Source organism: Zalophus californianus, chromosome 4, assembly GCF_009762305.2.
Source record: "Zalophus californianus isolate mZalCal1 chromosome 4, mZalCal1.pri.v2, whole genome shotgun sequence".
Classification (NCBI taxonomy): domain Eukaryota; kingdom Metazoa; phylum Chordata; class Mammalia; order Carnivora; family Otariidae; genus Zalophus; species Zalophus californianus.
Genome location: NC_045598.1, coordinates 28,894,506 through 29,009,854, shown reverse-complemented (window position 1 = coordinate 29,009,854; position 115,349 = coordinate 28,894,506). Strand labels below are relative to the sequence as shown.

The following is a 115,349-nucleotide window of genomic DNA, read 5'->3' as shown; positions in this document are numbered from 1 at the left end:
AAGTCATTCACATGCATGTTTAGCGTTTGAGAAGCATTGCCTTAAGCTTTCCTGTAAAGCAACATCAAAGCAAAAATCAGGATCTTAGAACTTGGAATGATCCGAATCCTCCTGAGTCCCCTGGCACCTTGGTGATACTCTAAGGCATTCAGCTTCTCTGCATCACCTCCTCAAGCCTCCTAAATCTGCTCCTGAAGCTCTAGGCCACTAAGGAAGGGAACATAACGTGGGCTTCTGTGGGTCCTGAGCTTCCATGCCTGCAGAATTACTGGTGGGAGGCAAGTCTCCCGACACCAATGAGCTGGGTGCTTCCCAGTGGGACTCTAGTCCCTCCTTGAAAAGTTAGCCCACCTGGACCTGTCTCGCCCCTGTCTGTCTCACTCTTAATCCTTTCAAGACTAAGAATGGTTTTTTGAGCTGGTGGCAGGGTGTGGGTTTCACGATGGGGTTCAGTTACCTGCGCACAGCCCCAGAAGCAACACACCTGAGGCTGGAGACGGTAAGGATTGACCAGAAGTCACGCCAGGTGAGTTTCAGAGTGAGCAGGTGCTGGAGAGAGGTAGTCCTGGTGAGATTCCTAACCCTACTCCTGGGTTTAGGCAAACACAGCACCTGATTCGTATGTGGCTGTTATGTGCCCACGTTGTCATTTGGGAAGTGTTAGCTTTGCCTCTCGACGGGGTCGCAGATCTGCCCCAACTAAGACATTTCTGGCCACCTTAGCCAGTGCCAGCTCTGGTATGTTTCAGACCAAGTCTCTAGAGAATGGATTTGTTTTCCACTTCAGTATTTTGAGTGATGGAGTTGTTTCCTGGATTTGTTTTTTTAAGTGGTTTTTCCCCTCTCTGGTTTGTTTGGTTTGGTTTGGTTTAGAAGGAATGAGAGAGAATTTAGGAAAAAGGGTCAGCTTCCTGGGCCCCATTCAAGCCTTTGACCCAGGGCCAGTCACTGAAGTGCTGCCTTTGTGCCCCAACTTCTCCAGCTGTGGTCCGGACCAGACTTAAGTGGACAGCAGGTGAAAACCCCGGTGAAAGTGGTAAGGAAGGGGAAAAGCAACCAGAGAGCAACAAGTTCCATTTTGGAGGATTAAAGAGATTCACTGCAAAGGGGTTGGAGCACTGTCTGGCTAGTAAAAGTGAGCAGGAACAAAAGCCTTGTTCTAGGGGAGTAGAGGAGATCTAAAGATTAGATGCCCCCAGGGTTGCTGAGGCCGAGCATACCAGAGCTGGGTGCACCTGCTTTGGTGTGGTGTACCTCCTGGCTCTCCCAAGGGAAAGAACCGACACGGGGTGAAGAATAAACAGGTTTTGGCTGGAGGCTTGGTGGAGGCTCCTTCAGCATCACAGAGACCCTGGACGAGCAGCTGCGGATGGTGGGAGAGCTACGAAACTGGGACCCCCTTTCTCTGGCCCCTCCAGCCTGCCAGGTCGGTGGTGAGAAGGATTAGAGACCCAGGCCAGTGGCTACAGAAGGTGGCTTGGGTCCTACCCTAGAGCCTTCCAGAACTTAAGTAGGAAATTGCGAAACGAGCTACATTTTGAAAGAGAAAGTATGTGAAATATGGCTCCTCCCTCGCCTGTTCGCTCTCCCGGAGCTTGGTGCAGGGAGGTGGGTGAGATGGATTCCTGGCTAGACTCAGGCGGGTGTGGGAAAGAGGGCAGAGCCAAGCCCCCAAGGGCCCCTCGGGCCAGGCCACACCAGCTGCCAGCCTTTGATTATTGATTATTGTAATGGGGATGTACTTTTACCATCTGTTGAGCATCAGCCTGGCCCATGGAGAAGGCTAGTTCCTTCCTCTGGCCAAAAAGGCTGGCTTCTGAGGGCTCCCTCTGCAACCCAATATGTACCATGGGCTGCTGATTAAATACTTGGAATGTCTTCAGGTCGAGCCAGGCCTATCCATAAAATGGGAGGCATTTTGGCAGTTCCAAGGCCCCTGGCACCCAGTCTTGGCACTAGCCCGGCTGTCTTCTTCAAGGAGCTGGGGTGGGCTTCCCGCCAGCATGCTTCCCTGGGAAACATCGAAGTGAGTTAAAGTCAACAATGAGTTCATCTCCAAAAGGAATAAGCCGGCAGCCTTCAGGGCAGGGGAATGGAGGGGGGGAGCAGGGATTGAGGGGCAGCGGAGGGGGTTAAGTGATGCTGGAACAGCCAGACCAGATCCAAGCCTGTCAAACAAGCTGGCAGCTCCAGGAACAAAGAAAAGTGCTTTCCCAGGCCAGCCCTGGAAAGCTCACTTGGCAAAGGTGGTCACAATAAGGATGTCACAATCCCAGGGACCATGGGAAGTGTCCTCTCAAGGACTGGGAGCTGCAGCAAGACATCGACATGGAAAGAGGCTCGGGCGGTGGGGCTGGTGCATCCGTGAGCTCTGACTCTGCTGTTGCCCCGCCTGTCTTGTGGGCAGACGAGGATGGACACTGGGGCCGGTGAGCTCCACTGTCTCCTGCTGGAGGATGGAGTCAGGAGGACCTAGGCGCCAAGGCCACGTGAAGAGCTGGCTCATGATTGTTGGAACCTGGCATTTTAATCTGAGCATCTTTGTTACTACATTTATTTATCTCCGAGGGCTTTGCATTTGGATAATGGTTCCTGAACTGAGCCCGGGGCTCGATTCTGTGCTCTCGACCGCCAGGGGCATGAGGAAACCACACCCTTAATGGCATCAGGCTGCTCTGGGCTCACTGGATCCAAGGCGCTGTGGGCCTGGGGAGCCAATGGCAGAGCAAAGCCCAAAGTGAGCCGCACTCTGGGATTGGCCTGAAGCTGGGGCCACCTCCCTTTGGGCACTGAGTGGCATTAGGGCCTGCCGGGGCCACCTCAAGGGCTGGGCTCCCAATGGAGGGTGGGGAGCAGCGCCTCCTCGCTTGGAACACAAAAGCCTGATGCTGGCCCAGCAGCTATGATACAGAGAACCCATCCCATTCAGCCCTCCTCGGATCCGCCCCCCCGGGGCTGGGAGCCTGGCAACAACGGCCTCAAATCTATACCTGGTTTTTCTCCCAGGGGCAGGACTGCTGCCGATAGACTGTGTTGGATTTCTCCCCTGCCCTCTCACTGGCTCTCACAAGGTACTTTGTTGTATGAGGTATTTGCCTACCACGCATATTTATAATTCTTTCCCTGCCACCAAACCAACAAAATGTCCACATCAATGTCCACATCTCAGTTTCTCCCAAGCACATTCTCATCACATTCCCATGGCTTGCCCTTCTCCTAGTTCCCTCTTAAAAAAAAAAAAAAAAAAAGAAAAGAAAAGAAAACACCAACCAAGCAACCTGCTCATCCTTCTGGTCCTACTGATTGCTCTTCATGTTGGCCGAGTGGGCGTTTCCACTCTCCCAAGAGCTTCTTTGGGGTCCTTCCCAACTCTCCTTTTGATGTGCAGACACAGGTTCTTCCCAGCCCATATTTCCCCGGCATTTTTGACCAATTGCTTTTGGCCTTTGTGACGACAGCCTAGATGTTTGTTGAATGAATGAGAAGAAGTGAATGAATGGAGAGGTCCCCCTTGAGTGGGTTTGTTGTCCTACTAACCCCGGAGAGCGTAATTATTGATTGTGACTACTCTTTTTTTCCTTCTGGGAGGAAAAGCAAGGCCAGAATCAAAGTTCATTAGGGCCTGGAACCAAAAGCAACCTGACCTTGATCTTTCTGTCATTTGGCCGCCACCAGTGGGGACAACCCAGCTTGCCAGTCATCTCCAGCCACTCCCATCCCCCTTCCCATCTATTCATCTTCTCAGAACTACTCAGTGGTGCCTGATACAAATGAAATTTCAGAGTTCAGTGACTTTGTCTGCACTGTTCCCTCCCCCTAAAATGTGCTTCCCCCGCGCTCTTATCTGTGGATCTTCTACTTTTATCTCCTACCCAGACCGAATAATTGTGTGAAGAAGCTCCCCATACTGCTATCTCCTCCCCTCTCTGTATTTCTAGGCCTGTGCACCTTTATCACACCCCCCATGCCGATGTCCCCAGCCATATGCCAGCTCCTGAGAGCAGGGACTGTGGGATTCATTGTTGCATTCCCTGCTCTTACACGTCCCACCAAGGGGTGGGGAACCGTTGGAAGCATACAAGTAATAACCATGGCAAACGTTTATACAGCCCTGACACTAGTCTCAGCCCTTTACTTGTGCCGCCTCACTTAATCCTCAACCCAGCCCTGCGAGGTGAATCCTGCGATCATGTCCATTTTGCCGATGAGGACACCGAGACACGACCTGGTGAAGGTATGTGACCAAGGGCACGCAGCTAATGAATGGTGGAGCCAGGACTGGAACTCAGGAAGTTTGGCTGCACTACTGCCCAGCGGTTGAAAACTCACATTTTTGCACATGCTTTTCCTCACCTGCGGGCTGTGATTCCCAGCCTGTTCAGGTCTCACTTGTTTATTGGGAAGAGGAACGGGACCCAGGGGGTGGATCCCATGAGCTAACGGCCCTGCTGCCAGGCCCTGCCTCTCCCCTCCGCCCCTCCCCAGGGTCCATTGCTCGTGAAGCTGCTCAAGACTGCCTTCGCACCGCATGGCTGCCACCGTGGGGGCCAGTGTCGGGCCACGGGGACCGCCTCGGGACGCTCTGCTCCTACAGCCGCCCACGCTGACAGCAGCTCCCGAACATTCCCATGCACCGGAACCACTTTGGGCCAAGCTGAGAGTCTCTTCTCTACCTGTGTTGTGCTTGGCCTCAAGGTCACCAAAGGTGGTCCCATAAAGACCCTGGACAAAGGGGCTCTTTGGATTTCCGGCTGAAGCTTCATTCTCTTTGGGGCCCAGAAAAAAATCCCAGGGCTCTGCCCAGGGACCGATAGACCCGTGCTGATCCGCCCAAATCCCCCTTTCTCCTACACAGGCTCCCTCTGCCCCCTCCCCAGGAAATTTAAACCTCTGTGGAGAGCCCCTGCTAGTCCACTAATGTATCAGCTGCACTCAGGGGTACAGCCAACCCCCTTGTTTGAATCCCCCAGGCAGGAAAAAAAAAAAAAACTAAACTAAATGTCCCTCTGTATTGGGACAGACAGGGTCCACTCTCAGAGGGCAGTGACAACTGACAGCCAGCTAGAGTCAGGTACATGCCTGCTCAATGCACAGAATATACTCCAGAGCCCTAGCATGGGGTGTGGGCAATCTTTTTCTGCAAAGAGCCACAGAGCTACTCATCTCTGTCATTGCCGTGCAAAAAAGCAGGTGTAGATCATGTGTAAACAAATGGTGGGGCTGTGTTCCAATAAAACTTTATGAGCACTGAAACTTGCATTTCATGTCATCTTCACGTGTCACAAAACATTATTATTATTTTTTAAGTAGGCTCCACACCCAGCGTGGAGCCCAACATGGGGCTTGAACTCATGACCCTGAGAAGGAGACCTGAGCAGAGATCAAGGGTCAGATGCTTAACTCACTGAGCCACCTAGTTGCCCCAACAAAACAGTATTCTTACTTTGATTCTTTCAACCATTTAAAAATGCAAAGATCATTCCTAGCTTGTGGGCCATAGAAAAAGGCAGCTGGTAGGATTTGGTGGGCAGCCTATAGTTTGCCTACCCCTGCCCTTGGAGATGAACTACTTGGTTTATGCCTGGTGTACCAGTGAGGTGGGACGGGATGGCGGGGGCGGGGGGGTACACAGCAGCAACCTGAGTCCCCAGGTCCTTGGTGCACCACATCCAGGCATCCTGGGGATTTGCCCAGCTCTGGTTGGAAGCAAAACAATCAACTCTAAAGTCCCTCAAAGAAACCTTTAAAGCATTTGGAAGATTCCTCTAACCTGGTTGCACACTGAGTCAGAAGGAGTGCTTTGTACCCCGCCCCCCAGATGAGGGAGTGGCAGACTTGTCATTTTCTAATCAAGACTCTAAAAAGTCACATAAATCAAGATTTTGATCTGTTCTTCCTCTGCTGCTTGAAAAGGTATTCATCCGAACTTTCTTCCACACCTCAGCCTTCGTCTCTATTTTGGGAGTCAGATCTTGTTTCCAGTCTAGACTAGACCAAACAAGGGGGCAAGAAGGTTGCCGGAGGCCAAGGAAAACCTTAGCGTCTTGCTGGGCAGAAGCCGCCTCTAGGGCAAGAATGACCTTCTGACAGACAGAGGCCCTCTGACACACTGGTTTCAGGAGTTGACTTTTCAGATTCTTTAATGTGACATTATTCTTCTGGAAACAATCCAAGCGACCTGGTTAACATTTTTAAAAGTGTTTTCGTAAGGAAAAGGGGGGAGGTAGGCAGGAGAAGAGGGGGTAAAGAATTACACACAGATTTAGTCTAACGGCTTAAAAATCAAAAGGATCATTGAACAGATAGATATCAAGTGTAATAGGAAACACACTGATCCTGGGGAGATGACTTAATATGGGCCCTTCAGTCTCTTTGGAGCTTAAACAATTACCTATGACTTGGAATTATACTTTAAATTCCCACATTGGTGTGTGTTCTGGATCCATTTTTCGGGACGCAGCCAGCAATCTCGAGTTATCTAAACTAGGCTGAAAATTAGAAGCCATTAATAGCCTCTCATAAAATTGCTTCTCAGATTTTCATAAGCGGAATCTGCTGAGGGCCACAGGGATTCAGTGATAGGAAGGAGCAAAATGCTGCTAGTTATTTTTCTGAAGCTTAATCTAGGGATCTTTTTGAAGAGCTCCTTGCGCAGCAAGAAGATGAATGCCAAGACCAATACAGACCATGTTTTTCCCACTTAGAAGTGGTGACCAGATACATCACTCACGTGGAGAAGCTTCCTGAGGTTCCCAGAGGTGAGCCTCTCAGCCACTTTTCATAGCCACTCAGCCCACCAGCTAGCTATACCCTTGTCCCCAAACTTCCCAGGCATCCTAGAATGAAAACAGTGCATCCCAGGCAATCTAGCCCACAAAACTCCAAGTTAACACACCTTATTTTTCTTGCATTCCCTTATGAACTGTTAAGGTTGTATGACTGAGGACTCTCTCTTTTTGTTTTGTACAAATGACCCAAAACAACAAAACCCTGAAAAATCTCTTTGGAGTGCTTCTCTGTTCTTCCAGGGTCCCAGAGCCTCTGCTTGGGGGCCAGTAAGTGTTTCACATTGAGCAGCACTCAGCCAGGGGCCCGACTCTTGGCCCCAGCTGGCAGGGGTCAATTCATCATGGACTTGCCAGAGGAGAGACACAAGAGACTGAATAGAGAAGCCTCCTCTCTCAGTTCAACGGGGAAGGATAAACCAACAAGCTGGCACTAATTAAGAGCTAATGGCCTTACAATGGAGCATTGCCAAAGGATAACGACCCTCGGGCTACAGCATAAATATCAAGACATTTGGGGCAGAGCCAAGACATATATTTTCCGAGTACATTAGACACTGCTGCAGCCTTCCTCACTCTGGCTCTGCAAGAAAAAAGAGGATTTAAGGTAGATGGGGAAGGAGCAGGGTTGCGCTAGGGCTGCCTTCCGGTCAGTTGGTCAGAAAGCCTCAGGGTGACTTTGGGGAAAGAAACTGCTTTTCAGATCTGTAACTTTTGCGTGTACCAGAATTACCTGAGGAGCTCATTAAAATGCATATCCTCCCCCCCTTCCCCCTCTAGAGGGTTTGATTTCAGTAGCTCTGGGGCAAAGCCCAGGAGTCTGCATTTGTAATCAGTTTCCCCACGTGGTTCTGATGCTGGTGGTCTTCAGATCACACTTTGAAAAATACTACTGAGGAAGCTGCTGTTACTTGCCCATTAGATCCCAAAGAAAACGTTTTTGCAGAACGAAGAACGTGAGGTCAAGCAAGATTCTCCGCTTCCTGTGAAAAGGGCAGCCCCATCTTTCCTATCAGAACTTGGCACGAGGCTGTCTGAGGCTGTCTCAGAAAGGTGGCATCTCCAGCCAGTTCCTGTTGCGGTCTTCTCATTCCGACCAACCTGTGGTTACTGGGAGCAAGATTCTAGGAAAGGAGGATCTAACCATAGGTCTGGAGGAAAGGAGCAAACAGCCCATCTGCATGGTGTGTAGCATGTCTGCGATGCTTTCATATACCGTAATTCATATGACCATACTGTAACCTTTCGGGGTAGTTAACTAAATACATCTGTTTAAAAGCGGAGGAATCACAGGCCTGGAGGTGTGTCTTGCCTCCTCTGGTCACCATGACATGAGGAAGGAGGGTGAACAATAGTCAATGTATTACAATTGCAGTGAGCAGGGCAGGCAAACCAAACCAATAACTTTGGCCTGACCTTCATGGATCAAACGTATTATTGGCTGGTTGAACTGAGGTTGGTTGTTGGGATCGGCAGATACTTGTAAAAGGATTGATGGATCAGATTATAAAAATAGATGGAAAGTTCGTACGATAAACGCAGCTGAGTATGAGAACAGGAGAGAAACAACCCACCATATCATCTGGGAAAATGAAACTCCTTGGCAAGACTTCACAACAGCCTGATTCAAAATTTCATAATGAAATTATGTCTCTGATCAAAGCCTGAATGAGCTCATGGGCTGATTTTTGCCATTCGTGTTTATTCTGGTTCGAACCAAACTGAGGCATCAGAAACACATTATCCTAGGCTTTTCTCCAGGAGTGGGCTATTGCAGCCACTTTGGGGGGCTGAAGGGACAGTATGAGGAAGAGGGCGACATCTCTGGATCCTCACTGGGCGTGAAGTTGTTTCTGACTGGCTCTCAGAGGCTCCCTTGGGACACCACGTCTGGGTCAGGGGCTTTGTAGCAAAGTTGTGTTTAATCTCAGGACGCTTGTCCTTGGGGCAATAAAAGGGAATCTTAAGGAAGAGAAGGTCTTTCCCGCTGTTGTCCAGGATGTGACCTGCTTTTGCTCTTGAAAGAATGTTTTTTGGTTGGTTTGTTTCAGACTCAGAAGATAAAGACTCAATCATCCTCCCCTCCCCGGCAGCCCACAGAGTATTCACTTTACACCAAGTTGTTTGTTTTTAGGGACTGAGCTACACCACAGGTGGGAATCCACCTCCCTCCTGCCTAACCACCTCTTCTCTGGCCTATCCTCAAGGCACAGTAACGGGCACTTCCTGGTAACTTGAAGTGTGAAAAACAGAGGGAGGCCTTCTTGGTTGAAGCGCAGGCATCTAGAGATTTTCCGTATTTTGGCTGTAGAAATAGCAATGGCTGGGTTTTTACCTTCTTCACCCTCAGGGCAAGAAGCATTCCCATCTGCTATTGAATAAATGTTTGTGTTCCCCTAAAATTCACCCAGTGAAGCTCTAATTTTCAATGTGATGCTGTGTGGCCTGTGGGAGATAATTAGATTTAGATGAGGTCGTGAGGGTGGAGCCCCTGTGATGGGATTAGTGCCCTTATAAGAAGAGGAAGAAACCAGAGTCCTCCTTCTCTTTCCACCCTGTAAGGGAGGACATAGTGAGAAGACAGCTGTCTGCAAGCTGGGGAGAGAGTTCCAGGAATGCAACTATGCGGGGGGGGGGGGGGGGGGGGGCGCCTGGGTGGCTCAGTTGGTTAAGCGGCTGACTTCAGCTCAGGTCATGATTCCAGAGTCCTGGGATCGAGCCCCGCATCGGGCTCCTTGCTCTGCGGGGGAGCCTGCTTCTCCCTCTCCCTCTGCCTGCTGCTCCCCCTGCTTGTGATCACTCTCTCTTTCACTCTCTCTCTGTGTCAAATAAATAAATAAAATCTTAAAAAAAAAAAAGGAATGCAACTATGCAGGCACTCTGACTTTGGACTTCCCAACCTCCAGAACTGTGACAAACAAATGTTTGTTAAGGCACTCAGTCCATGGTATTTTGTTACAACAGGCTGAGCTAAAAACACCACGTATTCATTCTTTCATTCTGTGAATATTTATTGAGTCCCTACTGTGTGTCAAGTGCTATTCTAAGTCTTGGAGTTACAGCAGTGAGCAAACTTACAAGGTCCCTGTTCTCAAAAAACTTACATTCTGGTTTTGGGGAAGCTCGGATAAACCTGTAAATAACATAATTTCAGCTGGTGATAAATGTCATGAAATAAATAAAACAGAATAAATGCAGAAGGGCAGGAGATGGCTGATTTGGAAAGATCAGCCAGGAAAGTCTTCTCCCAGTAGAAGGGATTGCCAGATAAAATCCCGGATGCCCAGTTAAATTTGAATTTCAGATAAACTATTACCTTTTTTTTTTTAGTAAAGTTATGTCCCAAATATTGCATGGGACATACTTACACTAAAAATTATTGTTTATCTGAAATTCAAATTTAACTGGGTATCCTGTATTTTTATTTGGGAAATCTTGCAACCCTACCAGTAGGTGACATCCCAGCCAAGAACAGAATGACCAGAGGGAACTAGCTATGCAAAGGTTCAAGGAAGAATGACTCAGGCGGACGGATCCAGTGTAAATGTCAGAATAATCAGAGGGAGGGAGGTACAGGTGAGGTCAGATAAATAGGCAGGGGCCAAATCCTGCAGAATTCTGTAGGGATGGCTAGGAGTTTTGAGTTTCTTTTTCTCTCTAAGTGTAATGATGCGCGAACGGAGTTTTAAGAAGCGTGGCAAGGTCTGACTGATATTTGGTCAGGCACTCTTGGAAGGGTTAGAGGACGACCTCAGGAGATAATTGAGCTTAAGCTTGTGCCATTGACCTGGGACGTGCGGGTGGACCCACTAGGGGCTCCGGGCCGTGCGTGCCGAGCACCTAGGCAGCCGCTGGGGCGGGGCAGCTTGGCGGTTGCTAGGCAACGAAAGGGGCGGGGCTCCAACGCCGCGCGACAGCTAAGCGGCCGGGACGGGGGCGGAGTCAGGAGAGCGGCGGCGCGCGCCGCGCGTTCGCAGGAAGTCGCCCAGGGGAAGCAAGGGGCGCGAGCGGAAGTGACGTCGCCGGCGCACACGTGGTTGAGTGCGGTTGCCGAGGGTCCCTTCGGCAGGGCTTGGGAAGTTACGAGCTCGTGTACCCGCCCGAGGCCGGATCTAGCGCTCCGGTTCCCGTCCCGTCGGCAAGATGGTGAAGCCCAAGTACAAAGGACGGAGCACCATCAACCCCTCCAAGGCCAGCACAAACCCTGGTACAGGCGGCGGGGCTCGCGGAGGGTGGAGCTTCAAGGAAGCTTGGTGGGGAGGGCTCCGAGGTGGTCGGGGGGAGGAGGGACACCGGGCGGCGTTGCTTGGAGTGGCCTCTCGCCGAGTGGCCATTGGGGACGAGAAGGGAGAAGGTGGTTTTTTCATTCGGAGGCACTGAGGAGGGCTGACATCTTGCACGCCTCAGGGCCAGGTGCCAGGCCCCCGGTCTAACGTCGAGGAAAGTGAACACTCAGGTCTGGCAGCCTTGGGGCATCTCCAGTTGTGAGATGCGGAGACTGGGAAGCTCTGCGTTGGAAAGGGCAGTGATCTTGACCTCCTCTCGCGTTCCTGTGTATGTCAGCCCCTCCCCCAACGTATTTCAGTCTTGTATGATTCCAGCTTTCCAGCTCAGGGAATTGTTAGAAGTAAATTAGATAAAGTCAGATTACAGGTGGTGTTAGGGCCGACCCAGCTGACGTTTCACACTTGACCACACTTGCCTGCCACTCTTGCTTTGATCGTTTAAATGAGAAAGGGTTTGTATACTTGGCTCTCGAGTCATCCCACCTGGTAAAGGGCACAGAAAACCCTACAGTTAGATAACTAATGATCATTTCAGTAAGGATGTTTTTAGAGATGTTTATGAGTTTTGCTGAGTTTCTACCTGCAGGATGAACAAGATCATCTTTGGGGGAGTCCCTTCTATTGGGTTTAGTTAATAACACTTTGTTTTTAAATATGGTTTAAAGTTTTTGAGGACTTGAACTGATCACATCGAATGTTCTCCCTGGATTGCTGATAAATTATTCAATTTGCGTAGACTGGAATCTTAGACTGTTAGACCCAAAAAGGCCCTTAGAGGTTATGATGTGATAGGTGAAGAGGTGGAGCCAAAATGGGGAAGTGGCTAATCAAAGCTGGTACAGTTGATGAGCGGTAGAGCCACCAGGGCTGGGATTTCAGCCTGTTTTCTACTGCATCACTTCAGGAGTAGACAGGTGACCGGAAGATATCCCCAAAAGGCAAAGCTAGGCTAGTCTTAGCATGCTTATTTGTCCTTCTCTTTCCCTCTGAGATGTAAGGCAAGAATCGCTACCTACTTTGCTGTTGATTCAACAAAAACATTAGGAAATTAAGAAACTGGTACAGAAGGAACACTTAAGTATCAAAATCGTAGTCTCCGTGGTGCCTTGCATGTAGCAGGCACTCGGTATTTGCTCAATTGAGACCCACGGGTAAGAGCACAGGTGGTGATCTAATGCTTTTGTTCAAATTCTGGCTCTGCCATTTAGTAGCTGTGTGATCTTGGGCAAGATGTCTGGCCACCTGTGCCTCAGTTTCTTAGCCTAAGGAATGAGGCTGATGTATCTCTCTTTGTAGGATTATTCTATGGATTACATGAGGTGACGCCTGTAATGTGGATTGCACAGGGCCACAATTAATGCCCAAAATTATTAACTCTTATCAAACACAGTCATATTGAGAATCAGAGATTAGGTCAGCTTTGTCATACCAGGTACACTTGGTAGCTTCCATGATGATAATTTTGTTGGGGTGGTAGAGGGAGAGAGTAGATGTTTTGTAGCAAGGCGACAGCTTGCCTACTCTGAACTAGTTGGTGTGTTTGAGGCAATGGCCATACTTAAACTTGGTTATCAAATAGTTCGCAGTCTACTTCTGTCTTTCCTAGATCGAGTGCAGGGAGCAGGAGGCCAAAACATGAGGGACCGGGCCACAATCCGGCGCCTGAATATGTACCGGCAAAAGGAGCGCAGGTGAGCATTCCACGTTGTCATCCTTTCCTTTCCTTCGTGCCCTGGACTCCTAGCTGAGACCTAATCACCTCTAATGTTCCCACCCCCACATCCCCTAAATAGGAGTACCATATTTTCAAATATCATCTGATACGGGTGCTGTTAAGATAAATGGCAAATTTTCGGTTCAAGACATGGGTAGCAGGTGGTGAAATAGTGTTTGTGTCACAAATCTGTACAGCCAGTGGAGGTTTTATTACAGCCTCGGCGTTCGCGGATAGCACATTAAATCTCAAGTTAAATATCCCTCAAGAGAACTCTGGTTTTCTTTAACAAAACATATAGGCCTGTAGTTATGAAAGCAGCCGGGAAACTTGTTTTTTAATTCGAGACTTTAGATCACAACATTGTGGCACTTGGAAACTCATCACAACTGTGAGTTCTGCTGAGGCAGCCTCTACCACGGGGACTTGCTGAGCGTGGCATTTTGCTAGCTGGTCTTAATTTGTTTGGTAATTAGATTCTTCATCCGTTCTGAAAGATGTGTCTAAAACACAAACGTCAATGAACTTAATCTGCCTTAGTCACCTACTCTGCTGTTTGTTTTAGAATTTTGAATTCCAGCATAAATCACCCTCTACTTAAAATTCATTTAAACCAGTCTTCAAATAATTACCAAAAAAACTCATGTATGTGGGTTTTTTTTTAAAGCAAACAGTAAACAGATTTTTTAACATCAGCATTATTTGTTATTCATCCAGCAGAAATCATTACGTGCTGTGTTGCAAGAGGTTAAATGACTTTTGGACAATCTGTTTCAAATGTAGAAGTACTTTTTGTTTACTGAAATCTGTATTTCATGATCATTTAAAACCAAAAAAAGAAAAAAGCTCCTTTTGATGGAAAGGGTGTTCTGGAAACCAGGCTTTGCTCTTGCCTTTCTTCTGTCATCAACCAGAATCTGTTACTTCCTCAATTTAGGAACAGTCGTGGTAAAGTGATTAAGCCTCTGCAGTATCAGTCCACAGTGGCTTCTGGCACGGTGGCAAGAGTGGAACCAAATATTAAGTGGTTTGGTGAGTATCGGCCTCTGTCACTTTTGCTCTACCCGACGGGTGCTGTATGGAAAAGGGTAGGCTTAAAAGGTGTCTAAAGGGCAGAAGTTTGGGGGTGAGCTGAACTGTCAAAGATTATATGAGAAATGGCTGAGAAGTACCCATAGTGGGAAAAGTGCTGAGAAAAGCAGTAGTGGTGGTGGATTCCATAAATAAATTCTTTTTATAGGGGCACCTGGGTGGCTCAGTCGTTAAACGTCTGCCTTCGGCTCAGGTCATGATCACGGGGTCCTGGGATCGAGCCCCGCATCGGGCTCCCTGCTCCGCGGGAAGCCTGCTTCTCCCTCTCCCTCTCCCCCTGCTTGTGTTCCCTCTCTTGCTGTGTCTCTGTCAAATAAAATCTTTAAAAATAATAATAATAAAAAATAAATACTTTTTGTAAAGAGCTCATCGTCGTTAATTGTAAGTGAACCCTCCTAAACAGATAAAGCCGTCCTGACTGACCTTCACAGACCTGAGAACTCTCATCTCTTCAGTTCTGGTGGCCTGGAGAGATGGCTGTTTGAGAGAGGCCTTGCAGATATGTTGGTACCTTTAACACGAAGTATAAGTGCAATCGTTGGCCGTTCCTTTGAAATGTTTCTTAATGGCAATTTGCACTGAGTGCCAGTGGAAGGATCTCTTGTTGGTCTTTCCCAAGAATGAATAGAAGGGGATCGGGGCTTCCTTCTTGGAAACTGCATCTTCCTTTCAGTGTGGGCTTTCCCTTAGTCCCTGCTAGGTGTGTGGGCCAGTCAGATGGTCAGACCCCATTGTTTGCCCGGTGCTTGACCTCTGTGTTGGTGGAAGGTGGCAGCTACCTTTCAGCCTGTCTTTTGACAGCATACCCTCTAGGAAGCTGCACCTTGGGGAAAGTGTCAAAGAAAAACCTTTTAGAGAGGTGTTTAGCGTCGTGGCTCTATACTGGTCCAGACCACCTGTGTGTGCATTCTGGTTCTGCCATTTCTGTGACCGTGGGCAAGTTATTTCGTCTCTCTGTTCACTGGTTTCCGGTCTCTAAAATGAGGCTAAAAGCAGTCCGTATCTCGTAGGACTGCTGTGGGAGATCCGTGGGTGAGCAGGTGTGCGGCGCTGAGAGTCGTACACAGCCTGCAGTGAGCCCAGTGTCATCGGCACCAGATTCGTAGCCCTCGCCATCTTGGGTTCTGCATTTGTGCTCCAGTGAGCTGTTCTGTTGAATATGTGTTTCAGGCCCCCTCGCTTCCCAGGTGTTCTCCAGGTAGTGTTATATAGCTTTATTTGGTTCCCTTGCATGGATTTATTGGCTAATTTAATAGTCCTTTCAAACGCTCATAACCATAAAAAGTGGTAACTCTGACCCGGGTTCTGTCCTTCAGGATTCTCTGTGTAGACTGATAGATCAGCTCTGATTGGCTCCAAATTTCTTTGCCAGATATAGCAGGAAGTGTCGGATGTTTGTCAAATCTCAGTTCCATTCAGTGATGTTGATTTTTCAGTTTCATCCAGTCAGGAAATTGGGCTTGGAAAACTCTTGAAACCCTTTGTGTGTCGGGGTTGGTGGATTAGTTCATAGTCTATGAGTGCAGGAGAGGCAGTTTTTTTGTTCTTGTCCCTCCCCCCCCCCCCTTTTAAGTTTGAAAATGGATCCATGGGATGGATGTATCAGGTGTTTGGGTAAAGCCAGGGTAATTCAAAGTCTTGCTTTTCCCTGTGTCATCGGGAAGAAGGATGCAGAAGCAAAAAGGAGTTCTTTATTAAATGGCAACATTCTTCTTCAAAACAGGAAACACACGTGTGATTAAACAGTCATCGTTACAGAAATTTCAAGAGGAAATGGGCACAGTTATGAAGGATCCATACAAAGTTGTCATGAAGCAAAGCAAGTTACCCATGTCTCTTCTCCATGATCGGATCCAGCCTCATGTAAGTTGGAGGATATCCCTGGCAATGGAATTTCTTAGGCACAGTTCATGCTGAGCCCTCTCGACCAGCTTTGTCTTTTGTTCTTCCGTAGAGAAGAGTGGATCTTCTCATCGTGCAGTACTGATGAGCTTTCTCCTTTGTTAGGGGTCTCACCTTGGTATGAAGCACACCGTGTCAGGAAGGTGCAGTCCCTAGTGGATCAGAGCACAGGCTTGGGAGTCAGGCCTGACTTAGTCTTTGCTCTCCCCTTACGTGTAGAGCCTTAGGTTTCTCCATGAGCTTTCCCTGGCTGTAAAGTCAAGGAAACCTACCTCCTTCAGTGATCAGATGAAGATGAGGCATTTGGCATATAGTGAACACATAGCACACCGCCTAATAGCTAGATAGAGCATGGCTATTACTAGCAGTAGTTGTACGTTTTTTTGTTAGGCAAACTAGTTTAAGTGGTGACTCCATCAATTGGGTTGATAGGGGGGAGCCCTTTGGTGCTGTGTACTTTCAGCTTCTGTGAGACCCTTGGAATTCTTTCCAGCAAAGGAAAGGGTGCTGGTCAGATTGGTTCTTAATCGCTGGAGTTGGAGGACAGTAAGGATGGAATCGAGCTTGAAGTGGAATGAGTTTCACACATAACCAAAAAAATGGCCTAATGTTTGCACGTTTTTACTTGCATTGAATAATAATTCCCAGAAATGTAGCCAGTACATAAGCCTTGGTTCCAATGTAAGGAGGGGAAGGAAACATTGACATGCATACATGGATTAAACAGTTCAAAGAAAATTGTTTACTCGCAGAACAAAATAAAAACCAAGGCCTGCTTATTGCCTCAGGTTTTGTCAATTATGCTTTGTTTTATGACGGACTAGAAGAATGGCGCCTATTAGTGGAATGACTGTTTTCTTTCAGGAAAACACATGAGTGTAATTCATGAACCACAGACAAGTTGCTCATTTCCCTTGTTCTCTTTTGTCTGTTCTCCCTAAAGCCATCTTTTAACAAACTATTGAATCTTGTTTATGAGAAGAACAGAGAGGTTTTTATTATGGATTTATTGCTTTGTTGCCCATTCCAGTTGTTCAGTGCTTCTAAAATTCAGACTTCAATCGCTGATCTGTAGGCCGAAGGGTCCACAGCTGCAGCAAATCAGCTGGGATTTTGATGCAGATAGGTACTCAGAGTAAGGGAGGAGTTTTGTGCTTTGGCCTTGAAACCTTACCTATTTATTTTAGTGCGGTATCTACTACTGGTTATGAAACTTAAATCTGAGATGGCTGCACAGTGGAGTCAAATCAGATATGCTTTAACTTGTAGCTCTGTGCACATTATAATGACTAATTCTGTAGCAATAGAGCAAAAATACTGTAACATTTGATTTGTGTCCTTTATTGCCTACTGCCTATAACTGTGTGGTACTTGTTAATGTTTAGCTTTCCATGCACACCTCCTTGTGTACTGTGCTTTATAGGTGATTTATGAGATTTCCAAGGATAACTTTAAACACAGTTTTCCCAGTGACATGAGTACTTAGTTCCCATGTAAAACCTGACCCTTCTGTTTGGGGATGTTCCCTTGTGGGAGGGTAAAGAGTGGGTAAAACTGAACTAAGAGGAGATGGGTTAGAGAATCTGAAAAGGTGACCATAGCTTAAGGATCTTTGGGAATTGGGGGGGGGAATCAAGGTCAGAAGCCACAGGCGTGGCTCCATCATCCGCATTTAGTAGCTGGTGCTTATAGAGGAGCTTTGTACTACAGGGCAGAGGGCAAATTTTTTTTTTTTTTTTTTTTTTGAGGGCATTCTCTGCCGGCTGTTAACATCTGTTACATGATAGATTCTAACTCAAACTTTGACTTTTATCCTGCTTCAAAAATTCCTATGCCCGTAACTCCTTTACAGGCACAGCAAGTTCTAGTTAGTATCAGGTTCCTTTTTATCACATCTAAACTATTATTTTGGACTTTTGCTAGCTGTTTTTCATCTGAAGACTTTCCATGTGCATTTAATAAAAATGTTACCTAAATTAGGGAAAATGTTATCTGAAACTAAAATGCATCTTACAAAACAAGCAATTCCTTTTAGCCATGAAAGAAATTAACTTCCAAGAAAAAGTTGGCATTTACAGTTGGTTTAAAAAAACCCACAAATTTGAGTATGATTGTCCTTGACAAAATCTGTGAATTTGGCGAATTTTATGCACTTGTCTGAAAGCTCAAAAAAAAAAAGAAAAGTTAAGTTAATGTTCATCATTGTAGCCTTAATTACATTTGACTGAGATTTATGATAAATGAAATAAAGCAGAGTTTTTGGCAAGTCTTACACAACTATTCGTACTTGCTTTGACTATTTGCATTACTTTGTATTTCTCCAAGGAGGCTTACAGAATTTCAGAATTGGGGAACAAGTGCTTTTGTGATTTCAGGCTGATTTGAAACCAAGCTGCATCCATGTTGTAGTTTTGGGTACGGGTTGAGCTTTGGAAAAATAAAGGAAGAAAACCTTTCCCAGGTCGGTTTTTAACTTTCACTTTTGCTCCGCGCCTTCCTTAGCTTTATGAATAATTCTCTTTTCTCTTTAGAACTCAAAGGTACACATTCTTGATACTGAAAGCTTTGAAACTACATTTGGCCCGAAGTCACAGAGGAAGCGACCAAACTTATTTGTTAGTGATATGCAGTCTCTTCTAGAAAATGCAGAAATGTCCAGTGAGAGCTACGACCAGGGCAAGGATCGTGACCTGGTCACTGAAGACACTGGTGTCAGGTACAATTTGAACGTTCATACCACTCTCATTTGCTCTTCTGCAACAAAACATTGTCTTTACCTTTATTTTACCCACATGAAGCTCAGTGCTTTAACTCCTTTTTTTTTTTTAAAGATATTTATTTGACAGCATATAAGCAGGGGGAGCGGCAGGGGGAGAGGGAGAAGCAGGCCCCCCAGCTCAACAGGGAGCCTGACATGGGGCTCGATCCCAGGACCCTGGGATCACGACCTGAGCCGAAGGCAGACGCTTGACTGAGCCACCCAGGCGTCCCCAGTGCTTTAACTCCCAGATTGATAGTGCTCTTCTTCCCTTTGACTAGAAAAATTTGTGAAGCTAGGGCCAGAATGAAAATAATTTGAGGTGGCTTGTTTCCTCTTGGTTTCTTTTTTCACTCCCCAAATAAAAATAAATAACTTTTTTTACTTCGTTATAATAGCAGTAAAGTCTAGGAAAGACAGTTTTGAATATATAGTTAAATTAGAAATGCAACACAAAGAAACTAAGAACTACTCATAATCCCACCGACCATGTTACTTGTTAAAATTGTGAAGGTCAGGGCTTCCTTAAACAGAGACTCTGGACCACTGGAGATTCACGGATGGCCTTTGAGTTTCTTGTGACCCTCGGAAGATAACGTGGAAGATGTACGTACAAGCATAAAGGTGGTGGTGTTTTGTTGGTCTTGTACTTGTTTTGGGGAGGGGAGGAGAAGGATCGATAGCTTTGTGTTCTCATAGGAGTTCATACCCTAAGGAAGGTCAAGAATCTAGATTATTCTAGATCTTTTTTACACTCCATGTTCACTTATAAATATAATACCTTAAGACTGTATTTTAATTTGCCCTTTATTTTATTTTTTAAAAATATATTTTTAAAGATTTTATTTATTTGAGAGAGAAAGTGGAAGTGTGAGAGAGAGAGAGATCATGAGCAGGGGGGACAGGCAGAGGGAGAAGCAGGCTCCCTGCCAAGCAGGGAGCCTGATGCAGGACTTGATCCCAGGACCCTGGGATCATGACCTGAGCCAAAGGCAGACACTTAACCAACTGAGCCACCCAGACACCCTAGCTTGCCTTTTATTTTAGATAAATATTTAGAAAAAATATTTTTCTAAATTATTAACAGTATATTTCTATGTCAGTACTTAATCGACAGTCCCACTGTGGAACATTTATGCTGTTTGTAGTTTGACCCTGTGGTAAGTAAGGCTAGGGTAAAACATCAGTGTGATGGAATCTTCTTAATTCTTTCCCTAAGATACATTCTTATTGGGGAAATGACTATGTCTGAGAACGTGCGTGTTTTTGGCAGGCAGCTGCCTGGCACCCTCCAAAAGGGTTGACCAGTGTTCCCTATTCACCCTTCTGAGTGTGCCAGGTGCGTCAGCACTGAGGTGCTGTCGCTCAACTGCAGCAGGGCCACCCCGGTGCTGTGGACAGCCCACGTCTAGCTGTGCGTCTCCTGCCGATGATGCCAGGCCATTTTAGGCCAGGCAAGAGAGGCAGCTCTTTTCTTCATAGAAACATTTGGACTTTGTGTGCTTCTGCTGATAGGAATTTTTCCTCCTCCAAAAGGTACAGTAGATAATGGGGGAGAAGACAACCATTTTTGTTTCCGAGACACTGGGTAAATGTCTGTGAGGCTAGTGGAGAAACAGATTCTCAGCCTTATTAGAAAAATTTCTCTTCCTATGGAAGTATAGATTGACTCAGGTCCTGCCGATTCCTTTTCATAATCTTCCGTGACATGTCACATAGCTACAGTCACTTTTGTTTTTAGGATTTAATTTGAGAGAGAGCGAGTGTGTGGTGGGTAGGGGGAGGGACAGGGGAGAGAGAAACTCAAGCAGACTCCCATCCTGGACATGGGGACTCGATCTCACAACCCTGAGATCATGACCTGAGCCAAAACCAAGAGTCGGATGCTTAACCGACTGTGCCATCCAGGGGCCCCTACCTGCAGTCACTTTTTAAAATATTTTTATTTTGGGGGGCACCTGGCTGGCTCAGTCGTTAGAGCATGTGACCCTTGATTTTGAGGGTTGGAAGTTTGAGCCCCACATTGGGTATAGAGATTAATTAAAAATAAAATCTTAAAAGAAAATATGCCTTTAAAAAAATAATAAAATATTTTTATTTTTGAAATTTCTAAATGTTTTCATATTTTTTATGTATGATCTATGGTTTAAAATTTTTTTAAATTTTTTATCATTTATTCATCATGATAAGTGCACTCTTTAACTCCTATCACGTCTTTCACCCATCCCCTCACCTGCCTCCCCTCTGCTGACCATCAATTTGTTCTCTAGAGTTAAGAATCTGTTTCTTGGTTTATTTTTCTCTCCCCCCCCCTTTGCTCATTTGTTTTGTTTCTTAAATTCCACATATGAGTGAAGTCCTGTGGTATTTGTCTTTCTCTGACTGACTTATTTTGCGTAGCATTATACTCTCTAGCTCCATCCATGTTGTTGCAAATGGCGAGATTTCGCTCTTTTTGATGGCTGAGTAATGTTCCATTGTGTGTGTGTACCGCAACTTCTTTATCCATTCACCAGTTGTTGGCCCCTTGGGCTGCCTGCATGATTTGGCTGCTGTAAATCATGCTGCTATAAACGTAGGGTTGCATATATCTTTTAAAAATTAGTGTTTTTGTATTCTTTGGGTGATACCCAGGAGTGCAATTACTGGATCACATGGTAGTTCTATTTTTAACTTTTTGAGGACCCTCCATTCTGTTTTGCAGAGTGGCTACACCAGTTTGCATTCCCACCAGCAGTGCACGAGGGTTCTCCTTTCTCCACATCCTTGCCAATACCTGGTGTTTCTTGAATCACTTTTTAAATTAGTTTTTAAAGATTTTATTTATTTCACAGAGAGAGACACAATGAGAGAGGGAACACAAGCAGGGGGAGTGGGAGAGAGAGAAGCAGGCTTCCCGTGGAGCAGGGAGCCCGACGCGGGGCTCGATCCCAGGACCCTGGGATCCTGACCTGAGCCGAAGGTAGATGCTTAACGACTGAGCCACCCAGGCACCCCCTTGAGTCACTTTTTTTTTACATTAAATTTTTTACTGTGGTATACTGTACATAAAATGTATCATTTCAGTCATTTTGAAGCCTGCAATTCAGTGGCATTAAGCACATCCATGTGGTTTTGTAGCCTTCACGGCTCCATGTCTGCTTCCGGAACTCTTTCATGTCATCCCAAACTGAAAGTCTTTACTGTAGACAATAACTTCCCAGCGCTTGGTGGCCACCATTCTGTGTTCTGTCTCTTAGCAGTTTGACTACTCTGACTAGAGGTACTTGATATTAGGCGCAGTCCTACAGTTTCTGTCTGTCTGGCTTATGACCAGAATGTCGCTAGGGTCATCCGTGGTGTAGCCTGTGTCAGTACTTTATTCTTTTTTCGTTGCTGAATGATACTCCGTTATATGGACAACACATTTTTAATCCATCCATCCATTGATGGACATTTTGGGTATAGTGACTTTTTCAACAGAATTTGCTTTTGCCCCATCTCCAAGTAGTTTTGATGCCCTTTCCTGTGGCACGTGGTCGACTTCTCCCTAAACATCCTCTTTATAGGGTCCAGTTGCTCACTTTGAGTGTTTTCTTATTTAGAAATGAAGCCCAAGAAGAGATTTATAAAAAGGGACAGTCCAAAAGAATATGGGGTGAGCTCTACAAGGTAAGACTTTCAGTTCCTTCTTGCTGATTGCTTCCTTTGGCTTTCATGATCTTGTATGAGAAAACTGATCTTGATATATGGAAACTCTCTCAAATAAAGCACAAACTCCACTGTCCGCATTCCCCTCCAAAACCAGGACAGGTGTGGCTAAGCACATACTACCATTGTTCTGGGTAACTGCCTTTTTTTTTTTTTCTTAATAGTAAAAGCTACATTACATAGACTTTAGATTTATCATACAGGGTTAGAGCTGCATGGGGGTTTTTAAGTTATTTAGTCCAGCCCTGTCATTTATAGATGAGAACACACATCTAGAAAGGTTGAATACCTTACCCAGCTCACCCAGCTAGTTCGTGGAGGAGCCTTCGCGTGTCCTGAGTCCTGGTCCTCAGTCCAGCTCTTCAACTTGGCTGAGTTTTGTCCACGTACTAGAGATAATTCTTGGTGACTAAAGGCTTTCAAGCGCAATCCCATAATCCAACAGTAACCTAACAGGAAAATAGTACCCTGAAGGCAAACTAAATGTTTTAATTTTTTTGTAAAATACATAAACCCTGTGACAGTAGAAACTTTTAGAAGTCTAAGAAGTAAATGATTTTATTCAATAATGAATAGTAGTCACAAAGTAGGGTAGGTTATATCTAAGTTAGTTTTCCTATTTGAAATTTGACAAGTTTCTTCTACTCAACATTTGGAAAAAGTTTTGAATTCCGATCACTGGGCACTGAGATTGGCCACAACCTACCCGTGTTTTGAAGTTCTCACTGTTTTATTTTCTCTGGTTCCTTTAAATGTCCTCCATCTCCCACTTTTCATCTGTACTAAATTAGCAACTCATTTTCACCTCTTTGAATCACAGGTGATAGATTCCTCAGATGTTGTAGTTCAAGTTCTTGATGCTAGAGATCCGATGGGTACCCGTTCCCCTCACATCGAGACTTACTTGAAGAAGGAAAAACCCTGGAAACACCTTATCTTTGTTCTTAACAAATGTGACCTTGTTCCAACCTGGGCGACAGTAAGTATGCTGCTTACCCAGAACAGACTACCAGGCCACTTGGCTCCTCGGAGGCCAAGTTCTCTGTCAGTAAGGCCGTTCCTGGTTTTTGGGATTTGAGACATTAAAGTGCTGGACTTTTTGACCTAGTAGTTGTGGGAGCATTCTCACTGAAAACAAAACTAAAATGTGCTTCAGCGACCGCGGGCAGAGTCAGGTTTTACCCTCTGATGGTTGGCGAAGGGGCGGCTGCAGTACCCACGGGATGGGCGATGTGGCCCCTTCGGGAGGAGAAGGTGCCACAGCCACAGGCCTTTTCCGCATCTGTTACATTAGCGGCGTTCGGTCACAACGAAGGCGGTTTTGTAATTGTTCCGTGTTTGTCAGACAAAAGACAAAGCATTAACTGTCGTTCCTTAAAAAAATATATTTTAAAGAATTACAGCTAACATTTTCCTTAGACAGCTGTCTATGTGAAAAACGGTCTATAACTCAAGCTCTGAGTCTTCCTGGATTATGAATAAACAAATATCTTCTCTTCCCCCTTTAGAAACGTTGGGTGGCTGTCCTCTCCCAGGATTATCCGACCCTTGCCTTCCACGCAAGTCTTACCAACCCCTTTGGCAAAGGAGCGTTTATTCAGCTTCTCCGGCAGTTTGGAAAGGTACTGGGACCTGACCTGCCTCTCCTGGAGTGTGGAGCTGTGGGTCCGTGGAAGACTGTCTCTTGCCAGTGTGCGTCAGAACGTTACGCACCTCACTTCCCCCCTCTTGGTAATGAGAAGTGTGGGTTTGAGAGCCGTAAAACCTCCAAAGCCTCGGGGTTATAAGGGATTTCGGAAAGTATCTTCCAGCTCAGCCAGCGCCCCTGTCTTTGACGAGCATTGCTTCCCTTTCTGCCGTATCCCTGGCACCTGGCACCTGACGGTCCCTCCTCTGCTTGGGGCCGGGCCCCTCCGCACACTCCCTGTGTTTCCCATCCTGGCTTTGCGAGGCCTGCCATGCCTCCTCCAACTTTGGACCTGTGCAGTTTCTACACCGGCCCCCTCCCCGGGAAGCCCCCTGCTGATCCCTGGTCCAATGGCCCTTTCTCTGGGAAGCCCTGCGACCAGGTCGCCCTCGCAGATGTTCTCAGAGCTTCACGTTCTGTACCTGCAGCTTGGCGTTGGCGTGTCTCATTCCTTCTACCTGGCTTCAAACAAAGGACACACGTCCTCTGTCCTACCCTTCCCCACTTCCCGGAAGTGGACACTTCCAACTCGTGGCTGTTAGTTACCTCCATTATTTTCTTCCATATTTTTAATATGTGCTTACGATTCTATTTCTGATCTCCCCCACCCCATTCCCCATGCCCCACCACCTGCTGTTTTAGACACTTGCTGAGTCTCTGCTATGGAAAATGAGGACTAAGTTTCTTATAGCTGTCCTCTCCCCACACATACTCCCCTCCCTCTGTTCTCCCTCTGTCGTTATACATCATCTGGCTAGATGACTATTGCCTTCAGCGTTTACATTATTATGACCATAGAATATCAGGCCCAGCTGATGCACACAGTGCTGTGATTATGATTCCTTTCTAATAGAACCTTCTGTCTTCTCTGGTGTTAATTAGCTCCTTGTCGTTTGTCACTAACGTGTCACCAAATCCTCTGGCAGAGTGGGAGCTTTGAGAGTCTTGGGGCACCTCCCTTTCAGTTGGGACTGCTGCTCCTAGGCTGGCTGCAGAGTCGTCTTCCTGGGATCTCCTTCACCATCATCCTGAGCATTCCTGTGGCTCTCTCCTGGGTTGGATCCCTTGTTCATTGGGATCAAGGGATCCAACACAGGATCTTCTTTCTTGTCTTTTTTTCTTCCCTGGTTTACTCCTTCCTTTTAATGGGACATATTTTCCAAAAGCTTCTGGAGAAGCAGTGCTTGGAGGAGACCTTTTTTGAGACCTTGTGTTTTGGAAATACCTTTATTCTGTCTTCACACTGTTTGTCCCCAGAATGCTGAGGGCACCACTACATTGTCCTCTGGTGGCTTCTGGTGTGGCATTGAGAAAGCTGAGGCCATTGTGACTCCTGATCTGTTGTGGCTGGGATCTCTTAAAAAACTCCCGTTTTAAAGTTTCACAGTGATGTGCTTTAAGGTGAGTCTTTCACTGTTCAGTGAGTTAGGCACTGGACGGGACTTTGATGTTTTCCCGTATTATTTCTTGGAGATCCCCCCGCCCTCCACCCCATCATCTGTTTTTGTTCAGGAAATTGGTTTTATCTTCTGGTTTAATTCTTGAATTTTCTTTGCTTTATTTCGGTGCCTTTGTGACGTTTTGCTCTATATTATGGGACGTTTCTCTGACTTGATCATCTAGCTGTTCTTTTTTTTTTTTTTTTTAAGATTTTATTTATTTCTTTGACAGAGAGAGACAGGGAGAGCAGGAACACAAGCAGGGGGAGTGGGAGAGGGAGAAGCAGGCTTCCCGCCGAGCGGGGAGCCCGACGTGGGACTCGATCCCAGGACCCTGGGATCATGACCTGAGCCGAAGGCAGACGCTTAACAACTGAGCCACCCAGGCGCCCTCATCTAGCTGTTCTTAACAACATTTATTTTGCCTCTCCTTTTTAAGAATTGCCCTGCCCCTAATCTTGTTTCACCGATGAACTGTCATCTGTTTCTGAGAAGGATAATAGTGTATTTTGAAATTTTCTTCTCCCTACATTGACTCTGTTTCCTGCCAGTTTTTGTGTGTTTTTTTGTATTTTTTTTGTCTTGTACTAGTGTCACACTTTAAATTTCTGGTTATTCTTGGCTTTTTGTTCATATTTAAGGGTGAGCCACTAAAAAGCCAATGGAAATTTTATGGGGGCGGGTGGACCTATTGAATAATGGACTTCACTGTAGGGTAACTAGATAAAAACCCAGTATTTTGTTGGAGGGCACCCTTGGTATCAGTGTCTATAGGTCTTTACTCTTGGATCTGTGAGTTTCCCCATAAAGGAGTCTTCCAGTCTCCAGCTCAGGGATGTATAAGCTTGACTGCCAGGGTTCTGGGAACTCAGCGGGGGTAGGGTTGTCAATATTTAAGACTTTGAAATTAATCACACTGGGAACGCTTGCATTCAGCTGCTGTTATCCCTAAATCTAGGTTCCCATTTAGATCTGAAAATGAAAGATACTTTCCAGAGATGCAGGGTTTCCAAAAAAAAAAAAAAAAATCAGTATCTGGTAAGGCACTGGGGCAGAGAAGCTGGGTGCCCGTGCTGGGGGAGGGAGGGGTAGACCAGTGTCACTGCTCCGCAGACTTTTCGCTAGTCCTTATTTCAGACCCCTTAGCGGTAGCTGTCCAGCCAGTTCCCGAGGGTTTTTGTGATTCTTTGGCAGTATTTTTGCTGGATTTTTAGTTTTTCTACCTTGGCTTTTATCTTTGTAGCGGGCCAAGTTAGATACTACTTTTTAGCTGCTAGTATTTTGCTAACATCGTATGTTTGTTTTTATTGTCTCATTTCCAGCTCATTCTTTGGTTTTATATGCCCGGTTCTGGGGGTTTCTATGTGTTCATTCCCACTGCCGTCTTCATAGTGGAGTTTGTGGTGGGAGTGAGGCCAGTGTGGCCATTCAGTCTGCCATCTTTAATCAGAAGTCCTCAACTAGCTATAGACTGTTGTTGAGCTCTGTCTCCTTGAGACTCTCACCCAGTGGTCTAACTTCTGAGGTTGCTTTTTTTCTTCTTCTGTCGTTTGTTTTTGGCAATGAAAATGCAAAACGTATTGTGCAGAGAAAAGGAGGGATGGGTCTTGGGATTGCCAGTTGGTGTATTTGTGGATGGTATTCCAAACTGATGACAAACAAGTTCTTTCTTCTTTTGCTTCTCGACCTACATACTTTTAATCTTAAAACATTCAAGAACAATAACACATGGACGACCAAGGAAATGAGTCACCTCTGATTTATTAATAAGTGTGTGTGTGCAGCCCACTCAGACAATGTAGGTGGTGTGTTTCTGAGCTTTAGATCAAGTTCTAGTGACACCTTTGCCCTGTATTCTTTGTTTTATTAGCAAAGTAACACAACCTATTTTTCCCAGGGGATGTTCATGACTGTGTGTATGTGGTGTGTATTCTTTTTTTGAACAGTTGCACACTGACAAGAAGCAGATCAGTGTCGGGTTCATTGGCTATCCAAATGTTGGCAAGAGCTCTGTGATAAACACATTGCGCTCCAAGAAAGTTTGCAATGTGGCCCCCATTGCAGGTGAAACAAAGGTACGTCCAGCTCAAGGGGGCCTTATTTATGTCTCCATATGTTATTTCCATGGAGGGTGGTGGTTTAGGCCATGGAGATTTCTATCTACTTCTTTTGAATGAAGGCCACCATTGAGAGTTTAGTCTCCACTTGATAGTTTGGTTTGTACCAGAGTTGTCTCTGCTCTTTTGGGTAAGACCGAGAGGACTTTGGCACTGTGTGCCTTTGGCATGATCTGGGAGGTGCTGTTCATTTTTAAGTCTGTTTTAAATTGTCACTCCAGCCTTTTTATTTGACAAACAAAAGTAACCCAAGAATATTTGGTGCCTGGGTTATGAAAGAAAACTCAGTGTTACGGAAGATTCTGGCAGTTGGGCACAGACTCTGAAGCACATAGTGTTTGGGGAGCGGCATGCTTCTACTGCAAGGAAGAGGGGTCAGACGGTATTAAGCTTTGAAGAGTACTTTGAAAAGTCAGGGAAAGGTTGACTTGATATTATCTGCCTTACTTTTAGACTCTTTGCTGGTGGAAACAGTTGTTTATACTCCGTGGAAGTGCCTCATGCAAGGCCCAAGTAGAGGAGAGACTTCGTAGCTTTGCGAGATTAGACTCTGAGTGTATGACCCAGGGGAGTCTCCAGCTTTCTTTCTGACTTCAGGTCTGGCAGTATATCACCTTGATGCGTCGGATATTCCTTATCGACTGTCCAGGTGTGGTTTACCCCTCTGAAGACTCGGAGACAGACATTGTGCTGAAAGGAGTGGTGAGTGTTTTTGGTCCTGACAGGCTCTTTGTTTGCCCTTTGTGGGGAGCATTCTGTGGGGGAACATTGGATACCTTTGCGTTTCACTCATTGGGAAGGCAGTTTGGGGTCATCCCGTCTGAGCAGACTTCAGGAACACGACGCTCAGCAGGGCGGCCTCTCCATTCCACTGAAGCCTGCTTGGGGAGTCTGTGGAGCCGTGGGCAGATCTGGTCAGTGTCATCCCACAAAAGAGTTTGTAGTTTACACAGGGGATCCAGAGGGAAGCAGGGCCTGTTTATGTTTAGTGATCATTCATCTTCGAGGGTTTATGGGCTGAGTCATTTTGGAACTCAGGCGTTTCCTCACTTGTTTCTGAATATGACCAAAACCTTTAAATGGCTTCACTTAACCTTAGCCAGGGCTGCTGGCCATACCTCCTGTGCACATTCCTCCCCTCTTTCCTTAAACTATCGAATTCTCTTTGTGTCCTGGGATTGGCAGGCTTTTCACCATTTCTACAAGTGAGTAGCGTGAGACGGTCCAACTTGAGACTGCTTGCAGAACCACACAGTTAGTTTGTGGTGAGCAGGGGTCAGCGTCGAGTCCTGGGCTCTGTGGCAGTGGCTGGCGTGCAGGGACCTTTCAGCCGACTGCGGCTGGCCACCTCGGAGACTGGCCCTGCTAGACTCCACTTGCATCATGGTGTTGAAATCTATTTTCAGATGTTGTTACAAATGTGAACGTCACTGTTTCCATGTAAAGTCTGTAAGGCAGAAATTTCCTGTTAACATCTAGGTTCAAGTTGAAAAAATAAAGGCTCCTGAAGACCACATTGGTGCTGTACTTGAACGAGCAAAGCCGGAATATATCAGCAAGACATACAAGATTGACTCTTGGGAGAATGCTGAGGACTTTCTTGAGAAGCTGGCTTTCCGGACTGGGAAGTTACTGAAGGTGAGTGAGGGTTTGTGCAAATATAGACCAGGACCCACGGCAGACGTGTGCGTGTGCTCTGGGCCTTCTTTGGGGGGCCGGGGGGGGGGGTTGTCTGTTCGTTTTAAGGATTCTGTTTATTTATTTTAAAAGATTTTATTTATTTGACAGAGAGAGACAGTGAGAGAGGGAACACAGCAAGGGGAGTGGGAGAGGGAGAAGCAGGCTTCCCGCCAAGCAGGGAGCCCGACGCAGGGCTCGATCCCAGGACCCTGGGGGACCACGACCTGAGCCAAAGGCAGACACTTAATGACTGAGGCACCCGGGCGCTCCTAAAGATTTTATTTTTAAGTAGCCTCTACACCCAGTGTGGGGCTTGAAGAGTCGCATGCTCCACCGACTGAGCCAGCCGGGCACCCCTGGACCCTTTTTTGTATGTGTTTTGTGAGCGGTATGAAACTTGGCAAGTAGATGGTGATGAACAACCAGGGCAGCTGAAATGCCTCCGTGCTGGGAGGTGGTTTTGTTATTTGAATGTAACGGTTGTCTTCCTGTGACATTTCAGGGTGGAGAGCCTGACTTGCAGACTGTGGGTAAGATGGTTCTCAATGACTGGCAGAGGGGCCGGATTCCTTTCTTTGTCAAGCCGCCCAATGCGGAGCCCCCTGCAGCCTCCCAGGTAAGAGAACAGGGTGGGCCCGCCTTCTGGAAAGCGTGATTACTGACCTAGGCCTCGTGCCTTTGATTGCCTTCCTTTATGGAGCACCTGTTTTCTTTGGGGGTGTTTCCTTCCACTGTTTTCCCATCCCATAGAGTCGTTGCTATGACCTTGTTGGGGGGGGGGGGGAGCATTTGGAGACCAGAAAGGAGATCTGTGATAGAAGACCAAGTCCAAATACCAGTCTTTAGGGCCTTGAATGAAGAGGGCTCTAACTGTAAGTGCTGTTCCGATCCTGTGTCTTTCCTTATGAATGAGGAGCAGAGGCATTTCCAGGATTCACTTAACATTTATTTGTTAGGCCCAACTATATGCTAGGCACGGAATGTAGGAGTAAATAGCACAGCCCTTGTCCTCAAGAAGCTCATAATCAGGTGGGAAAGGAGAGTGGTACAGTTTATAGCCAGGAAAGAAGCCTTAGATTTGGGGCCTCTGGGCTGGATTGAGAAGCTTCCCTTCTGCTGCGTTTCCCTCCCCCTGACAGTGGACTGCCACAAGGCTCCAACTGTGGCCCTTTGCTTTTCTATTCCTAGGCTCTTTTTCAGAGCTCTGCCAAGCCTTTGGAAGAGGTGGCTTTAAGTTTCGTTTCCATGCTAATGCTTTGGGTTCATGTCTGTTCCCAGAGTTTCAGTTCTCAGCTAGAAACTTCCAGTTGAATATGTTCTCCAGCATTTCAGAATCAACATACCTGAAATGGATGTTAACTTTTGCCCTCTCCCCGCTAAGACCCCCAAAGAGCCAAAAAACCCCAAACCCAGTCCTCTCCCATCTTCTTCATGTGGCGTTCCTTCATTGGTTCATTCCTTTGGCACCCGTGCACTGAGGAGCTCCTGCGTGCCGGGCGCTCTGCTGGGCACTAGTGGTACTACAGTGGAAGCAGATGAGTCCCTGCCTCTTGCACTTGTGTGTCTGTGGATGCTCTGGTACCGTCTGGTACTGTCTCCATACCAGCTCTGCAGTTCTCTGACACCAGTTGGGTATCCAGCAATTCAGTTCCATTCTGACACTACCTCCAAGAGTTAGCACAGACCCACAGATTAAGGGTTCAGCCCCACAAGATGGTCCCCGCTTCAGAGGCCAGCTGCAGATGGGGTTCCCAAGTCCCTGCACTTCTGCCCAGCCAACTACAAATTCAGAGGTTCTAAGGTTTGATAATTTGCTAAAACGACTCCTAGAACTCAGAAAAGTGGTTCATGATGGCCACTTTATTGTAGAGGATACAGCTCAGGAATAGCCAAATGGAAGAGATGCATAGGGCCGGGTGTAGGGTTGTGGGTGGCACATCAGTTCATTTGACCCAGAAGCTCCCCAGACCCTATCCTTCAGGGCTTCTCACGGAGGTTCTGTTATATTGGCCTGATTGATTAAAATATTGGCCATCGGTGATTGAACTCCATCTCTAGCCCTCTCACCAAGTACTTGGGCTTTCTGGTGACCAGCCCCCGTTCTGAAGCGAGGCTCCACTGTGAGCATCTCATCAGCATAAACTCCGGGGTGGTGGGAAGGGGCTTGTTATGAGGAACGACAGATACCCCTTTTTAGCTCCGGAAATACCAAGGGGTTTAGAGCTTTTGGGCCAAGACCAGACATATATTCTGACACTACAGGGAGGCAGACAGTAAACAGAGAATGTCAGGAAGCACTGCTTACTGTGAGGAAGACAAAACCAGGGTAAGGGGCTTGGGAGATGGAGGCGTGTTCTCGTATGTGGGGTGGGTGGGGGTGGCCTCTGAGGAAGTGGCATTTTGGCAGAGACCTTAATGGTGTGAGGCAGGAGCCGAGGGCCTGTCTTGAGGGGAGAGTGGGACAGGCGAAGGCAGTGGCACACCTGGAGTGCCCGAGGCAGGAGCCTGCCTGCCATGGCCCGAGTGCTGAGGGAAAGTCATGGGGCTGGACCCTGGTGCCAAGAGCAGGAGACATGGCGGGAGACGTGGCGGGAAGCACCTGGGGGGTGCATTGGTGCGTTAGCCAGTAGGGGTGAGGAAGGAGGAGGTGTGGCAGGGTCTGTTGTGACCCTGTGTGCACACAGTGGGGTTATCTTGAACTCTTCCTCCATGTCTGGTCATTGAGTTTTAGATCATTAGTTCCCCCAGGCTGCGATTTTCTTTTTTTCTTTCTGTAGTGGCTGAAACTCTTTCAGAATCCAAAAGCTAAAAACTTTACCTTCGGAAAAAGGTATAAAAATGGACCTACAGATTTTGTATACAATTTCCTGAATTTTCTGGATTCCTGATTTATTGAGCACTTTGTGTAGCCACTCTTGCCTTCAGGAAATCACCGGAAGTTCTGTGATTCTCAGCTGTAAGGATAAAATGATGCTATAAATGCGAAGCGCCAGGATAAAGCCTGGCACCCACTTCTCCTTTGCCGTTACCTCAGAGAGGCAGGTCGTTTCAGTGTCCCCCCACATCTCGGCTCCTTCTGGCCTCACCTTGCCAGCTTCCCTCCTGTTGCTCATCCCTTTCCTCCAGGGGCCTCCCCAGCGCCCCCCTGCTGAGCGCTCTGCTTTCCCTCTAGAGCAGTTGTGTGGGCCCCTCTTGGGTGTGCCTATCTCCACAGCCCCGTCAGTTCCCCTCCTTGGGGAGGGTGCGTGGCGGATGGTTTGAGTGGTTCGATACTCACAGCGGGCTCATCCTCTGGAACCGCAGCTGACTGCCTCTGATCCCTGCGTAGCAGCTTCTGGGTGTAATGCACCTCGGCCTGTGGTAGATGAACACCGTGACTCCAGGGTGGGGGTCTTCAGTTCTTTCCCTTAGCCCCGAGAAGAGGACTGCCTCCTTGAGAGCAAGCTGTCCAGAAATGGTTTTTATTTTCTGATCCCATTTCTCTCCCCCACCTGCACCCCTCTTTGGCCTGAATAGCTCCCGTCCTCCTCATCTTTGGAAGTTGCCACAGAGACAAGCCAGAAGAACGCAGAAGAAGAAGTCACAGCAACTGTGGGTGAAGCCTCAGAGCCTGTCACTGAGAAGGAGAAAGAGAACAGTCACTGTGACACCGACTCAGAAATGCAGCAGATTCTGGCCCGGGTTCGGCAGAACTTCGGCAAAATCAATGTTGTGCCTCAGTTTTCTGGGGATGACCTGGTCCCTCTGGAGATGTCCGACATCGATGAAGCGCTTGAGAGCTTTTCCGAAGAGGAGGAGGGGGAGGAGGACCAGAAGCAGCCGGGAGGCGAGGAAGAGGGGTCTTGCCCGGAGCCCCAGGAAGAACACGCGGCAGATGACACCAAGGCAGTTATTAAAGCACTGGATGAAAAGATTGCTAAATATCAGAAGTTTTTAAACAAAGCCAAAGCTAAGAAGTTTTCAGCAGTCAGGTAGTATCCTCGTCTTCTCACAAATTGTGGTTTGCGCGTTCCTTTCTGAGACCCTTGCCATGGGGACTGGAGCAGTATTTTTCTGGGAGGTGGAAGGGAGTTAATGCCATTTTTCAGGAAGTGGTCTGTCCATTTCCAAGCCGCCACTCCCTGAAGTATGAGCAGCGTAGGTCTGCCTCTGACCAAGGCCCAGGGAGCTGCCAGGACTGCGGGGCGTTGCCTCCTGCCCCCGGGTTGGCACCTGATTTGGGCAGCTGAGGGGAGTGATGGGCAGCTTTGTTACTTGACTTTTCTGTTGCAGAATATCTAAGGGACTAAGTGAAAAGGTTTTTGCAAAATCTGAAGAACAAAGAGCAGCTGAAGAAGTTGTAGAAGACACAGGTAAAGTTAAATTCGTCAAACCGCTTAGGTGCGGTGTGCATCTTTAAAACTATGTGAAATGTAACTTTAACCTCTAAACTTGGAGATTGTGCTGTCACCTGCACAGGTGCTTATCATTACCGGCAGATGACCCTGTTCTATATACTGTTTGTCGTACAGCTCAGATTATTCACTTTTCATTCCGCACATCTCTTGGGATTAATTCGGGAAGCTTCCTGTAAAAAGAGTCCATCAGTAACCTTACAATCTAGGGGTGGGTCAGCCAGATTTTTTTTGTGGGAGGTGGGATGGGTCAGGTATCTATTCTTAACTCCATTGGACTCACAGCTTCTATGTGGAAAGTGTGTTTCCGTGGCATAAATGCAAATCCTGGCATGGCCTGCAAGGGCCTCCTGGCTTGGCGCCCTCCTGGCCACCCCCCGCTTTCCTCTGCGCCATGCCTGCCACACTCCATGCTCACTGGCCTTCTTCCTCCAACACATCAAGCTCATTCCTACCTTAGCATTCACACACAAAGTTTTGAAAGTTTGAAAGTCCTGTTTCTTCTCTGTGTATTCGTGTGTTGTGTTTCCAGAAGGGAAAAAGGGAAAGAAGAGGAAGGCACAGAGGGAAGAGGACCATTCAAATAAAACTCGCAGGATGCTTACATCCAAGGAAGTACGTGGTTTTGATCTTAAACATTACCCAGGAAGTAGAGAGGAGAAGTCAGTTTCCTAGGAGACACACTTTCCAAAACTGATGGTCTGGAGTTGAATTCTCGGAACCCCGGTTCTAGGTGACCTAGTTGAGATCAGTTCCATAGCATCAAGAGTCGGCCCAGTGAATGGCGGTCCTTGAGTTCTCGATCGCTGTCCTCAAACTTGTGGACTATCCTCTAGAAGGGTCTGCTGGTTTTCTGTGAGCAGAGCTGTGTAGGCAGATGGATCCCTGCCGTCAGCTTTGTAACTGGGCTCATCAGAGCTGGGGTGGGCCCTGCTGGGAAGGGAAGAGCTTGTTCTCAGAAGTGTTCACCCTTAGACAGAGGACTACTTGTCAGGAGTGCAGTAGAAGAGATTCCAGCAGGGAGGACGGACCAAACGACAGTCTAGAACGGGGCGCGTCACGAGTTACGGTGGAAGGGCACACTTGGGTCTGTGAGGGGAGCCCTTGCTTGTTACTAGCGCTGATTCTAGTTGTTGGGGGAGCAGCACAGGAAGGGAGCACAGAGAAAGAGGGGCCTCTTCTGTGACTTTGCCGTGATTGATGGGGTTTTTTTTGTTTTTTTTTCCCCTTTCGCCATTGTTTACAGCGGAGGCGAGCGGTGCGGCAGCAGCAATCCAGGAAAGTTGGTGTGCGTTACTATGAAACCCACAACGTGAAAAATAGGAACCGGAACAAAAAGAAGACCAATGACTCTGAAGGACAGAAACACAGACACAAAAAATTCAAACATAAGCAGTAATGTTTTAAAAGTTTATTAAATTATACAAAAATATGCAATTAGAAACTGTGTTCCTTCTCTTCATGCCCAGTCGGCATTTCTAAGGCCATGATGCATTTGTTCTGAGGTTCGACAGTTGAAACCCTTCACCGGTGCTGGTGAAAATAAAGTCCCTACACCTCTAAGGCTTTAGGTGATGGGGTCCAGTGGCACTTCTGACACTTAAATGAGCCCTCTTCGTTCCTCCAGAGCGTACCCATGGCATGCAGACCTCTGACAGAAACAGATGAGGTCTACAGAATGGAAAGGGTGGAATACCTTTTATACTGGCAGTTAGTTTGGAACAGAGGTGTGAAAAGAAAATCTCGAAGATGTAGGGTATGTGGCCTACGCTTTAAAATAGGAGGGAAAAATGCCGCTTCAGCTCTCCCTCCGAGTCCGTTAGATGGACGCAGTGAGGACACAGGTACTTTACTGTCAGGGAGTCCCGGGACTGGCGCATCTCAACGAACAGAGTTCTTTCCCATGAGAACGGCGGCCCAGACAGGTGATTTCAGTGGAGCCTTAGAATGCCTCAGGACACCAGGTTGGGGTAAAAGCTGGCTTCCAGTCTGAGATGAGAGGGACAGGGCATGTTTGACCCGGAATCCAGCTCTTCTTGTTGGCCTGCCCTTCTTTCAGGGAGTCTTGGAACCTTAACAGGGACGATGTCGGGTCAGAGCTCCACTAAGGAGGGTCCTTCTTGGCACCTCCTGGGGAATACTGCGCAACTTGAGGCGCTCCAGCCGGGCGGACACGTTCGTGCCTTCCTAGGTGTTGGTTGTGCAGCGTGCATGAAGGGTGGAAGTCCCTCATCTTGCTGCGCTAGCCTACCCTGGACTGCCCTAAATGGAAGATCTGTGTTGCTCACTTACCCTTCTGGGTCTACGAAACCAGGAGCAGCCCTGGGCCTCTGAACTTTGAGTTTAACCTGGGAGGAATAGTAAAATGCAGCCTACAGGCCATAGCCTCCTCATTAATAATTAGAGCAGCACGTGAGGTTTGGGTACCTCTCCAGTTGTTCATCAAACATAGCTAGTTAGAGGGGTATTAGGGTCAGGGTGTGATTTTCTGCAGAATAAGATGAACAAACCAAATCAGGGCTCCTGAGGTGCAGGCAGCTCACAGTGGACCTCGTGACTTGTTTCTTCCCAGCAAACATTTACTTTCTCAGAAGCCCTGGCTTTGGCTGCCATTGCTGCCTCACCTGGGCAGTCTGAGACTAGGGAAGAGGCTGGGGTGGGCTTGGCGGGCAGGGGTAAAATGACCTAGTATAAACGCAGAACTCCAGCATGAGTCACTAGACCCGCACTGGGGTAGGGATGGTGAAAGACCTCAGGGGAAAGACTGAGGCCTCAGCAGCCCAAGGTCAGATACAAGATGCATCATGGACCAGAAATGGGACAGGCAGGCGGCTCATTCAGCTAGAAATAATTGATAGTATGGAGCAGTGGTGGGAAGGCAGTTTCACCTGCGAGGGATATGGCCGAAAGCCTTACTTTCTGAGTTGGCAAATCCCGAGGTTGGCCACATACAGAGACTGTCGGCTGCACCACCTTCCACTGCCCAGCCAGGAGCCTGGCTGCCAGACCTAAGTGTTCCATGCCACTGGGGCCACGTGTGACTTCTGACAGACATGTAGGTGGGGACCAGGGGGAGGATATGGCCTGTTCACTCAGGAAACTAGCTTTTTTTTTTATTACAACAGGCTTAGGATGGGGTAGCAGTGCTTGCTGAGACCCATGTGGAAATGATCACTTCTTTGGTGCAATAATACCTTCCAGTTGGGCCTGAAAAACAAAAACAAACTCCATTAATATTTGAAGCTTGCAGCCTTGCGCTGAGAGGTGATAAAGTCCCTGGGAAGAAGAATCCAATGCTGCCCCGCCAAGTGTTTTTCCCTCCATTCCCAATTCCATATTTCCTAGATAGCCGGTTTCGGGCTTGGCATCCAGTCTTGCTACATTGGGAGAAACCAGAGCTGTCCTGGTTTCCATACAATAATGGCTCTGCGTATAATATAAAGCACTGAAAAGGAAATTGAATAAAAGTTGTTGAAATAGTGGTTTTTTATGGCTCAGATTTCAGGCCTGAAATGCTAAGGTAAACATCTGGCTCTCTGGTTCGGGATCCTGGGAGCTCTGAGTTGGGATGAGAGATTTTGGAAACAGCCATTTTTCAGCCACTTAGACAACTTGACACCCAATTAGAGAAAATTGCTACCAGTAAGTAGGGAGCTGTCCATCTTGTATGTAAAGCTTAAGACACTTGGGAGTTATTTACTCTGCTCCTCCAGCAGCCAGGAAAATAATTTACTATCATGGTATGTGGACAGATCTTTAAGTAGGTCTATCCTAGGGACAGCAAGCACTGCTTTATTTGCAGTGCAGCTTGGAGCCAATAAAAATAACTCACTTCTAAAGAGTCCTTCACCCTGGGGATGACAAGGTTGCTTGGAAATGTTAGAAAGATGCCAAGGTGTTCCACTTTGCTCCTGCTGCTGGTGCTGTAGGAGGAACTGAGGAACTTGGGTTTATGATAAAGGAACATGGCAGATAAGGCACGCAGCTTCAGAAGCTGCTAAGTAAACAGATTCATGTCTGGCTATGAAGTTTCTAGCTTTTCTTTGTTAAACTCAGCAACAGGAAAACCTGTTGTCCTGCACTAGCAGTTCATACAAGCCCTTCCTTATCTCAAGTGCCTGTCCTCCTTGCTGGAGCCCCAAGAAGCCTGCCAGTCACAAGAATGTAAGCTTTCCATGAGACTAGGGAGGAAAGGGAGACAGCATCCAGGGGCCCCTCTGACCAGGGCCATGGAAGACCACCACTAAACATCAACAGGTCCTATATCTAGAACAATGGTTCTCAAACTTCAGTAAGCACCAGAATCGCCTGCAGACCTTGTTAGGCTGTTGGGCCCCAACCCCAACGTTTCTGATTCAGTCGATCTGGGATGGGCCCAGTGACTTGTATTTCTAAAAGTTCCCCGGTGATGCTGCTGGTCTAGGGCCCAACCTTAGAGCAGTTTCAGATCCCACAGAGAGCCTGGAGTTTCAGACGCCTGGCCCCGCTCCAGCTCAGCTGGATAAATGTAAACCACTGGCAAAGGGACTTTGAGGAAAAACACCTACCGTTGAACTCCTCTGACCACACACCTGGGGAAGGTTCCTAATTTGAAATGGTTCTTCCCTCTCAAAGGGCCTTCCCTGCCCATCCCAAATGCCATGCCTCAGAGGGGCTGCAGGCAGGAAAGGCCTCCCAGAAAGCCTGCTGAAGAGATCCAGCCCATGCTAGGAAGGCTCCAAAGTATCAGCTGTCATGGGAGAGAAATTCCACTTTCTGCCATATCCACCTCTCCTGGAGGAGGGGTAACTTTTTTTCAAGGGAAAACAAACCCTCCACTGGAGAGCCGGACTGAGGTGTTGTGGGAATCCAGGGCCAGATGCATGCAGAAGCTGCACAGTGAACCCTCACCCCTGCCCCCACATCAGCTTCCTTCACTCCTTCACTCCTTGGCAGCGCGTGGGGACAAGTCTGCTGACTCCTCGGTAGGAAACGGAGCTGCCTCCTGGCCCCTGCACAGCTGGGGGGCGGCAGGCAGGAGCCCCAGCACCTGGGCCTGCTGTGGGGGAGGCTGGGGAGGGGGGCCCACCTTCAGCTGCTGATTCGTGCGCTTGAGGAACTGAATCTCCTCGTTGTGCTTCTTCTCCTCCACCAGTCTCCTCTCGATCTCCCGCTTCTCGGTGGCCTCACACTTGGCCTTCTGCTCGTTCACTTGCCTCTCCAAATCTCTCTTTTCTGTTTCCAATTCTGCAATCTGAGGACGGAAACTCGGGTCATCCTGGGCCTCCACCAAGAGGACAGGCCGGTGTGAGTGCCTGGGCGGAGGGGACCTGGGACGCAGCCGGCCAGGCTCACGGTGCCAGGGTCTGTGCTGCCACCCAGTGGGAGGCCGGTGACTGGCAAGCACCAGGCGGGCCCGCACACTCTGAACCCAAGGGTCCCCGCTGACAGGATGGCCAGAGCCCCCTCGGAGGTGAGACTTTCGTCTGGAATGACAACCCTGTGGCCCTGAGCTGGGCAGAAGAGTTCACAGAGGGCGGAGGCCTCGTGGTCAGCCCCACTCACTTTCCTCTCCATGTCGGACTTCCCCTGCTCGGCCTGCAGCGCCTTCCTCATGCCGAAGGCCACGCTGCTCTCGTATAAGGTCTGGTAGGCGGCGACAGTCATGCGGATCTCATCCCGGACTCGCAGCAACAGCAACCCCCTCTCCGCACAGTTGATGGTGACCTCTCGTATCAGCTCGTCTTCCAAAGCGCATAACAAGGAGTTCAGGAGGGCAGGCGGGAGGGAGACTGCACCATGTCTGGGGCTCACCGCCCTTCCTACTGGGGACAGTGTAGCGTGTGTCCTCCCCACTCAGAGACAGAGGCCCCAGGAGCCTTTCCAGACAACTACTGCTCTGAAGGTGGCACTTGGGAGGATAGGCAGTCGGCGAGCCCAGGGCAGAGGGAGACAGGAGCCCTCGGGTTTGCTTGTAGCTGGGAGGCTCCCCTTACTGACCCTTAGGTAGAAACCCCATGGTATGAGTCAGAGAAATCAGACTTTTCAGCTTGAGGATGGTGGCTGCTTTAAGGCAGCTGGGAAATCCTGTGTGCCCCGGTGGCCGGATGGGCTTGGGGCTGCCAACAGTAGGAATCAGAGCTTGCCCACGCATCTCGTCCGTGGATGCTGACCGTCGTCATCCTCAGACTGAAGGGAGCCTGCTGGCCGCAGGGTTTGGCAACAGTTTGAATGTCAGAGTCTGCACGGGCCAGTGAGTTTGGGCTGGGGGACAGCCATTTGACACTATCACTTAAATCTTTTGTGACTGTCGGTTAATAGCAAATTATCCCGAAATATTTTTCTGGGCCAGAGGGCTGAATGCTGATGGATGGATATAAATACAGAATATTTAGTCTTTCTGATTAAAAAACTAACATGCTTATTATTAAAAAAACTGTTTTTTAAAAATTCAAAATGGAAGTTCTTGTCTTCAAACATTTGCTAAGAGGTTAGGAACTGGGGGGTCACGTTGGCTGGCAGATGAGGGGGAGGGGGGCGCGTTTAGCAGATCCTGGGGCGGGGGTCGGGGAGGGGGAGAAAAAATGATTCCAGGATGGGGTGGGCTTCAGCTCAGGGATACTCAGGGCTTGGGTCTGTGCTCAAGGGGAAGGGCAGGAGGTAGGAGAGGACCGCGTATTCCCCCAACGCCAGCCCTCGCCAGGCCACTCACCAAAACACTGCGAGTAGAGCTCCCTGCGCACGGGGCAGATGCCGGTCTCTCTGGCCTGCCGCTGCTGCAGCTTCAGGTCCAGCTGCTCCTGGAGATGCACCACATCCATCCTGGTGCTGGGGGTGCTGGACACCTGCTGGATCCATAGCTGCGTGTCCTCCACCCATTCCCTGTGGCACAGACACAGCCAGGCTGAGCAAACCCACAGCTAGAGGGGCCTCAGGACGTGAGCAGAGATGGCCCTTTGGGTTCTCTGCCTGAGCAGGAACAAAGGGGCAGCTCTGTCACCAACCCACCAGAAGCTTCCATCCCTCTCTCTTCCTTGGGGAGTGTGGGGCTCCATAGCCACACCCACTAAGCTGCCTCCACGGGGCCTCTACCTGGGAGCTGGGCAATCTCTACCCTCCTATGGCTTTCTGTGAAACCATCACCCATGTTCCAGATCTTACCCTCCTAATGGGTTGAGGACAGATTCATAGACCTCATTGCTTGATTGGAAAAGAAGGCCCAGTGAGAATTCCCCACTGACTTGTGGGGTGGGAGACACAGGGCACCCTAAACCTTGTGCCAGCCAGAAAGAGGCAAAAGTGTGCAGTGGGGAGCTTCCTGAAGGCGTGCAACTATGTGGTCCCCTCCCCGCTCACCCCACCCCCCTCCCCCCAATAAACCTTGTGTCAGAGGCTTGGCCAGGTTCTGGAATCACAAGGAGGGAGCCTGAGGGTAGAATCACCATGGGGAGAGGATTTCCATTAATTGACAGGAGGAAATCACCTGAAAAATCCCCCCTCCCTTCTTTGACTTCCATCTCGGACGAGATGGCAGTCACTCTTTTCATTACAGTCTTAGAAACTGTACTGTCAACTTATTACCTAAAAATAGTTGACTAAGCATGTCAGATAGTCATACACGTGGCTGCAGAAGGAGGGAGCAGGGTGAGGGGATGGTGAAGAAGGGAGAAGGTGCTCTTTTATAAGGATTCTCAAGGAAGGCCCCCTTGAGGAAATCACATTTGAGCAAGACCTGAGTAAAGAGATGGAAGGGAATGAGGTAGACATCGGGGGAAGAGTATCCTTGGCAGTAAGAACAGCAACTGTCAAGGCCCTGAGGTGGAAGGGTGATGGAAGTATTCCAGAGACAGCAGAGGCCCCTGTGGCATCAGCACACTGAACAATAAGGAGAATAACAGGAGACGAGATCATGGATATATGAGGGGCCAGATCGTGCCAACTCTTGCAGGTCATTGTAAGGACTTTGGATTTTATTTTATTTTTTTTTAAGATTTTATTTATTTATTTGAGAGAGAATGAGAGATAGAGAGCACGAGAGGGAAGAGGGTCAGAGGGAGAAGCAGACTCCCTGCTGAGCAGGGAGCCTGATGTGGGACTCGATCCCGGGACTCCAGGACCATGACCTGAGCCGAAGGCAGTCGCTTAACCAACTGAGCCACCCAGGCGCCCAGGACTTTGGATTTTAGTTGGAGTGACATGGGAAGCCATTAAAGAGTTCCTGGCAGAAGACTGGCATGATCTGGCTTAGGATTTCAGGGCTGTTTGGAGAATAGATTGTATGAGCAAAGAATGGAAGCAAGGTTTTCAGATAGGAGACCACTGTAGGTGACAAACAGTGGCAAGGAAAAAAATGGTGGAAGCAGAGGGGGTGGAAAGTGGTTAGATTTGGGATATAAATTTGAAGGTAGAGCCAAAATAATTTGATGAAGGATAGGACATGTGATGTGAAAGACCAAAAGGAATGAAGGGTGGCCTGAGCCACTTGTAGAAAGGAGAAGACTGGGGATGAGTAGGTTGGGAGAGGGGGACATCATGATTTAGTTTGGACATGCTGAGTTTGAGATGCCCAGGAAACACCTTCATGAAGATAATGAGGAAGCAGTAAAATACATGGGTGTGGAGTTTAGAGGAAAGGACAGGGCTGGAAATACACATTTGGGAGCCATCGGCATGTAGATGGTATTTAAAGCCAGGAGCCTGTTTGAGCATTCAGGAAAAGAGGAGGATAGAGAAGAGGTCTCCCCCCACCCTTCCAGGATCCAGCCATCTGCAAGCTCTAGGAGTTCTGGGATGCTGGGAGGAAATCCGGGCCAGGAACAGAGGGACAGGGTGCCTCTTCCTACATTCCCAAGTTCTGGGCTGCAAAGCCTGGGGTTTCTCGAAGCCACTGCACCTATGTTTTTACCTTGGGGGTAGGATGGCATTCAAGATTTCTTCTGCCTGCTTTGTAGGATCTGGGACACAAGAAGTTGAGGGGAGCTTGGTCTTTGGTGGCTGTGGAACTGGACCAGAGGGTCCAGGCTGCTGGGGGCTGACTTTCAGTGGCCGTGCCTGAGAATGGATAGGTTAGGGCAGGAGGTGATTCAGACACTGAACTCCACATATCCAAGCCCTCTCGGTTGCCCCAGGTCTTCTAAACACCCTTCCCCTCTTCCCAGCTCACTTTCCCCATCTCTCTTCTCAGAAGTTATGTCTCAGCTGAAGGAAGCCATGAAGAGTCTTTGGTTCCATCCTAGCCCAAGGCCTGTATCTCCTGGAACCAATGTTTCTGGCACAGGTGCTCAGCCCTGTAGTGATGGAGCGAGCAAGCACTACCAGATCTATTCTTGGAACAGACTACTATGAAAAAGAGTGAGCCCCATCCATCTCTGTGACTTCCTCCCTCATCCTAAATCTGCTCTCTGGGGTCACCCATCTGCGCTTCTTGTGCCGCTCTCCCATCTTCCTTCCCCCGTCCCAATTCCCTTTGCTCCCAGTTGCTGCAGCCCACGTCTCTCGGGACCCGGGATCCTCATCGCAGGGATCTTTCCCCATCGGAGCTTCCGGGCTCCCCCGCCCCCTAAGACCCGTCCTTACTTTGGGGCTCCGCTTCTCCGTATTCCGGCTCACCAACACCGGGGTGTCATACTTGAGCAGAGAGTCCGCAGGGGGGATCATGGCGGCCACGGTGGTAGCAGCCCGGCCGTGGCCCCTCGAGTGTGCGCCTTGTTTGCCGTCACCATGGAAACCTCCTCTCCCTTCCCGGTGGCCTGGGCGGGGCTTCGGAGTGGGGCGGGGCCAGCAGCACAGAGTTTCCGCTCAGCCTCCGTGAAAAATTCTCCTTGCGCTTACCTTATCTGGGTTCCTGCTCACCAGGTCGCCTTGATACTCTTGGAAACATGCAAAACAGGAGTTCGAGTCCCTGCGCTGCATCTCGCTCGCAATTTGAATGAGGTGGCAGATCCCCTTAGCTAACCCCCAATTTTGTCACCTGCAAAATGGGAGTCATGTGACTCCTCAATGAAGGCTTGGGGAAGATTCCCAGAGGAAGGCATCTGGAGTTCCCAGGTTTTAAAAAGTATTTATTTTGGGGGCGTCTGGCTGGCTCAGTCAGTGGAGCATGAGACTTTTGATCTGGGGGTAGTGAGTTCGAGCCCCACCACTGGCTGTAGAGATGACTTGAGAATAAAAATATTTTAAAGTGTTTTTAGGGGGCGCCTGGGTGGCTCAGTCACTGAGCGTCTGCCTTCGGCTCAGGTCGTGATCTCAGGGTCCTGGGATCAAGCCCCACATTGGGCTCCCTGCTCGGCAGGAAGCCAGCTTCTCCCTCTCCCACTCCCTCTGCTTGTGTTCCCTTTCTCGCTATGTCTCTCTCTGTCAAATAAACAAAATCTAAAAAAAAGTGTTTTTAGTTAAATGTTGAAATGACAGCATAACAAAGTTCAAGAACAGAGGGGGGCATACTAACGACTTGCCCACGGGCTACTATCTGTGATTGCTTTTCCCTCTCTCCTTAACTTCGTATTTCCAAACTTAAATGTAATCACAGTTTGCGCACCATTATTTATCCCGCTTCTTTCCTTGAACAAATCAGGGATTCCTCCATCTGTCACAGAGCTTATAAACAGCGTTACGAATGGCGATAGACCATTCATCAGTTGCCTAAACAGTTTCCTACTGCCGGACATTCAGATTGTCTCCGTATTTAGTTATTACTAATAATGCGGCAACAAAAAGCCTCGAAGGGAGCTTTTTCCCAGAAGTTTCTTTCTGTCACTTAAAACTCCCGCCACCGGAGCCGGTCCTGACAGCCCCGCCCGCTGCAGAGTCGTAGTCACGTGCCTAGCTCTCCGCCGCGAGGGTTTCTGGGAGAGCGCGCACCCGGAAGCGGAAGTCTAGGGGTCAAGTCCGTCATTTCCTTCAGCGAGAGGAGCGCAACGGATCTTTTTTCCTTCGCTCGGCTCGTATTCGGCATGAAGGAGGTAAAGAGCGAGCGGGAGCGGGGGAGCCGGCGGAGGCACCGCGACGGGGACATGGTGGCGGCGGCGGTGGTGGTGAAGGTGAAGCAGGAGCGCCTCAGCCCGGAAGCCGCACCTCCCGCCCACCGCCGCCCAGATTCCTCCGGCGGTAGCGCGTCCCCGCCGGCTGGCGAGCCGGGCCGCCCTGGTCACCGCGGGAACCGAGCCCGAGGAGGTAGCCGGTAAGTGGAAAGGCGCCTGGGATGGACTTGGGTCCGGCTCTTCGAGAAAAGACAGGGCTAGCGTCAGAAGCACACCTGAATGCTGCGCGCCGCAGCTTGGATTTAATCTTAAGGTGGTGGAAGTGAGCCGGTGGTGCTTGTGCTGAAGAATGTTTACTCTGGTACCTGTCACTTGCGTTAAGCGCCTGATGCCTAATGGGTAGGCATCATCTCTTCATCTCTGTGCCCAGCTCTTGGCCGAGTAGGGCCCAGCAATTGGCACTGATCGAGTTGAAATAAAAGGTTTTCCCTATCTGCCTGCAAATCGAGTGCTGGCGTTGGCTTTCCAGTTATCTGCCCCCAAAGGTTTCCATATTGAGAGCCTAGGCGATCTACCTGGTAGGGATTTGGAAGAAAGCTGAACTCGTTAATTTATTCCTTCAGCATAGTTTTACTGCATGCTAAAGACTGCGCTAGGTACAGGGGCCTCAAGGGTGGCCCTTGTAGTCTTCGCCCTGGCGAAATTGATGTGCTCTCGCCTTGAGACAAAATAACAAGCCGATAAAATAGTTTCAGTTAGTAACAAGTATTAGATTAAAGAAGAGGTTAAAACAGGAGTGTGATAGAGTTTGAAGGGAAGTGAGAGAAGGCCTTCTCTGAAAAGGTGCCATTTGAGTTGAGACCCGAATGATAAGAATAATCTAGCCTCGTAAAGAGCCAGGCTGAGGAAACAATACGTGCATAGAACCTGAAGCAGAATTAATGTGATTGTTCTAGAAATAGGGGGGACAATTGTCTGTTGATCAAGGACAGTGGTAGGAGTGAGGTGGGAGAGGGAGGAGATAGAGCCAGAGGACTCCCTGATGGATTGGTGTGGTTGTGGCGGGAGGGAGTGGGGAGCTATTGGTGGTGAGAGAAAAAAGAGTCAAGGGTGTTTTCTAGGTTTTTGTCTTGAGGAACAGGGTGGATGGTGGTACCAGTTACTGAGATGGCAGAGACTGTGGGAGGAAAGGGTTTTGAGGGGTTGGGAAGCGAGTGTTAGGCTCTGTGAGAAGGTTCAGTAGGCAGCCATGTATGTGGGCCTGGAACTCAAGACGTCAGGGCTGGAGAGTGAAGCTCCCACCTCCTTTAATATGAAAAGCAGAGCCCTTCACAAATGTGCTGTTTGTGTTAGTAGGTAAGCCTGATACTTGAAGTGAATTTATATGGGGGAAGGGAAATTGAGATAAAACCCTGTGTGTACCATGCTCTGAAAAGGTCCCCAGCCAAAAAGAAAAACAAGTCCTCAGGGAGAAGAAGCAAGTCTCCTCGGAGTAAGAGAAGCCGAAGTCCTCACCACTCAACAGTCAGAGTGAAACAGGTAAGTGGATTGAGATGTTTGGATACCAGGTCCAAATGTAGAACCTCTTCCCGTCATAACAAACACATAATCATATGTGTTTACCTGTATCTGCAATGGGTTTTTCTAAAAATTGGGTTTTGGGGTTTTTTTTCTGATTGTTTTGTTAAACTTTTTTTATTTTGAGGTAATTGTTGATTTACATTCCATGGTTAAAAAAAAATACAGAGGTATACTCTTTACTCTATTTTTCCCACTGGTAACGTCTTACAGAATTCCAGTACAATATCACAGGGAGATATTGACATCGCTATAGTCAAGATACAGAACATTTCCATCACCACAAGGATCCATCATGTTGCCCTTGTGTAGTCTTAGCCACTTCTCTCCCACCCTTACCCCTCAAGTCCTGGCAACTTCTAATCTGTTCTCTATCTCTATAATGTTGTCACTTCAAGAACGTTATGTAAATGGAATCATACATGTAACCTTTAGGGATTGGCTTTTTTCACTCAGTGCAGTTCTTTGGAGATTCATTCATGTTGTTGTATCTGTCAGTAGCTCATTCCTTTTTATTGCTGAGTGATACCCAGTTTTGTGCATTTAACCATTTGCCCATTAAAGAACATCTGGGTCGTTTCCAGTTTTTGGCTGTTATATGTAAGGTTGCTATGTAACATTTGTGTACAGGTTTTTGTGTGAACACGTCTTCATTTTTCTGGGATGAATGCCCAGGAGTGCAATTGTTAGATTGTATGGTAGTTGCACCCCAAACTGAGTGGCTGTATTAGTTTGCTAGGGCTTCCATAAAAAGTACCACAGACTGGATACCTTAAACAACAGAAATTAATTTTCTCACAACTCTGGAGGCTAAAGTCCAAGATCAAGGTGTCAGCAGGTTTTGTTTCTTCTGAGGCCTCTTTCCTTGGCTTGCACATGCTACCTTCTTGTCTGCGTCCTCACGTGGCCATTCCTCTATGGGCTCATATCCTTGGTGTCTCTTCCTCTTCATATAAGGACACCAGTCATACCGGATTAGGGATTTGCTGTCATTTAACTTAATCACGTCTTTAAAAGACCTTATCTCAATAAAAAACAAAAACAAAAGCAAAAAACCCACAAAAATGGTTACATTCTGAGGACAGTGGTTGGGACCTCGACATATGAATTTTGGGGGGACACGATTCAGTCCTTAACAGTGACTGTACCATTTTACATTCCCACCTGTATTGTGCGTGAAGCAGTTTCTCTGCATCCTCATCCGCATTTGGTATTGACATTATTTTTTGTTTCAGCCATTCCAGTAGATGTGTAGTGATTGTGATTTTATTTACTTTTTATTTTTAATTTTAAGTAGGTTCCACACCCATCGTGGGGCTTGAACTCACAACCCCGAGATCTAGATTCCCATGCTCTACCAGCTGAGCCAGCCAGGTGCCCATCTCATTTGATTTTAATTTGCATTTCCCTTTGAGCATTTTTTCATCTACTTACTTGCCCTCTGTATATCCTCTCAGGTGAAATGTCGCTTCATAGTCTTGCCTATTTTCTACTTTTTTTTTTTTTTTTTTTGCTTTCTTAACTGTGCTTTCTTAACTGTTCTGTTTGTAGAGTTCTATGTTACTCGACCTTTTGGGGTACATGGTTTGCAGATAGTTCTCTCCAGTCTGTAGCTTGTCTTTTCCTTCACTCAGCAGGGTTTTTCTCAGAGTAAAAATGTTAAATTGTCATGAAGTCCAGTCTATTAACTTTTCCTTTTTTTTAAGTTTTTTTTTTTATTATTTTTAAAAGGTTTTATTTATTTATTTGTCAGAGAGAGCATGAGCACAGGCAGAGGGAGAAGCGGGCTCCCTGCTGAGCAAGGAGCCCATTGGGCTCAATCCCAGGACTCTGGGATCATGACCTGAGCTGAAGGCAGAGGCTTAACTGACTGAGCCACCCAGGTGTCCCTCCACTTTGCTTTTTATGGATTGTGCTTTCGGTGTCATGTCTCAGAACTTTTTGCCTAACTCTAGATCCCAAAGATATGTTTTTTCCTCAAACTTTTACATTTAAGTCCATGATTTATTTTGAGTTTGTTTTGATATAAGGTATGAGCCTTGGGTTGAAGTTCATTTTTTTTGCCTATGAATGTTCACTTGCTATGGCACCATTTTTTGAAAAGGCTGTCTTTCTTTCCTTGAATTGGTTTTGCTTCTTCATCAGAAATCAGTTGGGAATATGTGTGTAGGTTTACTTCTGCTTCTCTGTTTTGTTCCATTGATCTCTGTCATTCTGCCAGTACCGCACAGTCTTGATTACTGTCGCTATATAGTAAGTCTTGAAATTGGGTAGATGGGTTCTTCTCCTTTTCTTCTTAAAAATTGTTTAGCTATACTAGTTCCTTTGTCTTTCCGTATAAACTTTAGAACAATCTTGTCTATATAAAAAAAAATCTTGCTAGAATTTGGGTAGAAATTGCAGAAAGCTGTATTTCAGAGAATTGGCTTTTTGTTGTTAAAGAATGAATTTATTTATTTATTTAAAGATTTATTTATTTGACAGAGAGACACAGCAAGAGAGGGAACACAAGCGGGGGGAGTGGGAGAGGGAGAAGTAGGCTTCCCGCCGAGCAGGGAGCCTGATGCGGGGCTCGATCCCAGGACCCTGGGACCATGACCTGCGCTGAAGGCTTAACGACTTAGCCACCCAGGCGCCCCAAAGAATTTATTTATCTGACAGAAATAGAGCAAGAGAGCGTGCATGCACTAGCAGGGGGAATGGCAGGCAGAGTGAGAGGGAGAAGCAGGCTCGCCACTGAGCAGGGAGCCCGATGCCAGGCTCGATCCCAGGACGCTGGGATCATGACCTGAGCCGAAGGCAGACGCTTAACCGACTGAGCCAGCCACACAGGCGCCCCGAGAGTTGACTTTTTATCATATCAAATCTTCCAGTCCATGAACACTGTATAAGTCATTTATTTAGATCTTTGATTTTTTTTTCTTCAGCGTTTGTAGTTTGCACTTAAGTTCTATATATATTTTATTAGATTTACACAAAGTTTTTATTTTGGGGGAGTGATTATAAGTGATACTTTAAATTTTGGTCCACATGTTCATTGCTAATCTATAGAAGTATAATTGATTTTTCTGTGTTTTTCCTATATTCTGTGACCTCATTGAACTCAACTTATTTAGTCCAGGAGGGTTTTTTGTAGATTTCTTGGGATTTTTTTTTACATAGACACTCATATCTTCACATAGGAACAGTTTTATTTCTTCCTTTACAATCTCTATGCATTGTATTTCCTTGTCTTGCTTTATTGTACTAACTAGGACTTCCAGCACTGTGTTGAATGAGAGTAGTGAGAGCAGATAACCTTGCGACAAGCATTCGAGAAACTCTATGTTACAATGTGCAAATAGACATTAAGAAAATGTCTATTTTCTTATGTTTCCTATGCACTGTGTTTTTTTTTTTTTTTTTAAGGTTTTATTTATTTGACAGAGAGAGACACAGCGAGAGAGGAAACACAAGCAGGGGAAGTGGGAGAGGGAGAAGCAGCTTCCGAGCCTGATGTGGGGCTTCATCCCAGGACGCTCAGATCATGACCTGGGCTGAAGGCAGACGCTTAACGACTGAGCCACCCAGGCGCCCCACACTGTGTGTTTTTTAATTCAAAAAAGGAACCATGGGGCGCCTGGGTGGCTCAGTCGTTGAACGTCTGCCTTCGGCTCAGGTCATGATCCCGGGGTCCTGGGATTGAGCCCCGCGTTGGGCTCCCTGCTCAGTGGGAAGCCTGCTTCTCCCTCCTCCACTCCCCCTGCTTGTGTTCCCTCTCTCGCTGTCTCTCTCTCTCTGTCAAATAAAATCTTTAAAAAAAGAAAGAAAATGGATTTTCCAGGGCGCCTGGGTGGCTCAGTCGTTAAGCATCTGCCTTCAGCTCAGTTCCTGATCCCAGGGTCCTGGGATTGAGCCCCACATTGGGCTCCCTCCTCGGCGGGAAGCCTGCTCCTCCCTCTCCCACTCCCCCTGCTTGTGTTCCCTCTCTCACTGTGTCTCTCTGAAATAAATAAATAAAATCTTAAAAAAAAAATGGATTTTCCTGTTATTTTGTGAGACTGTGGGCAAGTTTTCTAGTATCTTAAAGATATAAAGCCAGACAGCCTTGGTGGTGTGCAGTGTGAATTGATCAGGTACTGCTTTAGCTATCTCAGAATGCAGCTCCCAGAACCACACCACCCGGATGAGGCCTGTCATCCACTTGTGGTTTTTTCGTTTTTTCGTTTTTTGTTTTTTTCCAGTGTGCAACTGGCAGCTTTTTACCTGTGGTTTCTAAATGAACATTTTACAATAAATCCTGGGACTTTTAGAATGGAGCTTTTCTTTTCTTTTTTTAAAGATGTTATTTATTTATTTGTCAGAGAGAGAATTGGAGAGTGAGCACAAGCATGGGAAGCGGCAGGCAGAGGGAGAAGCAGGCTCTCTGCTGAACAAAGAGCCCAGTGCAGGACTCCATTCCAGGACCTTGGGATCATGACCTGAGCCCAAGGCAGATACCTAACTGACTGAGCCACCCAGGCGTCCCTAAAATGGAACTTTTCTGTGCTTATTGCCATTTTGATGTATCTTCATTTGTTTATCTCTGTTAACTTCCCTCCTTACCTCAAATTATCTCCTTAAAAGCTAATTTCTGTGTGTTAATCAGCTGGAAACTTGGAAATGGCTCTCAAGCAAAAGGGCTCGACAGGCGGTTGACACTAAGTGACTTTCACATGGGTTAATCCTAAGGGAGAATGCATGCAGCCTCTGACTTAAGCATCACTTGTGCTTGCAGGCATTCTTTTCTCTACACCTGAACCACCATTTAAAAAATAAATTTATTGATTGCATGCTCATTGTAATAACACAGAAGTACATAAAGTGAAAGAGTATGGGATATGTTGTGTATGGTTACTTCTCCCATTATCCCCAAAATTGCAGGTCCCCCCCCAAAAAAACCACCTAAGTCTCCAGAGGCAACCATTTTAATAGCTTGATATTTATACTTCAAGACTCTATTATACTTATGTTCTCTTTTTTTCCTTTGTTTTAGTATGCACCTCTGAGTGTTTTCCATGCACTGTGTGTTTTTTAATTCAAAAAAGGAACCATGGGGCGCCTGGGTGGCTCAGTTGGTTAAGCCTCTGCCTTTGGCTTGGGTTACGATCCCAGGGTCCTGGGATCAAGCTCTGCATCAGGCTGTCTGCTCAGCAGGGAGCCTGCTTCTCCCTCTGCCCCTCCCCCTGCTCGTGCTTTTTCTCTCTCTCTCTCAAATAAAATCTTTTAAAAAATGTTTAAAAAGGAGCCATATTATATATATTATCCTACTTCCCAGTAATTGAAATCTTAGTAATTTTGTGTTATCTGGTTATATGATTTGTCATATCCTTTTCCATAGCTTTTACTAATTTTGACTGGTCTACTCATCTTTATTTACTTACCCTGTGCGATGGGGTGGGGCAAGGGCAGAGGGAGAGACAATCTCCAGCAGACTTCCCACTGAGCTGGAGCCCGATATGGGGCTCGATCTCACGACCCTGAGATCATGACCTGAGCTGAAATCAAGAGTTGGACGCCTAACTGACTGAGCCACCTAGGAGCCATGGTCTACACCTCTTTAAAATGAGGACTGAGATTAATTGGTCATTGGAATAGTGGATGTACAGAGTCTTATGGGGATTGGAATACAAGGGAGGTGGGGGTGATGACCTAGAGTCTGTGGCTTCTTTTAGTGTTTCATTTAATCAGGGATAAAGGGCATAATGAGATTAGTTTTGTAGGTGGTGGTGGCAAGCTTGTGAGTATCTTAAGGTAGGAGGGATGGGGGCCTGAGCCTCCCTCTTGATGCTTGTCTTTGGAGGCTAGGCAGTCTAGAAAAACTGAGTCCTACTCTGAGCAAGCAGGCCTGTACTTGACCCCTGTGTGTAGCTGGGAGAAGGCCTTGGGAGCAGGGGAGACAGTGAGATTTCAGTGCTCAGGATTTCCTCTTTACCTTTTCCAGGTGTGGTAGCCTTGCTCATAGCGTGCAAGGCTCCCTCTTGAACTCTGATGTTTTGGTTATAAGGATAAGTTTATTATATTCATGTGTTCATTAGATACTTACTTCCTAGCAAAATTATTAATATCCTTTGCCCATTTTTTTCTTTTGAATTGTCTTTCTTACTGATTTATTTTTTTATTGATATATTAACAGATGTTATGTGTTGCAGTTTCTCCAAGGCTGATTTTCAATACTGAGTCTTTTTCAAGAAACCATGATATGTTTATTAATTTTTTTCAGATCTTTAAAAAAATATCAATAAATTTTTACAGGTTTCTTACATGTCTTACATCTTAAGTGTCTTCCTTGGTATTGAACAATTTTTGTTACTGTTGAAATGAAATCTTTTAAAATTATTACATTTTCATTTTGACATAAGAGAAAACTAGTTTTTTTCTTTACATGTTTATCTTGTACATGACTATTTAGTGCTGTTAGTTTTGTTTTCTGTATATGCTTCCCTATGAGTGTGCCTATAGCTCCTCTAGTTTCTAGGGCTCTGAACCTGGACTTGCAGTGTTAGAACTGTAGTCAGGTATTAACATAACAATAAAAAATTAAAAAAAAAAAAGAACTGTAGTCAGGTGACAGTGTGGAAATAGTCTGTGTAGCCTTGCAAGGGAATACAACCACCACTGCTAACCTTATTTCTGTGGGACATTTTGCTCTGAATGCCAAAGTCCAAATCACAAATGGCTTTTTGAATGCATCTTGTTCACAGAATGTGGACTGCCTTTCATTTACTGGATCTGTTTGAATTTCAGGAACGTGAGGATCATCCCCGGAGAGGACGGGACGAACGGCAGCACCGGGAATCATCGGGCCAGGAACACAGACGAGCTAGAAACAGTGACCACGACAGACACAGGGGCCATTCCCACCAGAGGAGAAGCTCTAATGAGAGGCCTGGGAGTGGGCAGGCTCAGGGACGGGACCGAGACATTCAGAATCTACAGGCTCAGGATGCAGAGCGGGAGTTTTACAACGCCCGAAGACGGGAGAATCGCCAGAAGAACGAAGTTAGTGTTGGTGGTAATGAGTCTCAGGAGTTGGTTCCCCGACCTGGTGGCAACAGTAAAGACAAAGAGGCACCCGCTAAAGAAAAGCCAAGCTTTGAACTCTCTGGGGCACTTCTTGAGGACACCAACACCTTCCGGGGTGTTGTCATTAAGTATAGTGAGCCCCCAGAAGCACGTATCCCCAAAAAACGATGGCGCCTCTACCCCTTTAAAAATGACGAGGTGCTTCCTGTCATGTACATCCATCGGCAGAGCGCCTACCTCCTGGGCCGGCACCGCCGCATAGCGGACATCCCAATCGATCATCCCTCCTGCTCAAAACAGCACGCGGTCTTTCAGTATCGGTGAGTGTACGTTTGCAGGAAGAACCAGAAGTGTGCGTAGAAGCTGAGAGTCTCAGGATTACTAACATTTGTGTGCATGTGTATGCAGACGCAGAAGAATCCCATACTCCTCAGATCTAATCTTCGTTTTAGGATTATGAATCTAACCGCCCTTTGAATAATCACTTACATGTGTCTAAAAGCATCACATTTGGTGTCAGAGATCCAGATTTTGAATCCTGCCACTGCCCCTTCCCAAGGGTTTGACCTGGGGCAAGCCACTCTCTGTGCCCCAGTTTCTCCCTACCTCAAAGGGCTGGCTATATTGGGGGTTAAATGGAAATGTACCTGAGAGTGCCTGGCACGTGTGTTTGCCATTCTGTATTTGACTGTTGTGTAGGGCATCTGTTACTGTGTGATCATCACAACACGTACGGAGGATAGGTCAGCTCTTAATATCCCCATTCGATGGGTGAGAAGATTGAAGCTCAGCAGAGCCTAATAAATGATCTGATTCAAAGTTAGCTCCCTTGACTGTGACGTCAAAATCCACTACTTCATTCCCATTGGGACAGGAGCTAAAATATGTTGAAATACAGGTTTATCTTGATTATAAACAACACAAAATGTATTTTCTTAATCATGGCAAGAGTTCTTGGATTCTGATTTTATATTTTTAATCTACCACGAATTTCCCTCCCCTACTCCCTCAGCAACCAGTTCTCGCCTTTTCTATCAAGTATATTTAACTTGCTCCCAATTTCCAGATCCAAGGCCATCCCTTCCCCTTGATTTCCTAGAGTTTGGACTTGAACTGTGTTCAAGCCAGGTAATTTACATAATATAGGCAAAATGCTGGGTGGTCTGAGGTGGGATTTTGCTTACAAGTTTCTCTCTTTTATCTCTGCTAGGCTTGTGGAATATACCCGTGCTGATGGGACAGTTGGCCGAAGGGTGAGGCCCTACATCATTGACCTTGGCTCAGGCAATGGAACGTTCTTGAACAACAAGCGCATCGAGCCACAGAGATACTATGAACTAAAGGAAAAGGATGTACTTAAATTTGGGTTCAGCAGCAGAGAGTATGTCCTGCTTCACGAGTCCTCCGACACCTCTGAAGTAGACAGGAAAGAAGATGAGGATGAGGAGGAGGAGGAGGAAGTATCTGACAGCTAGCAAACTAAGAAACAGCCCAAACTCTGGAAGGACCTTTCTTTAAAGGTTTTGGGATTGAGTCAGAGAGCACCATGGTTCTCTCTGTCATGCCTCTTAATGCCTTAAGTCTTTCCTCTGTTGCTGACCACCTTCTGTTATAGTATAGGAAAACTGACTTCTGTTTGGTTGAACTTTTTTCTGTGGCACATCAGCCCCTTGCCTGTGGGCATTTGTTTTCAGAACAGTCTCACCAACACATTGTGTTTCAGTAGAAGCATCGTGGCTTTAGTTGGTGCTTTCAGAACTACTGCCTAGGAAACTACAAACCCTTGGTTCAAGGGGAATTGTGGCTTGTTCTCTTTGTACAGTTACTTTATTTATATAGTTGTCAAGCTTTGTGGACTGGGTTTGTTTTTGTTTTTGGGGCAAACCCCTGAACAGAGGACCTTACTCTAAGCTTTGGTTGTCACCAAAACAGCCTCCATTATATACCAAAACTTTGACCTGGTTGAGCTCTTGAGTCACAGAAGTTGACTTTGCACTTCATTTTTGGGGGGGTGGGAATTTACCACATGACCTCATTATTAACTGTTGGACTTAAACAGATGCTTTATGGAACCTGCTGAAGCCTACAACTGTACAGGAAGATCCTGGCTACCGCCAGTGGGTGCTGATACAACGTCACGAGAGGCTGAAATGGGTCATGGATCGGTTTCCTGTGAGAGAATTCTGATTTCTCCATAGAGCATGTACATAACAATTTTGATCATCATATCTGTTCAACTTAGCAGTTTTATTCAAATGTTATTTCTTTCCTTCTTTGCAAAACAGTGTCATTTATGTAGCACGGTCCTTGCTTTATTCTAACAATGTATGTATGTGTGTAAAGGAGGTTGTATAGTTGACATGTTTCATCTTTTTAAAAAAATGTTCATAGAGATTGTATTTACTTTCCCAAGGCCGGAAAGCAAGGGAGTTGCCGTTTCCTAATTTTCCACAGAGGAATATGTGTAAGTAGCAAAGTCATAACTACTTACACATAGTGTGTGTGTGTGTGTGTGTGTGTGTGTGTGTGTGTGTGTGTACCTAAGAGTGTGAGTGAAAGAGCTGCATACTGATTTTCATATGAGAATGTTTTGTGATGTAAATAGGCGAAGGCCTCCCTGCATTTGAATAGCAGGTTTTCATTTGTATGTATTTTTGGGATAAAAAATAATAAAATTTGTAAATATAGCCCCATTTCAAAGGGTTATCTTTTCTTGGCAGAGGACCTTGTGTTTATAGGTCCATTTGCAGCTACAGGAATCTTTGTATCAGTATATTTTTGAGGTAAACATAGGTAGTTGCAGAGGGTGTGCTGAGGCGAGACCAGGAAACAGGGAAGTTGGGGCCAGCAGCAGCTCTGGAAGCCAGACCCTCACACATCAGCGAGTGAGTGCTGGTCCTGTGGAAGCAGCAGTGTTTTCTCAATTGGCAGTGAAGGGGTTTTCCTTTCCAGAATAGTGCGTTGGGGCAGGTTCTACATAGCAGGTCTTGTACCAGTTGATCCCTGTCCCTGCTATGTTGTCCTCGGGTAGTGGTGGGTTGGGAGGCGGGGGGGAGGTGATGCAACTAGGTGCTGCTGCTGCCCACCATTCCTCTTGGAAACTTGTGATGCTGTGAAATTGTCTTTCTCCCACCTACCCACAGTAGGTCCGTCCCACCTACCCATGTGGACTCAGGCCTAAGTGCTGACTAGTGTGGGGAGGGGCAGCTGACTAGTGTTTGTGCAAAAGAAAAAGGAAAAGATCCCCTTAAAGAGTGAATACTCAATGAGGTCAGTTAGATGTAGGGAAGCTCTAACAACAAGAGAGCAGTTAGCATCCCCCCCTCCATGTGCTACACACTGGCCACTGTGACTGCTACTTTCCTAATTTTCCTATCTGCTGTAGACCCCCTATTGCATATGTGCATGTCTGAAAGGTAGGTTTTGCTTTGATGGATCCAGACCAATGGCTTTCTTTTGCTGGGATGAGGCAGTAATCTGGCCTCCAGGGCCTCCTGTTCAGTTTGTGCTCCTACTACTGCTTCCAGGTAGCCTTGGGCTTTGCCACAAACCCATCCTGCTGGGCAGCATGATAGGTGACCACTTGGCCTACATTCTTCAGTAAGAGGTCCCAATTGTGAAGTAAACTTGTTTTAGTGGAGGAATAGCTTCTTGCATTAAGAGATTCTAAATGCCAGACATCTTGGAAGGTGCCCCCCCAACACACATACATACTTTTTTTTTTTTTTTTAAGAAAGAGGGTCTGGGTGCCTGGGTGGCTCAGTCAGTTAAGCATCTGAATTTGGCTCAGGTCATGATTTCAGGGTCCTGGGATCGAGCCCTGTATCAGGGTCCTCGCTCAGCAGAGTCTGCTTGTCCCTCTCCCTTCACCCTTCTCCCGGCTTGTGTGCGTGCTCATGCTCTCATACATAAATAAAATCTTTTTTCTTTTTTTTTTTTTAGAGATTTTATTTATGAGAGAGCACAAGCAGGGGGAGGGGCAGAGGGAGAGGGAGAAGCAAGCTCCGCCCCCCCAGCAGGGAGCCAAATGTAGGGTTCCATCCCAGGACCCTGGGATCATGACCCTAGGCAAAGGCAGACGCCCAACTGACTGAGCCACCCAGGTGCCCCATAAATAAATAAAATCTTAAAAAAAAGGGGGGGGTCAAAGAAAAGACACTGCCCATCTCCAAAGCCAGATATCACTGGTGGACTTCTCATTTGAAGTTGACATAATCCTAAAGCTTTCTTCTTGAATTCTTTGGAAATTCATGTTCCTCCTAGCTATTTGCAACTTCTTTATTCTCCACCTGTTCTCCCCACTGGCTGCAAAACACTGCTGTCAAAACGAAGGTATCAGGACGCCTGGGTGGCTCAGTCGTTAAGCGTCTGCCTTTGACTCAGGTCATGATCTCAGGGTCCTGGGATCAAGTCCCATATCGGGCTCCCTGCTCAGCGGGGAGCCTGCTTCTCCCTCTGCCCCTGCCCCTCCCCTCCCCGCCCCCCCCCCCCCCCCCCCCCCCGCCGGCTCATGCTCTCTCTTTCTCTCAAAGAAAGAAAGAAAGAAAATCTTCAAAAAAAAAAAAGCCATCTACAAAGCAGCCCTTTGTTTCAGAGCCCCTCTCCCAAATCCTCCGTGGTGGTCTACAGTTCTGCTGAAGTGTTGGACAGAATCTTCAGGTTTTCCCCATCAAACCTCTTCCTAGTCACCTAGTTCCCTCATTTGGACATGGACAAAGGACACCTCATTAAGAGCAACTGGTGACGGAGCTCTCGGATACTTTTGTATTCTGGTGATAAAGCAGAGTCATCAATTCAGGTAATGAGTTTTTTTGTTTTTAATTTTTGTATTAGTGTATGGAATATGCCAGTATACAATATAGCTTGGTTTTAAAAGGCTTAGAACTGAAATACATAGTTCAGGTTGATGATTATTTGATACAGTGCACAGAGGGTTATGTATTTTAACATCCTTTCCTTTGCGGAAATTAGTCGTGGATGTGAGGAATGGGGTGAAGGCATGTTAGTGAAAGCCCAAGTGTGACATCAGCGAGCAATGCCTGCTTGTGTGATGGCATTCCGAACCCACAACATTCCTGGGTATGTGCATTTATACAGGCGAGAAGCCTGCTTGATTTAAATTAAAGCTTTGGAATTTAAAGCTTCATCTGGTCTCTTCGGGTTAAGTTTCCTTTTATCAAGTGGGAAACAATTGAAAGAGACAGTTGATTTGTTCACATTTACTCTAAAGTTCAAGTGAGTTAATCCAACAAATGATTGCATAAGTTTACTGTGCTAACAGCTGAATTACAGCTGTGAGTTAGAAATGGAGCAGTCATCTGGAAGTGTACCTTGTTCAAGAGGTGGCATTTGCGGTGTGCCTTAGAGAACAGGTTGGTTTTGAACCAGTAGTAGAAGAGGGCATTGTTAGAGACCAAGCAGTCTGGGGGACAGCAAGACTGGAGTGGGGTATGCAGAAAGTGTTCTGTAAAATGAAGCTGTTTCCCTGAAGTCCCACAGCAAGGCAGGGGTAGAGCTAGGATGAGAAATCACCTCAGTCCTGGTTCAGTGGTCTTTGCTCTAGGCTATTCCCTTCCAGCTCCCTGGCAGTGCTTAGTGGACAGATTTGAGGGAAAAGACAGCTGGTACATTAGTCTTCTTGATTCATAGTGGTTCAAAGAAATCACAGTGGTTGGGCCTTTCAGGGGGACAGTGGCTCAGGCAAATCACCAAGTCAGAGCTGCTTGGAAATCATGTTGATTCATAAAAATATATAAACATTCAATTATCAGGTGCCTAACAAGTGCCATGAGCTAAGACTTCGATAATAAAGTTGGCCAATACTTAGGCGCACACTCTATGTACAGGTGCAATTCTAACCATTTTTCATGAGCATTAATGCAAGCTTGTATTATTATTTCTATTTTGCAGATGCAAAAACCGAGGCAAAGAGAAGTTAAGGTCACACCGGGATTCAAACCTACTCTGGTTCCAGGTGCCACACTCTTACCCACTGTGATGTACTCCCTCTTACGCAGTTGAGAGATATACAAGGTCTGGCCCTTGCAGAGCAATATAAGTAGCAGCTACAGACAGTGCTAGATAGGAGCAGCATTGGGGATTGTGGAAACATAGAGAAATAGGATTTAACAAAGCCTCAGGAGTCAGAGAAGAATGAACAGCCAGAAGAGGTCAGTGGGGTTGAGGAAAGAGAGCAATATTTCTAGGCAGAGAGGCTAGCACTTAGAAATGCCTGAGGTGATAAACTAATGAGGTTTTGGAAGCGCTCAGAAGTTCAATAGGGGAAACAGTGAGTGAAACTTCTGGTTTCTGTTAATGATGGCCTAAGCTGTGTGTGTGTGTGTGTGTGTGTGTGTGTGTGTGTGTGTGTGTGTGTGTGTGTGTGTGTGTGTGTGTGTGTGAATCCTGCTGCAAGAAGCTGTGTGTGTGTGTGTGTGTGTGTGTGTGAATCCTCCTGCTGCAAGAAGCTGTGTGTGTGTGTGTGTGTGTGTGTGTGTGTGTGTGTGTGTGTGTGAATCCTCCTGCTGCAAGAAGCTGTGTGTGTGTGTGTGTGTGTGTGTGTGAATCCTCCTGCTGCAAGAAGCTGTGTGTGTGTGTGTGTGTGTGTGTGTGTGTGTGTGTGTGTGTGTGTGAATCCTCCTGCTGCAAGAAGCCAAAACTTCTGGATAAAATATAAGCAAAAAAATTTCTGAAAGCATTCAAGAACTGACAAATTAGTAAAAATGTTATCAGGTCAAAAGAGAAGATAAATAAAAATTCAGGGAGAAATGGAGCATAGATCAAACCACATTTGATCTAATGGCAAACCACATTTGATTCTAGCCAATCATACCTTACCCTATGTTGAATGGGACAGAATCAAAACCCAGAGCCCACATAAAATGAACAGACTGTTAGAAGTTGTTTCCCACAAAAAGCTGGCATGCCAAAGGGCTATCGTTTTCAGAGTAAAAGAGGTGATCAGAAATGAGATCCTTCCAGGGATTTGTAGCCTGGGAGCTCAGGAGAATTCAAGGCTTGAACCTGGCTTGAGATGATCCTGCACCATTGATGCCTCCAGAAGTATGATAGAAGTAAATGAAATTACTTTTTGGAGGAAGGGACTTATTTTTATCTCCTCTCCAGTTACTTCCACATTTTTTTTCCTGCAAAGATACAATTACTTTTTAAAGCTCACCAGAAAAGTTACTGTAGGTGAGACTCAACAAGAATAACAAACTGATTCTCAAAGACTTAGATACTTGAATTATAAGATACTATAAAATGTACTATTCTCAAAGAAATGATAAACTTGAAAATAGAGGGAACAAGAAATGGCAGCAAGTGAAATGGAAATTTTTTAGAAGACCAACCAAAACTTTTAGAAATGAAAAATACAGTAACTGTCAGAAGCTTCCAGGAGAATCAGTGAACTGGAAGATAGAAATTATCCATGCACATAAATTTAACAAATGAAATGGGCCAATTTCTCAAAAGCCATAAACTACCAAAATTCACCTGATGTGAAATAGGTAATCTAAATAGTCCTGTAATTATTTAAGAAACTGAATTTCTTTTTTTTATTTTTTATTGTTATGTTAATCACCATACATTACATCATTAGTTCTTGATGTAGTGTTCCATGATTCATTGTTTGTGCATAACACCCAGTGCTCCACGCAGAACGTGCCCTCCTTCATACCCATCACCAGGCTAACCCTTCCCCCCACCACCCTCCCCTCAAGAACCCTCAGTTTGTTTTTCAGAGTCCATCGTGTCTCATGGTTCGTCTCCCCCTCCGACTTACTCCCATTCATTCTTCCCCTCCTGCTATCTTCTTCTTCTTTTTTCTTAACATATCTTGCATTATTTGTTTCAGAAGTACAGATCTGTGATTCAACAGTCTTGCACAATTCACAGCGCTCACCATAGCACATACCCTCCCCACTGTCTATCACCCAGCCACCCCATCCCTCCCACCACCCACCTCTCCAGCAACCCTCAGTTTGTTTCCTGAGATTAAGAATTCCTCATATCAGTGAGGTCATATGATACATGTCTTTCTCTGATTGACTTATTTCACTCAGCATAACACCCTCCAGTTCCATCCACGTCGTTGCAAATGGCAAGATCTCATTCCTTTTGATGGCTGCATAATATTCCATTGTGTATATATACCACATCTTCTTTATCCATTCATCTGTCGATGGACATCTTGGCTCTTTCCACAGTTTGGCTATTGTGGACATTGCTGCTATAAATATTGGGGTGCACATACCCCTTCGGGTCCCTACATTTGTATCTTTGTGGTAAATACCCAGTAGTGCAATTGCTGGATCGTATGGTAGCTCTATTTTCAACTGTTTGAGGAACCTCCATACTGTTTTCCAGAGTGGCTGCACCAGCTTGCATTCCCACCAACAGTGTAGGAGGGTTCCCCTTTCTCCACATCCCCGCCAGCATCTGTCGTTTCCTGACTTGTTAATTTTAGCCATTCTGACTGGTGTGAGGTGGTATCTCATTGAAGTTTTGATTTGGATTTCCCTGATGCCGAGCGATGTTGAGCACTTTTTCATGTGTCTGTTAGCCATTTGGATGTCTTCTTTGGAAAAATGTCTGTTCATGTCTTCTGCCCATTTCTTGATTGGATTATTTGTTCTTTGGGTGTTGAGTTTGATAAGTTCTTTATAGATTTTGGATACTAGCCCTTTATCTGATATGTCATTTGCAAATATTTTCTCCCATTCTGTCGGTTGTCTTTTGGTTTTGTGGACTGTTTCTTTTGCTGTGCAAAAGCTTTTTATCTTGATGAAATCCCACTAGTTCATTTTTGCCCTGGCTTCCCTTGCCTTTGGCGATGTTTCTAGGAAGAAGTTGCTGCGGCTGAGGTCGAAGAGGTTGCTGCCTGTGTTCTCCTTTAGGATTTTGATGGACTCCTGTCTCACGTTTAGGTCTTTCAACCATTTGGAGTCTATTTTTGTGTGTGATGTAAGGAAATGGTCCAGTTTCATTCTTCTGCATGTGGCTGTCCAATTTTCCCAACACCATTTGTTGAAGAGACTGTCTTTTTGCCATTGGACATTCTCTCCTGCTTTGTCAAAGATGAGTTGACCATAGAGTTGAGGGTCTATTTCTGGGCTCTCGATTCTGTTCCATTGATCTATGTGTCTGTTTTTGTGCCAGTACCATACTGTCTTGATGATGACAGCTTTGTAATAGAGCTGGAAGTCCGGAATTGTGATGCCGCCAGCTTTGCTTTTCTTTTTCAATATTCCTCTGGCTATTCGGGGTCTCTTCTGGTTCCATACAAATTTTAGGATTATTTGTTCCATTTCTTTGAAAAAAGTGGATGGTATTTTGATGGGGATTGCATTGAATGTGTAGATTGCTCTAGGTAGCATTGACATCTTCACAATGTTGGTTCTTCCAATCCATGAGCATGGAACGTTTTTCCATTTCTTTGTGTCCTCAATTTCTTTCATGAGTATTTTATAGTTTTCTGAGTACAGATCCTTTGCCTCTTTGGTTAAATTTATTCCTAGGTATCTTATGGTTTTGGGTGCAATTGTAAATGGGATCGACTCCTTGATTTCTCTCTCTTCTGTCTTGTTGTTGGTGTATAGGAATGCCACTGATTTCTGTGCATTGATTTTATATCCTGCTACTTTACTGAATTCCTGTATGAGTTCTAGCAGTTTTGGGGTGGAGTCTTTGGGTTTTCCACATACAGTATCATATCATCCGCAAAGAGTGAGAGTTTGACTTCCTCTTTGCCAATTTGGATGCCTTTGATTTCTTTTTGTTGTCTGATTGCTGTGGCTAGGACTTCTAATACTATGTTGAATAGCAGTGGTGATAGTGGACATCCCTGCCGTGTTCCTGACCTTAGGGGAAAAGCTCTCAGCTTTTCCCCATTGAGAATGATATTGGCTGTAGGTTTTTCATAGATGGCTTTTATGATATTGAGGTATGTACCTTCTATCCCTATACTCTGAAGAGTTTTGATCAAGAAAGGATGCTGTACTTTGTGAAATGCTTTTTCTGTATCTATTGAGAGGATCATATGATTCTTGTTCTTTCTTTTGTTAATGTATGGTATCACATTGATTGATTTGCGGGTGTTGAACCAGCCTTGCAGCCCAGGGATAAATCCCACTTGGTCATGGTGAATAATCCTTTTAATGTACTGTTGGACCCTATTGGCTAGTATTTTGGTGAGAATTTTTGCATCCATGTTCATCAAGGATATTGGTCTGTCGTTCTCCTTTTTGATGGGGTCTTTGTCTGGTTTTGGGATCAAGGTAATGGTGGCCTCATAAAATGAGTTTGGAAGTTTTCCTTCCATTTCCACTTTTTGGAACAGTTTCAGGAGAATAGGTATTAATTCTTCTTTAAATGTCTGATAGAATTCCCCTGGGAAGCCATCTGGCCCTGGGCTTTTGTTTGTTGGGAGATTTTTGATGACTGCTTCAATTTCCTTAGTGGTTATAGGTCTGTTCAGGTTTTCTCTGTCTTCCTGGTTCAATTTTGGTAGTTGATACATCTCTAGGAATGCACCCATTTCTTCCAGGTTATCTAATTTGCTGGCATAGAGTTGCTCATAATATGTTCTTATAATTGTTTGTATTTCTTTGGTGTTGGTTGTGATCTCTCCTCTTTCATTCATGATTTTGTAGATTTGGGTCATTTCTCTTTTAAGAAACTGAATTTCTAATTGGAAAAGCTTCCAGGGGTGCCTGGGTGGCACAGTTGGTTAAACGTCAGACTCTTGGTTTTGGCTCAGGTCATGCTCAGTGTGGAGTCGGCTTCAGGTTCTCTCTCCCTCTCTCTCTCTAAAATAATTAAAAATAAAAAGCTTCCAAAAAGAAGTGTCCAGGCCCAGATGGTGATGGTTTCACTGAAGAAGCCTACCAAATTTTAAGAATAATTAGCACCATTCTATACCATCTCTGCCAGAAATTAGAATATCAGGCAGTACCTTCTTAACTTATTTTATGAGGGCACTATTACTTTGGTATCAAAGCCAAACAGAACAGTACAAAAAAAAAAGGGGGTAAGGAAAAGGGGGAGAAGGGGAAGAGGAAGAAGAAACAACAAAAACCCTACAGACCAATATCCCAGAAATTTAGCCACAAAAATTCTGGATATTAGCAAATTGAATCCAGCATATATAAAAAGAATTAGACAACATGACCAAGTGAATTTTATTCCAGATATGCAAGACTGGTTTAACATATGGAAATAAATCTATATAATCCACTATCCCAAGAGGCTAGAGAAAAAATGATCATGTCCATTGGTGTAGATAAAAGCATTTGACAAAATTCAATATCCATTCATGATAAAAACTATCAGTAAACCAAAAGTAGAGGGGGAACTTCCTCAATAAAGAGCATCTACAAAAATCCTACAGCTAATGTACTTAATGGTGAAAGACTGAATACTTTCCTTCTAAGATAGGGAAGGAGTCAAGGATGTCTACTGTGACCACTCTTACTCAGTGTAGAACTGGAAGGCCTACCCAGCACAGTAAGGCAAGAAAAAGAAATAAAACATAAAGATTGGAAAGGGCAGGGGGACCCAACAACCTTATTTGCAGATGAAATGATTGTCTATGTAAAAAAATCCAAGGAATCTGCAATAAAACCCTTCTAGAATTAACAAGGGAGCTCAGCAAGATTTCAGGTTACAAGATCAACACACAAGAGAAATTATCCAGAATGCAGCAGAAAGACAAAAAGATGGGAAACCGTGGGCAAATAAAGGATTATTATTTTCAATTTGAGTTACATAAGGAGAGAGGAAAATGAGGCAGAGGAATATCTGAAGAAAGAGCTGAAAATTTCTCAGAACTAGTGGAAGATACCAATCTACAGACTGTTGAAACCCAAAGACTTGAAGCAAGGTAGAAAAAAAAAATGAAATATGAAAAAAAAAAATCCCGTTCATGGTAGTGGAACTGCAGAACCCTGAAAGATGGAGGGCAGAGGCTGGAGAAGTAAGCAAGAGCCAAATGAAAACCAAGTTAACGATGTTGGACTTAATGATAAAAACGAGTATTTGTATAATCCTTATTACTTGCCAAGCCCCTACGTGAAGTGATTTACTCAGGACAGTTGTACGGGGTAAGTACTATTATTACCTCCATTTTAAAGATGAGGAAGTTGAGACCAGTGAAATTTACTTGTGCAAAATGGCACGGCGGCGTAGCAATGGTAGAGGTAGGATTTTGAACAAGGTAGTTCTGGCCTCGGTTTGTGACCTTAACCGCTACACAAACTTGTCTCTCTAAAGGGCAATGGGAAGCCATCGAAAGGTTTTAACCAGGGGAGTGACACCATATTTGCTTTCCAAACACCAACCATCCTGGCACCACTATGGATAAGGATCAAATAGAGCTAAGGGTGGAAAGAGGCGGCTGTGGGAATAATGGAGCCAAAAATGGGGAGGGCCTGGACGAAGGGGAGGTGGCCGACAAAAGCGAGTGGACTGAGGGCTCTTCCGGAGGCGAGTCTTCAGGTTTTGTGGGGGAGAGGAGAGCGACGATGATATTCACGTTTCTGACTCGGGCAATTCGGCGGACAGTGCAAGTCATTCACTGAGGTGACTTGGGAGGAGGCTGGTTTTGGACAAGGTGAATTTGTAGTGTCTGTGACGCACAGCCGGCCGCGGAGGGACCAAAGGCTGCTAGGACCCACAGTGGGGCCCTTCACCGGTCCGTCCAGGCGGGGCGCTCGCGAGCCCGAGGACCCCGAGCGCGGCGCGGCGGCGCGCGCCTCCGGAAACCGCGCGCGCAGGCGCAGTGCGGCGCGGGCGCCCCCTGGCGGGCGGCGGCGCGCAGGGACCGCCCCCAGCCTGGCGCCGCCGCCGCCCGCCTCAGCCCAACATGGCGATGCACAACAAGGCGGCGCCGCCGCAGATCCCGGACACCCGGCGGGAGCTGGCGGAGCTCGTGAAGCGGAAGCAGGAGCTGGCGGTGAGGGGCCGGCAGCGGGGGCGCTCGGTGGTGGCTCCGCGCCCGCCCCCGCCTCCAGGCCCCGGCCCGATTGCGCCAGGCCGTTACTCCCGCGGCGCAACGCGGCGGCCTGAGGCCGGCTGCGCGTTCCGCGGCCCGCCGGCGCCACGGCTTCCCGGCTGCGCGACTCCGGAGCCGGGTAGCCGGGGCCGGGGGGGCGGGGCATGGAGCGGGGGAGGGGGAAGGGGCCGACGGGGGCGTGGAGGCGGGATGGCGCCTGGGGTGGGGGCTTCTGTGTGGGAGCTCGAGGGAGGCGAATGTCTGTGGCTTTGGGGTTAGGGGCGGTTGTGTCCTTGGCCTTTGCTGGCTGGGTGAGGGCGGGCAGGTCTTTGGTCTTTGAGGGGTGGGTTCGGGCGTGTCTGGGGGGCCGTAGGAGACCGGTTCGGGCTTTGCCAGTGGGCTTGGAGGGGGTGGGGTAGGAGGCGAGTGTGGGAGGGGGACCCAGTCATCCAGTCTGGCCTTTGGAGGATGGAGGGGCGCATGTCCTTTTGAGGACTAGGAGATGTGTTGGATGGGGCTTTTGACGGGCATGGCTGTGATGTTTTGGGGAACATCTAGAAGGTGACAGGCGAGGGGAAAGGACTCAGTCCAGGGAATTGAGAACTGTGACATGCACCCAGGGTTCCAGACACCCTGGTGGCCGCCCCCTCCCCCCCGTGTTTAGGTTTGGGCACCGGGGAGGGCCATCTCACCCGAAGCTGCCCTCCCAGGTTTCCATGGCAACTGACAGCCTGGTGCCGGGCGTTCTCTCAGAGCCTGCGGGGAGGGGAGCGAGTTGGCGCTGGAAGGCTGCTCACCCTTTCCTCTCCCCAGTAGCGGTACCTTTGTGCGTGCGAGTGGAGACTGCTCACGTTCTGCCTGAGCGGGGGTTCTTGACAGCTGGGTTGCCACCAGCCGTCTGAAGCATATGCAAAATTTTGCACATTTTTCTGGAGACAGGCTCTATACATTCCCTTCTGTTCTCAAAGGGCTCCAACAAGACAGGTCTACGGTCTAGACGTCTTAGTCTGAAAACAGCCTTCCTCTCCCCATGTCTTGTCTTTGCAACCGGGGTGGCTTATGTATTGGAGCTTGAATGTGTAAGGCTAATATTCAGAGTTTGGTTTAGTCAGAATTAACGTTTGCATTTAAAACACATTACCCATTTCCTTATTTTTCATCTCGCAGGAAACACTGGCAAACTTGGAGAGACAGATCTATGCTTTTGAAGGAAGCTACCTGGAAGACACTCAGATGTATGGCAATATTATTCGTGGCTGGGATCGGTATCTGACCAACCAGAAGTGAGTGTCAGAAGCCTGTGGTGTTGGTATTGTGCCCTAGTAATTGTTTTTTGGACTATCTATGTTCTTGCTAGCAACTTTGCAGGGAGGCAGTAGTAAAGTGGTGGTGTGGAAAGCCGTCTGGGGTTCCACTTGGACTCTGGCTCAGCCTCTGCCTCACTGAGTAATCGTGGGCAAATCCTACGTCGGGGAAATAGGGAAAGTCGGGCTGGTGGTACAGGGTTGCGTGAGGCGTTAAAGTGCAGCAAATGACAATACCTGACATACCACTTTGTTAGTGTTTTCCATTTTTTAATTAGTCGTGAGTTTGACCTTTACAATATTTGCCACACCTGTGTGCTAACCATACCACAATTTATTTGGTAATAACTATTCTTGAAAACTATCTAAGCTTTTTGAAAATTTTCAAATTTGTAACGCTTCAAGTTGAAATAGTACTGTGCACACTTGATACCCTTCCCTTGCATTCATCAGTTGTTACCATGTAGCTACATTTGCTTTCTCTCTAATGTATATAAATATATACACACCTATATCTGTACTTAAAATTTTTAGAGGCGCCTGGGTGGCTCAGTCAGTTAAGCATCCGGCTCAGGTTATGATCTCAGGGTCGTGGGATTGAGCCCCATGTTGGGCTCTGTGCTGGGTGTGGAGCCTGCTTAAGATTCTCTCTGGGTGTGGAGCCTGCTTAAGATTCTCTCTGTCTCTCTGCCCCTCCCCCTCCTCTCTAAATTTTTTTTTTTAATTTTGATATAATTACAGATACATAGAAAGTTGCAGCAAATTAGAGAGGTTCCATGTACCCTTCACCCAGTCTTCCCCAATAGTTGGATTTTATGTAACTATAGTAGAATATCAAACTCAGGAAACTGACATTGGTACAATGTGTATGTGTAGTTCTGTCACTGTGTGTAGATTCCTTTAAGCACCACTGCAATCAAGATACAGTATTTTATCACCACAAAGATCTTCCACCTGCTACCCCTTTATCGCTATATCTTCCCTTTCCCCCACTTTTTTTTTTTTTTTTGCTAATCATTTAAGTAGATAGCATGACACTTTGCCCATAATTATGTCAGCAGTTACCTCCTACGGATATTTTTCTTACCTAGCCACAATTATCACACATAGAGAATTAGCATTACACTAATAGTATCATCTACTATAGTCTTTATTTCAAATTCCCCTAGTTGTCCCCAACATGCTTTGCTGCCTTGTTTTGATCCATTCAGTGTTCATGTATTGTATTTGGCTGTTAAGTCTCTTTCCTCTCTTCTTTTAGGAGAGTCTCCTACCCTTTTTGGTGGTGAAGTTGTTCATGACGTTGTCTTGCAGAATGCCTCAATTCCATATTTTTCTTTTTGTGACCTCATGAGAGATCCTTTAAGGATTTTTGGAAAAAATCTTACATAAGTGATTTGTATGCCTGGTGTGTTGTTTACCTCTATTATACTGGGAGGCACATATGTCATATTGTTCCATTATTGGTACGAAGTTTGAGCATATGATTTCTCCCTTGTAAAAATTCATTTTTTTCTCATTGTAATTGGAGGCTATACTTTTAGACAGTGTGAATATATTGCTCCTCCAAATTTCTATTTAGTGGTTTTAATATCCATTGTTGATTTTTACCTGACTCTCTTAATATACTGCTGATTCTGATCCCTGTATGTGGATTACTGGCATTTGGAAAGAAGAATTTTCCCTTCATATCTTCTCTCTCTCTCGTTTTCTCTGGCCCTCTCTCTCTCTCTCTCTCTCTCTTTTTTTTAAGATTTTATTTATTTATTTGACACAGAGAGAGACAGTGAGAGCAGGAACACAAGCAGGGGGAGTGGGAGAGGGAGAAGCAGGCTTCCCGCTGAGCAGGGAGCCCGATGTGGGGCTCGATCCCAGGACCCTGGGATCATGACCTGAGCCGAAGGCAGAAGCTTGACGACTGAGCCACCCAGGTGCCCTCTGGCCCTCTCTTTACTATACTAGAGACCAATGGATTTAAAAAAAAAAAAAAAAATCAGTGTGTTGGAATCTAATGCTGTCACTTTTTTATTGTAGAGGCTTATTTTTTACTATGACCTTATTGAAATATATACAGAGAAGTGCATACATCATAAACATACAGCTTAGTGACCAAGCAAACACACCCATCATTATCATGTTCAGTGCTTGGTTTGCCCCATATGTGGACAGAGGGAGCCTCCTTGTGCTGATTCCTTTGTCTTTTTGACTTGACCCTTCAGTCTTCCAGCATTTTGTTGCTTTCTGTCCCAACAAGGTGTCTTAGACTCACCTTGTCCTTTTCTTATCCCAGAACTAATACCAGCCATTTCCTTAAGGAACCCTGGTTTGTTCTTTAATTTTTTTTTAAAGATTTTATTTTATTCATTTTTTTAAAGATTTTATTTATTTATTTGACAGAGAGAGATACAGCAAGAGAGGAAACACAAGCAGGGGGAATGGGAGAGGGAGAAGCAGGCTTCCCACAGAGCAGGGAGCCTGATGCGGGGCTCGATCCCAGGACCCTGGGATTATGACCTGAGCCGAAGGCAGACGCTTAACAACTGAGCCACCCAGGCGCCCCTAAAGATTTTATTTTTTTAAGTAATCTCTAAACCCAGTGTGGGGCTCAGACTCACAACCCCAAGATCAAGAGTCGCATGCTCCACTGAGCCACCCAGACGCCCCGTGTTCATTAAATTTTTTCAGTTAAGCTTGCTTGACAGAAACATTTCATATCACTAGTCTGTGCTAGTTGTTTTTAAAAATATCAAAATAAGTATATATTAAAATGACAGTGACTGTGAACTAACTAATGTCCCATAGTGGAGCACCTGCCATGTGTTGGAAACCGTTGCTATCTGTGTAGGCATTCAGCGTAAAGGTCGTTTTGGTCAATCCAAATGGTATGGAGGTATTTTCGTGTGAAAGTTGGTAATTTAAAAAAGAGAGACAATGAGAGAGAGTTCCTTACATGTGTCCTGGGCCATCCTCAGCTTGAGCCATAGATACAGCTTGGTGCTTATGAGTTTCTTGTGTGTGTTTTAGAAACTCCAATAGCAAAAACGATCGAAGGAACCGGAAGTTTAAGGAAGCTGAGCGGCTCTTCAGTAAATCCTCAGTTACTTCAGCAGCTGTAAGTGAGGTGGGGGGAATCTTTCTGTGGCCCATCGTGGAGGAACTCCTCAGTTAAATTTCTGCGAGTTTTCTCTTTCCCTGCTGTCTGAGTGCTCTCCGGAGGTCTGTGATAATTTTTCTAGTAATAGGTGTTTTTTTTCTTTTAGGCAGTAAGTGCATTGGCAGGAGTTCAGGATCAGCTCATTGAAAAGAGTAAGTTTATTTTTTTTACTTTTTTATTACTTTATTTTTAAGCTACAGTAGCCCTTATATTTAACTCCTATCCTACCTAGAAGTTAGGAACCCTTTTGAGTCTCCTTAATCATGTCTTTTTTTCCTCTTTTTTTTTTTTGAGGGAAAAACTACCATGTCCTCCCTGCCTCTTCTGTCATGCAGAGGTTGACTCTAGCTGCTCAAAGACACAAAGATATGTCTTCATTGCTGATAAGTGTCAGGGAGGGTTTTTTTTTAATTTAAAAAGAAAACCTTTTATCATGGAAAATTTCAGACATATCTGGTAAATCTCCATGTCTCCAATTTAATAATTCTTAGGAAAATCTGATCCTGTGAACAGAATGTACTTGTGTATTCTTAAATATAAAACACAGAGTAGATAGTATTTACTTTGTAAGGAAATTGTATCATTATCTGTAGGTAAGCCATATAGTCTAATTCTATTCTAATGTCTAGTGATGGGATATAGATCTGTACATTTATCTTTCTGAGTCAGACTTTACATAGCTGTCTGTATTGGACACTCTTCCTGTGCACTGGGTCACTCTGAAACATAACCTGCTTTTTGTATTGTGGCTGTGTACTTCTTTCAGTTGGTATATCTTGTGGGATCCAGTTTTTGTGTTTGCGCTGGGCCAGTGATTTGAGGAAGAGGGATTTTGGTAGTTTGGGAGTTAGAACTACTTAGTGACTTTGATTATTATCTCTGTGTACAGATTTCGAAATATCTAGAAAATGTCTTCTAGTCATTTCCGCTCAGATATTCAAGCTCAGACATTTTATCTAAAACTAAACTGTTTTGTTTCCTTCAAAACTTGTCTGCTCAGTTTTTCTGTTATAGTACTTCTTTTCTCCCTCATTCGAAACTCTGTAGGCATCTTTGACTCCTTTCTGCCAACCTAATCAATTATACCAAGTCCTTTTGATTTTTCTTTTACTATGGCTTAAGTAAGTTAAATCTTATTTCTTTTCAATTAATTGCCACTTGTAGAATGTAGAGCTAGTATTATCTGCTTTCTGAGGTCATAAGACTGGTTAAGGAACACCCTGGACCTCACTTCTGTGAGTTGAGATGGAATGATGTCTGACTCCTCAGTTTTCACAAAAGCCTATAATCCTCCTCCTGGCTTGGTGGATGGTTCAGCATCTGGCTTTGTACTTAACTACCCACACAGAATGGCTGCACCTAGGTACCCGTGAGGCAAGGAGTCTTAAAGCCACAGCTTGCAGAAGCTTGGCTGAGACAAGCACTTATGTATTAAAGGTTTTTTGAAGCAGGTGTAGGCCATCCATTCCCGAGATCTTCCCCTTGAATTGAGTCACGTCCCTGGAATTTGTCATATTGATATTTCTTGGTCTTCCCTATAAAGTTGTATTTGATGAATTATATTCTGGTCCTGTTAAATGTGCTACTGTATTTATTGTAAGAGAATGTTGTAAATGTTTACTATCATTACTAATTATTATGATTTTTAGGAATAGTTGTTTTTCCTGAGGGGAGCCTGGGTGGCTCTGTTGGTTGAGCCTCTGGCTCTTGATTTTGGCTCAGGTCATGATCTCAGGGTAGTAGATTGAGCCCCATGTTGGGCGCTCCACTCAGCTGGGAATCTGTTTCTCTCCCTCTGCCCCTCCCCTGCCCCCGCTTGCACACATGCACACTCTCTCTCCTTCTCTCTCAAATAAATAAATTTTAAAAAAAGGAATAGTTGTTTTCCTTGAACAGCTAGTTGGTTTTTACTGAATATCTGATAATGGACTGTTTCTTTGTATAGGTGCTAAAATGTTTAGTGGTTCTCCTCTAGGAAGCAAGTATTTATAGCGTGCATTTTGGGAATGACTCTTAATGTTGCATCCAGCTTACTTTTCTTTTTTATTTATTTATTTATTTATTTATTTATTTATTTTTTATCCAGCTTACTTTTCTATTCCTCTTTGTTTTACTTGTCTCATTTTAAATTTATTTTATTGGATTTTATTATATGAATCTTGGTAAACTGCTTTGAATTCTTTTTAGAATAGAGAATTACATAAATAGTGAAGTTTATCAATTCAAATGGTCAGAGCCCCTTTAAAGTAATTCTGTTGCGTTCTGTCTGTTCTGTCTTACCACCTGTCATTACCATTTCCTCCTGCTGTTCTTTTTTTAGAGGAGGGTGCAGAGGGAGAGAGACTCTCAAGTAGACTCCCTGCTGAGTGCAGAGTCCAATGTGGGGCTCCATCTCAGGACTCTGAGATCATGACCTGAGCCAAAATCAGGGGTTGGTTGCTTAACTGACTGAGCATCCTGGGCGCCCCCCCCTTCCTGCTATTTTTTTTTTTTAAGATTTTATTTATTTATTTGACAGAGAGAGAGCACAAGTAGGTAGAGCGGCAAACAGAGGGAGAGGGAGAAGCAGGTTCCCTGCTGAGCAGAGGTTTCCCCATGTGGGGCTCGATCCCAGGACCCTGGGATCATGACCTGAGCTGAAGGCAGATGCTTAACTGACTGAGCTACCTAGGCACCCCTCTTCCTGCTATTTTTAAGAGTTTATTTTCATCTTGGTTTTTTGCAGTCAACTATAATGTGTCTAAGTATGAATTTCTTTGTAATTATCTGGGTTGGGTTTCATTGGACTTCTTGAAATGGTGGCTTAGTAATTTTCATCAGTTCTGGAAAATTCCCAGCTATTACCTCTTAAGATACCTCATTTGCTCTGAGCTCTGTCCCATCTCTTCTACTCTGCTTACATGTATGTTAAACTTTCTCATTGTATTCTTTATGTCTTTTATTAGCCCTTCCATGTCTTCTGTCTTTGCCTCTAGGCCACCTGACAGTTCACTAAATCTCTTTTCAGTTGAGTCTGACTTGCTGGTAAACCTTTCCTTGATTTTTTAAATTTTTTTACATTTTTAATTTCCAGAAATTCCACTTAATTATTTCTAAAATCTATGTAATTTTTCAGTAGCTTTCTCTGCAATTATTATTAAACTTTATTTCTTTAAGCAGAGTAAGCCCAGTTGTTGTATATTCTGTGTTTAATTTCAACCTCTGAAGTCCTTAAAGATGTGTTTGTGTTGCTTCTGCTGGTTATTACTCATGAAGTCTAATTTCCCTGTGTGCCTGGTTTTTTTGACTGTGTACTGCTCATTGTAACCTCAAGTATTTATAGAATAATTTGAGGGGGAAGATGAAGGTGCCATCTTCGAAAGACTTTATGTTTTCTTCTGCTGGGTGTTTAGACCCCATTAAACCAAGTTGAGGGCCCCTGAAAGACCCAGCTGATTCAAACCAAGCTTTAATTCCATCAGAGGAATGGTCTGCTTCACCTTTTGCTCTTTTTCCTTTGTACAGAATCTCTCCAGTGTCTCAGAATTTCTGTATAACAAATCTTGCAGAATGACTCCTGGTTCTTGATTTTTTTTTTTTTTTAAAGATTTTACTTATTTATTTGACAGAGAGAGATACAACGAGAGAGGGAACACAAGCAGGGGGAGTGGGAGAGGGAGAATCAGGCTTCCTGCTGAGCAGGGAGCCTGATGTGGGGCTGGATGCCAGGACCCCGGGATCATGACCTGAGCTGAAGGCAGACGCTTAACGACTGAGCCACCCACGCGCCCCGTTTCTTCATTTTTGATGGTGATGAAGTACACATTCTTTTCTCTCAGAATTTTGAGTGACACATTCTTAGATCTCAAGGATTTTGGAGTTCAAACCATTCTGAAAATTTTCTTTAAAAATGCATTACTTTCTGCTAAAGGCTTATGTACCCAAACTAGAATGATAGAGTGGATTAGCACGGTCCCCAAAGGGGAATTTTATGCAAATTAGTGAAGCATTGTGTGTTTTTGTAAGAAGAATAAAAACAAACAGGCAGATTTTATCCAGTTTCCTTTAAAGGATCAGCCTAGTTTCTGCTGTTTGTTTTATCAGACTCACCTGAAGCTTTCATCAAACAGATCTTTCCTCAGCATTTATATCATTCCGGTGGATAAGTAAATGGCTGCATGAAGCATTGTTGGATATCTTTCTTTCCTCCTTTAAAGTTTTTGTGCTGATCAAAGTTAGTGCTTTGGCACGATTCAGTAGGTGTTTTTTGTTTAAATGAGTAGAGTGTCTCATTTGTCGGTGTATTATACTTAATAAAAATCTGGCATTCTTTACTCTAAAAACAAGTTTCTTACTTATATGTCAGTGAGAAATGAACTTAGGTATCTTTTCCTGGTGATAGCATCATAGGGTTGACTGACTCGCTGCTGCCCTTTGGGGTGTTGTAACCCACCTCTTTTGCTCTCCTCTCCTGCTTTCATGAACCAAGAAGAGACAATTATTAGGGTGCCTGGGTGGCTCAGTCAGTTAAGTGTCTGCTTTCAGCTCGGGTCATGATCCTGGAATCTCAGGATCGAGCCCTGCATCAGGGAGCCTGCTTCTCCCTCTGACCCTCCCTCCTCTTGTGCTCTCTCTCTCTCTCAAATAAATAAATAAAATCTAAAAAAAAAAAAAAGTCATTTATTCCTACTTTGTGGTCCAACTTTGTATTTTAACAGTGTTTAGTCTCCCTGGCTACAGTCCTTCTTATAAACCACTTCTAGCCCAATAATCCTAAAACATGGGCTTGTACAGAGAGCTCAGGAAACATTCATTGTTTGATGTCACTTCTCTGTTTAGAAATACTCGATGACTTTGCCTTATGTCCTGTTAGCAGCTATTTTACGGCAAATTGTCTATTGTTTAGAATTTGATGTGCATGTTTGTAGATCTCAAGGATATTGAGACTTGAACACTTGCTGTGTTCTAGATACTACTCAGCCACCTGCATTTATCTCATTTATTCCTTAAAGCTACTTCTTGAGGGATAGGTATAGATTATAGGCCCCTTGAAAGTGGGAAACATTGCCGTAGCTCCAGTGTTGACCCCAGTGCCTTGTCTATAAGGGATATTCAGCATAGAGAAAGATTTCCCATTTTACAGATGGAGAAACAGGGTCTGAAAGGTTAAGCAACAAGTCATCTTTTAACCATCTCACACTGTCTCCGTAGGTCAGACCCCTGAATCTGACACTCACGGCTCTCCTTATGCTGTCATGCTGTCATTTCTCAAGCCATCTGCTTAAGAGGTGTTGTTTGATTCATTTGTCCCAAATGTACCTTGTGTTTTCTCTCTGCGCTTTTGCTTGTGCTATCTTTTGTACCTATTTTGGCTTCTCACTTTTCAAGGTCCAGCTTAAATTCCACCTCCTCAGTGAAGCTTCTCCTGAATAATCCACTCTTTCTTCTCTAGCTCCCGTGATACTTAATACCCATACCCGTCCTTTGGGACATCTGTTGCTGCCTGGGATGTTACCGCTTCGGAGAAGTAGCGCGGTGGATTCTCCCTCCATAGGGCTTTGATTTGATTTACACTCTTTTGTGTGTGTTTGCTCATGGGTGCTTATAGAATATGACGGACTCATCCATTTACTCAGTACTCCCATAGCCGCTGGTCCAAAATGAGGAAATATGTTGGTTTGGTTCATTAATGCCATTTAATAGAATTGCAATGCAGGCAGAATTTGCTGTGTCTAACTTACCTTTCTTACTTGTCTCCCACCTTTTTGGTTCATCTGCTCTTCCTGTGCCCAGCCGCTACTCAGTCCTGTGCCCCTTCTGTCACCCTGTCTATGATCCAAAGCTTTTGTAACCTCATGCTCCGTCAGCCTGTTCCCTCCCTACCCAGTGCCTCCACCATTTGCAGTTTTAGAGATGACATTTTTACCTACATAAGAACAGGACGGGCTATCAGAGAAGGCTGTCCTAATCATACTTCTCCATTTTAGACGCATCTTCTTATATTTTGCTAGAGTTTTTTTTTTTTTTATTAGAAAAGTATTATATTCTGATTGTACTAAGTCAAACTATTTAGAGGTGAATATGAGACAGGTTAATTACCTTGTGTTCTACTTCAGCCCCAACGTTCTGAGGGTAACCAACATTAACAGCTTGATATCCTAACACATCCTCCTGGACACACACACACGCAGACACACAGAGTTGGGGATTTTTTTTCACTTGGAATTTTAGTTATGTCATAAAGGGATTTTTTTTTTTTTAAGAAAGAAATTGGATCTAACAGTACATATTATCTGCTTTTTCACTTATCACATATGCTCCTGCAGGTTGAGTGCATCCAGAGAGAAGTGTATAGAGTAGTGATGAAGAGCGTGGGCTTTGGAGCCAAACTATCTTTGAATGTGAATCCTGACTCTTTCCCTTATTAGATGTGTGACCTTGGGCAGGTTTCTTAAACTCCAGCCTCCTCAGTTCCCTTCTCTGTCAAATGGTCATCATAGTGGTAGAGGTTTCTGTGAGGGTTATAGGTAAGATCTATTTAAATTGTATAGAACAGTGCCTGGCTTCTAGTAAGGACTGTTAGCCATTGTTATAATCTCACATTCTTTTCAAAAGCTGAAAATACCCAGCAATCTGGTTGTGCCTCCCCTCTTGGTGAGTATTCACACTGTCTCCATTTTCGCCACTATAAACAGTGTTGCAGTAAGCTTCCTTGTACACTAGCTTGTTTGTAATGGACTTTTTATTTCTATATGATAGTGTCCCAGAAGCGGCATTACTGTGTCAAGGGGTGATTTTCGTAAATACAGCACAGTAGTACAGTGGGAAATATATATTTGGTCTTTGTCCCCTGCTCTGGCACACAGTTCCTAAAACCCTTGGAATCTCCAGAGTGATAAAATGACTGGCATACACTGCATACAAAAGAAATTTTTGAATGCTTGAGTGCCTGGGTGGCTCAGATGGTTAAGCATCTGCCTTCAGCTCAGGTCATGATCCCGGGGTCCTGGGATCGAGCCCCACATCAGGCTCCTGGCTCAGCGGGGAGCTGTTTCTCCCTCTCCCTCTGCCTCTGCCCCTGCTCATGCTCTCGCTCTCTCTCTGTGTGTCTCAAATGAATAAATAAAACTTTAAAAAACAAAAAATTTCTTGGAATGCTAATGGAGATGACTGAGGGCTGAAGGCCCCTAGATGGCTTCAGGATGGGGGCTTAGAACTTTCAGCCTTACCTCAAACCTCAGAGAGGGGAGGAGGGCTAGAGACTGAGTTAATCACCAGCAGCCAATGACTTAATTAATCATGACTGCATAAAGAAACTTCCTTAAAAATCCCCAAACTATGGGGCGCCTGGATGGTTCAGTCAGTTAAGTGTCTGACTTTGTCTCAGGTCATGATCTCAGGGTCCTGGGATTGAGCCCTGCATCAGCCTCCCCCCTGTGCCCCTCCCCCCGACTTGGGCACATGCGTGCGCGCTCTCAAATAAAACCAAAAAAAAAAAAATCTAAACTTGAGCTTTTGTTGGTGAATGAAAAGGGGTGCTAGGAGGGTGGTGTGCTCAGAAAAGGCATGGCAGCTCCCCGCCCCTCCCCATACCTTGCCCTGTGCATTTGGCTGTTGCTGAGTTGTAATCCTTTATAATAGACCATTAACAGTAAATAAATCGTATTCCTGAGTTCTTGGGGCTGATGGACCTTGTAGCAAATTATGAAACCTGAAGAGGGGGTTTAGGGTACCCCTGATTTATAGCTCGTTGGTCAGAAGTATGAGAGGCCTGGTATTTGAAGTGGGGGGGGCACGCTTGTGGGACTGAGCCCTTAACCTGTGGGTCTGCCCTAACTCTGGTAATAAGTGTCAGAATGGAATCAACTTGTTGGTGCCTGGAGAATCAGGGAATTGGTTTTTGGTTTTGGAAAACACCGTAGACTTTTCCAAAAAGAGTATCACCATTTATCGTCCTAGAAGCATAGTTTGGGAAGGCCTGTTACAGATATTATCAAGATAAACTACAGGAAAAAGTGAATACTTTTGAACTCTCTATTAAAGGGAGTTTTTGAATCTATACAAATAAAGAAGGTAAAAAAAAAAAACAAACCCCTGTGTACCCATCACACTGCCCCAAATCCCAGGCCATGGTCAGTGCCCTCTCCATACCCGACCTACTCTCACTTCTGCCTCCTGTGTCACATTGAAAATCCTAGACATCATACCATTTTCTTGTATATTCATGTTTCAATATGTATCTCCAAATGATAGGTTTTTAAAAATTGTGGTAAGGACACTAAAAACAGGGGCACCTGGGTGGCTCAGCTGGTTAAACATCTGCTTTTGGTTGAGGTTATGATCTCAGGGTCCTGGGATTGAGCCCCACATCGGGCTCTCCACTCAGCAGTGAGTTGGCTTCTCCCTCTCCCTCTGTGATCTCTCTCAAATAAATAAAATCTTTTTTTTTTTTAAACAAGAACATTAAAACAAGTTCCACAGGATTTTTTTTTTTTTTTTTTTAAGTAGACTCCACACTCAGTGTGGGGCTTGAACTCACAACCTGAGATTAAGAGGTGTGCTCTACCGACTGAGCCAGCCAGGTGCCCTGACTTCCACAGATTTTTAAGTGCCTATATAGTATTGTTAACTACTGGTACAGTATTGTACAGTAGATCTCTAGAGCCTATTCATGTGTAACTGAAACTTTCTACTCCCCATTTCTCCCTCCACCTGGCAGCCACCGTTCTACTCTCTGCTTCCATGAGTTTGGCTATTGTAGATACCTCACAAAAATAGAATCATGCAGTATTTGTTCTTCTGCGACTGGTTTATTTCATTTAGCGTGATCTCCTGGTTCATCTGTGTTGTAGCATAAGACAGGATTTCCTTCTTTTTTTTAAGGCTGAATAATATATTCCACTATATATACCACATTTTCTTTATCCATTTATGCATTGATGGACATTTAGGTGGTTTTCACACCTTGGGTAATGTGAATAATGCTTCAGTGGACATGGGAGTGCAGGTATCTCTTCAGAATCCTGATTTCAGTTCTTTCGGATAAATACCCACGGTGGGATTGCTGGGTTATACGGTAGTTCTATAAGCGATAGGCTCTTACCACTATAATCACACCAAGGATAAAAACCCCTAAACAAAATATGTGTTACTATTACATTTCTTTTTAATGCTGAAGAGTACTCCATTGAATGGATGTACCACATTTTATTTTATTTTATTTTATTTTTTTTTTTAAAGATTTTATTTATTTATTCATGAGAGACAGAGAGAGAGAGAGAGAGAGGCAGAAGGAGAAGCAGGCTCCCAAGGAGCAGGGAGCCCGATGCGGGACTCGATCCCAGGACCCTGGGATCATGACCTGAGCCGAAGGCAGACGCTTAACCATCTGAGCCACCCAGGCGCCCCTGTACCACATTTTATTTATGTATTCATCAGTTAGTGGTCATTTGGCTACTAGGTATAATACTGCTGTGAATATTCATGACAAGTTTTGTGTGAACCTGTTTTCATTTCTCTTGGGTATATACCTAGGAGTGGAATTGCTGGATCATTTAGTAATTCTGTCCTTAGCCTTTGGGGAACTGCCAAACAGTTTCCAAGGTGGCTGTACCATTTTATATTCCCATCAGCAATGTATGAGGGTCACATATTTATATATTTTTTCTTGTTAGGCTTCCTGTGGTTATATCGAAGAAACCATTTGCCTAATCAAATGGGTTCTAAGAGTTGTATGTTTTTAGCTCTTACATTTAGGCCTCTGATACATTTTGAGTTAATTTTTGTGATGGTGTGAGATAGGGATCCAACTTCATTCTTTTTTTTGAGAATGTCCAGTTGTCCCAGCATTATTTATCAAAAATATGATTCATTGAATTGTCTTGTCACCCTTGAAAGCCATTTGACCCTAACTGTGAAGGTTTATATCTGGACTTTGCATTCTGTTGATCTATATGTCTCTTCTTATACCAGTACCACACAGTCTTGGTTACTGTAGTTTTGTGTAGTAAGTTTTGAAGTTTATTTTCCATTTTTTTTTTAAGATTTTATTTATTTATTTGATGGAAAGAGAAACAGCTAGAGAGGGAACACAAGCAGGGGGAGTGGGAGAGGGAGAAGCAGGCTTCCCGCTGAGCAGGGAGCCCGATGCGGGGCTCCATACCAGGACCCTGGGATCATGACCTGAGCCGAAGGCAGACGCTTAACAACTGAGCCACCCAGGCGCCCCTATTTTCCAATTTTTATATGAAATTGGTTTTCCTGAACCTTTAGAAGCATGATTCATCAGCATACTTTTTCTGGCTTCATAGCTATAGAGCTCCCTCTTCTGCTTTTTAGGGACCATCTCTTTCTTTTACTTTTGTACTCATATGCAACTCAATTTGAAATCCCTTCCCAGCACTTTGTAATACAGAGATATAAAAAGAAGAAAACTGGTCCTTGGTCCTGTTGTCCACATAACCCCTTTTGACAATTTCTAGAAACAGATAGTATACAAAAAAAAAAAAGAAAGAAACCATGTACATATTTGGGCTCCTTCAGTAGTTGAGTAAAGTAAAAGTATTCTTCTGCCCTTACCTATTATGGTTTCAAGAAATTCCTTTCAGGAAAAAATAGGTATACATTTACCAGATTATATGTAATTATTCTTAAAAATACATATTTACGCAAATTGTTTTTGGATTTGCTTACTTAATATATATAATATGTGTCAGTTGAAGAATATTACTACCACTTTTTAGATACTATTTTTTTTAAGATTTTTATTTATTTATTTGACAGAGAGAACGCACAAGCAGGGGGAGGGGCAGGCAGAGGCAGAGGGAGAAGCAGGCTTCCATGGGATCATGACCTGAGCCAAAGGCAGATGCTTAACCGACAGCCATCCCGGCGCCCCTTAAATAAATCTTAATAAGATTTCTCAGAGTAATGGGGCTTCTATCCTCTTGAGCCCCCTTTCTTGATAGACAGGATTCCTGTGTGGTTTGGGGAAGGAACCCAGGCTTCTTGTATAATTATTAATCCCATTAGTGGGTTTGCTGTTTAAGTGACCTTTATGCAGCCAGGAGGAAGGACTCCTGCTTGTATGGTCCCATCCCCCAGCTGTCCTTAGGTAGGTTGTTTCTGGTTACACTGTTTCAGATTACTTGTGTTTCCGGAACTCTGGTAACTTTGATGCTTTGACTGCACATGTCTTCTCTGTCAGTTAGAATGTATGGTCCTGGAAGATGGGAAAGCATCGCTTTTTTTATCTATTAGTGCTCAACAACATCATTCCTGGCTGACGGACTGCCTGGGGAGTGCTGCTAATGCTTCTGGGACTTGTGTTTATTACCTCCAGGGGAGCCGGGAAGTGGGACAGAAAGTGATACTTCTCCAGACTTCCACAATCAGGAGAATGAGCCCAGCCAGGAGGACCCTGAGGACCTGGACGGATCTGTGCAGGGAGTGAAGCCTCAGAAGGCTGCTTCTTCTACTTCCTCAGGGGGTCATCACGGCAGCCATAAAAAACGAAAGAATAAAAACCGACACAGGTCAGTGGCAGGGACCCCCACCTCCCCGCCCTGCTGCCCCGCCACCCCCACTCCCCTGCCCAGGGCTGCCATGACTGTTGCTGCAAAGGGACTTCACTAGAGGAAAAATTCGTCAGGATTGGTGCCGCCTTTCTGTTGCAGATGGGGAGAAATTGTTCTGGTCCAAATGAAACAGGCAAAGTTTTCTCCAGTGGAGGAATGGGTGGGCATTAGAGTAAAAGTGAAGGAAGACAGCCTTCTCACTGTTTCTAGTGTAGAAAAATTTCATTCCATAAACACTTTGTTTAATATGATGAAGCTAAGGAGGAAAGGGGGAAGTCTGTAAAGTTGGACTTGGAATATGGCACTAGTACATGTTTGGAAGCTGCCAAGTGGGAGAGAGTCTTTTGCTCCTAATCCTGGTCCCTGCTTACACTTAACTCCCTTGTGGGTGGACAGAGCTGATCTGACACGACTTTCTTCCTTTTAAATATAAGGTGTTTGATTGTTTATGATTTCTTTGTTTTATATATCTCTGCAATATGGTGATTTCACATATCAGAGAGGAATAATATAAAGTCTATATAAGACATGAGAGTACCTTTCTAGATAATGTTTGTCCACTGTGTGTGTTTTTGTTTTTGTTTTTTTACAGTGCGTAATGAGATAGGAATGACATCAGTGGACAGAGAGGTCAGGTGTCACCCAGAGAGGATTTTAGCATTCACTCTGCCTGGGGTTTGTATGATAATACCAGGGCCTATTAACTCAGATAATTGGAAATTACACAGCTGTACTCAGAGAGGGTGATACATAGCTTCTAGAGTGAGCAGTCTTGCCCTGACCTCAAACTTCCTTCTGGCAGGCATGAAAACCAGGTGTCCATAGGCTGGCTTTTGTCCTGCTCCTCTTGGGAGCTTACATACTGAGGTGAAAGGGCGCAAGCAAGGAAGGGACGGGGTTCCCTGTCCTCCAGTGCCCTTCTGGGCTGGGTTGCTCTACAGACCTGTGGGATATTCCTTCACGCACCCAAGCATCCACGATGTTAGCTTCGTGGTTATGGCACATGGGGATAATATAGAATGAACTTGAACTGGCTTAGCCTCCTAGGCATCAACAGATTCTCTAATTCTTGTAAGAATTTTTCTTGTCAATGGTGGTGGTGGTTTTTAGACTGCAGAAATAGTATTTCCTCCAAATAGTGACCCAAGATCACTGCTTAACACTTTCCTGCAAACCGAAAATCACTATGCCAATCTCATGACTGCAGTAAGAAATAGCAAAAATTGCACATCTTTTTTTGTGTGTAAGGTTATAGGCTGTTTGATCACTGTGGTAGGACTAATGCTAGCTTATCACCAACAGTAGCAGGGAACCAGTATTACTCTTAAAATATTTTTTCAAATTGTTAAGGTAATTAAATGCCATGCTCTGTGTTGCTTTTGTTAAATTCACTCCAGTGTTATTTTAAAGTAATTATTCTTTTCCTGTTTCACAGTGTCTAGAGTAGGGGGACAATTCCTTGAAGTTTCTGGGACATTTTTTCCATTAGTCATACAATAGATAGCTACTGTTTATTGTAGGTGATACTTTCCCTTTTTTTTAATGCCATGATCACCTGACTGATAAAAGGGAATTAGGCGTGAACTTAACTTCCTCCTGTAGGTTTCTAGTAGATTTCCATAGGAACAGCACTTCTTCCTACCCTTTTCTCCTCTGGCTCCCAGAGCTAACTCCTTCCAGAAAAATAGAAGGATTTATAAAGATCTTGGATGTTACTTACTGCTTTCACAAATGGTGTTTTCTTTTTTTTTTCCATGCCATAAGTTTATTTACAAACATATTGAGTATGTTGAAAACAAGAGTTTGATCCATTTTTCAAAGAGACTGCATCTCTTAAAATGTTCCTTTTCACATCTGTTTGATGGATTAATTAAAACATCCTTATTTCTTAAGCAGCTGATGATGTCTTACTATAAAAAAGGTACAGCAAATCCAGATCCAAAGTACAAAGTCATCATAAGTAGTAATCGCCACTTGTTTTCCACTGAAAATGGCAAATTCTTCCCTGGGCCTTCCTCATAGTGGCTCCTACGGACCACAGAGGTTGTGAACCTCCGGATGCTCTGTCCCAACATGGCGCTGTTGGAAGTTCTGCCCATAAATGGTGTTTTCTGTTTGGAAAGCAAGATCCTTTTGTCATCCCACTGGCTTAATATCTGGCTGGCCTTTTCCCTTGGCCATAGGTGCCTACATACCCGAAGAGGGCAGAGTGAAGCTGATTTGCCTTCTTTCTGTATAAAAAGGTTCAGTGCACCAGAGTAGCATCTCAGGGGCCAGTGAAGGTTCTCAGATTCCTGCCATCTTCAGTAAGGAAATGTCCAAATCCCTTGTCCCCGACTCATGTCTTTGTGGCTCTTTCAGATCATGGGAGGATGGAGCACTTTGTTCATACATATTTGTACATTTGCATTCAGTACAGTCCTTGTTTCTCCTCCCAACTTGCCATGCCCCCTCAGATAAAGTCAGTGGTAAATTATTTCAACAAATGTCTGAATTCCTACTGTGTGCCAGGCACTGTTTAGGGGTGAGTAAAGCAGATGGAAATGAATTTGGTACTGTAGCAAAAAGGAATAACTTACGGATTTGTCCTCTTGAGGAATATGAACATTTGTCAAATAATTTTTAGCATTCATACATGATCACAGTGTTCTGAATTCTTATATTTTACATGATATCTGAATAATAAGTCCCAGTGCCTTTAAAGAAAAAAGTTGAAATAATAACTTATAGTGGCTCTTAGAGGTTTTTACTAATTCACAAAACTCTAGAATTCTTCTAGGTAGTTTGTGACATTTTCATTAGGTTACAGTCTCATTTGCCAACAAAATTAAGTTAGGCTGAAAATTAAATTTTTTTTAAAAGTTTTATTTATTTTAAGTAATCTCCACACCCAACGTGGGGCTCGAACCCAACCTGGAGATCAAGAGATCTCTTCTGGCTCTTCCAACTGAGCCGGCCAGGCGTCCCTAAAAGTTAAATTTTTGATAATTCCTCAGATGACTTAAGTGAGGCAGTTGCATAAGAGATACTGAAGTTACGCTTTCTTCCAGCTTCACTCTTGCAGACATGGGCCAGGAGGAAAATAGAGCATTTTGCATATTGTTTTAGCACCTGTCTACAGTGTGAAAGTTGTTGGAGCCAGCCAAAGAGCTGGTGTCATGCTCAGGGTTAATGTTTGCTTTGGAGGTCTGCCCACACCATGGCCTGTTAGCAGCGATATCCTCCTAAACAGCCTCCTCCTCTGCATTGTTCCCTTCCAGATCCCTGAGGCTCAGGTGCTGGTGGATGTCAGCTGTCCTTTGTCTTACTAGGGGGGCTGTAGATTTGGGTGTTCTTAATACTAGCCCTGGCATAAACAGTTACCTGCCATCACCAATTCAGGGGCAAAGTGATGTGACCCTGCAGTTTTCTGGAACAAGACTGTCACCAAAGTTTATTCATTTGACCCTTGGCTTTCTAGGATGAATGCTCTAAAAAAAGAGTCCCATGTTCCCTGGACATTCTTAGAACTTATAACGAGTTAAAAGTTGCAAAATGTTTTCTTTTAAAAAATGTATAATATTTTTATCTTTTGTGTTAGTCAAAGTGTATTGTGCTGATTTGTTAGTACTCTCTTCAAAGCACCCTTTCAATATATGACTAAACCCTTCTTTCTCTATTTCTTCTAATGCTCTATTTATATTTTTCACTATAATTACGTATTTTAAAAGTTCTAACTCTGAATCTGGCAGCTAATAAATGGCCTGCAGGTACCTCATTTTCTAATGAAATAACTTTTCCTTTCATAGTCTGTTCTTCTGATACAAAACCCAGTGAGGGAAGGGACTCTCCCAACCACAGAATCTTTGGTGCTTTGATGTTTGAAACTAAGGCTTAAGATTCTTAAAGCTGATTTTGTTTCTACGAATCTTGCTAGGGTGGCTAATCGACTAATTTATTCAATTAGTATATTAATTTCTATTGCTTTCTTCCTTTCAAATGCTGCCCCTCAGCCCGTCTGGCATGTTTGATTATGACTTTGAGTAAGTTTGATTTGAATTAGTATTTGTGCTGTGTTTTTTAGTGTGTAGAGACCAATATGCCTTTTTGAGACCTTTCTAACCCATAGTTTATCTGTTTAATTGTAGGTATGTATATTAGGTTAGGCTGGGAAGTTTTTTTTAAAAACAGAAAAACGTGATGGAGGTAACATTTTATTTAATAACTTAAGCAAAATTAAGTAAACTTCACTTTTATGCATTTTAATTTCTTTAAAAATAGATAACCTTTAATTCACATTTAAATTGATTTCGTGGCTTTGCTTCATAAGGAGATTAATAGTTTAAGATCTTGATATTTTGGTTTGGAAAGATTTAAAAATTGAAATTTGTTTAATTTCTTTTGTGTTTCATGGCCAGAAATACAAACTCCTAGTCTCTTTCCTGTTCTTAATCATTACGTGTCTCAGTGATTATCAGTGATATAGTTACAAAGCTAACACATTAACATAGAGCATGCCCTCTTAATCCAATCTCTTTAACGTATAGTTTTGAATAGTTTTAAAATTATATGGCTTTCATAACTGCTGTATATTTCTTTTTGTCATCTAAGTTTGCCTTGTGGCGAGAGTATCTGCTTATGTTTTTAAATACTTGCTTAATAATATCTGGGTAAACAACTAAATATGACATAGTCTAATGAAGAATGTGGGTTTTACTTAACCAAATAGTCTTTGTTATAGCTTGTGCCATATGCAGTAGCTGATTCCTGGCCCCTCTTTCTGTAAATTAAAATGCAAATATGTTTTATCTTTTCTATCGCAGGATTGATCTGAAGTTAAACAAAAAACCACGAGCTGTAAGTATCAGCCAGACCATTTCAGAGAGGCTGGTGATTTTGTAGATGATTAGAAAAATGTGTTCGTCTTCAGAGCTGAGTGTTCCTAATCTCAGGTTACAACTCGCATTTTAAAGGCTGGGAAGGGGGGTATCTGTTTGGATACACTATTATTTGTATATATTTTATATTTATTTTTTATATTTATATAGAGAGAAGGGTCACACATTTTTACTGAAGAAAAATTCCCTTTGATTAAAGAATGAATTGTTACTACTAGTTGTTTTTATTTTTGTTTTGTTTTTGATTGGTGAGCTCAGGGGACCTAACAAGGGCAGAACTGATGTTTCGGTCCCTCTGTGGACTTGGAAGACGGGACGTTTTCAGATGTGAAGTATTGTCTGTTGCATTTGAAGTAGAATCTTTGGCTATAGAGCAATCCCCTAGCAGGGTTGTTAATGAATTTCTTCTTAAGTTCCAACTAATGTTCTGAGAGTAAGTTGGGACTCTGTTTTTCTCTCTTTAGGACTATTAGAAGACTCATTAGTGCAGAAGCTTCCAGGCTGTAGAGCCCTGCTTCCCTCCTCCAACCTCACAAAGATACATATCCCTCACCTGAGTGCGCGGCCATCCACCTCTGCTTTCCCAGACCCAGTGCCTGTGACTCTGAATAGTCTGTTCTGAAACGTGGTGACAAGTCATTTCTGTAAGACCACATTGGATCATTTACTGTGTGTCATTTTTAGTAACAGAACTGCAAGAAGACCAAGACATGGTTATAATTCCAGCAAGCATTTCTCCCTTCTTGGAATGAATGTGTCCCCCCAAACTGGCTGGCACCAGCTTCATCTGTGATACCCATTGAGAAATGTTCTCTGGTTTTGTTTTATGCTGAAGGTAGAACATAGGTCACATTTCAGAGGGAGGCTGTAAATATTGGGCATTTTCTTATTTTGTTTGTGTTTTATTATTTTTCTATTGTTTTTACCATCTTCTTTTCTTTGGGGACTTTTTGTAATGCCGTTGTACAGCTCATACCTTCCTGCCGACATATCTGATCATCTGCTTCATGCAGTTGCCAGTATTCTTCACTGAAAATAATCTGGTTTACCATAAAGAAAATGGAGAACTTGGCTCTGTGTTTTTGCAGGGGGAAGGTAAAGAGGGTTTATTTAATAATTACCTATCTTAAATCTTTCTGCGTTGGAGGCAGTTTCATGTTCAAGGAACAGGAAAAGCTGAAAAACCTAAGTTTAAATCAATCCTTTTAAAATAGATATTTTTATTCTTTTATATAAATAAAATTTCGCAGGTGTTGACTTCTCATGCTTTACTTTTAAACTTGAGATTGTTTTTTCACTTATTTTATTTATTCGTAGTATCATGCCTTATGGAAATTTCTTCCTTTTTCCATTTTTCTTTCTTTGCTGGTATCTGCCTGATTAAACATTGCTCTGAAAATCATTAAGGCATATGGAAAGGCTCAACATTGCACCCAAAGCTGGTAACGTTACGGAGTTCTGGAGCAGAGGGAGAGATAGGATCTGCGAGAGCTGGCGATGCCCAGCAGACCCCCTTCCTCACAGGGCCGGCCAGGCTGGGGAACTTGCCGATTTGTTGAACTGTTACCTGCCTCTAGAGTGGTGCTCGATCTCGGCTGCTCATGGGAGTCATCTGGGAAGCCTAAGGACCTACTGATACCTGGGTCCCACCCCCAGAGACTCCGGCTGGGGGACAGTCTAGTGACTGGGATTTCCGTCCAAAGAGTCCCTGGGATTCTGATAAGAAGCCAGGTTGAGAACCACTGCATGAGGAGTGTTTGATTGAAATCCTATGTTGCGAATCAGTCTAGGGGTTAAGATTTGGGGCCCCATCTTTCCTTTGATGCTGTCTAGTCATAGTCCTTGACTTAGGCCCATATCTTTGTTAGAACAAATATGTTCCATTGTGATAATATTGGTAGAGCTGAATACGGATGGTGTCTGTTAGCAAAACGAGTCTACCTTGTCAGATGTGCAAAAGCTTTCACTCCTGTTCTCAAATAAACTTTTTTTTTTTTTTTTTTTTTGGACTCTGTGGCTAATTAGATGTCTTTGGTAGCAGAACTCTAATGTCAGGGTTTTTAAGAAAATAGTTTCTTATATTTAGATTGTTCCTTAAAAAAAGAGAAAAACAATTATAAAGCTAAAAACCATGGGGACCAGAAGACATCTCTTCCCTCCTTTGTCAGTTTCTCTCCTTTCCTGGGAGAGAGAAGTGGGGCTTCCTGTGGTCTCCGTGGCCTAGAGGAGAGCACAGAGCAAACCTGAGAATATTTCTCTCATAGTTTGACATTTGCTTGAGATCTGGTGGGATTGCTCTTAAAAAGCTGTATTATGTAAAAACATACCTGTGTATATGAATACACACGTATGTCTGTGATCATGGTTAGAGGTAGGCTGCTTGCTTTATACTTATTTTCTCTGTAAAGTTTTCAATCATTGATTAAGGGACCTCCAAAGTTTTCCTGTAAGCTGGCCACAGACTGAGGATATTTAAGTCTCAAGAGACTGCTTATGTTCTCTAAATTGGGGAGGTTTAGGCAGAAACCCCAAGAGATGCCTACCATGCTTGTGATATTTGTCACTTTGGTTGTTAACTAAGTTTGTCTGACAAACTTACACGTGACCAGTGACCCTGCCAGAATGGCTGCCAGGACCCCTTCTAGGCAGGCCTTCACCTGATTATTGGGGTTGGGAATAGTATTTTGCTTTAGGCCTTTAGCCTTCTCATCTCCACAATGGGAAGAAGTTGTCCTTCGCTCCTGTTGGTGGTTATAAGACATTTAAAAAAATCCAGGCCCTTGGAAGTTCTATTTCATGTCTTCTTCTGGGACGATGGTTACTGTACATGGCTCCTGAGGGAGTCTTAAGTATGCTTGCTCTTCCAGGGGCTGAGGAAATCGTTTATTTTGTTGAAACGCCAAATGTTCTAAATAGCATCATACCCTGCAACGGAAGATGGAGAGCAGGGACAACCCGCAGAGGAGAAGACCAGCAGCACTGTGGGGCCAACGGGAGGGCCTGAGAGGGAAGGGCCGGTGTGGGCCAAGAGCACGGGCGTTCAGAGCTGCTGTCCGTGTCTTGGGGGCCTCCGGAGTGCTTTGAGAAATGGAGCCTTTGGGTGCTCTAGAATAGTCTGTAAGTATCCTACAAGGAGGATTGTCGATACCTTGACCTGTGTGATAAATAAGGGAATGGAAACAAGTATTTAAATGGCCTAACTTTGAAAGGAGTAAATACGCTGTTCTGAAACACTGCGACTTAGTTTTTGCTTCTATTCTGACTTCTCTGCCCCTCGGCCTCGCTCCCAACTACTGAGGCGTGACTGCGTGTAAAAATGCACGTCTGCAGCCCGCTGCCAGGGCCACTGCACGGGGGCCGAGTGGAGCGTGCGCGCGAGCGTGCATCTTTGTATGCACGTCCTTCCCCGGCTGCTGCCCTGCTCGGGGCCTGGGAAGGTGCCTGAGGAGAAGGCACTGGGCCTCTCATTCCTGTGTTCGTGTAAATGTTACCGTGTCTGAATTTTCCAAGTGAATTGGGTTCAGGATTGGAAACAATTTTCACTTTGGAACACTCCATCTGTAGAGTAAAAGTTTTCACTGCTAAGATGGGCTGTGGTGTTGATTCCGACCCCTGCTTCAGCACAGGGCGGTGGTCCCCAAGGAGGAGGGTGTGGAGGATGGCCCATGGCTTGGGAGGGGGTTGAGGGGGCACATATCAGGCCTTCAATTTGTATGTATTTTCTGACTTAGCCTTTTTTAGTTGTCACTTTGTGTTATATAACATACATAAATATTCATTAGTACATGTAGATACTTGATAAATAAACGTTAGGTTGAACCACAAGCAGTTGCTGCACTTCAGCCGTTTTGATCTTCAGAACGGGCATTTATCCTGATTTAACAACATATATGTGTTGGGGGTGTGTATGCTCTCAGTGTTTACTGTTCGTGGACAAGAATAGCCTTTGGAGGCCCTAGCTGCTAGAACCCTCCTCAGATTCCCCACCCCCATAACTTATTTCTGTTCCTTAAGGAGGCGTTAAAAGATGCAATTTGAATAAATAATACATGCAAATGGCATATATTCAAATAGTATGGGAGCATTACGGTCAATGAAAAAAGTCAGTCCAGCCATCCCTCAGCACCCAGTTGTCCTTCCCAGAGGCGGTTCCTTGCGTGCCCTTCCAGAGGAGCTTTGAACACATACGAGCAGTATGCACACAGGCATGTGCCTGTTACAAAAATGGAAGCATACTTCTTTCACCTGTAATACAGCTTAGAAAGTGTGCCATAAACGCAGCTTAGAAACCTCACTTCTGTTGGCTACCTAACATTCCTTTATGTGCGCACACCACGATTTACTGAACCAGTCCTGGTTTGCTGGTTGAATGGCACCAATGCTGTTTTGTCCTCTTTTGCCATTTTGGGCAGTGTTGTAGTGCCTTACATTTCGCAGATCTGATTCTTGGTGGGCCTGCTGAGCCATATGGGATGTGTTAAAGGGTTAAAACATGGATCTCACTGTGACTTTATTGCCCAGATCACATTTTAAATGTGAATACTTGTGTTTTTTCTCCCTTTCTATTCCTTCTTATTTCTCCAATTCCTGAGGACTTTTCTTGGGTAATTTGTTACCCATAACATTTGGAATTTTCTGGAGCTTTCAGCTTTGCAAAAGGCAGGACTGATGCCTCTGATGTTGCTTTCTGGGGTGCAGCTGCAAATGCCAAGAATTCCCATTTTAGGGGCACCTAGCTGGCTCAGTCCATGGAATGTGTGACTCTTGATCTCCGGGTCAGGAGTTCAAGCTCCACACTGGGCGTAGAACTTCCATTAAAAAAAGAACAAAAAATAGCAAAGAAAAAATTCCCATTTTTGCCTTAACACTTACATATTACTCTCTTTAGAGTCTTGTTTTCAGATCCTATTGAAGATGCTTGTCTCTAGGCACTTCATTCAGGCCAGTGCTGACAGTTGTACCGGGAGGGGCCAGCAGGTGGCAGGCAGAGCCCCACAAGCACCCCTGGCCTTTAGTGGGGCTCTAATCTGGAGAGCCACAGGAATCAGAGCCCTTGGACCCTTCCCAGACCCAGCAACGTGCCCAACCCGGTGTGGGGTGGGGTGGGTTGCCTGATCTTTTTCTTCTACCTAGTTTTGCAGCTGTTTCTTAGATGGGTGAGCAATTTAATGTGGCCAGTACCTGCCTTGAGATGGCCTTCAAAAGGCCACATCCCAGGATGACAGCCTGGGGCCTCCTCCCCATCCAGGAACTAGCTGGAAGGATTTACATACCATGGCCTGGGATGGCCTGAGTTTCCTTAATGGTAGAGCTCTACTTCCTGTCTCTTCAGCCAAATCTCCCACACCCTTCCCATGAACAAGGAGGTCCCCAGAACAGGCTCTTACTCACCACCCTCTACTCCACCCACTCTGCTATGGTCTGGGGGGGGTGGGGGGGGATGAGCCAGAGATTTGAGAAGCCCTGGAGCAGAAGTGCTAGGGTCCCAGGACTGCCTTATTTGGGGGGCAGGAGCCTTTGGGGACCAGCAAGGCCTAGGGCGTGAGGTGCCAGCTACATCCCCCCCAACTCTGAGCTCTGTGCCCCACTGAACCCCAGTTCAGAGACCTGCCCAGCCCCGCCTTCAGCACAGGGGTCCTGCCCTTCCGTGTAGGGCAGGAAGTGGCAGCAGTGGTGGTCAGCGGTGGCCTCTTCACAGTCACTGCCCCACACCGCCCTGCAGGGGACCAGCAATGTTTGAGAGGTCAGCAGCACTGGGGACGTGGGGCCTGGGAGAGCCACTTCCCTGGAGCCTCGGAGCTCTCTCGTTGAAATTCCCCAGACCTTTAGGGACCGCTGGGTTTTCCTCCGGCGAGTGAAGTGGGATGGGGACAGAGTGGGTGGGGACACCCACGGAAGGCAGTTTCATCCATGTGGGGCCAGTTCGTTCTCTGCCAGGGAGGCCAAGGTTTCTGTAGTCCCCCTGTACCCCCAGCACAGGGGTTAACCTCGCAAGAAGACTCGGGGTCAGGCCCCTGCTGGTGAGGGCCCCAGGGTGAGGTGGGGGCCCTGCGGGGTTTGGGGAGGGGCTGGCAGGAGGCCATCCTCTGGGAGCTCCCGAGGATCATTTCCCAACAGTGCAGGGATTTGCATACTCAACAGGTTTCCCCATCAGCTTCTCGGCTCCTGGAACCAGGAAGGCAGAGGAGGAAAGGGCACGCAGGGCAACAGCCATCGGAGTCATCCCCTCAGCGCTGCGGTGGCTTGAAGTTGGCTCTCAGGCTCCGTTCCAGCCCTGCTGCCCTGGCCTTCCCTCGAGCCCGTGTGAACCTCGCACCTCTTCTGTGAGGCAGGCCAGGAAGCTGAGGCTCTAGGAGGGGGAGTTGTGCAGGGCCCCACAGTCAGGACTTCCCTCTCAGGCTGGCACCCCTCAAACTGAGGTATCTTCTAGTCAGTCTAGAGCCATATGCAGGGATCGTCCCTTGGATAGGCGGGAAGAGCGAGACCCTGTGAGGGCAGGTGCTTCAGCGGGCCGGGCAGGAGGTGGTTGGGAGAACTTCTAGTTAAAACCCAAGTCCTGGGCATTGCGCCTGGCAGCCTGCTTGAGAGAGAGCCCCGGAGGAGCGGCTCCGGGTGCTGGAGGGCCGGTGGGGAAGCACAGCATGCGGGCGCAGGCCCACGGGGCCCTGGGCTGACTCGAGCCTCAGCGGGCGCCTGTCAGTGAGCCAGCCGGGGACAGACACGAGCCCCTCCAGGCCTGGACCTGCGCCCCACCGCCCACCTGCCTGGGGGACCCTCCCCCCACACCCCAAAAGCTCCACTCTGGTCAGGGGCTGAATCTAGGGACAGCTGGCTGGTGGGATGGGAAGAGGGGCACAGGCACCCTACTTCTTCCAGGCCATTCCCGAGGCCTCCGGGCCTTTCCATCCCACATGGGGTACGGACGGAGGGGGCTTGGTGGGTGCAGGGCCAAGGGCGTCCCCTGCCTCCTTCCCTCCCGGGCCTGAGAGTTGTTGCAAACCAGTATTGGGGGTCCTTCCTTCTTCCGGTGTGTGTAGAGCCAGGGCCCCAAACTCGAGGGCCTACACCAGCCTGCCCTCAGGCAAACCACTCAGCCTGGCTGCAGTCTGGTCTTTTAGCTTCCTGTCCCATAGAAACAAACGAAGACCCATAAATAGCCTTTTAATCTGGAATACAGTATTCTATTGGAGAAAATATTTTATAAGGAAGGCAATGACATTTCTTTGTGCAGATAAAACCTTCCAAGGAGGCTGGAAGCCAACGGGCATGGGGTACCTTGAAGAGCATGTGTGGGGGCTTCAAGATAACATTTGTGGAGATCGTTCCCATTTTGCGCCTGGGTCCCTGCTTTAAATGCCGGGTTCTAAAGAATGTTCAGGGTGGGGCACCTGGGTGGCGCAGTCGGTTGAGTGTCCGAGTTTGGATTTCAGCTCAGGCCCTGATCTCAGGGCTGGGAGCTCGAGCCCCGCATTGGAATCCTCGCTCAGCAGGGAGTCTTGGACATTCTCTTTCTCCCTCTCCCAACTCGCTCTTATCTTTCCTTCTCGCTCTCTCAAAATAAATCTTTTTTAAAAAAAAGTTCAAGGTGGGGCGCCTGGGTGGCTCAGTTGGTTAAGTGACCGCCTTCGGTTCGGGTCATGATCCCGGAGTCCTGGGATTGAGTCCCACATCGGGCTCCCGGCTCAGTGGGGAGCCTGTTTCTCCCTCTGACCCTTTCCCCTCTCATGCTATTTCTCTCTCTCTCAAATAAATAAATAAAAAATCTTAAAAAAAAAAAAGTTCAGGGTGAAGAACACAGTGGGGGCCCAGCATGCAGGGAGAGGGCCAATGTGGCATGCTGTGCAGGTGTTCTGTGGTAAAGCAGTTTCTAAAAAAAAAAAAAAAAATACTATAAAAGCTTCACAATAAGTACAGATTAGGTGAGATGTTCAGATATAGAATTATTAAATTATTAAAACTGTATTTTTTCCATTTTCTCTTGCTGATGGTGTTCAGGGATCATACGACAGCCCAGCTTTTCACTTAAAATCTGTAGCATTTATATCGCATTTTTTCATCTGAGAAAACTGTATATTCCTGCCTGGCTTCCTTCCTTCTAGGGGCCGCTGAGAAGGTAGAGATGGTGAGGTGAACACAGCCCACAGAGAGCAACACCAGAGGCCCTTTGATGAGCACTTACTATGTGCCAGGCATTGGGTCACGTGGTCAACATGCATACTCTCCCGTCCTCTCTACAATCCTGTAAGGTAGGTACCGTTATTATCCCCACTTCACAGATGAGGAAACTGAGGCCCAGAGAGGGGGAGTCACTTGCCCCAAGTGAATCCGGTGGCAGAGCTGGTTCCTGAGTTTGGGTCCAGGACCCCTAGCCTCCCGTGTGGAGGCTACCGCGGCGTCGCTTTTCCAGGCTGTTCTGCACCCCCTGCTCCACTCTGATGGAGCTCCACGTCTAGAACATGGCAGTGCCTGGAAAGGTGGGGCCAGAGCTGAGCACCCAAGGGCTCCCGCACCACTTTCTCTTCTCAACTATCCTGGAAGCCCTCTTAGCCAGATGGTTTTCTGTCCTCAGCTCTGGTCACAGGACGGAAAAGGGGAACAGCCCAATGCCGCCCCCTGCCCCCAAACCTTGCCACCCCTTGCCACCCCTCAGCCGCAGGACTTCAACTCCCCAACTTTCCCCCACCTCCTCTCAAGTCCTGGCCCACGGCCTCAGTAAGGAAGGCCCTGCCCCCAAGGGACTGAGCGCTTTGGGTCAGGTGCACACCTGCTGACCTTCCACTGCTCAAAGGCCCGCTCAACCCCCAAGTACAACCAAGACCATCATCTCTTAAAGGGGTCACATTGTACTTTACTGACATGTTAAAGGAGGCAAGGACTTACACTTAAAGTACTTAACATTCTACCTGTACACATACATTCACGCGTCCCCAATCTTGCGGAAGGGAGAGGTGACTCGGAGCATAGAGGAAGGGGAAGAGAGGGTGGGGACAGAGGACCCTTGACCCCTGGTGGGGGCAAGCAGACAGGTGAACAGAGTGGGACAGAAGGTGGGTTATTAAGAAGCATCTTGCTTACTAACATGAAGCCTGGTGCCCTGCAAGAGCACCGATGAGGCCTCATTGGCGTACAGGAGGGGCCCTTGGAGGGCAGGCACACGGTGCCTAACTAGCCAGCCGAGGCCGGCATCCCAGGGACGGGGCGGAGGTGGGGGGCCGTGCACAGGGCCCCCAGCCCAGGCCTCTGCTCCCCACCGCCTCCCTCCCCGCCCTCTGAGAGAAAGGGGGGTTTGGGCTTCAGCCACGGACTGATGCCTTTACGGCAGCGTCTCCTTAAACTAAAGATACAATGTGCATCAACAGGGCGATCGCTCCTGCCCCACTCAGCAGCCGGCTCCAGGCGCCGGGGGGCCAGAACCAATCCTACAGTTCTCTTTGGTTTGCGGGTTCCCTTCCCTACTTCAGTCCTCCCTCAGTCCAGCCTTGGGGGCGGCTGCCACAGTACAGCCGGCTCACTCACTGGGGTGCCGGGGCTGGTAAGAAAGAATCTCCGCAGCTAGCCGCTGGGGGTCCAGGAGCTGCGGGAAGCGCCCCATCACAGCCTCTACCAGGTGTGGGGGGAAGACCCCACACAGCTTGGTGAACACGCTGGCTCGCTCCTTGGCTAGGCTACCAGCCCCGCCCCATGGGCCCCTGTCAGCCCCCGGGCCTGGCACCTGCCGGTCCTGCAGGACTGGGGTGGGCGGGGGCAGCTGGTAGGGCTCAGACCAGTACTCTCGAGGTGGAAAGGCAGCCGGCGGGGGGGCATAGTCAGCAGGGACACTGAAGTGGCCGGCACCCACGGCCCCTCCAAAGGCAGAGAAGGCCCGAGCGGCTGGGAGCTCGGCCCCATAGGGGCTGTAGCCGGCATAAGGGCCCCGAGGTGGGCCGGGCTCACCAGGGCCCCCTCCGCGAACGCCCCAGAGTTCGGACATCTGGCTCTCCAGGGAGCCGATGCCTGAGTCCAGACATTCTTGGGACGTGTATGGGAGAGACTCTGGCATCTGTGGGAACCAGTCTGTGGGCCCAAAGCTGCTGCCACTGCCCCCACTAGGCGGGAGGCTCCTGCCGGCAGGGGCGAAGGGCTGTGTCAGAGCCTCTCGGTGCGGCCCTGGGGATGCCTGGGCTCCCAGCTTCTTCCCGTCCAGGCTGCAATGCTCATGCTCTGTGGGCCCAGGGCCGGGCTGGGACGAGGGTGAAGGCCTCTGGCCACTTCTGTCTTTGCCGGGGGCCCTGGAGGGGGGGAGGAGGGCATTGGCGCGAAGCTCGTCAGCCACAGAGCGCTGCGGGCGGCTCGGCCGCTCCGGGTGGAAGAATCGGCACTTGATCCCGTAGGTGCATTTCCTCCCTGCAAGACAGTAAGGGGGTCTCTGGGCGGGGGGCTGCAGAACTGGGGCTGGGAGAGGGAAGGGGGTGGCACAGGAAACTCACAGTTGGGTGGTCTCCGTGAGGAAGAATCAGGGCCCAGGTGTCTTACCGTAGGGGCATGGCTGCTTCCTGTGCTCTGCTGTGAGTGGCTTCTTGCGCAGGAAGTTGTCCAGGCTTGGCCCATGACGGCCCAAAGGGTCATCGGGCGGCATGAACCTGCAGAGGAGGTGGGAGGCGTGAAGGGAGCTTCCCAGTGCTGAGCAGGCAGGGGGGCTGGACAGCGAGCCTCACCAGGAAGAACGCCTCACCAGGAAGAACGGGGAGGGAGAGCAGCTCCTAAAACTGGTGATCATCCTGCAGGACATCCCTGGGCCCTCCGGGTGGGAATGCCCCAAGGGAGAGGAGGAGGCCCCAGCTGGAGGGGCCATCGGAGCAGCTTTCATGCTGGGAGCTCCGGAGGCAGTGGGAGGCCCGCAACCTGGAAATCTGAATCTAAGGCTGCACCCATCCACGGGCCACTGATCAGGGACTGAGTGCTGGGAACCACTGACCATATCCTATCACAGATGCTTCTGCCCCACCCACCACCCTGGCCCATCCTCAGCCTGACCCCACCCCTTCTACCTGGTGCCAGGTCCCTCTCGCTCTCAAAGCTGCCTGGAGGCAAGGCCGTGGCCCCAGCAGAGCTCCCCCTAGCCACCCCCCACACCTGAGGACACACCTGCCCCCCCCGCCCCGCCCCCGGGGACCCCAGACCCGAGGGCCAGGACCGTACTTGTCATTGACGAAGGAATACATGAGCAGCCGCTCCTCAATGAAGCGCTTCCACTCCTGCCGCTCACTCTGCAGGTCCCGGTACGTGTCATTGGAGACCACGACCCCGTCAGACTCAAAAGCCAGCTTCACGATGAAGCGGTCATCATAGCACACCACACGCTTGCCACCCACGCGCCGGGACGGGGTAAACACCAGGATCTTCTTCTTCTCCAGCTCCCGCAGGATGTGCTGGTCTGCAGGACAGCAGCAGGACAGGTCAGAGCCTGCCCTGGCCCCGGAGCCTCCTGCTGGCCAGGCACAGGGGCTCGGAACCCCAGGCACCCTGAGGCAGGAAGGCGCTGAGCGCAGAGGAAGCTGGGAAAAGAAATGCTGGTCCCTGCTTGAGGCCTAGAAGTTGCTGGTCACACCCAAAGGGTCTCTCCTGGGGAGGAGCCCTGCTGGGGCAGGGAGACCACCCCCTCCAGAGGTGCCACCCACCTGTGATGGGCACATCGGGCCGAGGCTGCTCCTTCCTCCAGGATGGCACAAATACCGTGATGTCTGTGTGGCCCCGCTCCAGAAACCAGTTCACTGCCAGGAGGATGCCCCGGCAAGAGAACACCTCCTTATTCCCGTGGCTGGGAAGGAGAGGAGGGACAGGGTCAGCCTGCGAGGGTGGCTGGCCCACTCTCCCCTAGCCCCGAGCACAAGGGACTTGCTCTCTAGCCCCTGGCCTGGCCCGGGTGGTGGAGTGGCTGGGCTCAGCCCACTGCCCTCTGGCCCAAGGCCTGCATTCCCTGCTGGTTCCCACAGCGTCCGGGATGGCCTGACCAGGGACTTTCCCTGAGGTTCCATCTCCCGACAGTGAGGAGCCGCCCAGGAATCTGGCGGCACCCGCTCCCCATGTGGGGGAGGGTCAGGCTGCTTGCAACACACCTGGGGGTGGGGGAAAGGCTCCAGGAGCCTTCTGGTTCCTGCCCCACCCGGGGGTGCTAGGACCACAGGGACACAGACGTACACAGGCACACTGAGTCACCAGTCCTCGCTCGTCCGCTGGGCGGTGCTGTGGGTGGGGGTGGGAAGGGACAAGCCCCGGCTAACAGAAGAGAAACCAGATTGCTCTGGATTAAACATGGATTAAAGTTCAGTCCTACACAGGCCCCAGGGGCTGGGACTGAGGAGGGCGAAGGGGAAGGAGGCACAATCCATTGTCCCACAGGGGGCGGGCGGTGACAGAGTGGGAGAGGCACTCAGGAGCCTTTCGGTCTGAAAGTGAAAGAGCTTTTCCTCCCAAGACTGCCAATTCCCCCAAATGCCTGGACTGCCCTGTCCTCTCCTCACCCAGCTCAGGAGAGCAGGAGCTGAGGCAAGAAAGGCCATCTGGAAGCCACCTGGGGGACTCTCTCTGTTAGCAGGAGAGCTGGGAGGTGGGACATCCCCCTGCTGTGGTCTGATGGCTGGATGTCACCCCCTCCAAAGGTGGCTGGATCCAGAAGCAAGCCTGGACGGGCTGCTGGCTTGCTCTGGCTGTTTCCCTATCTGACAAATGGGCCTGGCAGTCTATAGTCTCCTTAAGAAGGGCCATGTCAGGGGCATTGCTTTCGTGTTTGCTTGAGGCCAGAGACAGTCCAGCAAAGTGGAGGTTCCAACTGGCTTCCTGGGAGGGTTAAGAGGGGGCCGGGGGCCACCAAGAAGCAGTGGGTGTTGTAGAAGGCCTCCAAGCCCAGGCTGGGGGCACTGGACGAGACCAGCTACAGCTCCCTCCCCAACAGCCCCTACCCCTCACTAACCCCTCCAGGAGCAGCTCAGACGCTTACATTTGGCAAATAAAACAAAATAAACGTTACACAAAAGAGGCAAGTCCATGGGCGACCACATCCTGTGGGTGGCTTTGGAGTGGGGGTGGTAGCTGGAGTCCCAAGAGAAGGTAGAGATGGGGGTGGGGCAGCTGGGGGGCACGGAGGCTGTCTGGGGGTGAGGCTCTGGGGCTCCCAATCTGAACGTCTCCATAAATTGTAGGGGAGGCAAAGTCCAGCTGAAGGCAGTGCTCATCCCCACCAGGTGGTGGGGCCTCCCCACCGTCCACCAGCCTGCCTATAATAAAAGTTAACATTTACTGAGATCCAGGAGCCAGGCCCTGATCTAAGTGCTTAGTACGGAATCATCAGCAAGCCTCTGAGGAGCGTCCTATCATTAAAGGCCCCTTTCCCCTTCATTCCCATGAGAAAACCAACCCACAGAGCACAACCAGTTGCAGCGATGGTGGAAGACAGACGCAGCCCAGAGCCTTTGCTCATAACCACCACCGGTGCTGATGCTCAGACAGGTACAAAGTACCAACCCTGGCGGTGGGGACAGATGGGGCTGAGTGGGCACCAAGCTCCTACTGGAGGCCAGATGAGTCCCACACCTGCTTTCTTCATCCTTACGAGGCCACAGTGAAGGAAACCAAGGATGCGCAACTCATCTACGGCTCCCGGGCTAGTGGGAAGAGACAGAACTTGAACCCACATCTGGGGCCCCTGGCTTGCCTTCCTAGTCCTTAATAGCAAGACCTGAAGTTTGTACAGCAGAAAGAAAGGCTCCCAAATCTGAGTCTGAACAAAGTGTTAAGAGGTAGGGGGCAGGCTGGGAACAGGAGACAAGGATGCATCTGGCCAACTCCGGCTCTTCCTCCAGCACCCACATGAAACAGCACTGCCTCTGAGAAGCCTTCCTGGACGGACCTTCCAGGATAGCTCAGATCCCTGGTTTCCCTTCAAATGCCCAGTGCTTCTCCTGTCACATTCCCGCCACCCCCGCTGGGCCTCTGCTGCCTCCCCACGACCAGGGGAATGTGATCATCCCCAGCTTGGCTCCCTGGCTCAGGTAAGCAATCTGCACAAGCACCAACCGGACCCACATCTGTACACATGTGTGTATGTGCACATGTCCCATCCTAGGCCAGCATCTGCAAGCTCGGGGACTTAATCCAGGCCAGCGTACTGCCTCTGGGCATCAAAAACCTGGGCTGGGGACAAGTCTGCTCACAGCTGTCCTAGCCCCTAAAATACTCCGTAGGCAGGTAGTGAGAGCCTTGCTCTTGGAAGGAGTTGAACCCACGAAGTAGTTCCGCAAGTCGAGCCAGGCCAGGAGTGCCTCTATTTAGAGCTAACTTTAGTCCCTCTTGCTGCAATGGAGGAAGCTCTGCTGGCACAGGAAAACCAGACATCCTCCCTCCCCCACCGCAGGCCTGTTTGCCCAGAAGGTCGCCTCTTCCCCGCCCCGCCCCCCCCAGCCTGGCTAACTAGACATTGGCTAAGTTGTGTGAGGATGTAGGGGACTCCAGCTCGGCGGCTCCCACCCAAGGATAGAGGGCAGGGCCACGCCAGGCTAGCCAGGTGGAGATCTGCCTGGGCTGCGCCCAGCTAGAGGAGAAAAATTCCCTTAGAAGGAAACAGAGGTGAATTTCCCCACGATTTGCATACGGTGGGGGCTGGCCTGTCTGCCCTTGGGGGGGAGGGGGCAGCAGGGCAGGAACCCAGCAGCAGCTGAGACAGGAAGTTTGAGGCTGGAATTCCCCTCCTGCTACTGCCCCAGCTCAGAAACCCCCCGCGGCTATGCCTCTCCAGGCCGGCTCCTCAGGCCACCCCCCCTCCTGCCCAGGCCCCTCCTCCTCCTGCCAGGATACAAACACACAGAGCACATGGCTGTCCCCGGGGAGGGGGGGTGCGTGGGAGATGGTCAGCGCAGGCTGCCCCAGGCCAGCACAGCCTGCCCAAACCTCCAGGGGAAGAAGTCACTGACCTGCACGGCTCCTGGGCCAGCTACAAGCTGCTGGAGCCAGAGAGGGGACCCCCCTCTCAAAGAAAAGGTTGTCACCAGCTGCCGACAGCATGCGGGAGCCAGCTTTACCCAACCACCCACCGAGGCTCAACCCATTTCAGAGAGAGGAAGACTGAGCTGGGCCAGGATCAGTCTGACAGCTGACTTGGCCCAGCTGGGTTGGGAGTGGGAAGGGCCAAGGGCATTGAAGCCTCAGGCAGCCCACCTGGGAGACCCTGGGGGGTCCCTAGGCCCAGTCTAGTCAAGGTGGCTTGGCTGAAGCAGAGGTGACCCAAGTCACAGCTGACCTGCCCACGCTCAACCCCCGCCCCCCCCCGTCCCCCGCCCCCATGCCCCATGTAAGCCAGATCCCGGAGCTCACTCTTAGTCACAGTGACAAAGGTCCCAGTACCCGGGCCTGCTTCCTCAGGAGTCCAGGTCTGGCACAACAAGGCCTCAGGGGCCCCAGACCCCTAAGTAACGGTAGTAACAACTACTGCTTACTGAGCTTGTGCTTCTGTCCAGGCTCTGTGCCTCCGCTCCTCACAATGTCATCTGAGGAGGGGTTAGCTGGGTCTTACTGATGAGAGAAAGCTCCAAGACATTAAGTGACTGGCTCCGACATGGACGAGCTGACCCCATAGTCTAATCCCTTACACCATACTGCCTCATGTTGCAGGAGAGGAACTGAGACTGAGTGATGGTCTTCAGGGAGAGATGAAGAGCCCAAGGTGAACACCAGAGACAGAAGGACCCAAGTTCGCATCCCTGCTCTAACACTTACCAGTGGTGTGTGCCCACAGGCACATCTTTGAGCCCCTGTCCTCATCCCTAAAACATGCCTAACAAACCCACTTCCAAGAAGCCATAAGGATTAAGGGAGAGCCTCAATAAAGGGCTTTCCCTTCCTCTTGATCAGTCTGGGAGAACAGTTCAAACTCTTTCCTGAAGGCCCCTCTACCAGATATGCACAGACACAAGGCCACCATTCTCCACCACAGGCCCTGGCAGTGACACGTACCTCATGGCCACGTTGCTCCCGTCGATGACCACAGGTCTCAGGTCACTGCCTTCCTTGTTCTCCTCTGGGGGTGAGGGCTCCAGGGTGGGTGCCTTGGGGGTGCCCCCACCCCGGGGAACCAGGGGGGGCTGAGCGCAGGGGTCCGGGGAGGCCTGGTGCTCCCGCTCGGCTGCTGACCCATGTTTGACCAGCTCGCCCAGCACTGTGTTGGTGTCGGCCTGCACCCCCAGTTTCTGCAGGACGCTATGGATCTCAGCGGATGAGTAGCCTAGCTTCCGGAAGAAATCAACCTTCATCTGCAACTCCACAGCCGATGTCTCCTCAGTGCTGGGCTCCTGAGCTGGCCTCGGGGTACCCTGGCAGCTGTGGCTGTCAAGTTCCCACAGACTCATGGTGGGGCTGACTTTCTGAGTGGACCTCTCTCCACCTGCCACTCACAGCTCAGACTGATGGAAGGCACCTGTCACAGCTCCTGTAGGACAACCGTAAGAATTAGAGATGGGAGTGGCTCTCTCTCCCACCCCTCTCCAGCCCCTACCCCACCCAACAGGTTGAGGCCACACTGGTGGCACCAGGCAAAACCATCTGCATGTGTCACCTCTCCTACCCTCTCAAAAGCCGTCCCAGCTAGGAGTCATCATTCCCACTTTATAAAGGATGAAACTGAGCCACAGACTTCAAGAACTTAAGGTCATCCAGCTGTTAGCTGGTGGCGCAAAGACTTGAACTTAGGCAGTATGGCTCCGCCTCCTACCCCGCCCCCAGCCCCACGGCAACCCAGGGGACCCAGAACTCCTGGGAGGCCTCGCAGGACGTCGCCGCGCCCCCACAGCTGCGGGGCGGGGCTCTCAGATGGAAACCCGGGGCTGGAAGTGCGCTGGGGTGGGGGGGGAGGGGGTGCCGGGGGCTTCCCCGCTGAGGCCATCGCCTCCGCTCGCCCCGCGCTCCGAGCGCAGGCCCAGGAGGCGCAGGGCTCGCGGCCGGGCTCCCGGGCCGGGAAGGGGGAAGTTTCCGGGGTGACCCACCGGCGAGAAAAGTTGCTGGGAAACTCTGGTTGGCCGCCGGGCGCGGGTGACGCGGAGGCTGTCGCGGCCCCGAGCCCCGCGCTCTCTCGGCTCCCCTCTGGACCTTGGCCCCCCCTCCCAGGCTCCCCCAACTTGGGCTAAGTTGGAGGGGTTCCCGAGGACCGGCGAGATCGGAGGGGACCCGCCCCACGTCCTTCCCCTCCGGCCAGTCTCAGCCGGAGCCCTCCCCGCGCCGCCCGCCCTTCCCCGGGGCCCGCGCCCCCGCCCCGCCGCGCGCCTCACCCCGCCGAGCGCCAGCCGCGGCCCGCGGCGTCTCCATGGGGCCGAGTCCTGGGGGCGAGGCCGGTGGCGCCTTTATACGGAGCGGGCAGGTGGCGTTCGGCACCGTGACGCGGAAGCCGGGCAGGGGAGGCGGCAGCCGACCCAGGCGGTAGGGGGCGGAGCAGCCACCGCCCCTTCCTGCTCCGCCCCCGCACCGCCCCGCCCCGCGCCGCCCCGCCCCGGCCTCCGGCCCCGCCCCCGCCCCCGCAGCTCGGACGCGCCGGGCCCGAAAGGGGGCAGGGACGTGCGGGGCCGCGGCCGCGGCGGTGGCGGTGGCGGCGGTGGCGGCGCGGCGGCGCCGACGTCTGCGGGACCGGAACGCACCTCCCGGCAGGCGTCAGGGAGGCGCGGGCCGAGCCAGGTGCGCGCGGACTCACCGGGGTGCGCACGGCGATGCGAGGACCCGTACAGCCACGCACGTTCAGAGCTAGGAGCGCCTGCCAAGTACGCCCCGACTGACCCCCGTACAGTCACGGTCGCGCTGAGTGAATCAGGCACACAGAGGTCGGTCCACGCACCTTTGGAGGTAGGTCCTTAGTTGCAGAGACAGGCACCTTTCAGATTGAGCCAGAAACACTCAACAGGTACACCGTGACTGGAACAGGTACACGGAGGTGGGGCCGTGGTGAGGACACCCACCAGGATAGAAAAGTACAGTCAGGAAGTACACAGTGACCGAGGCGAAAAACCAGGCAAAGAGGCACGTTTACACCAATCACCATGAATGTTCACACAGCATTCTCTTGCACAGCTCACGGATGCACCCACCCCCGCCGTGAGGATGCTTTTAGGTCCCAGGTCAGTCATGGGCTCTCACTAGAGCACAGCACTTTGCATTATTTACCCGTGGGTTTAGGTGAGGAAGACAGATTGCTAGGCCCATTTTAACCTGGAGAAACTCAGAAAAGGTTTAATTGCCCCATCTGGAGAGGACTGGAACGGGGACCAGGAGCTTCCATTCCAGGGCACCAGAAGCCACCTTTGCCACTTTTGAAACCACCAGTGACCTAGGGCAGAGGGGAGACTTTTTGGTGAGAGGATGGGGCCTGACACCTGCCCTCAAGTGTGTGTGTGTGTGTGTTTAAAAGGGGAACACAAAACCCACAAGCTAGAGGACAAAGCCTCAGCAGTGTCACCAGCTCACTTTGAAGATGGGGAAACTGAGGCTCAGGGACCCAAAGCCCTCAAAACTGAGAGCTGACTGTGTACCAATACTTCACTTACATTTTCTCTGCCTTATCATAGGCATGCATCCTATAAGGTAGGTGTTAGTGTAATAGCCAAAAAGTCTCATTGCTATACAGGTACAGCTTCATGGATAATAGTAATAACAATAAAATATCCATGGGTCCACTAGCTAATTTAAAAACTAGACCCATACTAGTACCTTTGAGACCCTCCATATGCCTTCCCTGCAGCCTCCTCCCCATCCCGAAAGACCACTTGCCCGAATTTTGTTTTAATTGTGCTAATCATTTCCTTGATTTTCTCTTAGTTTTACCACCTTGGTATACATCCCTAAATAATATATTGTTTAGTTTAGTTTTGCTTTTTTTGTGTGCAAATGGAATCATTCTATAATTATGTGACTCCCTTTTTTCACATAGCATTTTTTTTAAGATTTTATTTTTAAATAATCTCTACCCCCAACGTGGGGCTCAAACCCACCACCCCGAGATCAAGAGTCTCACATTCCACCGACTGCGCCAGCCAGGCGCCCCCAACACAGCACTGTTTTTTAAAATGCATTTCTATTGCTGGTGTACCTATAACTTATTTTACGATTGAATAATATTCCATTTTAGGAATATACTACTAGTTATTTATACATTCTGTTATTGGGTGTTATTTCTGGGATTTGTTGTTTATTTACTTATGTAGCTATAACCAGGAGCGCACATTGGAAATTCTCGTACCTATCTTAATGCGCTTGTAAAGTTGAAGCAACAAAAACTTCAGAAAGGTGAAGTCAGTTGCCCAGGGGCCCAGAGCTAGTGGAGCTGGGATTCACAGAGCTCTCTCTGAGGTATCCATCTCTGGTACCTGCCTGTTTTGAGAGGCCACAGAAGACCCAGGGAGGAGGGAGCGTGCATTTCTAGCCAGGCCTTGAAGCTGTTCCTCTGGACTTCCCTGACCCTGTCTATCCAAGTCCCTGCTTTGTTGCCTCTCAACTTTAAAGACCCCAAAGTGTTCCCTCCTATGTCCCTCAGGCATAGCAACCCCAGGGGCAGGCCAAGAAGAGAGGGAGAACAAGGCCCCTTCCCATGGGGGGCCCAGGGCTAGTCTTAGCTATTCTGGCTGAGCTCTGTGGATGCCATACCCCTGGTCTTCAGCACAACCCTTTTATAGTGAGGAAAAGCTCAGCAACATTAGGCATTTATTCATATTCATTGTAGGAACTACCTTTAAAAAAAAGAAAAGGAATTTATTTATTTGGCAGAGAGAGACACAGCGAGAGAGGGAACACAAGCAGGGGGAGTGGCAGAGGGAGAAGCAGGCTCCCCTCTGAGCAGGGAGCCCGACGCGGGGCTCAATCCCAGGACCCTGGGACCATGACCTGAGCCGAAGGCAGACGCTTAACGACTGAGCCACCCAGGTGCCCCAGGAACTACCTTTAAGATAGGAAAAATATGAAGAAAGAAGCCCAGGTTAATCATTGTAATGATGATAAGTCAACCACAGCGATAATGCCTCACATTTACGGACTGCTCACTAGGCTGCCGGCACTGGGCCAGTGCTTTGCATCTGCTTATTCCTTGGCTGGGAGTGCCCTCCCCTCCTTCCCTCGGACTGCTGCCTGGCCAATTCCATTCATCTTTTTGATGATGTCACCTCCTCTGGGAGGCCCGCCCAGACTCTTCAAATGCGACTTTGCTTCCCTCCCCAGTGCTCCCTTGGCACATGGCCTGTGTCCCTACGTGCTGGATTGTGATGCCTGCCTGGGACCTCCTCTGGGAGGTCCAGAGCTACCCCAGTTGTAGCCGGCAGGACCAGGTGATGAGTCACGCAGCTCTGTCCCCTCCCCAAGTGAGCTGAAGTCTCACTCTCTTCCGGCTCACGAAGGCGGCTCTTTCCTGAGAAGCTGACTCTTCTGCAGAATCCACGGCTGCTCCGGGGAACCCCTGCTCCATTTACAGCTGGATTTTGCAAACCTTGGCCCTAATTCCCAGGAGCACTCTGGGTGTAATGGTGCCCAGCCCATGCTTATCTGTCTTGGAGGCTGGGCTTGCCAGCTTCCTTCCTGGAGCTTGCCTGCTTTCTTGCCACCTGCCTGCACCTCCTGTGAGGTCTGCAGAGGTCTGCAGAGGTCCAGGACTGGTCACCCCCTTGGCGGGGGATGGGGGACCTGGAGCGAGAAAGGTTCCGGGAATTACCTTAGCCTTTGATGGCTCCACTGGGCCACTCAGACTGGGGAGGACACAGAAGCTAGGTCACCTCTGTAGGAAGGGTGGGCAAGCTGCCCCCAAGCCTTCGCAGAGTGGCCACCGAGGTTAAATTCATCAAGGACTTCTAGACGTGGAGAAAAGATCAGGTCCCTCCCATGTTTTGATGTTACTAGTATATATTTTTTAAATTATTTAAAAAAAATTTTTAAATTTAAGTAATCTCTACATGGGGCTTGAACTCACAACCCCGGGATCAAGACTCAAATGCTCCTCTGACTGAGCCAGCCAGACACCCCATCTCCTAGTATCTTTTAAAAAGATATCACGGTAGAGCTACAAAGAAATTGAGGTAGGTTTTAAACAGTAATTGAACAAAATAACTTTTTTCATCATGTGTTCAAATGCAGTGGACTACTGACAGGATAGTAATTGGAGGATTGGTTTTAAAAATATGTATTATTTCCTTGGAGTAATGGCTGACTGTACCGCTGGGGCAAGGAAAAGGTGAGCCCAGAGCATCTGGTGGCACTGGAGTTGGAAAGCGCTCAAAACACAAAAGGATGGGTGTGTCAAAAGGACCCAGGAGCTAAATCACTCCAGTGGCCAAGCGGCAACAATTAGAGCAATAAAAGAAATAACGGAGTGTCTGGGACGCCTGGGTGGCTTAGTCTTTTGGCCATCTGCCTTCAGCTCAGGTCATGATCCCAGGGTCCTGGGATTGAGCCCCGCATCGGGCTCCCTGCTCCGTGGGGAGCCTGCTTCTCCCTCTCCCTCTGCTGCGGCTCTCTCTCTCTCTCTCTCTCTCTCTGTCAAATAAATAAAATCTTAAAAAAAAAGGAAAGAACAGAGTATTAGATTATAACCCAAAGTATAAAATATATATCCATGAGTCCACACTGGTAGAAATAAATTATTGCATAGATAGCTAACCAGGAAAGAAGAAATAAATCTTCTTTACTGAAGAATTCCAAATAATCTTCATAGATTCTCCCTTCCAGGAGATGGAGCTTCATTATCCCCTCCCCTTCCCTTGACCTCGAATTAGACTTCTGACTTGCTTCTAAACAATAGAGCAGGAAGTGGGAAAACAGTAACCTTGCGGTGGAGAATTCTGGCTGACACCACCTTGACCAAGTGCTCAAGGTTAATATCACCAGGAGTGAGCGGAGTGGATATTGTGCACTCCCAATATATGTGATTTTCTTCCCCCAAGCCCATGACCCCGGAGAACCCCTCAGATGAACGCCAACTGAAGGATGTTTTACAAAACACTTGACTGGGAGTCCTCAAAACAGAAAGGGTTCTAAAAAGCATGGAGGGGCGCTTGGCTGGCTCAGTCGGTTAAGCATTCGACTCTTGATTTCGGCTCAGGTCATGATCTCAGGGTCATGAGATCGAGCCCTGTGTCAGGCTCTGCACTCAATGTGAAGTCTGCTCGAGATGCTCTTCCTCTCCCTCTGCCCACCCCCCCAAATAAATAAATCTTCAAAAAAATTAAAAGCACGGAAAGACAGAAACAGTCATAGCCCAGAGGACACTGGGAAACGTGCCAGGTGGATGCAGTGTGGTTCCCTGGCTTGGTTCCTGGATCAGAGCGAGTGTTGATGGAAAAGCTGGTTAAGTCCACAGAAGATCTGGACTTTAATAAAAGAGATGTACCAACGTTGTGTTGTTTGAGCTTTCACAAATGTGCCACTGTGGTGTGAGATGACAGATGACAGCAATAGGGAAACAAACGGGGTGAGGCGTGTGTGGGAACTCTGTACAATCTTTGTAATTCTTCTGTAAATCTAACATTAATTCCAAAAGTAAAAAGTTGATGTAAAAAAATCTAGGCATATATATATATATAGAACTTCACGGGCCTCAGAGGCGGTGTGTTTTGGCAAGGGGGCTGATGTCTTTGTTCGTTTCCATGGGTGTATATGTATACTGTGACCGAGTGTATTTCCATTTGGAGATCGTGTCCCAAGTCTACACTTGGGGCCTTTCGGTCTATGGGGCCCTGGCCAGACGGTCCTCCTGCCTCCCTTCCTCCCTAGATCACCCCCCACCCCCACTCAGCTACCCCTGCTCCCTCTCTTCTGAACCTTGAATTCTGCTCACATTCTGCACCTTTAGAGCTGGAAAGCCCCAGAGAGACTCTACTAGCCTAGAATCTTTGTTTTATAGATGGGGAGACGGACAGGGAAAGGGACTTGCCCCTGGCCACACAGCAAGTTAATTTGGGCACAGCTGAGAATGGGACTGGCCGGGCTTTCTCCATCCCTGGCCTCTCTGGCCCCATTTGCTTCAGACCTGAGGTTCAGACCCACACAAGTGCTCGGAAGTCCTGGTGACTCACTTAGGGACTAGATCAGGGCAATGCCTAACCCGAAGGAATGGTCGCATCTCAAGTGTCTGTTAAAGGGGGTGGGTGCGGCAGCAGTTTGCCCTTTGGCCCCACTGTGCCTCCCTTACCCGGTGAACCCCACCTGGTTTTGGAGATCTGGGAAGACCTGGAAGCTGAAGGGAGGTGGAAGGGTGAGTCTGCCTGCTCCTGCCCCAGAGCTACTGCACTCAAGGGGCCAGAGAGAAATCTGTAAAGCCTGAAGGGTGTGCACAGGGGTTGGGTCCCCAGTTTTGGGTTGAACACTCCCTAATCTACACTGGGGAACACAACTTTGGTGATATCCTTGGAGCTGCCAGAGAGGCCTCTGGGCTTCCCTAAGGCTTGGAGAGTAAGGGCTGGGCCAAGGTGGCCTTGCTGCAGAGTGTGCTGGGCTGGACACTCATGCCTTCTGCCCTGGACCCCCACGGCCCCCTACACTATGTTCCCACACTTAACTGTGATGGTCTGGGACCCCATTGTCTCCCCACCTAACTGTGGCTCCCCAGGATGGGATTTGGCACGCACAGATGTGGATAAATGCATGGTGAGTCAATGTGTGAGTGAGCCCGAGCGGTTCCAGGTATGTTTTGCTCTGGGCATCTCTGTTGTACCCTCTTTGCCAAGCACAGCTCATAAATGTCCCCTTGTGTCTGAAAAGGGCAGTCATAGGCCTGGACAGTCACAGGCCTCTCCAACTGAGCCACCTGTGAAGGTTCAGTTGGGAGTGGAGAACTGGAAGCTGGACGTGGATGAACTTGCATCTAGGCCAGGTCTAACCACAGAGTCAGGAGCTTGCTGCTAGCTGTGCAGACGTCAGCTCACGTGGTTAGCATGCCCGCCCACACACGGGGTTGTCATCTCCACCAGCTCACAAGATCCCAGAGGTCACTAGTGTGCAGCTCACATGCGGGTCAGAAGTTGTGATGGGCTGTTTGAGACATCACTGGCTGATAAACATGCGGCAGGAAGCTTGCTGGTGGTCTCCATAGTGCCCTTGCCCGATTCCCCCTCCTAACAGTACTGGGAATTTCCCAGCCATGTGATCTGGCCAGAAATGACCCCATTCCAAGGCAGGGCCTAACCGGCTTAAGCAAGTCAGAATATCTCATCCTCTAGGCTCTAGTAATTGGTCAGGAAAAGGCACATGCCCCAAATCAGGCCAATCAGGGTTAATGAATCTCAATTCTGGGTCTTTTCTTTGAGATAACTGGGAAGCAAGCTGTCTGATTTTTGCCAATCACAAATGAGTAAAGCAAGTAGTGCCAGGAGCTCCTGGAAGCCACCTTGTGACACATCATAGGAGGCAGAGCCAAGAGACTGAAAGAACATAGGTCCTTGGTAATAGCTGCCAGATCAAGCCTTGCCTGAAGCTATTCCTAGCTCTAAGCCTTTTGGCTATGTAAGCACATAACTTCTGTCACTCACAGTTGAAAATATCCTTTATATTGGTAACAACAATTACTTAATAATTATTAAGTATGTAATAATTACCTAAATACAGCTTAGCGGATAAAATCTTACAAAATATGTGGGGATGTTTGGAAATAATAAAACAAACTCTTAGTGGTGAAAAGGCCAGCAAACTGCTGATCTAATTCAAGATCTGCTGTTTGGCACATGGTAAGGCCTGGAGAAGTCACAAGATTTGTTTGAGGTTTTATAGCTGCTCAGTAGGCCCTCTGGCTCTCAGTCTACTGCTTCTTGATGTTTTATGATAATAATTGGAATGCTTGAATTTGTATGCATTCCCTGTGAAAACATCCCTACCTGGTTTTTCTCCCTCCTTGTCTATCTGTTTTTTCCATGAGGCAGAGAAAGAATGGCAGTAATCCTCTTCATTTTGCGAATAGGGAGGTAGAGGCCCAGAGAGGCTTAGAGATTTGCCAAGGTCACACAGAAAGGCGGTGGTAGAGCTGGTCCTGGAGGCCAAATGTCCTGAATGTCACTTAAAGTTCAGCCCTTTCCACCTCGCCCCTTGTGCTGACCACCTCTGCCTCCATGAGGGTAGGAGTAAAGATTAGGGGCATGGTGGGGTCCCTTCTTCTTGCCTTTCTTCTCAGCTGCCAAGTGAGTGTGTGTATAGAATAGGTCTTTGAGTTGTACAGGCTAAGGAAGTGATTGTAGGCCCTGGCAGATGGTCTCCCCTCCCACCCTCTCCCCCCACCCCAGCCTTAGGAAAACCAAAGTTATGAGGCTCAGAGAAAACTTAGGCCAGAGCCTCCAAAAGGGAGGTCAACCTAGAGAGATAGGAAGCTGTGTGCGTGAGAATCTGGCCTCACAATGCATGTGGCCCCAGCTCTGACATCTCCCCTCCACTCCCCTCCTCAAAAGCCTTCCATGGCTCCCCAACATTTTCATTAGTCATGGGATGGATAGGCACAGCTGCATGGGTGGTGCACTGCCCAATTTGGATTATGATCTGAATGGCACCCCCTGGAGTTGTGTAGTTCACAGCTTGCACAACCATACACGGTGAGCCTAGATTTCATTTCTCAACATGTTTGAACACTCAAACTGGTTTCACAGCCATAGATGACCTTGCAAACACTTTTTGAATTAAAAAAAATAATTTCATCTTTTTTTGCAAGATAAAGAAGATATTTGGAGAACATTTATTTTATTTTACATCAGTCTGATCCCAAAGATTATACTAAGAAGTTTCTATCCATTAAGATTCCTTATTTTTTTTTAAAGATTTTATTTATTTATTTGACAGAGAGAGACACAGTGAGAGAGGGAACACAAGCAGGGGGAGTGGGAGAGGGAGAAGCAGGCTCCCTGCTCTGCAGGGAGGGGCTCAGTCCCAGGACTCTGGGATCATGACCTGAGCCGAAGGCAGACGCTTAACGACTGAGCCACCCAGGCGACCCTACAGCTGACTTTTGACCCTTTCCTACTTAGTAAGTAATGCCCACTGTTTAACAGAATGTAAATTAATTTTATGAGGAAAAGTAAGATTTATAGACGAATGAATGAAACATATTTTGTCAGGCTTGGTTTGAGGACTGAATGTATGCTGAAATTATCATTATAGATTGAAATTTACATGCTGTGATTTTAAAAAAATAGGCTTTGCTTTCACTACATGTGAGTTTGGAATTCTTGCATTCTGTGCTTCATTTCTGTGATTTATTTAGTTATTTTAAAAACAAATTTTGTGCTCTGATTCTAAAAGAAGAGATAAGAGATATGATCTCCTCAAATAACCCATTCCAGGGACGAATAGCTGTTATTTCCAAAAGATGAAAAGCTAAAATGGCTATATTTTCTCTTTTTAGTGTGGGTTTTTGAAGTACTAGAGCTATTTTGACGTTCCACATAAGACTTTTTTTTTTTTGAACAGGTGATACATCAACAATGTAAAAGGTTCAAAAAGTACAGGTGTGTTTATAGTAGAATCAAAGCCTCTTCTCCTTGGTCCTTAAAGTGGTTCTGTTCTCCAAGAACAACTGAAGTTAGCAGTTTCTTATATATCTTTCTCGACAGAATCTGTGCATCTACAAGGGACTATTTGCATATATACTATCTAATCTGCTAAGTTTCTCCTTATTTCTATTCAAACAAGGCCCTCACTACAACCAACTGCACTTTGCTCACTTCATAATAAACCTTTGTGATAATTCCTATCACTGCATGTTATGCTGTCTCATTACTGAAAAATATCTGGCCGAAAAATATTACATTGTAAGGGTGTATCATAATTTGTTTAGGCTATTTTTGGCTGACAGACATTTGGGCGTTTCTAGTCTTTAGCTATTGCAAACAATGCCGCAATGTAGACCCTGGTCTACTCAGCACTTGGCAACTGTGCAAATACATAGCAGGATAAATTCGTCTTGCTGGGTCAAAGGGTATCTTAGTTTGCCAGGGCTGCCATAACCAAGTCCTACACACTGGGTGGTTAAACAACAGAAACCTATTATTTCACACTCCTGGAGGCTGGGAAGTCCAAGATCAAGGTGTGGGCAGGGTTGGTTCATTCCGAGAGATGTGCAGGTAAATCTGCGTTCTGGCAGCTTGCTGGCAATTTTTCTTATTTCTTGGCTTATAGGTGCATCACCCTATCTCCACCTTGATGCTCACATGGCATTCTCCCTGTGTGTGTCTGTGTCCAAATTTCCTCTTTTAATAAGGACATCAGTCCTGTTGGATTAGGGGCCCACCCCACTCCAGTATGACCCCATTTTAACCGATGACATCTGGAATGACCCTCTTTCTAAATAAAGTTATATTCTGAGATACTGGGGGTCAGGACTTCAACATATGAATTTTCGCGGGGGGGGCGTGGCACAGTTCAACCCATAACAAAAGGTATACGAGCGTTTACCTTTACAACATTTATTGCTAAATTGCTCTTCCTAGAAACTGTACCTTACCTTCCTACCAGCAGTGATGACAATGACCTAGGTCACATTTCTTTGGCAACACAGTGGGTCATCAGATATTTTGATTTCTGCCAGTCTAGTAGATGGAAAATGTCATCTCATTGTAGCCCCACTTATAAGTTCACTTAGTATAAGTGAGGATAAAGGCTCTTGTTTCTTACATTCAAGACCAATTTGCATTTTAAAAAAAAGATTTATTTATTTCAGAGAGAGCAAGTGCGTGCACTTGAGTGGGGGGGGCAGAGGGAGAGGGAGCGAGAGAATCTCAAGCAGACTCCATGCTGAGTGCAGAGCCTGACTCGATCCCACGACCCTGAGATCATGACCTGAGCCGAAATCAAGAATGACATGAGGCGAAACCAAGAATCGGATGCTTAACCAACTGTGCCACCCAGGTGCCCCCAATCTGCATTTTTTTGGTGCCCAGTTGTTTACATCCTTTGCCTGTTTTTCTACTGGATTAGTGGTCTTTTATCCCTTACTGACTTGTTGGAGCTCTTTAAAGATAAGGGAAATTGGGCGCCTGGGTGGCTCAGTTGGTTAAGCAACTGCCTTCGGCTCAGGTCATGATCCTGGAGTCCCGGGATCGAGTCCCGCATCGGGCTCCCTGCTCAGCAGGGAGTCTGCTTCTCCCTCTGACCCTCTTCCCTCTCATGCTCTCTCTATCTCATTCTCTCTCTCAAATAAATAAATAAAATCTTTAAAAAAAAAAGATAAGGGAAATTAACTCTTTATATTTCACATATTTTTTTTCCTATGAATTGATTGTTATTTGACTTTGTATATGAGTTTCTTTTTTCTTTGCCTAGGGGAAAAAATTTCAGTTTAATGTACATGGACAGATTATTTTCTTTTATGGTTTGGGGGAT

At 47.1% G+C, this 115,349-nt stretch overlaps 6 protein-coding genes across 15 annotated transcripts; 3 read left to right on the top strand and 3 right to left on the bottom strand.

Moving 5' to 3' along the window:
* Window positions 1-10,786: 10,786 nt before the first annotated feature.
* Window positions 10,787-34,984, top strand: GNL2 (G protein nucleolar 2). 2 transcript variants are annotated; one of them, XM_027619835.2, is made up of 16 exons: window positions 10,787-10,992; window positions 12,678-12,762; window positions 13,723-13,817; window positions 15,601-15,740; window positions 18,311-18,495; window positions 22,122-22,188; window positions 23,048-23,206; window positions 23,736-23,849; window positions 27,300-27,428; window positions 28,068-28,172; window positions 28,950-29,108; window positions 29,653-29,766; window positions 32,667-33,121; window positions 33,423-33,502; window positions 34,077-34,159; window positions 34,791-34,984. In XM_027619835.2, exons 1-16 carry the CDS (start codon window positions 10,929-10,931, stop codon window positions 34,941-34,943), a joined length of 2,187 nt encoding a protein of 728 aa, XP_027475636.1. In that variant the 5' UTR covers window positions 10,787-10,928; the 3' UTR covers window positions 34,944-34,984. The 2 variants fall into 2 exon arrangements, with proteins under 2 accessions (XP_027475636.1, XP_027475642.1); XM_027619841.2 differs by lacking the exon at window positions 27,300-27,428.
* On the bottom strand, window positions 34,941-43,256 carry DNALI1 (dynein axonemal light intermediate chain 1). Of its 4 annotated transcripts, none has more exons than XR_003524283.2 (6): window positions 43,100-43,256; window positions 42,429-42,574; window positions 40,236-40,405; window positions 39,093-39,348; window positions 38,613-38,777; window positions 34,941-36,751 (listed from the first exon to the last, which is right to left on the bottom strand). XR_003524283.2 is itself a non-coding variant. In XM_027619854.2 (6 exons), exons 1-6 carry the CDS (start codon window positions 43,178-43,180, stop codon window positions 36,716-36,718), a joined length of 858 nt encoding a protein of 285 aa, XP_027475655.1. In that variant the 5' UTR covers window positions 43,181-43,256; the 3' UTR covers window positions 34,941-36,715. The 4 variants fall into 4 exon arrangements, 3 of the variants coding, with proteins under 3 accessions (XP_027475655.1, XP_027475664.1, XP_027475670.1); XM_027619854.2 differs by having other exon boundaries at window positions 39,089-39,348; XM_027619863.2 differs by having other exon boundaries at window positions 39,089-39,345.
* A 1,175-nt stretch (window positions 43,257-44,431) lies between these two features.
* On the top strand, window positions 44,432-55,828 carry SNIP1 (Smad nuclear interacting protein 1). Its single transcript, XM_027578652.2, has 4 exons — window positions 44,432-44,702; window positions 45,939-46,041; window positions 52,846-53,444; window positions 54,335-55,828. Exons 1-4 carry the CDS (start codon window positions 44,476-44,478, stop codon window positions 54,597-54,599), a joined length of 1,194 nt encoding a protein of 397 aa, XP_027434453.1. The 5' UTR covers window positions 44,432-44,475; the 3' UTR covers window positions 54,600-55,828.
* A 10,094-nt stretch (window positions 55,829-65,922) lies between these two features.
* MEAF6 (MYST/Esa1 associated factor 6) lies at window positions 65,923-95,244 on the top strand. 5 transcript variants are annotated; one of them, XR_003520821.2, is made up of 9 exons: window positions 65,923-66,079; window positions 67,286-67,401; window positions 70,447-70,534; window positions 70,683-70,728; window positions 81,897-82,089; window positions 86,124-86,153; window positions 86,934-86,967; window positions 87,473-87,652; window positions 88,416-90,899. XR_003520821.2 is itself a non-coding variant. In XM_027599102.1 (8 exons), the coding sequence occupies exons 1-8, from the start codon at window positions 65,990-65,992 to the stop codon at window positions 87,479-87,481; spliced, it is 606 nt and encodes a 201-aa protein (XP_027454903.1). In that variant the 5' UTR covers window positions 65,923-65,989; the 3' UTR covers window positions 87,482-88,410. The 5 variants fall into 5 exon arrangements, 3 of the variants coding, with proteins under 3 accessions (XP_027454903.1, XP_027454913.1, XP_027454925.1); XR_003520824.1 differs by lacking the exons at window positions 86,124-86,153; window positions 88,416-90,899 and adding an exon at window positions 86,259-86,316 and having other exon boundaries at window positions 87,473-88,410; XM_027599102.1 differs by lacking the exon at window positions 88,416-90,899 and having other exon boundaries at window positions 87,473-88,410.
* LOC113924844 (cytochrome c oxidase subunit 7C, mitochondrial-like) lies at window positions 82,102-86,115 on the bottom strand. The gene has a single exon (XM_035727018.1). The coding sequence runs from the start codon at window positions 84,228-84,230 to the stop codon at window positions 84,042-84,044; it is 189 nt and encodes a 62-aa protein (XP_035582911.1). The 5' UTR covers window positions 84,231-86,115; the 3' UTR covers window positions 82,102-84,041.
* A 1,249-nt stretch (window positions 95,245-96,493) lies between the features above and the next one.
* Window positions 96,494-104,433, bottom strand: ZC3H12A (zinc finger CCCH-type containing 12A). Of its 2 annotated transcripts, none has more exons than XM_027599080.2 (6): window positions 104,300-104,433; window positions 102,993-103,464; window positions 98,666-98,805; window positions 98,187-98,421; window positions 97,521-97,627; window positions 96,494-97,391 (listed from the first exon to the last, which is right to left on the bottom strand). In XM_027599080.2, the coding sequence occupies exons 2-6, from the start codon at window positions 103,382-103,384 to the stop codon at window positions 96,517-96,519; spliced, it is 1,749 nt and encodes a 582-aa protein (XP_027454881.1). In that variant the 5' UTR covers window positions 103,385-103,464; window positions 104,300-104,433; the 3' UTR covers window positions 96,494-96,516. The 2 variants fall into 2 exon arrangements, with proteins under 2 accessions (XP_027454881.1, XP_027454889.1); XM_027599088.2 differs by lacking the exon at window positions 104,300-104,433 and adding an exon at window positions 103,600-103,733.
* Between the last annotated feature and the right edge of the window lie 10,916 nt (window positions 104,434-115,349).

Excerpts from the sequence above, each read along its gene's own strand:
- GNL2 (XM_027619835.2), top strand. The coding sequence starts at position 10,929 with ATGGTGAAGCCCAAGTACAAAGGACGGAGCACCATCAACCCCTCCAAG. Across the intron at positions 27,429-28,067 it reads CCATTGCAGGTGAAACAAAG|GTCTGGCAGTATATCACCTT; the intron begins GTACGTCCAGCT and ends TTCTGACTTCAG. Across the intron at positions 34,160-34,790 it reads GGATGCTTACATCCAAGGAA|CGGAGGCGAGCGGTGCGGCA; the intron begins GTACGTGGTTTT and ends CATTGTTTACAG.
- DNALI1 (XM_027619854.2), bottom strand. The coding sequence starts at position 43,180 with ATGATCCCCCCTGCGGACTCTCTGCTCAAGTATGACACCCCGGTGTTG. Across the intron at positions 39,349-40,235 it reads GCTCTACTCGCAGTGTTTTG|TAGGAAGGGCGGTGAGCCCC; the intron begins GTGAGTGGCCTG and ends CACTGTCCCCAG. Across the intron at positions 36,752-38,612 it reads GCACGAATCAGCAGCTGAAG|GCCCAACTGGAAGGTATTAT; the intron begins GTGGGCCCCCCT and ends TTTGTTTTTCAG.
- SNIP1 (XM_027578652.2), top strand. The coding sequence starts at position 44,476 with ATGAAGGAGGTAAAGAGCGAGCGGGAGCGGGGGAGCCGGCGGAGGCAC. Across the intron at positions 44,703-45,938 it reads CGAGCCCGAGGAGGTAGCCG|GTCCCCAGCCAAAAAGAAAA; the intron begins GTAAGTGGAAAG and ends TGCTCTGAAAAG. Across the intron at positions 46,042-52,845 it reads CAACAGTCAGAGTGAAACAG|GAACGTGAGGATCATCCCCG; the intron begins GTAAGTGGATTG and ends TTTGAATTTCAG.
- MEAF6 (XM_027599102.1), top strand. The coding sequence starts at position 65,990 with ATGGCGATGCACAACAAGGCGGCGCCGCCGCAGATCCCGGACACCCGG. Across the intron at positions 66,080-67,285 it reads AGCGGAAGCAGGAGCTGGCG|GAAACACTGGCAAACTTGGA; the intron begins GTGAGGGGCCGG and ends TTCATCTCGCAG. Across the intron at positions 70,729-81,896 it reads GGATCAGCTCATTGAAAAGA|GGGAGCCGGGAAGTGGGACA; the intron begins GTAAGTTTATTT and ends TATTACCTCCAG.
- LOC113924844 (XM_035727018.1), bottom strand. The coding sequence starts at position 84,230 with ATGGGCAGAACTTCCAACAGCGCCATGTTGGGACAGAGCATCCGGAGG.
- ZC3H12A (XM_027599080.2), bottom strand. The coding sequence starts at position 103,384 with ATGAGTCTGTGGGAACTTGACAGCCACAGCTGCCAGGGTACCCCGAGG. Across the intron at positions 97,628-98,186 it reads TATTCCTTCGTCAATGACAA|GTTCATGCCGCCCGATGACC; the intron begins GTACGGTCCTGG and ends CCTCCTCTGCAG. Across the intron at positions 97,392-97,520 it reads GAAGCAGCCATGCCCCTACG|GGAGGAAATGCACCTACGGG; the intron begins GTAAGACACCTG and ends ACTGTCTTGCAG.